The 130,103-nt window shown below is 43.8% G+C and overlaps 8 protein-coding genes across 10 annotated transcripts; 2 read left to right on the top strand and 6 right to left on the bottom strand.

Moving 5' to 3' along the window:
• The first annotated feature begins 12,174 nt into the window (after nucleotides 1–12,174).
• DTX4 (deltex E3 ubiquitin ligase 4) lies at nucleotides 12,175–38,761 on the top strand. 3 transcript variants are annotated; one of them, XM_037158358.2, is made up of 9 exons: nucleotides 12,175–12,501; nucleotides 20,450–21,173; nucleotides 27,197–27,258; nucleotides 27,601–27,762; nucleotides 29,610–29,671; nucleotides 30,596–30,748; nucleotides 32,953–33,114; nucleotides 37,015–37,104; nucleotides 38,528–38,761. In XM_037158358.2, exons 1-9 carry the CDS (start codon nucleotides 12,291–12,293, stop codon nucleotides 38,759–38,761), a joined length of 1,860 nt encoding a protein of 619 aa, XP_037014253.2. In that variant the 5' UTR covers nucleotides 12,175–12,290. The 3 variants fall into 3 exon arrangements, with proteins under 3 accessions (XP_037014253.2, XP_053515099.1, XP_037014254.2); XM_037158359.2 differs by lacking the exon at nucleotides 12,175–12,501 and adding an exon at nucleotides 15,981–16,048; XM_053659124.1 differs by lacking the exon at nucleotides 37,015–37,104 and having other exon boundaries at nucleotides 12,235–12,501.
• A 731-nt stretch (nucleotides 38,762–39,492) lies between these two features.
• Nucleotides 39,493–40,679, bottom strand: LOC128626510 (uncharacterized). The gene is made up of 2 exons (XM_053659126.1): nucleotides 40,531–40,679; nucleotides 39,493–40,048 (listed from the first exon to the last, which is right to left on the bottom strand). The coding sequence occupies exons 1-2, from the start codon at nucleotides 40,677–40,679 to the stop codon at nucleotides 39,493–39,495; spliced, it is 705 nt and encodes a 234-aa protein (XP_053515101.1).
• Nucleotides 40,680–44,112: 3,433 nt separating this feature from the next.
• On the bottom strand, nucleotides 44,113–46,610 carry MPEG1 (macrophage expressed 1). The gene has a single exon (XM_037158357.2). The coding sequence runs from the start codon at nucleotides 46,525–46,527 to the stop codon at nucleotides 44,374–44,376; it is 2,154 nt and encodes a 717-aa protein (XP_037014252.2). The 5' UTR covers nucleotides 46,528–46,610; the 3' UTR covers nucleotides 44,113–44,373.
• Nucleotides 46,611–61,859: 15,249 nt separating this feature from the next.
• On the bottom strand, nucleotides 61,860–62,822 carry LOC119058877 (olfactory receptor 5A1). The gene has a single exon (XM_037158356.2). The coding sequence runs from the start codon at nucleotides 62,820–62,822 to the stop codon at nucleotides 61,860–61,862; it is 963 nt and encodes a 320-aa protein (XP_037014251.1).
• Nucleotides 62,823–76,277: 13,455 nt separating this feature from the next.
• Nucleotides 76,278–77,213, bottom strand: LOC128626509 (olfactory receptor 1440-like). The gene has a single exon (XM_053659125.1). The coding sequence runs from the start codon at nucleotides 77,211–77,213 to the stop codon at nucleotides 76,278–76,280; it is 936 nt and encodes a 311-aa protein (XP_053515100.1).
• Nucleotides 77,214–97,628: 20,415 nt separating this feature from the next.
• LOC119040560 (olfactory receptor 5A2) lies at nucleotides 97,629–98,588 on the bottom strand. The gene has a single exon (XM_037133585.2). It carries the CDS (start codon nucleotides 98,586–98,588, stop codon nucleotides 97,629–97,631), a length of 960 nt encoding a protein of 319 aa, XP_036989480.2.
• Nucleotides 98,589–111,016: 12,428 nt separating this feature from the next.
• Nucleotides 111,017–111,964, top strand: LOC119040559 (olfactory receptor 5A1). The gene has a single exon (XM_037133583.2). It carries the CDS (start codon nucleotides 111,017–111,019, stop codon nucleotides 111,962–111,964), a length of 948 nt encoding a protein of 315 aa, XP_036989478.2.
• Nucleotides 111,965–121,511: 9,547 nt separating this feature from the next.
• LOC128626542 (olfactory receptor 1440-like) lies at nucleotides 121,512–122,447 on the bottom strand. The gene has a single exon (XM_053659241.1). The coding sequence runs from the start codon at nucleotides 122,445–122,447 to the stop codon at nucleotides 121,512–121,514; it is 936 nt and encodes a 311-aa protein (XP_053515216.1).
• Between the last annotated feature and the right edge of the window lie 7,656 nt (nucleotides 122,448–130,103).

The raw sequence follows: 130,103 nt of genomic DNA, 5'->3' as shown, positions 1-130,103 counted from the left end.
TTCTGGGAAAAAGTAGTTCTCAGTTTTATAAGGAAGTGGTGTTGGCCAGTGAAGTTGTAATGCAGTTTTTATCATGAAATGTATGTCACAACTTTGATTACTAACTGCAAAAAAATCAGCATATTCCTATTGCTATTATCATGCTATATATAAATCCTATCACCAGGTGTTTCTTGTTAGATAAAATAATCTAACACAGAGAAGTATCAAGTTGACAAATCAGGCTAAAATTTGACACAGGTAGAAAAAGAAAACATTTTCTTCCTGTTTCTTTTTTATCTTTCATAGTGCCCACCTCTTTTCTGTCCTTGCTTATTTCCACGTGGGAATTCCAGGTAAGCTTGGAAAGGCATTAAACAGGGCCCTTTTTTTCACACTGATACTTTCTTTCCCAAAGCATTCATTTTTTGTGTGTGTCCCCCCCAAAAACATATGTCCAAGTCCTAGCTGTCGGTTATCTGTGAATGTGAATTTGACTTTTTCAGAGATCAAGTCTTTGCAGATGTAATCAAGTTCAAGATCTCTAGAGGAGATCATTCGGATTTCTGGTGGGCCCTAAATCCAATGACTTGTGTCCTCATGAGGGACAGAAGAGGCAGGTTTGACCCAAGAAGAAGGCCTTGTAGGGGGAAAGAAAAGAAAACATGAGTATGTGTCATGGAGGTGGGCCAAAGGGAGAGGAGAAAGAAAGCCAAGAAGCCCACCAGCTTCCCTCCAGGCTGGAATCCATTTCGCAGCCGCTGCCTCATTTAGATCCACCCTCCCTTCGTACACAGTGGGAGCCAACCCTGTCACTTGTTTGCCAGCCCCCAGGTCTCTCCAGTCCTTTCATTTCCTCTACTCAACTTCTGAACGCTGTCCAGAGCTCTCGATGCAAAGATGCTGGAATCTGTGAACATGGAATGGGACTCTGTCACCATGGCATGGTGCAGGCATTCGGGAATTTAAGACCCGAGGTGTCACCAGGGCAAGGTGTAGGGGAAGGGGCACAGAGCCTCCTGCCCATTCCAGGGGCTCCACTCTCCCAGCACCTTCCCACGTTCACCAACTGATCTTGCTGTTTCATGGCAATAACTGTTGAGTAGCTTTAGGTGGGCTAAACCTTGAAAGTTCATTCAGTTGAAGCCATGGAATATTAGGAAAAACGAGGAGCCCTGGTCATGTGGCTCAGGTGTCTGGAGGTTCATCCTGCGCACTTAATAGTTGTGGTTTGATTCCCGGTCAGGACACACACCTAACATGCACCTTCAATGCACGGTAGTGGTGTGGACCGAAGGCAACCGATCAGTGTTTCTCAGTGACATTCATGTACCTCTCTCCTCTCTCTCCCTTACCCTCTCTCCAAAATTCAATAAACATATCCTCTGGTGGAGATTTAAAAAATGAAAATACGTCAAGAATTTAGAGTGTCTGTGGCTGCTTTTGTAAAGTGTAATGAATACACCTTCTTAATTAGACAACTTAATTAGAAAAGTTAAAACATGGAAGTTCATTTGGTTGGACCCAAAGCACCACAGCCACTAAAAACCAAAAATAAAAGCTTGCAGTCCCTCTGGTCTCCCTCCTCACTCATCCCCTGATCCCTTTTTTCCCTTTACAGAAGCCTCCACTGCTTTTGGGGAAAGATAATTAGAGATGGAGCTGAGATCCCCCCGCCCCCAAAGATCCCAAGACCATCCACTCTCGTGTGAACACTGGAGGGAAGGAATCCAACTTGGCCCAGTTGACTCCAGGTGCCCAAATTACCTTCCTTCTCTATTCCATAAAAGGAAAAGATTCTGGGCGCAGGAGTGGTCAGACACCAAGAACTGAGGGATGGAGCTGATGCATTGGGGTGGGGGGCGTGCAGAAAGGGCTCCTGGGTCTGGGTGCTTACCAGACACCGAGAGGCACCTGGGAGAGGAACTAACACTGTGCCTAGATGCTAACCTTGGAAAAATAGGACGAGGTCAGGAGAAAGACTGGAGTGATCCGTTAGATGGGGCTCCGTGTACAGTCGTGGGCTCGACGCGTTCCTATGCCAGCTCTTCTCTCTCATTAAGTGCCAGAGGGGATTCTCCTATTCAGAAACTGCTTCATGTGGAGCATATAGATTGTCCCCAAACCATTTCACTGTCTCCTCTGAATATCCCAACAAAAATAATATAGAATCCCCAAAAGAAGGAAGGGAAATCCCAGATTGGGTTAAACACTGAAAGGCTGCAGTGCACGCACAGGCCATTTTCTGGTGCACACTGCCACCTGCTGGATGCAGCCTCCAGGGCACCCCTTCCGAACAGAGGCAACCATTATTAACCTGTTGCTAAACTGTGTTGAAACTGATTTCTCCACCCAAAGGGGTGTCTTCCGTCTGGCATTCCTTTCTGGGGGTGGTTCGGCTCAGACTCATTGGCTTAAAAAGGAAGGATACAAAATGCCTTGGTACTGAAACACAAATGGTGTGTGTGTGTATATTCAGGAGCTCAGCCAGCTTGGCCTTGGCATCCTCTTGGATTTTACATGAAAAAAAAAAAAAAGACTATTGCCTTTCTGGGGAAAACTTAATGCCTTACTTCGTCATCTGGATTTCGTTCTTCTCCTCCAAATAGGGTCACCCTGTCGTCTGACAGGCAGAGCGATGCAAGATCATCCCGATTCTGTCAGAGACAAAAGCGACTTGAGACCGAGTCACAGCATGTAAAGCTCTATCTACCTCTGGTCTCTCCACTTCTTGAGTTTAGCCTTCAAGGGATCCCAGCGAAGAGCTTGCGATGTTTCCTCGCACCCGTTCCCTTACCCAGCCCTGCACTCCAGCACTCTGCCCCACTTTTCATCGACTCACCGGGATGGAGTGGTCAGGTAGCAGGGCAGGAAAGGTAGTGAAGTCCTTAAAAATCTACAGAATATAGAAATAAAGATCTCTGTTATATATGCATTTCACTTATCAGTCTGGCCCCCTGCAGAAACCGGGTAAGTCCGAGAGAACGACAGCTGACTACCACGGAGGAAAACCAAGGGGTAGGTCCAGTCGCAGCCACTGTGCCAGATGTGGTGTTAAATTAGCACTGCATTGTATGTGGCCACTGATTGAACAAATGCATTGTTTTCTGTCACAGTCAGGAAAGGGGATCACAACCAGTTCAACAGAGATGAATGGAGTAGACGATAGAATATGTATTTTTGTTTAAATCCAGGACTATATTAATACTCTCTTCTTTTGTTGTAACACAGATAGGAAATGTCTGGGCAACTTGTGCTTCCTGTGGCCCACTCCATCAATCCACTCTATCAATGATATCATGAATATCAGGCCAGATGAACAACACTGAGAGATGATGGTCCACACACATTTCAGATGATGGAAGGTGAAGAATCAGAGGTGAAGAATCAGAGGTCGACTAGACCAGGGAGATGCCCAAGATATCTCCTGCAAAGGAAAAGATAAATTACTGAATCACACACACCCCACTGTGGAGAAAGACGTGCATTGCCTCTTTGGTTTCCGAAGGCAGCATATTCCACACCTGGATACACTGCTTCTGCCTGTTTACAGGGGGACGCAATAGGCTGCCAGCTTCAAATGAGGCTTAGATTAGGGAAGGGTCTGAAGGAGATCCTGGCTGCTGCTCGGACCGTGCAGCCCAGGTGACCCTATGGCATTAGAAGTATCAGATGTGGGAAACATACCAGGTGGAGTTTCTGGCAAGCCCGCATGGAAGAATCACAGTGCAGGCTCCTGGGATGATAGAGCAAGGCCATCCCCTCTGCAGTGGAAATGCACACCTTTTGAATGACAACTCCTGGTGTATACTTGGCCCAGTAAATATGGAGCACCTGACCTTGAGACATTGCATGACTGTGCATCCAGAACTGCCCATGGTGTAGTGCATTCCATTAGATCTGCCAAGTCATAATATCAGATGTGGCCAGAAACTGTGTCTTGCAATATGAAGGTGATGCACCCAGGACTGAGTATGAACAGCACAAAAGATCAAAAGTGAGCCACACGAGCAATGTCGGGAGCAATTCCTGCAAAGTCATCCACACCTGATTTCTGGGACTGTGTTAGGTTACACGGCAAAGGGAAAATGTGGGGCACCTCTGATTGGCCATTTAACTCCTGAGCTCCCTGTTGGCCAACACTGGTACAGCCTACAGTTCAGAAGGCCCCAAAGATCACCTTCAGGTTCAACAGTTTTGTAAAAGGACTCCTAGAACTCAGAAAACTGTTATCATCATGGTTATGGTTTATTATAGTCAAAGGATGCAGATGAAAATCAGCGAAGAAGTGGGATTTATTCCAAGAATACAAAGTTGATTTCACTATTTAAAAATATATTTATGCATGAAAGACAAATACCATATGATCCCACCTTTAACAGGAACCTAAACAACAAAAGAAACAGGCAAAATATCACCAAAGACACTGAAACAGAGAACAGGCTGACGGTGACCAGAGGGAAGAGAAGAGGGAATTTCAGGGGAAAAGGGGAAGGGTTTACAGGAACAAGTATAAAGGACACATGGACAAAAGCAAGTGGGGTTGGAAATGAGAGGAAGGTGAGGAGGGCTGGGGGATGGGCTGGGATGGAAGTAAAAGACAGAAAACTGTACTTGAACAACAATTAAAATTTTTAAAAAGAAGTAAAAATATGTTGATGCAATCCGTATATCAACAGGCTATAGAAGAAAAGCAATGTGATCTTATCAATAGATGCAGGAAGAGCATTTGACAAAATCCATGACTCATTTATAAAAACTCCCAGCAAACTAGGAGGGAACTCCTGCAAACAGACAAAGAACATCTACAAAAAAATTTATGGCTAGTGTCATACTTCATGGTGAGAAACTAAGTGCTCTCCTGCTAAGATCAGAAACAAGGCAAGGATGTCCTCCTTCACCATTCCTATTTAACATTGTGCTGGAAGTTCTAGAGAATACAATATGATAAGAAAAGGAAGTAAAAAAGGAAGTAAAGATGTACTAATTGGGAAGAAAGAAAACCACCTTTGTTCACAGATGACATGATTGTCTCTGTACCATGTAGAAAATTACTAAGAACCAACAAAAAAATTCCTGAAACTAATAAGCAATTATAACAAAGTTGCATGATATACTGTTAATATAAAAAAAGTCAGTTTCATTTTATATACCGGCAATGAACAATTGGAGTTCAAAATTTAAAATATAGTACTATTTATTCTACCACCCCCCAAAAGAGAAATAGTTAGGCATAAATCTAACAAATAAGTACAAGATCTATATGAGGAAACCTCTGATGGGAGAAATTCCAAATAAATGGGGAGATATTCCATGTACAAGTAGAGGAAAATGCAATCTACTATAATCAATGTAATAATACCAATCAAGATCTCAGCAAGATATCCTGTGAATATTGACAGATTGTTACTGAAGTTCATAAGGCAGAAGACCCAGAATTGCCAATACAATATTGAAGGGGAAGAACAAAGTTAGAGAACTGTCACTGTTGAATTTCAAGACATACTATAAAGCTGCAGTAATCAAGACCGTACAGGATAGTGAAAAAATAGAGAAGGATATCAATGGGACAGAAGAGAGAGCCCAGAAATAGACCCCCATATATGTAGTCAAATGGTCTTTGACAAAAGAACAAAACAATACAATCGAGCAAATACAGTCTTTGCCACAAATGTTGCTAGAACAACCGGACATTCCCCAAAATGAATCTAGACACAGACATTACACCTTTCACAAAAATTAACTCAAAATGAATTAGAGACCTAAATGTAAAAAGCTATAAAGTACCTAGAAGCTAACAAAGAAAAATCTACTTTGGATTCAGTGAGTCTTCTTAGATACAACACAGAAGCACAATCCATGAAAGAAAAAAATTGTTATTTTGTGTTTGCAATAAAAAAGTCTGCTTTGTGAAAGGCACTGTTAGGGAATGGGGGCCCACACCATGCAGCTCAGAGGAAGTGTGGGCCAGGCTGGAGGACGTCCCGTGAGCTTAAGCGCTGGGACTCTAAGGCGCTTCTTACCACCCCTGGGCCCTGTGACATCAACAGCACACCATTCTTAAGCACCTATTCTTAAAAGAGAGAGAGAGAGACATAGAGAGAAATAATAAATGAAAAGATAAGCCACAGACTGAGATAAAATATTTGTGAAAGACACATCTGATAAAGGACTGTTATCTAAAATATACAAAGATCTTTTAAAACTCAACAATAAGAAAGCAAAAACCCCACTTAAAAAAGATGGGCCAAAGAACCTTAACAGGCATTTTTATCACAGACAGCAAATAAGCAGGCAAAGAGGTGCTCAATGTCATACGTCCTTAGAAAACTGCAACTTTAAACAGCAATGAGACACCACTGCCTGTGTTCTGTGAGGTCCATGTCAAAACCCGCAGACTATACAACACCAAGAGTGAACTTAATGTAAGATACGGACTTTAGATAATAATAACATTAATATTAGCTCACCAATTGTAGCAAATGTACCACATTAACACAAGAGGTTACATACTCTCTGATTCCATTTACATAACATTCTTGAACCGGCAAAATCACAGACATGAGGAACATGTTAGTGATGGCCAGGACGTAAGGGCAGACTGGTCGTGGGGAGGATTGGGTTTGGCTGTAAAAGGGCAACATTGTGACCCCTGTGGTGATAGGGAGTATACTGCATACACTTGTATATGAACTGTATATTGTATGATACACGTTCATTATAATACAACATGTATTATAGATGATTAATATGATAACACATATTGTGTACTATATGATGCAATTACACTGTTTCAGTACAAGAGCAGAACTGTAACTACTCTGCATCTTCACTGTGTCGATATCAGTAGCGACTACAGTTTTGTAAGTCGTTACCATTGAGTCACATGGGGGAAGAAGGTACATGGGATTGCTCTGTCTTATTTCTTACCATGTGAATCTACAATTATTTCAAAATTTAAAAAAAAACACTTAATTTTAGGAGAAGACAGTGCAGTTGCTGCCCAGCTCTTCCTCTTGGGCCAGGCTCATTTGGAACCCAACCTCCTCTCTGCTGTGAAGAAGCCAGTCAGCAAAACAGACAGGCCAAGTGTGGGTGTTGGGGCTGCAGCCCTCGCTGAGTTGGCAGGTGTCTGCCAGCATGAAGCACGATGCCCGGGAACGAGCAAAGCCCACAGAGGATTCCAGCTCCCAAGCATCCTGTGAGCTGCCTTGAGCTCCACGTGGCGCAGAGACTGGCTGTCCTCAGCAAGCCCTTCCCAAACTTCAGGTTCGTGTGAGAAGTAAATGCCGATTGCTGTTTTCAGCAAATAATTTTAGGGCCATTTGTTATATAGTGCAATAGGTAACTGGGGGTAAAAAAAAAAAGATGACTTTTATCAGTGACTGTTCCATGGAAAAAGAAGGCAATTGGTTTTTTCATTGAAACTTGATGTTAACCAATGGTGGTAATTTTTGGAGTATCATCAAAGTATAGCTTTGAACAGTACAGACTGGCTTCATTCCAGTTTTAATTAGTGAGGTTTTATTGTAGCTGCCACATCACAAATTACAAATTGGGCATATCCTGTGGTTAAAGATTATTAAGCCATTTACAGGGTGGGCACAGAAGGCAATTTAGAAGATATAGTTTGGATGCAAAAATGAAATAAGTTTTTCAAGCATGGTACAGATTATTTGAAATTAGGATTGTCTTGGAAGATCTAAGAAACATAAATACAAATATAGTGCTATCATTATGGACATAAAATTATAAATTATACTTGCCAAGTGGATTATTATGAATTACAAATTATCATGGCATATCAAAAATACACATCATCTTACAACTGTAATTGATTACTGACATCAAGCATCTAAATATTCACTTCTGACTTCCGGCCAAGATGGAGGCATAGGTGGAAACATTGAGCCTCCTCACACAACCAAGTTTAAAGACAACAAAGTTTTAGTAGCAAAAACGCAACCAAAACATAGAAAATTGAACTGTACGGAAGTCCAACAACAATGAACCATTCAGCCAGACCAGTAAGAGGGTGGAGTCAGCGGCTGGCAGAGCAGGCTTGACCCAGGTGTGCAGGGGGCAGATGGCAGATCCCAGGTGTGGAGTGGCAACGGGTGGACCCAGTGAGGGCACACGGCGGCTGACTGACTGTGGTCACACATCCACACACAGATAAACCAGGTGAAGGAGCAAGCAGTGAGACAGACCGTGCAGGCTAGGGCCCCAGTGATGGGAATTAAAGCCTAAAAGCACCAATTGGAAAAACTTTTGGGGTCGAGGTGGCAGGAGAAGCTCCCAGGCTCACAGAGAATTTTTTGGAGAGACCCATAGGGTCCTGGAGGGTGCACAAGCCCACACACCCAGGAGCCAGCACCAGGAGGGCCAGGTTTGCTTGCGGGAAGCAGCAGAGGGGGCTGAAATCTGAGAAAGAGTGGAACAAATGCCATTACCCCTCTCTGACCCCACCCCCACATACAGCATCACAACCTAGCGACTGGGTCAACCCGCCCTGGTGAACACCTAAGGCTCTGCCCCTCAGACGTAACAGATGCGAACAGACCAAAACATTATGGCTCAAGAACAACTCAGAGCCCCATAGCCAATACTTCTAAGCAACCAAGAGATAGCCAACCTATCAGATGCACAGTTCAAAACACTGATGATAAGGATGCTCACAGAACTGGTTGATTTTAGTCATAAACTAGAGGAACAAATGAAGGCTAAACTAAGTGAAATGAAGGGAAATGCACAGGAAACCAATAGTGATGGAAAGGAAACTGGGACTCAAATCAAGGGAGTGGACAAGAAGGAGGTGGATCAAACAGAAAAGAATGAAGAAACAAGAATTCAAAAAAATGAGGAGAGGCTTAGGAACCTTCAGGACATCTTTAAACTTTCCAATATCCAAATTATAGGGGTACCAGAAGGGGAAGAAGAACAGCCACCAGTGGAAGACTTATTTGAAGAAATAATAAAGGAGAACTTCCCCAATCTGGCAAAGGAAATAGACTTCCAGGTAATCCAGGAAGCTCAGAGAGTCCCAAAGAAGGTGGACCCAAGAAGGAACACACCAAGGCACATCATCATTATATTAGCCAAGATTAAAATGAAGGAGAGAATTCTAGAAGCAACAAGAGATAAGGGGACAGTCACCTACAAAGGAGTTCCCATCAGATTGTCAGCGGATTTCTCAAAAGAGACCTTACAGGCAAGAAGGGGCTGGAAAGAAGTATTCCAAGTCATGAAAACCAAAGACCTACATCCAAGATTGCTCTATCCAGCAAAGCTTTCATTTAGAATGGAAGTGCAGATAAAGTGCTTCTCAGATAAGATCAAATTCAAGGAGTTCATCATCACCAAGCCCTTATTATATGCAATGTTAAAGGGACTTATCTAAGAAAAAGAAGATAAAAATATGAACAGTGAAAGGACAGCAACTCACAGTTATTAATAACCACACCTAAAACAAAAGCAAACTAAAAGGACAGCTAGATCAGGAGCATAACCATAGAAATGAAAATCATATGGAGGGTTAGCAACAGGGGAGTGGGAGAAGGAGAAGGGGGGAGAAGATACAGAGAATAAGTAGCATAGATGGTAGGTAGAAAATAGACAGGGAGGGCAAGAGTAGTGTGGGAAATATAGAATCTAAAGAACTTGTGACACATGGACATAAACTAAAGGGGGGATGGTGGGAGGGGGTGTGTAGGTGGAAGGGAATGAAGGAGGGAATGGGAGAACTGAATGGCATAATCAATAAAATATATTAAAAAAATAAATATTCACTTCTGCTTGCACATGAATCAGGCCATATACATACCCTTTCACGTGGGTCTAGGCGTGTGTTTTTGTTCATTTGTAATACTCTGCCATGTTTCACGTGGCAGATAGAAGAACAGAAACGAAACCAGGCTGGACATAGGTAAGAGCCATTTTCTTCCTGCCTCCCATTCACTTTCCAAACAGCTCATCTGACACTTGTCAATACCCCCTCATCTTTTTCCAGCTGCGGATTCATCATTTGGCTGGTCCCATGTTGATTTCTACCTGTTCCTTCCAGCCTCCCCTTGCATCATCACTGAGAGTTTCTGCATCTCTACCCACCTGGATCACGAGAAGTTTTGCAGAGTTTCTTTACACTCTTGGTCTCATGATTAAAAGTAAAAGTAGCTCAATAAAACTTAGATTACTTTTTCTTCGAGTCTATTCTTGTTTTTTTTTCCAGGACACACTCTAACCTCCTTTTTTCTTTTCCTTCTTTTACATCGAGAAACTTTTACATTGCCACATCCCTTGCAATATGTGTGGGGTTGGGTTGTTTTTTTTTTTAAGGGGGGGGTGAGGATCTCACCTAAGGTTTGAATACCAATTTCCCCTCTGGCTAAATATGTAATCTCAGACACATTGCAGAAATTTCCAAAGCCCTGTCATTTTGAAATCAGAATAATAATGGCTCTTGGCAGGATTAATGGAGGTGTGCTCTACTCCTTTTCCTTTTGTCCTTCAAACCCTAAAATTTGATATCCTAATAAACGACGTTGATTGAGTTGGACGGGGAGACCGGTGGTAGCGGAGACTGGAGTTTCTGGAGGTGGTGGTGGGGAGGTGCCTGGGCCAGGGCGCCATTGGTGAGAACAAAGCTCTGAGGCACGCTCGAGTCTGGTGCGTCTGGAGGCACAAAGAGGAGCGTGTATGATATATTTTTTTCTTTTGCTTTGCAGTTAGAATTCTGTAAGGAGCTGGGAGAAGCATGAGAAAGATATGGAAAATGCCAATAATGGTACTAAGAGTGGCTGTAATTCAAGAGAGCACAAGAACGAGGTATGGAAAGCAAATCTTGCCACCCAAAATATTGTAAGATATTACAAAAAAATGATTACTTCCAATCCCTAATACATCATAGATTTTTAATTTTTTCCATATTCTATCTTGGATCTTGATCATATAAATTTATTGTTTCGTGTAGTTGCAACCTCAGCAAAACAAAGCTTGTATTCTCAGGAAAGAATATCTTATATTCCTGATGGCAGTCGGCCCTTTTGGATTACTTCCCACATTAATTACTTAAGACCAAAATAAACCAAGGCTAGCTTGTGTGTGTCTTGGTGCCTCATTATTTTGGTCACGGAAACCCTGCAAAATAAACCAATTTACCGTGAGTCTTCCTGATTTAAGTAACTCGAAACGGGCCAGAAAAAGCACCTATGGACACAGACGATGTAAAGCCACCATTTACCAAATTGCTGCGTCCCTTGGCACTGGGTCTCCTTAGTCCTGGTTGGAGTTGAGCATCAACTAGTGTGTGGCTATTGGCCGGCGCGCGTCGCCCGGAGCCAGCAGGGGGCGAGTGAGCTGCAAGCCCTGCTCTGCATCCTTGACTGACAGCTGAGGATGCCGACGAAGATGAGGTAATACCACCCCAACCCGGAGGGCGCGGGGGTGTGGGCGCGCGCGTGTGCGAGTTGGAGTGTGCGGGTGCGTGACTGAGCCGGAGACACTTCGAGTCTCAGAGCTCGCACTGCAGACACTGATCACGCTGCATTTAAAAAAAAGAAGAAATTCCATTCCTGGGAGGGAAGCCTCCCTCCCACAGCAAAGCTGTGGCCCGGCGACGGCGGCGGTATCGGGGCCGTGTCATGGCGGGTCTCTTTTCGGCGTCTAGGGACTGGGGTAACCTCCGCAGACACGGGTTTGCCTTGGCGCCCCGCTTGGAAGGAGCGATTCATTCTGGAAGCAACTGAGCAGAGCCACAGGGAGGGGGAGCTCTCGCCGAGGCGGCGACAGCTTTCGTGCGGCGCTGGGGTGGGAAGGGAGGAGAAAGAGGGGAGGGGAACACCGTGTCATTCCCGGCGCGAGCGCGCGGCGAGATCCCACCCGGGCGACTGCAGAGCCCGAGGCGCAACTGGTGCGAGGGCTGGTTCCTCGCCTCGCCGTCAGCGCCAGCTCGCGGCCGCTGGGGCTCCCGCGGCGCGCCCGCCCGGTAGCTTTGCAAGGCGGGGGCCTGTCTGCAGAGAGCCGGACATTTGCATGAAGCCACCCGACCGCACGGAGCAGCGGCAGCAGCGGAGGCGGCGGCGGACCCCGGCGGCGGCGCACGGTCGGAGCCGAGCGGCCCCGGTCTCCGGGCCCCGGTGGATGCGCGGCTGGGGAGCGGCCCATGGGCCGGAGCTGAGGCTGCCCGGGGCGGCGGGGCGCGGGGCGGGGGGCGCGGTCGAGGCCCGGAGGCGGCGGCGCAGAAGGAAGCGGAGGAGGACCGGCGCGCCGAGCCCGGGGGAGGGAGAGCGCAGCGCCGCAGCCCCGGGCTCACCATGCTCCTGGCCTCGGCCGTGGTGGTCTGGGAATGGCTGAACGAGCACGGCCGCTGGCGTCCCTATAGCCCGGCCGTGAGCCACCACATCGAGGCGGTGGTCCGCGCCGGGCCCCGCGCCGGGGGCAGCGTAGTGCTGGGCCAGGTGGACAGCCGGCTGGCGCCCTACATCATCGACCTGCAGTCCATGAACCAGTTCCGCCAGGACACGGGTGAGCCGGCCGCCCCCGCCCCGCTCGCGCGCACCTCCGCGCCCTGCCCTGAGGTCTGCGGCCGCGCGAGCCCACCGGGGCCACCCGGTCCGCACCTCCTTGCTGCGGTGTCACCCAGAGGTGGTCGTGGAGGGGGCGCTTCCTCCTCACGGTCCTCTTATAAACGGCCATGTAATTATTGTCAGTGTCCTGGCTATGCGAACCCAGCTGCACCCTAGCCCCTAACAACTCCACTTTTACGCCCCTTTTTAAGCAATTGGTGGGCCCAGGTCCCCCCTCCCCCACCGTGGAGATTCTGGGGCCGCCCCTCCCCACCGGCAATCCCAGCCCCCAGCAAGGGCTTCCTGCTCCCGTAGCGCACACGCCTGCCGACCCCGCTTCGCCCCTGGCATCCTTGGGCCGGCTACTCCTCCCTCCCGCCACCTGCTCCACTGCCTCTGCCCCTCCTGGGTGGGGCGCTTCCTACCGCGGGGCGCTGGGCGTGGGGACTGGGGGAAGGAGGCAGGGATTCCCCGGGGGCTCTAGCGGTAGTCTGGAATGGCGAGGGCCGGGCTCCCTGGGAGGGGGACTGGAGTTGGGGGATTCGGGGGCATGAAGCCCCCCGGATGCGGTGGCGTCGGCGAGGGCGGCTGCTGGCGCGCTCCGAGCGCTGAAGCAACAGGCCGGAGCAGATGGAGAGCAGGGGGGAGGGCCCGGGCTCCGGAATGCCTGGCAGGGAAGCCGCTCGGCTCCCTTTGTCCGCGGAGGAGGAGGCGGATTCCTCAGCAGAAACTGCCCTCCAGCTTCCTCCTGAACCCGTCGCCTAGGAGGGACGCGCTGCACTCCCAGGCCACACCACACCCCTATCTTGTCGTGAAAAGCTACTTGGCACTGTGGCCACAATCCCACTTCCCAGCTGACCAGCCTTCCCACGTCAGGGCAAAGCAAGAGGCGTCGGGGAGGAGGTCCCGGTGGCGGGTCCCGGGAGGGAGGGGCAGAGCAGGGCCGCGTCCCTCCGCTCGGCCCGGTGTGTCCAGGCTTCGTTGATGGTTTGGGACAAGCCTGGCTCCCCTGGTCTCCTCACGAGGGTGGGGGTTGTTTCAGGAATTCTAGCAGAGCCTGTGAAAAGTGTGAAGAGGAGCCTGGAGAGGCAGGTGGGGAGGGGGGGCGGGCGGGGGGGGGATACTAGAGGGGTGGCTGGGAGCGGCCCAGAAGGCCAGAGGACAGCTGCAGGAGCTGGGTATCTCGGTCCCTTGGAAAGCCCCCGCATCCTGTGTGCTAATTAGGGCCGTCATGGGAAAGGGGTGTCTCTGGTCATGACTGCCAACAACCTCTCTGCCAACGACTTTGCAGACACTGGTGAAGTTTTCTGGGGAAAGGCTTCCAGAAGTGTTATCATCTGGGGCGGGGGCGGCGGGGAGGGAGAGAGGACTTAACCTCTGGTGGGAAAGGGTGGGAGGTGGAGCCCAGAGGACTGAGAGGAAGAGGGAATGAGGAGTACATGGGAGATTGAGAAAGAGGGGGAGGGAGAGAATGTGATTGTGCAATGTGGGTAGAGGTTGTGCAGGTGAGAGGGCAGAGATGTCAGACTGCTGGGGATAGGTGTTGGGAGAGGGGGACAGCTGAGCCGCGGAGATGAGACCCGGAGGTAAAACACCTGACAGGGAGTTCCTGCTGGAAATAAAAAGGCAAGTGTGAGCTTTTTTATTTGACACTAAATCTCTGCAGAATAAGGAGAAACTTCCCTGGTGACATAAAGGCCCCGAGCCTTGTCCCACAGTTGAGAAAGGAGACACAGTTCAATCAGTGCTTAGGGACGTGGTACCTAGGAAGGGTCACGGCCTGAAGGGCCCTTTCTATAGAAGAGAAGTTCTAGAGAAAATTGGGTTCGAGGTAGAAGCTGCCTTCCCCAGGTCTGATCGCTCTTCCCTGGGGACAGGCTGACCACCACCTGGTGCTCCCTCTAGCCCAAGCTCAGGCACCAGGCTGTGGGCAGCCTGTGCTCAGGGAAGAGTGGCTGGGGTCCAGCCGATTTTAGACAGAGAGCCTGCCCTGGATCGTTCAAAGCCTCCCTCGGGTGTGCTTCCCGCTCGCATCTGTCTGCTCAGCCCTGCAGTGGGTGCTGGAGGCGCTGGGCTGCATCCCAGGAATGCTGGGTCTGTCTCGGAGCTTGTCAAAGTAGAATAGGATCCCTGGGTTTCTGGACTCGGAGCCCCATTCTCTCCATTCTCCACCCACAGACATGAGCTCCCCTCAATATAGCTGGTTGATGAGGCCATGACAGGGTAGGAACTTTAAACCACTGTCTCCCAGGCAACCTTGGCCAAGCCCTGGCAATGTTTAATTAAATGACCCACGTCCCCCCTAAGCCATAGTTTGAAGCTGGGAACCAGAAACATCCCCATAAACAAAGGAGAGCTGGAAGTCCCCTGTGTAGAGGCGATTCTTCTCTCTTTTCTTTGGTCTCTGTATGTGGGGACATTTCCCGACATGGGAGCTTTGTTCTTCAGGGAGTCCCCCCCACCCCGAAGTTGCGCGCCTTGCCACCATGGGAGTCCTCAGACTCTCAGCTCTCCTGGGTTCCTACTTATTCAGCCTGTCTCCAGGGAGGTGGCTAGGAGGTTGCAGACACCCTCTGCCGGCTCTGTTTGCCCTGGACCCTTCTTCCCTAGACAGCCTCCCAGTCTGAGCTTATGTGCGTTCTGTGCTGGTCTCCTCAAAGCATGCGGGGCTAGAGAATCTGGAAGAAGGGAAGAGATGGGGTGAGACAGAGGTGACTGGGGCTTGGCTGCTTCTGAAAGCCGCAGTTGGGTCCTCTCCACCCATGGTCATATACCTTGCCTGGGCTGGCCTTCTCCTGTTGTAAGACAGGAGAGCCCTGTGCTGTGGCCCCCCTTTCCCCTGTGTCTTCTGATGCAGCTGATCGCTTCCACCTCCTGGGCTCAGGCAGCAGGATGGAGGAAGACCCCCACTGGAAAGGGGAGACACTCCCTTACAAGGTGACCTTGAGCAAGTCCCTTAACTGCTCAGACCTCATTTTACTCTGCAGAGTGAAGAACAGGCTTTAGGTTTCTCTGGCTCCTTTCTTTCCACCCTGCAGATGGGCATGTGAATGGGTTTGGCCCCTCCACCAGGGAGGACGCTACTTAGAAGCGGCATGGTGTGAGGGAGGGATCTTTCCAGCTCAGAGTTTTCTGTGCGACTATGGCCTCTTTCATGTCTTTCATGTGGTGAGAGGGTCAGATGGAAAGAGAATAAAGGATGTGACAGAGCTAATTTTAGGGTGCCCCTCCAAGTACACTCTATCCTCACAGGAATGGAGGAGGCAAAGGTCTCATGATGACCACATGACATGATCACATGACCACATCCAGGGCAATTTTAGGGGATGCCCCAAGCACATTGCTCCCATTATCTTGTTTAATTCTGCCAACCATCTTATGAAAGACCTATTGTTCCCATTTTATAGGAAAGGAAGCAAGTCGAGAGGGAATAAGTTGTTCAGAGGTTCACAGCTAGTCAGTGGCAGAGCTGAGGTTCCAGATGAAGTGCTCCAGGTTCTGCTCCTGTAAGTGGTATAGCCACTGTTCCGGGCACAGCAGTAACAAACACCCACGTTTCTGCTCGCGTGGAACATTCTAGGAGAGTGAAGGATGATGGGATTTCTTGGGCACAGCAGATGCTCTGACCACGTTGCCATGGTGAAATGCCCTAGAGATCTCGGGTCATTCTTAGAGAGTGTTGTCTCCCCAGAAATATCTCGGGTGTGTTGGGGTGCAGGTGTCTGAATTGCCAACAAAATTTGATTTTCTTCCTCTTTTTTCCTCCTTAGTCTGGGGACGTCCTTTATCTCTATCCCAGTAGAGGCCTTTGGCGTGGGTCACTGTACCTTAGGGCCAAGTGGATTTCCTCAGATCATCTAGTTCATGGTTCTGATTATAGGAAGGTCTAGGACTAACCCACTCCAGATGGAATGGACTCCAAAAATAATCTGAGAAGTAAATCCCACCATCTCTGCCTCCTCACTGCCTACAAATAAAACCATCTCTCTTGTCTCAAAACTTTGCTTCTGAGGTCTGCTTTATACCTATAATTAACCTACTAGGACTGAACTGAATTCAACATTTTCCCCTTCCTCACCCAGCTCTTCCTCCTGACACCCCTCTCCCTGTTACTGGTGCCTCCATTGACCACTTGCCCACTGTCAGACCTAAGGGTTCTCTGACACATTCTGTCATTCGGAGTCTTATTCAGGTGCCAGGCATGATGAGAACTCAGGCCCAGTCCCTGGAGGTGCTGACCCCAGAGCTGGAGGGCACTGTACTCTAGGGGATGCTGAGGCAGGTGACCCTGGAACCTGTCCTGTAAAGCATTCAGCTCCTCATGGTCAAGTTCTACCGATTTCCTCTCTGTAGGGCCCCTCCAGCCTGTCCCCTCCTTTTCATGTTCACTGCCAACACCCTCATTATGTCTCACTTAGAACCAATTAGCAGAGCAGCTCTGGTCTTCTCACTTCTCTGTCACAGACTTCACTGCCTCCTCATTGCCTACAAATAAAACCCAGCACAGCCAGGCAGCCTGACCATTTATGCCCTGGCTCTCACATACCTTTCCAGGTTCATCTTCCTCCATGCCTCATCTTTTCCTCTACACCTGACAAACAGATGTCCCTTTAATCCTCGTGAATTCCCTCGGTGTTCTCTGACCACCCACCCCCCACAACTATTTACAAGGTCTCTTCAACTGAAATGCCCTCCTTTGCCATTTCTGCCTATTGAAATTCTCCTTATCATTCAGATCTTACGCTGTTTGTCATCCATTTCTTGAAATGCTCTCCAAACCATCCTTACTTTATCTAATGTTTAACTGATATTTATTGAGCCCCCGAGGACATTCCAGGCACCGGGGATACAGCCCTAAACAAACACCTGCATGCCCACTCTTGTGGGGTTGGGAGTCTAGTGGAGGGAGACAGACATTCACCAAATTAATCGCACAATAAATGGGTAATTTGCCATCAAGATAAATGCTACATGGAAAATAGGAATGAGAATTTGACCTGGTCAGGGCAGCTCAGAGCAGTCTGAAGGGTGAGCAGTGAGGAGGGTTGCCAGAGTGTTGGGGGGCGGTGCCGGCATTGTGAAAAGGCCCAGACAAGCATGGCACAGTGGGCAGAGACTGAAGGAGGCTGGGGTAGCAGAAATGTGTGCAGAGGGTCTTAAGGTGAAGTTGGTGGGCAGAGGGGATCCCCTGAACCCAGGGGAAGTCATGGAAAGGATTTAAGCCCAGTGAGAATGTGGTCAGAGTTTCTGCCAACGTGCTTCCTTCCAGCTGGCACCCTTCCTGTGGCTATTCTGCCTCATGAACAGGCATCCGCACACCTGTCTTGTGTTATACTGTAAGCCACTTGAGGATCGTCTAGGTCCTGGCATCCCTCAGAGCAGCTGGTGGACACTCGGCAGTGTGAGCTGAACAATGAAATGCTAAAGTAGCCGGAAGTGGTCAGTTTATCCGCACACGCTATGGAGCACTCGTTGCTGCCAGACACTGCAGAAGGCACTAGAAAGCAGAGGCCTGCACGGTGGTGTCTATGCCTCCACTTAGGGCACCAGCACGAAACATGGGGAGAGGCTAGTGCACCCCAGACTTCCTGAGGGTGGGGCCAGGGCTGGGAGAAACTTCCAAGACATGGATGGCAAATGGCATAGGGCCTGAATGATCAGGAGGATATCAATAGGTAAAAGAGGCAAAGGAGAGCATTTCAGTAGAAGAGGCCTGATGGATAGCAGCTGCAGAGCTCCAGGAGCCCTCCTGAGGGAATCCATGGGGATAAAAGGGGTGTCTCTTTGTCAGGAGCTGAGGAGACAGAAGACCAGGGGAAGATAAACCCAGAAAGGTGTGTGAGCGCCAGGGCTTGGTCTCCAGATGTTCTGGGGCAATTCTCGGACACCTCTGGCATTGCTAACATTGTTGTAAGAAAACCCAAAACTGCCTTTTAAGCATATCTGTGAAAATTGGCCAAGCACAATACATTGTCCCTGCTACCCTGAATAGAATATAAAACAGTGTCATTTAAGCTCTCTAAGCTTAATTTTCTCATCTCTAAAAGATGTTTCATAGGATTGCTGTGAAGATCCTGTGGTCTGGGATCGGTGAAGTTGCTTCCTAAGGAATAAAGACTATAAATATGAGTTACATACACACATTCTCTCTCTCCTCCCCCTTCTCTCTCTCTCTGCATCCCCTCAACTAAACTTTCCACACAACTCCTGCCTCCTGCTTAGTCACATAATAGAACATAAATCACAATTGTAATCACCAACTTTTACTGAGCTCTTGCCATGTGACAGGTGTTATTTCAGTGCTTTATGATCATTCCTTCATCTCACCCTCAAATTCACCCATTGGAGTAGCTTCCCCAGGGCCCCGAGCAGATGAGGAAACTGAGGCTTTGTCACATGACTGGAAGGGGCGGGGCCTTCGCCGTGGGACACAAAGCCTGTGCTCTTTGTTCCCTGCATAAGAAGGAAATGGAAGCAAACCAGGACACTATGGCCACCCCCTTCCTCCCATCCTGCTAGCTACCCCCGTCCCCCAGCAGAGATCCTGCTGCTGAATAGGGGATTGTTCTGCTTCTCCCTCCTGCCTCTGCATGTTGATGTTTTGGGTCATTAAGGGGCTTGGAGATGGGGTGGGGGGGCAGGTTATGACCCTGGCAAAGGCTTGAATAGCCATTGTTCCTTTTCTTCCCCCCTTGAATGGGATTCTGTCCCCAGTCCTGGTATCTCCCTCTGGGTTGGAGGAGGGCTGGGTCAGAGGCCGGAGGAGGGGAGCCTTTTCCCACCACAGTGATGGATAGAGCTCGCGATGGCACATTTGGCAATTCTGGCCACCCTGGTGCTCTCCCCAGCTTCCCCGCCGCCTTGAGCTGGGCATCTTTAGCCTCGATGATGATGCCCATGAAATGAGCCCCAGTTGGGTCTGAATTCAGGTTTGGGGTGGGTAGGGGTGAAAGAGGCAACAGTGACAGGCCTAGTATTTCCTTCTGGTCCTGCAGGCTCATTTCCGCTGTGCTGTTCACCTGCAATGACTCTGGTCTTGACCCTACCCTCACCCCCAGCAAGACTGTGACAATTAAGATCTCTTTAGGAGGGGTTGACCTTCTTGAAAGAAAGACATTAGATAAATAGAAAATTATCCCTGCGGTCATTATCGTGGTTGATATAAGACAATGCTGCAGAGTTGGAGAGAGTGCTCTTCACCTGCTTTTCCCTTCTCTTCTCCCAGTGACGGGCTCGGTCACCGATGGCCCCACTGTCACTGTGCAGCCTTCCCGGGAGGAAGCAGAGTCGTCCTCTGCCTCCTGGGTTCCAGGGCCCTGTGCTCTTTTCCCTCGTGATGCCAGAGGCGGGCATTTGGAGGGATAGGGAAGAAGGGGTAGGATATTTAGGAGTGCCTGCCGTGTGTCAAGGGGGAAGAGAAATCCAGAACCTGGCACAAACAAACGCATATTTAGTAAGAAGCAGCCACAGTTAATTTTCACAATAACTCAGCGCAGGAGTTACTATCCTGTTATCTAAGGGGAGAAAAGGAGGCCGGAGGCTCTATATCAGTTAGCAAGTGACAAACTTGACTGCAGACCAAAGGGTCCCCACTGCAAGCCAAAGGGTCCCCACTGCAGACCAAAGGGTCCCCACTGCAGACCAAAGGGTCCCCACTGCAGACCAAAGGTGCCCCTTCTGGTAACAGGCACTGCCTGGCCCATCGCTGTCCTTGTTACTCATCTGTGTTCACCCCGGGGTGACAGACTCCTGAAAGGCAGAACGGAGTCTCATTCAAAGCTGACCCTTCACAGGCAGCCTCATGCCCGGCGCACAGGAAGACTCACCTAATATTTGCCTGTTAATGAAACACAATTCAGTGTCATTCTCTGCTGACCCTGACCCTTTCCTTTGTCCCCCTCTGGCAGGGACCCTCCGCCCAGTTCGCCGAAACTACTACGACCCGTCCTCGGCCCCCGGGAAGGGCGTGGTGTGGGAGTGGGAGAACGACAATGGCTCTTGGACGCCCTACGACATGGAAGTGGGCATCACCATCCAGCACGCGTACGAGAAGCAGCACCCTTGGATCGACCTCACTTCCATCGGCTTCAGCTACGTCATTGACTTCAGCACCATGGGCCAGATCAACCGGCAGACCCAGCGCCAGCGCCGCGTGCGCCGGCGTCTGGATCTCGTCTACCCCATGGTCACTGGCACCTTGCCTAAAGCGCAGTCCTGGCCGTCCAGCCCCGGATCCGCCGCCTCGCCCCCAGGCCCTCCCTGCTCCTGCCCGCAGTGCGTCCTGGTGATGAGCGTCAAGGCGGCGGTGGTGAGCGGGAGCACTGGTCCCCTGCAGCCTCCGGCAGCCCGCAAGAACATGCCCCCGTCTGGAGTGGTCAAGCTGCCCCCACCACCAGGACCTGGGGCCAAGCCACTGGACGGCACGGGCACCATTCGAGGCCCAGTGAAGTCCGCCCCATCGCAGCCGATCCAGCGACAGGCCTCCAGCTCGCCCGCAGGGGCCACTGCGGGCCCTCCCACCAGCCCCCCAGGTGCCAACGGCAAGACGGGAAGGGTGGCCCTGGCGACCTTGAATCGGACCAACCTGCAGCGGCTGGCCATCGCCCAGTCCCGGGTGCTGATCGCCTCTGGGTAGGTGCCTGCGTGGCTGCCTCTGGGCCTTTATTCATCAGGGCCAGCAAACGACTGGTCATCCGGTCAGAGATGGGGGAGGGGCCGCCAGGACTTAAGCTCCCTCTGGTCCAGTCCTACCTGCGGCTGCAGGTGGAAGGCAGCGTGGTGTGGTGGATGAGGAGGCTCTGGCCTTTGGGGGCCGAGCTCACCCTCCTTGAGACTTTGCCTCTTTCTGGCCCTGAGATGGGCAGTCCCTAACATCAGAGCCCTAACTTCCTGCTCGGTAAATGCCAGCAGTCATGCGTGGTGAGTGCCGCAGGAGATCACACATCCTTAGTATAGCAGCAACGTGAATTGTGCTCCCACCGTGTTCCAGTTTGGGGGTGCCATCTCATTTCATCCTTCACAGCAGCTCTATGAGGGAGGCGTCTGGATCCCATTTTACACATGAAGAAACTACAGGTTCCCTGGCTCAAGGGCACATAGCTGACCACCAGCACAGGCCAGGATGCGCCCGTTAGGAAGTCGGGCGTCAGAGCCAGACTCTCTGACTCCTTGCGTCCCTCCCGTCCAGCACGCACCACGGTGCCTGGCGTTCAGCAGGTGCCACGTAAGGGTTTGTTCCTTTCCTCTGGTCTCTCTGGCCCCCGGAGGGGAGCCTCCAGATTAGATTAGCAGCCCACATCAGTGAGCACTTGCCATGTGCTGGGCACATTTCCTGATTGCCTGTTACTCCCGTAATAACGCGACGTGTGTTCTGTCATGATTGCTTTTCATGACCATCTTGGTTGGCTCGATCCTAAAATGGGAGAGTCCCAGGTCCGGAGGTGCCTCCATCCCCTGGTTTTTTATGAGGTCGGCCTCTCATGGCCACCCAACCTTCCCTTTATCCTGAGGCGCCTGGCCCTGCCGGCACCGAGGAGCCTGGGCAGCAGCGTGGTGCAGAGTCAGGTTGGACAGCTGAGAGTAAAACTCGGGCTGCCCAGGAGGCGGTCTCTGCACAGAGAGATTCGGTGCTGAGAGGGGAGGAGGAGGAGGGTGTACTGCAGACCGAGAGGCCCGGCCTTTACTCCCACCTCTGCCACTCAGATGTCGCAGAAGCTGTGCAAGGAGTAGTTTCCTCCTGTGTGTAATGGGGAGCATCATGCTTGCCCTGTCTACCCCAGGGAGTCCTCCTGAAAACCTCCACTGAGGGCGTTCAGCCCTTCACAGTTCACCAGGTGCCCTCCCCGGCGTCACCCCCTTCCCTTACCCTCTGATGTAAGTGTCAGTCATGGCACTTGGCTCAGAATTAACTCCCCAATGACAGCCGCATAGCTTGTGTGGTATAGGCTGGGGGTTGGAACTTGCTTTCAGTCTCCTAGTCCACTGCTTTTTTTTTTTTTTTTTCTGCTTAAGCCCAGCTCCTCGTTTATGCAAAAGCAATTTGCACATGGTCAAATGCTGGTCAGATGCATGGGGTTTCCATACAACTTCCTCTGAGTGCACAGAAGTATTTGGGAGAAGGGACTGGGTACCTAAACAGTGCCTCTGCATCTGCTCAATTTCTGTGCATTGTCACACAGCAGCCTCCTGGGGGCCTCTGCCACAGTTCAGCAGGATCACCGGCGTGGGTAAGAACCCAGCCTCCAGAACCTGACTGCCTGAACTTGAACCCAAGTTCCTTGCTGTGTAATGGGGTGGGGGGGTAGGGGCAAGTTTAGCATCCTCTGTCTTCAATTTGCTTATCTGTAAAATGGGAGTAATAGTAGCACCTTCCTTAGAGGGTTGTCATGGTGATTAAATGAAATATTTGATGTATAGATTTAGCACAATGCTTGATACATAGTAAGAGTTCCATAGAATTAGTGGCTGTTGTTGTTGACTTTTATTAGCCACAGGTACTTAGGGAATATGTGCCAGGTAGTTGTTGAATTGAAGTCCGAGATAAGCAGCCTTGCCTCATCGCTGGCGCCCTTGACAAGTGCCAAGTGACCCCCTGCCATAACCAAGTGAAAGGAACCCAGATCGCTTTAAATCCCAATCAGGGCATGGGCAGCTCTTTATCTCTCCGCTTTATTCCCCCTGCCAGGCAGCAGACTTGGAGAGGGAGAACAGGCTGGAGGGCCGGCCGTGCAGTTTCAAAAGGGCTATAGAAACAAGTTGATTTTTCTCTGCTCTGTTTCCCGGACAAGGGAGGCCCCTCCCCATCTTGCAGGCCTCTTCTTTTCACCCCTTCCCACTTCCCTCACCCCCACTCCCATCTTCTGCTCCGGTCTTTCTTGGCCATTTAATTGGCGTGTTTATTCTCTTTGTCTGGTATTGCCATCGGCCTTCTGTCACCCAGTGGCCCCGCCCCCTCCTCTCGGCTGCCCATGACCTCTTCAAGCAACTTTCCCACGGATAAAGGAAGACCCGGGAGGGTGGGATGGAGAGAAGGGTTTGGGGGGGAACAAAAGACCCCGTGAATTATTCAGAGACACAAACAGGGGTCTTCTAAAGAGGAGGAAGAGAGGGACTGTACAGGGGAGGGCGAGAGTCGCCCCTCTGGCCCTTTGCTCCAGAACGAGGCTTCTCTATCTCCAGCGAGGCCTCGGTTGCTGGAGAGACAAGGCCATTGTTCTGTCTGAGGGTCCTGGGTTGGCCCAAGACTCCAAGGAAAACACTGCTTCTCAGCCTGGTGTCTGCCTCAGACTGCCCTCCCCTGCCACCTCACTTGCTTTTCTCTTTTCTTGGTTTTATATTTTAGGGGCAGAAATGAAAACTTGCACCCTCCGTAACTGGGGTCAGCCCAGGAGAATGGGGGCAGACAGAGTGCCCTCTGATTGGCCCCCAAGTGGTCGGGCAGACAGCTGCGGCTGCGCGCTGAGTTGCCCGGAGGGTGGGGAAGCCTGCCTGCCATTGGGCTGCTGGTTTCTAGAGGGAGGGCTCAGGCCTCTGGAGCTGGGGCCCCAACAGGGTGTCACCTGTGGGGACTACAGGGGCCGGTCTCCTGGTCCTGGTTTTGTCTGCCGGTATCAGTGGGGGAGGGGTGACCAGTTGTTGCTAGCCAACCACCCTGAGCACCCTCCGGCACTGGACTTGGCACTTCACACTTGATAGCCTCAAGAACCTGAGAAAATTGCAATGTTACAGCAGGAGAAGACTGTATCGAGCCCAGCTTCTTCTTACAGGGAAACGAAGATGTAGATAATCACTCGAATTTGCATAGGGCTTGGCTATTTACAAAGTATTTTTCTCAAGATCCTTTATCCTTACCAGGACCCGATGGGACAAAGATGCAGGGGCCCTGTTTACTCAGGTGTGGTCGACAAGTGCAGAGAGTCTGTGTGGCCCTCTCAAAGGCACATGCCACTGTGCAGCTGGGCTGCAAGGCGGACTTCCTGGCCCCTTGGGGGGGAGGGCTCCTTCCTCTATACCCTTCTGTATTTCATAAATAAATATCCCCTTCCTCCCCAAGCCCCAGTGCCACCCAGAACCTAGTGACAAGCCCTTCTGCCACGCTGTCTCTTTCCTGGCATAGCAGGGACACCCACCTCTCCCACAGTATTACAGGGGTCCCTGGCCCCAAGTGCAGACCCTCCCTCTCTTCAGACTCTGCCGCCCCCCCCCCCCACCAGTTCTTGGGCTGCCTGGGGGGGGGTGCTGGGCCGGTTGGAATATTTCCTGGTTAAGCAGATTGGGTGTGGAAACCTGCCAGTCCAGTTTGTGGGAACAAAGGTAGCTTTTGTCACCCAGATCACAGCTATCCATCAGCGAGAGTGGGGGCCTTGGAGTGGTGAGGGGGTCAGGCAGATGCGGGAAGGGGGGGGGGGGTGACTGGGTGGTGCGCTGCCCCCTGGTGGGGAGCTGGGGACAGGCACAGGGGACCAGACCTTCATTCCCAGCCTCTCCAGGCGCAGCCCAGGGAAGGAGGCATCTCAGTTGCGGGCAGAGAACCCAGGACTCAGGCTGCCACCCAATCTTAGGGACTGGGGTGGAAAACTGTCAAGAAGTCTCCCTGGTGTCTTCTAACCCCAGACCCTCACAGGTTCACGGGTAAGGAAATGGAGGCTCAGAAAAGTTACTGGCAGGATTTCCTGACTCCCCATTCACCATAACCATGCCTGGCCCCTTGGGGCAGGTCACAGGGTCCAGAATCTAGTCTGAGCCTCTCTTTTTTTTATTGGCCTACTTTCCTTGTTTTGAATTCCCCTCCCCTCATATGAGTTTGATTTCTCCTATGGACAGTTTCTGAGGAAAAGTAGCCTTTGGTGGCCTTCTGAGACACAAACACTTCCCCATCTGTTATTTCCTCATCCTTCTCACACCCCTGGCGCGGTCCCTGCGGAGGCACAGATGCCGTGGAAGACTCAGCGTAGCAGGGGAATCAACCCTGGGCACACAGGGGACAGGCGGACCCACTGCTCGACCCTGAGGTCCATCCCCACCCTGCTGCCTCTTAGGTGCGGGCTTATTCGGAGGGAATAAGCTCTCTGAGCGTCATGTTCTCCGTCTGCAGCGCGGGGTGAGGGGATGAAGTAGACAGGAGCATTGTGAGCGACTAAAGCCAGGCGTCCTGCTTTCAGATCCTTAGCTGTGTGATCTTTATTGAGCTCGCTTAACCTCTCTGTGTCTCGGCTTCCCGGCCTGTTGAAATACGGTTGATAATTCTAACACCTCTGGCATAGGTTGCTGGGAGGATTGGATGCTGTCTGTGCTGTGAGCAGTGAGAATGTGCCTGGTAGGAGGTGCATGTTAAGCATTATAACACATGGGTGAAAGCTCACGAGATCTCTTGTTCATGACAAGTAGACAAATAATAAACAACACAAGCAAACACCCCAACGTGCTCTTTCTCCCTCCTCCTGTTTCCCCAGCACCACCCGGCCCGCATCACAGAATTGCCGTCTTCTCAGGCTGCCTGGCTGCTGGAGTCCTCTGCGACCCAGGCCACCGGCCTCTCCACGCTGCCCTCTAAGCCCAGCTGCGGAAGCCTGAGCGGCGGGGGTTAGGAGGGAGGTGGCGCAAGACCCAGCCCCACATGTCCCCTATTTTTCCAGGAGTTGGCGCTGTGGGAGGCCTTGTCTTTCCCAGGCAGCTGTGCTGTCTCCTCTCCAGCTTGGCTTCAGTTGCTGGGAGAGGGACAGAGAGAGGAGGAGGCTTTGCTTGATATGTGTGTTTCTCAGGGACAAGAAGTGACAGCTGTTAAGGCAGTGGTTTCCAAATGCTGGACAGGGGATTGGCTGCATCTGCAACCTCTCCACAGAAGCACACGAAAACGCAAGTGTGTGCGCCCCAAACAAGCCTGGGGCTTGGGCCCTGGCTCTCTCCAAGCTTCTCAGGTGGCGCTGGTGTCCACCCAGGTGTGAATGTGCTTGTCTGTGTTTACGTTCCTTCAGCAAATAGTCGTCGAATGCCTACTGGTGTGAGGCTTCTGAACAAAAGGAGCAAAGGAAGTTGCCCTTGTAGAGCTTAGCTTCTAGAAGGGGAGATAATAAGCAACGACTTATTTTAAAAGATTGTACGTTCTGTAGGGGAAAAGTGCACCCACATAAGAGGGTTTGGGGCCCTCAAGGTAGGATGGGTGAGTGGGCAGCAGTATTAAATAAAATGGTCTCAGGAACCTCTCTGGGAAGGTGACATGTGAGCCAAGAGTGAAGGAGGCATACGAGGGAGCCGGGAATATATCTGGTGGAAGAGTATTTCAGGCAGAGGGAACAGCATTCGCAAAGGCTCTGAGGCAGGATGTACCAGCCGTGTAGGACGTACAGCTAGAGCAAAGAAGCGAGCGATATGAGGGAGAACTGAGAGACAGGAAGATTGGCTGGGGAGGGTGGGCAGAGCACGCAGGCTGGGAACTCCGAGTGAACCGGGGGGTCTTCCTGAGGTCTGAGGCTCAGAGTGCGGGATGACATGGCTTGACTTTGTGTTGAAGGTCTCACCTCCAACTGTGGTGCTTAGCACTCGGTGCATCTCTAGGAAGGTTGACTAGTTCCCTTAAGAAAGGGCAACACTTCGTGGGTGAAATTTTGGGGTCCCACTTGTCAGAACCATGATGCACCTGCTCTCTCCTCCCACAGGGTCCCCACGGTCCCAGTGAAGAACCTAAATGGGTCCAGTCCTGTCAATCCCGCCCTAGCAGGTAAGAGAGACCCTGCACTGGTCTTGTGAAAGGTAGAAAAATGAAAGCAACGAAACAGCTAGTGAGCATTTGTACAAGAGAGAGAATTCGGACGTTAATTCAAGCAAACGGGGATTTTAGGAGTTGGGTCGGATGAGCAGGAAGAACTTTAGGGAAAATTGGCTGCTGAAAGCAAAGCGTGATGTTGAAGGTGAACAAACGAATCTTTCTGGGAAAAGTAGAGAATCTGTGTGTTACGAGAACTCTGGAGCGAGGAGGAGAGGAGGGTCGTGGGGAGGGAGGAGTAAAGGGGGTGTTGGGGCCTGACCCTGGTCCTTCCGGACTCTCGCTCTTCCCTTCCAGGCATCACGGGAATCCTCATGAGCGCAGCGGGGCTGCCCGTGTGCCTCACCAGGCCGCCAAAGCTGGTCCTCCACCCGCCCCCCGTCAGCAAGAGCGAAATAAAATCCATCCCAGGGGTTTCCAACACGAGCCGCAAGACCACCAAAAAGCAAGCCAGGAAAGGTATCAGCCTCCTCATCTTCTGGGGGCGGGGGAGGGGCTGGCAGCCACAGCCTTGGCTCCCAGCCCTGGCTCTGCCTCCACCGCTGAGGGTCACCCCCGTGGCTCACCCACGCTGGGCCTTAACTTCTGCCTCGGCTAAGCAGGCCGAACCTGTGCCTGTTCTGATGATTATTCCACACTAGCCCGTGCATGGATCGGATCGAGATGCCAAATATAACAATGCAGGGCAGAGTTACAGAAACACAGAAAAGTGTGACGTGTGACACAGGTAAAGTACGTTAGCAAGAAAGATCACCTTGGCGTTGGAACCAAAACAGGCTGAATTCAAACCCCGACTTTGTCACTTACAAGTCATGACCTCAGAGGGCCCGTCTCTTCTCACCTTAACTTGGGGTGGAAGTAGTCACAGCCAGTGTCCAGCAGGTATGCCCCGGGATGTGTCCATGTCAGCTGGGAAGTAGCCATGGCTTTGTGTCCCGCTCGAGCCTTCAGGCACTCTGGCTACTTGGACCCCCTGCAGGAGCTCCTTCCCACCTGCCCACGACCCCACAGGGCTCTGTGCCTGCCCTGGTACCAGGGGGCCCTGCCTCAGCCCCGCGGCTGGTCTACCTTGTCCCTGGTATGGTGGCCAAATGTGTGGACCGTCACCTGTAAGTCCCCACCTTGCAGACATGTTATTTAGTTTCGGTTCAATCGTACGTACACTGCCCTTAGCTCGGGGCCTGGCAAGTCACACGCTGACCCTTAGTGGGAGCTTAGTTCTTATATGAGAAGCAGGACAGTGGGAAGGGAGGGCCGGCGTCCAGCACTGGGCTGTCGCCTGGTCCACTCCCTCAAACCCTTGTCCTACTTTTCCAGTCCGTTAGAATCTCCGCTTAAATGAACTCAATTGCCTGTGCTTGTTATCTGATAGGAAATGACAGGATTCGGCACTTTCCCGGTCTTCCTGTGGTTATTATTAATAGCCCGTATGGGATCCTCAGCTGGCAATGTGCTAGGAGGGCTGCATGTCCATTAGCTCATTTGATTATCAAAACTACTCTTGAGTAGGTCCGGTCGGCTCTTCCTCCTCTAATAAGTGAGAAAGGAAGCACAGAAAAGTTGCGAGTGCCGTCCCAGGAGGCACTGGCCCTTCTTCCCTTCTCTGCCTCCTTGCGAGGCTCATTTCCCTGCCTTCGGGCTGGGCTGCTTCCAAGGGGTCCAGTCCCCCCGTAAATTCCAGAATCATCGCACCTTCAGGATGCTTCCCATCAGCCTGTCCCTGCTGAGGAGCTAGGTCTGCGGGCAGGGACCACGCCGCTGACCACCAGGGAAGGCCTTTCAGAGCTGTGGTCACAACTTCCTGGCTTCCCAGGGAAATAACACCAGTTCGATGCCACATTATAGATTGCGACAGTGCTTGGCAGGTTGTAAAACAAATGCAATGAGCCTACCTAACTTTTTATTTTTATTTATCTTGTAACAGGGTACGGAGTGCTTTTATTTCTGCTATCTCATTGCATTGTTTGGGCAGGCCCAGGCTCTGTGATTTTATGGGAGAGAAACCCACTCAGTCTTTCCCTGTAAAAGTGGCTTTGTTGTGACTATGGGGGGGGGGGGCAGTCAGGGAAGTGATGCAGGAGGTGAAGGCAGGCAGAACTACCTCCCACCTCCCCAGACCACCTCTCCGCCTCTTCTACCCCCTGAGTCCCTTTCAAATTCTCATACCCCATTGCAGAATGAATTTCTTCCTTTTCTTGCCTTTAGCCAGGTTGATAACGCTCCTCTCTGGTATACCCAGCTTGGCGAGGCTGTTCCATCCCTTGTCTCAGTCTTGGTGGCTCTCTCTGATCACCCTGTCCCCACAGGTAAAACCCCAGAGGAAGTGCTAAAGAAGTACCTGCAGAAAGTCCGGCACCCACCAGACGAGGTGAGTGCAGGGGTGGGAGGCAGGGCTCACCTTCCCCATCACCCACCGGCCTTTCCACTGCCCATGAGGCAAAAGCTGCTAAGTCCTGACAGGTACAGAGCTGGTCGGAAGGGATGCTCACCTGGGCTCCAAGGTTGGTGGTCGTAAGAGGCAGCTTAAACTCTCTCACCTCCCCATACAGCAAAGAGCTGACTGAGTCTAAAGTACCTTAACATGACAGTCTGAATTTAAGACAAACAGAATGATAAGCAGTGGGAATTGACTTCGAAATGAGCAGGATGAAGGTCAGTGGTTCCCAGCCAGAGGGAGTTTTGCACAATTTGGGTGAGGAGGGGAGGAGAGGCTACTGGTATCCAGTGAGCAGAGGCCGGGGATGCTGTCGAACGCCCTCTAATGCCCAGGACAGCCCTGCGGCAAAGAATTACCCAACCCCTCTTGTGGATAGTGCCAAAGGTTGAGAAATCCTGTTGTAGGTTGATTTAAATAGCAGTCCCTCTGGTGTACTAGCATTATAATTCTTCTAAAAAGTCCGCTTAAATAGAGCTTACCAATGGGGCTGTCAGCAGCATTTGTTTCCTTCCCAAGCCATTGAAGGCGCCCAGGAAGGTTGCTGCACCGTCGCAGCCCTCAAGGAGACCGTCGTTTTGTTGGCCAGCTCAAGTTAACATGTTCTGACACCAGGAGTTATTTCAGGAATTTTTCTGTTGTGTAAATTAAAGCAAGGCACAAATATACTTAGATTCCCAAAGGCCAGGCTATACTTAGATTCCCAAAGGCCCGGCTACCCTAGTCTGTAGGCTTCCCAGCAGAGAGGCAGTGACAGCTCACCTGACCTCTGAGCGTTCGGGGACCAGCGTGGGGATGCTGCACAGTCCCAGGCTGGAGGAGGCTTGACGGCCTCTCTGCTCTGTCCCCTGCCCCCAGGACTGCACCATCTGTATGGAGCGCCTCACGGCCCCCTCAGGCTACAAGGGCCCGCAGCCCGCAGTCAAGCCCGACCTGGTGGGAAAGCTGTCCAGGTGCGGCCACATCTACCACATCTACTGCCTGGTCGCCATGTACAACAACGGCAACAAGGTGAGTGCCAGCCTGTGGGGCTGCCGCCACCTCCAGCCCCGCCCTGGGCCCTGGAGGAGCAAGAGCAGGAAGGCCTTGCTGGCGTTGCGCCTGGGGCACGTGGGAAACCTTAAAGGTGTCCCAGGGCAGCAGGAGTGGTCATTGTGGCTTTTCTGAACAGGATCTGTCCTCCACAAAATCACAATGTAACAAAACCTGTCTTTATCTTTCCTTTGGGCTCTGCTACCCAATTCCCCCTGATCTCAACACGAGGCACCGTGGTCGGAGAGGTACAGACTTCTGCCCGCGAGGTTTGTGAGAATAGCGGTCCATTGTCATGGCCTGTTGCTGGGCGAAATGGGCCCCCATCAGTGAGGGGGAAGGAAATTCTCATCGCAGCACTGGGTGGGTGGTGAGCGTTCACTCACACAGGCAGAGATGGGTTTCCCGATCGTCTGTCCTTCCTCTGGTTATAATTCATTTTCTTTGGATATTTTCAAAATACCCTTGATTGCCCCTTCGAAGGCATTCGGGACTGTTGTCGAGGCCTACTTGGCAATCCCGTAAGATGCCCCTGCTGGAGGCGGGGAAGCCGAGATGCTCATCTCGTCCATGATGGACTGCGGTGTGGTGTTGCCCGGTCAGAGCTGGTTTCTGGGACTCTGGGCATGTCCCTGGATGACAACTCTCTCCTTCCAATGTCCCAGCTTTTTCTAAGTCCTGACTTTTCTAATATTCTTTCCTGTGCCTACAATAACCTCCATTTCCTCATCTCCATGAACTTGAACCCTGCACATTTCTCCAGGCCCAGCTTGGATTGCATCAGAGTCTGAGATTTCTCTGATCTTCAACCTCTTACTCATCCAAAATAAATGTCTGGCTTTCGGGGGGCTGCTGTGTGGTTCCCTTGTTGTGGGAATGGGTGGAGGCAAGAGAGGGAGCTGACCCAAGATTGAACCCTGGCGCAGCAGCCAAATGACCTCGGGCAAGATTTTCAACTCCAAGTTTTCATTTTCCATCTGGAAGATGAAGATAAAACAATACCTACTTTATAGGGGGTTATTACCATTATGACTTAAATTGATATCTCCTTTATATTAATCATGACTATAATTTTTCCTTTCCTCTTTTTGTATCCTTATGATTGAGTTTCCGAAAGCACCAGGGTCCTTTCGGAGCACCTCGGGGAGAGCACATTCAGTCACTGATGGATGTTGCCTGCCTGGACCCCATGCTCACCTTCCTGACCCTAAGTAAAAGGTGTCATTGGGACTTTGCACTTTCAGAGGTTGTTTTGGGTTTAAAGGCGATTTGAACATACTCAAGCCCTTTTGGATGACTGCATTCAAGAATAATCCAGTACCTTTTTGCATTTATTACCATGGTGCTTTTAAAATGTTTTGTTAGACACTATCTTTTATTCTCTTTGGCACTAATACTTTGAAGCATGGGGTTTTTTTTTTTCATTCTCTTTACACAAAAGAGGAAAGAAAAGGGCCCAGAGTGAAACGGAGTGAGTCACCCAAGGTCATGAAGCATGTTAAGGCAAGAGCAGAGAGTGGGGCCTGGCTTCCTGACCCCAAGCCTTGGGTTCCCGTTCCTTGGTCACATGCTGTAATTGCTCTGAACACAAGCTATGCCTTTCAATGAGTACGCCTCGAGTCGGTATGTCCCTAAGGAGCTCCGCAGAGGATCCCCGACGTTCTTCCCGAGCAGAGCTTTGGTGTCATCCGGGTGGCAGCATTTCCTACACAAGTTGCTCTCTGCACATTCATGCCTTCCTTCCCCTCCCACCCTTCCTCCTTCCGAGCCTGGGAATAGAATTTGCTGTCCAGGCTCTTGTCCCTCCCCTCCAGGTGACAATTCACCAGGCCCTGCTGTGAAACAGTGACCCCTCTGCAGCCAGAGTCCCCCCAGCCCACCCCCAACAGAGCCCTGGGGCGCAGTGCAAAGCCAGGTCTCCTCCTCAAGCACAGGTCCCCTCTTACGAGTCCCTGAGAGGGTGAAGTAAGGGGCTGTTGGTGGATTGCACCTCCTGTTACTTTGGAGAAAGCAGAAATGGCCTTGGCAGCCCAAGCAGGGGGAACGGGACAACTAAGGTCTGTTACTCATTTGGGTGCACTTTGTCCTCCAGACCCTTTATCTCTGGTACCTTTTGGCGTTGGTTCCAGAGGTCATTACTGAAACCGCTTCCAAAGCTGGTCATTCTGGCCTTGTCTCCCCAGGATGGCAGCTTGCAGTGTCCAACCTGTAAGACCATTTACGGGGTGAAAACAGGCACCCAGCCCCCCGGGAAGATGGAGTACCACCTCATCCCCCACTCCCTGCCTGGCCACCCAGACTGCAAAACCATCCGGATCATCTACAGCATCCCTCCCGGCATCCAGGTGAGACCACCTCGGCCCTCGACTGTTGTTGTTTTAAATGTTTGCATGTAAATGTTTTTCCTAGTCCATTCAGGCTGCCGTAGCAAAGTACCGCAGGCTGGGTAACTTTTAAACAACACAAATTTAAGAGCTGGGAAGTCCAAGATGAGGTGCCGGTAGATTCAGCGTCTGCTGAGGGCTGTCTTCCTGCTGTGTCCTCCCCGGGTTGAAGGGGAGATGGTGTAAGAAGGCACTAATTCTGTTCCTGAGGGCTTCATTCTCCTAACCTAATCACCCACCAAAGACCCCCCCACCTCCTAATACCATTATGTTGGGGATTGGGTTTCAACCTATCAGTTTTGAGGGGGACACAAACTTTCAGTGTATAGCATTTCGCCCCTGCCCTCTCAAACTTCATGTCCTTCTTGAGTACATTTATTCCATTCCAACAAACTCAAAAGTCTTAACTCATTGCAACATTAACTTTGAAGTCTAAGTGCAAAGTCTCCACTAAGTAGCACTGAAACCAGACGTGGAGGAGACTCCAGGTGCGATTCATCCCGGAGCAAATTCTTCTCCAGCAGTGAGCTTGTGAAACCAAACAAGTTACGTGGTGGAGCCTCACCAGACGCTGAATCCGCCAGCACCTTGGCCTTGGACTTCCCAGCCTCCAGCACTGTGAGAAATGAACTTCTGCTCTTTCAAAGCCACCCAGTTTGTGGCATTTTGTTAGCACAGCCCAAGCTGACTGCGACAATGTTATGTTCTGAAAAGCCCCCTTCCCAGTCTTGTCCCCCATCTATGAGGCCGGAACCACCCCCACCCTCCACCATTGTTCTTACTTTCTTTTGTCTCCTTCCCGGTTCTTTGCACATACGCAACAGAGACTGCATCCACTTCTCCCATTTTTACACCAAGTGTGACATATTAGACATATTGTTCTGCACTCTGCATTTTTCAATGAACAATATAGTCTGTATATCTTTTCATGTTTGCAGAGAGGGAGCTTCCCCATTCTTTCTTGGCTCTGTGCAATAATCCATTGTGCAAAGCTACCATAATTCATATTCAACACCCTCTGTTTGATGGGCATATGGATTGTGTCCAATCTTTTGCTACAACAAATAATGCTGTAATGAATAACCTTGTATGCATGTGAGTGCGTCCATAGAATAATTTTCTGGAAGTGGAATTTCTTTGTCACATGGTATTAGCATTTGTAATTTGATAGCTAGTCCTTGGCTCTGGTTTTCACAGTCATCTCTTTCCTCTTTTGATTCTTTGAAAGACGGTCGAAGAAACAAATAGAACAATTTTCCTGGCAGTAAATACAGACGTGTTTCTTCGTCACACATGGAAGTGTTTTCTAAGTGCTTTAGGGTGCTTACTGGATTCATTTCTTTAGAAAATATTTATGAGTCCCCCCTCTCTTTCCCTCTCTCCTCCTCGTATTTTTCTTTTTGTTCTTGTTGTTGTTTAACAAACATCTGAGTGTGGATCATGGGCCAGGTGTCTTCTAGGCGCTAGAGAAACAATGGTGAACAGAACAGACACAGCCCTCACTCCTCTGAAGTTCCAGCAGGAGGAGGAAGATAGTAAAATACAGATAAATAAACGGGGCATTTCCAGATAGTGATAAGTCATGTGGAAGAAATAAAACAGGGAGATGTGATAGCCTGTAAAAAAAAAAGTGAGTAAAAAATATGGTGCTTCTTTGAGGGACTTACCAACCAGTTGGGGGAAAAGTCACTGTGCATCACTAAGCTTCAGAGTAAAAAGAGGGTGTGCGGTGCCAGGCTTCCAACACCTGGCTGATCCTCAGGAGCTGGGGACTTTGGACAGCCACTTGACCTTCCTGACTCGGTTTCCTTCCTGTGCAGCTGGGAAACTAACATTCAGGGGCATGTTGTGGTACAGGGCACAGCACTAGGGTGCTCAGTCCCTGGTCACTGTCATCATTGGCGTACCTTCCTTGTCTGGGTAAAGAGGAAGGCCTGTGTCCCTCTGACAGGGAGGCTTGGGGGAGACTTTCTTGTGCAGGGCAGTTGCTAGTAGAGCCTTGAGTGACGTGAAGGAATGGAGAAGAGAGACTTTAGGAGGAGGAAGGTGCAAAGTCTCAGAGGAGAGAAGGTGGGGGTGTTGGAGGGCGATTAGGAAATGTTTGTTTGGGGGCCTCCCTGCTTAAGGCCCTTATTTTTATTTTTTTAATTTTTAAATTTTTATTCGAGTACAGTTTTCTGCTTTCCCCCCCACCTCTCTGCACCACCCCTGCAGTCCTCACCTCCCTCACCTGTTTCCACCCCGACCCCTTGTTATTGTCCATGTATCCTTTATAATTGTAGGTCAAGGTCCTGATTTTATTGCCCTTTCTCAGCCGGAGGAAACTTGGGCTTCCGTGAGGAGTTGAAGCCTGTAAGCTCGGCCTTCACTGCAGGGAGCAGTTCCCTGGGGGAGACACTTGGAGGCCAGTCCTGACTGCATGACTGCTTCGCTTAGCAGTGCGCCAGGAGCACGCAGCCTTGCTGGGTCAGCGCCAGGCAGGCCTGCGGCCGTGCCAGTGCGGGCCCTGCTGCGGCTTGTCCCGGGCAGCGCGGCGGTGGGAACCGGCCCTTCAGTAGAGCAACCTGGCTGAGAAACGGCCGTGGCCACGGGGATGTTGCACCTGGGGAGCGATTTCCTACGAATATGAAATTCAGGACGGTCTAGTCCTGCGTCGCCAAGAAGTGGCTGTTGCTGTTTCAGCAGGGAGTGGCCTTTCCCTTCTCTGAGACGCGCTGCCCTTACGGTGCGTCCAGTTTGCAAAGCCACAGGCGAGCCCAAACCGCGCTATTAAAAAGAAGCAACAACAACTAAAACGAAGCCCCAGAAGTTAAAAATGATTTTAGACTCATTGCCCATAATGAGAAAAAAGGAAAAGCCTGTGCTTTCTTGCAGTTCTGTCACGCATGCGCACGTTCACTCGCTCGTTCACCTCTGCAGCCAGGACGCAGTTACCGATCGCTGGTGCGGGGGCCAGTGTGCTGTTATCAATATTATGTTGGTTTCACCGAGAAGGGGTTTTAAAACAGGTTTCACAGATTCCGAGGGGGTCAGGGATGCTCTGAAACGATAGACAAATATTTGTGTTTAGGTAAAAAACGTGTTACTAGGGGAAAATCGCTCACTTTTCATGAATTTCTCGAAGGGGCCTGTGGGCCCACTCTGAACCCTGACTGTGCAGCCTGGTTCCTGGTTAAATTCTGCTTCGGTTTTTTTCCTCCCCCGGGGCCCAAGGCTGCTTAATAGGACCGAGCCACAACAGTGGAAGGAAATGTTAGATTTTTAGCCATGAATTTCCCAGTTCATATTGTTAAACAAGGAAACAAACCAGAAAGCCACGAGGGCGGACAGGAATCATTCAGACAATGCTGCCTGCGCGGCTCAGGGCAGTTCTCCCAGCTGGAGTTCTCCCAGCTGTTCGGAGGTCAACAGTCCAGCGCATGCCTCGGAAACCTGAGGCTTAAGTTTTAGCAAAGCCATTGACCACGGAAGTCATTTTGCCTCTAAGGGTTGCAGTATTCTCTGGTAAAACGAAATAGTCAGAGTAGTTGATGGTGGTGAGCCCAACATTTACTGAGCTCTTTGCATGCGAGCAGGCACCAGGCTCGCTGGACGTTCAGAATAGTCTCAGGAGATGAGAATCCCACATCGTCCTGTCTGGTGGGTGGGAAACCGCGGGCTGCAGCTAGCACAGCTGGGGGGCTGATGCTCGGGTCCGAGCCCGGGTCTGAGGGCTCCGCTCCTGCTGCTCTTTGGGTCTGTTCTCCGTCTAGACTCCACAGCCATTATCAACGTCTCCATTATTTGCAGGAGTCACAGCGCGCATCTCCCCGCCAGAAATATGTGAGGACAATGCCCTTCGTTTTCTTTCTGTGCTTTCAGGGGCCAGAACACCCGAATCCTGGGAAGAGTTTCAGCGCCCGGGGCTTCCCGCGACACTGTTACCTTCCAGACAGCGAGAAAGGGAGAAAAGTAAGACCCGGGGCGTCAGGTTGTTAACTTCTGTGTCAGGGACCCCAGTTTTGCTTCCTACAATGCACGGGGTACGAAGAACCGGGTCTCCCTCCACTCTAGCTGCCCATGGCGTGACGTCATGGTTGAGTCAACCATGGATAAGGGTGGATATGGTTCAAATGTTTTTGTAGGATGGTGGGGCAGGACTTTGGTTTTTTTCCCCCTCACCTGGCTATTCCTGCAATAATTCATTTGTTTTAGAATCCTTCCTTTAGAACTTCGCTGCTTAACAGCTGTTCCTGGGACCAATACCAGTGGCAACATCTATAAGCTTGACAGGAATTCAGAACCTTAGAAACTGCTTTGTTTGCACAGGTGCTCGGAAGCGAGGAATGGTAGCTCATAGTTTTCGTGTCTGCTATGATTATTATTACTGCTGTTATGATTCCCCACCTCTGGCCCCCGACATGTCTACCGTCATTCAGTTCTGAAACCAATGCATTTTTATCAGGAACCTTCTTCCTGCTGGACAGGGTGTTACATGTTTTTTTTTAATTTTTTATTTATCTTTAGAGGGGAAGGGAGAGGGAGAGAAATATCAATGTATGGTTGCCTCTTGTGCGCCCCCTGCTGGGAACTGGCCTGCAACCCAGGCATGTGCCCTGACTGGGAATTGAACTGCAATCCTCTGGTTTGCAGGCCCGTGCTTAATCTACTGAGCTACACCAGCCAGGGCATATTTTTCTTGCTCAAAAAAAGAAATACGTAGTTTTCATTTTAGCTGAGTTAGAACACTCTGGCAAGCGCTGACACCTCTCTGGGCCTCACCTGTAAAAGTGCAACGACAATAGCTCCTGCCGGACTTCACTCAAAGTGCAGTTGTCAGGACCAGCATTACGGATGAAATGGCCTTGAAGGGGTCACAACACGTCAGCCTTGCCATTGCAGAAATAGTCCGCAGTGTTCACTGTGGGTAAATTAGTATGGCTTTCAGGTGGGGGTGGGTGGCAGGCACAGCTTCAGAAGGTCTCGGATCTGAAGTGCCTCTCGCTCCTAGGTCCCAACTTTTGGACCGCAGCTGTGATGGTGTGTGGCTAACGTTTGCTGAAGGGTGTGTGCCAGGCACTGCTCTTAAAGTCTTCTTCACACAGCACCTGCTAACCTGCTCACAGCCTGTAGTGGCAGGTCGTACCGTTGCCGTTTCGTAAATAAGGAACTTAAACCTCAGAGAGGTGCTATAACTTTTTCAGGCCACACAGTCAGACAGTGACAGAGCCGAGAGTGACCTGCAGGTCCCTGACTCCACATCCAAATTGTCCCTCCACTCAGGGCACCACGAAGCAGGAAGCAGTGGGGCCGTTGGCAGGACTTCCTCCCCTGCAAAGGGTGGCCTCTGGCCACCACTAAAGTCTGACTGTGATCTCTGCCTTTTGTCCCGAAGGTTCTGAAGCTGCTGCTGGTGGCCTGGGATCGCCGCCTCATCTTTGCCATTGGTACCTCCAGCACGACAGGCGAGTCAGACACCGTCATCTGGAATGAGGTCCACCACAAGACAGAGTTTGGCTCTAATCTCACTGGCCATGGCTACCCAGATGCCAATTACCTGGATAATGTGCTGGCTGAACTGGCTGCCCAGGGCATCTCTGAGGACAGCACTGCTCAGGAGAAGGACTGAGCTGGAAGGGCTCTAGAGGGGAGGGGTTGTGGGGACCACAGAGCAGGAAATGGGGAGAGTCGAGGTAGAAGTCAGTTCCCTGCCCTCCCGACTCCCTCATCTCCCCTCCTGTCCTGCCTCCATCTTTCATCCCTCCCAGCAACAGGGGGCAGCCAGACTGAGTAAGGGGACATCATTCATAAGCCTCGTCCATCACAAAAGGGACACGGGACGAAGGCCATCCTGGTCTGTTCCTATGGAGTTTTTGGTGCTGGGTAGGCAAGAACGCCGCCCCTCACCCTGTTAAGTGGGGGCACGCTCAGCACACTTAGGGTACCGGCAGTGCACGGTAACTCCGTACCCTGGCCTCGTGCAGCCTGAGGTCCATTGCCTCCACTGGCTTCTTGCTGCTTCCACTTCCAAATGTGGAGTTTCCGCTTTTCTCTCCTCCCCTGGAGGCGAGGAGTTCTCACTGTGCAAGGTTGGGGGACAAAGGGGTGAACCACTAAACTGCTGTGACATCAGAAATCAATGCCTCGGTGTAGAGCGAGGAAGCCCTTCTTGCCAAGAGGGTAGGGAAACAAAGGCCTCTGGGAGCACACTCGGCTCTCATGAGTCCATGGCTTCTCTGGGACTTCCTTCCTCCTCTCACCATTGACCTGCCCACAGAGGCATTTGCTTCTCTCACGCAGATGGATGGGCTTGGGGTTGCTCTCTGGGTGGCATCCCATGATGCTCCAGCCACTCGGTGGTCAGACCGGAGCCGGCATCCCACTCAGCCTCTGCACTGTCCTCAGGGAGAGGAGCCCGTGGCCTTCTTCCCAACGCATCTCAGACCAGCTCAAAGATTCCATGAGTTTCATCAGGTCACTGTGAACAGAGCCCGTGCTGGGCTCTGTGCCTCCTGTGCATGTGCGTGTGTGTGGGTGTGAGCACGCGTGTGTGCATGTGCACGCCGCTGGTGGAGAAGAATCCCATTGTGTTCTCACAGTCTGTTTTGCTGGATGTCGAACCCTAGTTCCGATGAGGATCAGAGAGCCAGACGGTGGCCCCTTGGCTTCACCCACCCTCTGCCAACCCCTGCCATAGTAAACTTGGACCCTGACCAAGTCAGAACTGTGCTTGGGGAGATGTGTAAGGTGAGGGCTGGACTGACCCCTTTTTCTGCGTCTTTCAACATTGGATTGCAGCCAATCTCCATCCAGCCTTGTTTTTCTGAGAGCTTCGATCTGAGTCGATGCAAATTTGTTAATTAGAGCCCAGAGGTGGTGCTGGGCCTCTCCTCTCCCTCTTCTGTTGCAGACTGACCTAGAATGTGGAGGGAGACCAGTTAGCTCACCCACCAGGGTTAGGACTACCTTACGGTCTAGTCCAGCATCTGCCTGGGCTGTGCCCCAAGACCCTGCCTATCTCCTCCCCGTCATTCCCCTTGCCTTTGGCTCCTGCTAAGGAATGAATTGAGGGTCAGGGAGGAGAGAAGGGGTATCAAGAAGGGAAACCCAATTCCCCCTTTGAAAGTGGGTTCTTTGAACTGTATGTTTGGGGGAGGTTCCTGTGGATACTAATTTGAATTATATACCTCATGTTTTGGGGGTTTGACGTATATATATATGCATATATATTTCATAATATTTGGAAGGTTTTTGATGCTAGAAAAATGGAAACAAAAGAACCTTCAAAAATGGTACTTCAATGAGAACCGGAAACCAAGGTCTCCTGAGAGCCGGCTTCAAAGCTGCTTGATCTCGGGTCTGCAGCTGTTTTGCTGTTCGTGTGACCGGTGGGTTTACCTGAGCATCACCCAGTTCTTGGGGGACGTGCCGCTGGTGCTGAGCCTCTCCTTCTTTTCCAAATGGCTGTAGGGACGTTCACTGGCTCCGGCAGAGGGAGCTGGGACAGGAACAATTGCGTCTGCCATCTTGGTTCCCGTCTCTCCCATCAGTGGGTTTATCTCACCAGCAAACCAGGAGGTGGGTCCTGAGCTTGCTGCACCGCAGAGTGATTTCCTGCCACAGTAGGGAAAGAAACATCCGAACTCAAGGGAAGAGACACCCCTGCGGTGTTTAATGTCACGCCGATGCCCTTGCCAGGCTACCGTGTACCGGGGATCAGCAGTGAGTCACCGTAGGCCACTACCGTCTCCACCTTCACCCTCATCAAGTCTCTGCTGGGCTTGTCACCCACAGGGATGAGGAATCAGACGGAGGGTCAGTGGGTAAAAACACAACTGTGCAGTAGAGGGTGGGGAAGAAAGAAGACAAGCTCTGACAACTGGCCAGGGGCAGCGGGGAGAAGCTGATTTCCTGCAGCAGGCAGAGGGAGTTACGGGCGGGAAAGGGGACCCAGAGAGTGACAAGGCAGGCTGTACGCCAGGGCAACACCACTTCGGGAGCAAGTCGTCAGGGCTCCAAGCCTCTCCCAGGGATGTTGGTTGTGTCTGCGCCCCATTCCTTCCTCTCAGAGGATGCTCAGCAGGGGCTACCTCATCCTCATCTTCTGGTGGGACGTCTGGGCAGAAAGAATCTTGAACTTCCCTTCTGACATGGTGCCAGCCAGGCAAGGCAGAAGGCATTCCTTTGCTCTTTCTCTTGAGCCAACTTGGAAAGGTGCAGTCTCAGGTCCAGTGGCAACCCTGCCGGCAGAGGTCCTGCGCAGCCACCACTGCGAGGCAGGAGTGTCCCCACCAGAAGCCCTGCTGAGCTCCCTGGCCCACGCAGGGGCTTCCCTGCCTTTCCTTTCATCTTAGCACCAGCAGCCCGGGTCCTCCCTCCCTGAGTCTGCAGGGATGACAGACCCTGTCAGATGCTCATTCCTTAAGGATTAATCGTGTATATGTGGTTGTGTGTGCTTTATGTTTTATCCCTTCCCTCTGTGGTTTTAGACTTGGTCCAAAGTACTCGTTCTGGTATTGCACTGTTTGTGTGCATGAGAAGATCAGGGGGAAAGGCCCCACGTGGTACAAGAAAGGGTCCTGTCCACTTTCCTTGTCTGTGGTCACTGGCATTTGAGTGGGGGTGGGTTTCTGGGAGAGGGCAGGTGAATGTCCCGATGTAAATCTTTATAACTGGTGTGCTTTGAAGTCCCTGGTGTTGCTCTGCGAGAGGACATCGCCACCTGGTGCTCATGAGGTGTATGTGCAGAACAATAAATGGCAAATGAACAACCACAAATTGTCAACCTTCTGCTTTCTGTAGGTCAGGGCACCTATCAGGAGACATTGGGGTACCTCCCTGAGCCTCTAAGCAACCACAAGTCCTTCTGCTGGGTGGGGTTGGGGGAGTCCCTTTTTCCTATGCTTTTCACATCGTTTTCAGCCACACATTTGACCAAGGGACCTGGCTTGACTTCTTGTTCCTCTAAAGAAAACCGACCCCATGACAGGGGAAATAAGTAAATGAACCTGTGGGGAACAGACCTTCTTAAAAATCCTGGATGTTCACTTTAAGCTCCCTCCACCTGACCACATTAGAGTGTATGTTTCAATAGCTTACAAGCTGTCGTTTTTCAAGTAAATGTTTATAATATTAGTCATCCTGATATTCACGAGAACACAAGAATGAACTGTAATCGTAAAGCCTCCTTTGTTCCTTAAGTGGGGCCCCCTTCTGAGAGTCCACAGGGTGTGGTTTTCCTGGAAGCCGGATTGGCCTCCCTGAAGACCCCAGCCTGAGCCCACCAGCCAGGAAAGCAAGGCCTAGGAGCTCTCTCTTCTGGGTGCTGACTTGCACACTGCCAACCCCCTGTTCCGATTTCCTCTGGGTAGACAGTTGGACGCAGTAGTCCTTACGTATGTGTTTTAAATGCACAGTTTTGTTAGTCAAAATATAAGTCTGGACCTTTTCATTTCAATGAGCAGTTCGCACATGAAAAGTCTAGAAGCCAACAGTCCTACTTTGTCTCTCTGACTCAGTAATATTTAAAGAATTCGTGGGAAAGTCAGTATTTGCAGAAGAGTGGTTAACTTGGCTGACACTCACCCACAAAACACCAGGAGGTTTAGAGAAACATTTTGATGCTTAAGAGGCGGGGTTAAGTGAAGGGGTTGGAGAAATTGGTGTCCCTGGCTGGGCAGCCGGGGAGAGGGGCTGCAGTCCTGCCATGTTCTTCATCACAGCGGGAGGTGAGGGGGGCCCCTTCCCATCATCCCCCAGGCTGGGGTGCTCCATGCTCCTCAGAAGAAAGACCTTTTGTAAACCTCAGCTCTTGACTGTGAATGTGAACCAGGAGAGGACAAATTGTCCTTCACAGAACATAACTCCCTAATGACATTCAAATGGGTAAGACATATATAACTTTTCAAAACGGTTTGAAGGAGCATCAATAGATTCACGCTGGTTATTACAGCTTGGGTGAGCTTGGTGTTAACACCGGGCAACCCCAGTGCCAGGTGACAGTTGTGCCTCTTGTCAGCTCCCTGCCGGAGGCCAGCTGACACCTCTTTCATTTCATTTAAAAGCATGGATTTGATCGTGCTAGCCCCCTTTCTGTTGGGGAAAAAGGACAGGTTAGGCACATAACTGGTGTTGGTGCCGTTTGGTTTCCAGGAGAATATAAAACCTAGGTGTAGGCTTACTTCAACTTCTTGTTTTATTTCTTGTTTCCCATCCCCAGAAAAATGTAGACTTCTTGTTGGAATGTCGGGGGGCAGGAGGGTGCGCATGATAGGAGTCAGGGAGGATAGGGTCCACTCATGGAAGAGGAAGGGGTTCTACTTTGGTAACTCGGACCAAGAAACTGCAATGCTTGACCTATTCAAGTCGGTGCACTTTTTTCCTTGTCCCATTTATGACGAGCTAAGAGAAAGGAGCCAGGTAGCTGGTCGTAGGTAAGAATTCCAATTCCCCCTGAGCACCAGACTCTTTTCTGCTTTTTACCCTTTCCTCACTCACTGCTTTTCTACAAATTACCCTTTCTCCCTTGACATCCTAATAGAACTTTATAAGGTAAAATATTTTCTGAGAACTTTATGAATTAGGCCAAAGTCCATGGGTGGTCTGAGTGAGCCTTAAATTTGGGGAAGCTGCAAAACCTGGGCTTGGTATAAACAACATTTTTTGTTCAGAGGATGTTGAGATGACCCAGAGGAAATGACACAGGCCATCAACACTAAGCCCTCAAACTGAAAAGCTGTGGCCACGAAGGACTTCTGTGTCTTCTGGGGTTCCGTCAGCCCCCAGGAAGAGGAGATCCAGACAGCTTTAGGAAACAAAACAGTTGGAGGGTAAGCTTTCGAGGCAGAAATTCTTACAGCTCATGAACTGGAAACCATGGCCAACCTCAGATCAAACACATCATCTCCAAACCCAAAAGCTAACATTCCCCCTCCTCCTGTCACACATCTGCAGTCGGGTGAAAATAACTCATGGTTCACATAGAGAAAAGATACCTCTTCATTTTTTATTCCCAGGAAGACTCTTGCTTAACAAGCCACAACTTCTCCCCACCCCCTACCTCAGAGTTGTCTGCGTAGCTGTACTAATGCCCTGGCCCGGGAACATAAAGAAGTCACCAAGTTACACCTGATTTTGACTGCACTTGCCTCTTCAATAGTTAGGAAGCAGAAGTGGAGAGAGAAGGAATGAAGGACATGCTTGAAGCTCTGCCCAGAAGTGAAACAGCGTTCTGGGACAGGTTTAGGCTGGACATCGCTCCTGCTCTTGGTCAGGGGTGTCCCCTGTCTCGGCAGCGCCAGGAGCCACACTCTGCCTCTCATCCTCGATCACCTGGTATCCCCTCTTCTTGTACTTCCGAGTGCGATAGATGACCAGGGCGATGAGAACTGCTAGGACGGTGGTGACCCCCACTGTGACGCCAGCGGCCTCTCCCCCTGACAGACCGCCGTTCCCATGGATGACCTTCATGGCCCGGCGCAGCTCTACTGGCTCTCCCAGCCTCCACTGGTTGGTCTGGGAGTCTTTAATCCAGGAGCTTGAAGTCTCAGTATTAGTCACTATCACAGTGTTGGTGGCAGCCTGACTCATGAGGGGTGGACGGGTATAAGGTGGGAGCCTGGCAGGGGGCAGAGCCCCTCCTGTAAAGACCCCAGACTTGACACAGTAGGACACTTGGCATCCATCGCTGATGAAGGCCAGGTGTTGGCTGAAACCCCCAGGGCACTTTTTCAGAGCAGGTGCCCCTAAGTCTTTGGATATGGCAGAATCCACCAAGGGGTTCCCAACCGCACAGCTAAAGAACCCACCGAAGGGGACCGAAAACCTATACCCCAGCTCATAGTCCTGAGAGGCACATACCTTGAGGCTTTCAAAGAGTCTTAATGGAAAGTAACCAGCTGGACATGACTGTGCATTTGTCAAAGGGTTAATGCTCTTACCGCTGAAGAGGCCCCCGAAAAGTAGTCCTGAGTATTCTGGTACTTGGTCACTGGCCACACACCAAAAAGCCTTAAATTCAGCCTTTGCCACTCGGAATACATCTTCACACACTGTCTTGCAGAAGACAAGGAGGGTGCACTTCCGTACACACTCCAGGCCATTGTAACCCTCCTCGTGGATCTGGGTTAGCAGATGTACTGGGGAGTAGCCAGAGGGGCAGGAGAAATCACCAGTGAGTGGGTTCTTCTGCTGCAAGTTTTGACAGACTTGGACAGCCCCATTCCCTGACAGCTGGGTACACTCCTGATAAACCCCACCAAAGGAGAAGTTGGTCATTTTCCCCTCGCAAGAGCCGTCATCAGTGTTGGCCTGAAAATTGAAGTTGGGTGAATTGAGATCTGTGCATCCAGGGTAGGTGTTGAAGGTGTAGTAGCGTCTCACAGCAGTTTCCACCGTCTTAGACAACTTCTTCACCAAGGGCCCCGGCAAGTCAGGCAGCATGTCAGGGTTGATGAAGAAATGCAGAGGCAGGCCCGTGCGGTCTATGGCCACCAGGTTGTTGGTGATGCCCTGTTGCCAGGTCTGCAGGGTGATGCCTGGGTAAAAAGGAACCCCTCCAATGCTTTGCACCCTGGAGTTGGTTCTGTTGGCAAGGTAGCTCTTGGTGAAGGCATTCTGTGAGGTGTAGTTCTCCTCAAATTTGAAGTTCACAACATCAAAAAAGACAGCTCCGGCAGATGCAGTCACAGCACTATGGCTGCTCTGGCTGTCCTGGAGGAAAGAGGACCTGATGTGGTCCTCCTGGATGAGAACCGCCCCGGCATCCACACTGGTGACAACATGGGTGCCATAGTTGAGGACCAGGAGCTCTGCCAAGTAGGTGGCCATCCGCGTCTGGTTGTTCTCCAGACGGTCAGAGATGTCCATGAGCAACTTCTTAAACCCCCAGTTTAGTTTTGAAACTGGGTTGATTTTGACTGTGTAGATCAGGTTTCTTACCTGAACCTGAGTGGTTATAGCGTGGTCCTTCACTTGAAGAGTCTTCATCTTCTGGAAGTCCAGGGAGAACTTGCCGTTGACTTTGGAAAAAAGGGAGGAGAGCTCCGTGTTGATAGAGTTGGAAGTGCTGCTCTGGTAATTGACCCAGGACTCCAGGATTTCTGAGTTCATCTCCAGGTTGCTCTGTTTCTGGGGGATGGTGAAGATTTCATTGGGGATGATGTAGTGTCCATCCTCTGTGGTCCTGCAGTTGGTGTAAGTCAAGTCCATCACCTGTCCCATGTCCACATTCCGCAGATTATCCCAACCCCCTCCTGGTAAGACTTCCAGAACTGGCAGTTTTAAGGCATTCTTGCATGTTTGAGATCCAGCCTCATCTGTCTCTCCCAGAAGTTCACCCATTTTAGCCCATGTTACCACTGCCCAGAGGAAGATGGTACCCCTAAAGCTGTTCATGGTTCAGACAGCCGCAGCCACAAGCCAGCCCTATGTAGCAGCCAGCGAGCTCTGTGCAAACTGAACCGATAGGAAAGAAAGCAGTTGCTGAAACTGCAAAAAAAACATAGTTCTCCTAAAGTCACCAGTTCCTCTTAAGACTAATCTAATTGCAAAATGGGGAAATGAGAGTTGATGGAATAGTATGGTCTGTCAGGATTTCTGAAAAATTATGGTGTACAAGGTGTCCTTAACATTTAACTACCCTACCCGTCCCCCACTGCCCCTGAGCTGGTTACACTGCAGCAGTAGAGGGTACCCAAAAGAAGTGCACCATACACCTCACCGTTCCCACCCCACGAGCTCTCCACCTATGAAAGCAAGCTTTGGTCTTGCTTTCTATTCACTCTCTTGATGCTTCAACTTTTTCCTCACTGTTCTTTCCTGGAACTCCAATAATAGTTTCTTCCTACTGTAAATGCAGACATAAATAGCAACAGCATTCTTGCTGAGACACCTTGCCTCTATCACACGTAGGCTAGAGGTAGGTCAAGGCCTGGGTTTTCCCTTCACCTGAGGGTGAGGGTTGTTCCCACAGAAGAAAGGAGTGAAAATCTTAGACACAGTCCTGTGGGGGTTAATTGTGATAAATCCTAGTAGTCTGGGCTTTGGAGGTAGCCCTATGTGGGGTGGAGTTGGAGGGATCTGAAGAGGATTCCACTTACTGTAAGCTGGGAACCTCGGTTTGCATTATCTTTAGCATTCAGAGTGAAGGTGAGGGGTCCCTGCATTCTTATTTCTTTTCATATAGCAGTGTTTAAACAAAGAGCAAATCACACTATAATCTAGACTTTGATTTAGCAAAAGCAGACAGTGGCCATAGAATACTTGTATGTACACAGCTATACACCACACGTGTGTGTGCCTGGCAATGATTTGGTACCTGCTCTTATACCTATCATTCCATTGCTAAGTGCATGTAAATAGTATAATTGCATAAAAAAGAATGTGGCTCTTCATTACTCAATTTTTTTTAAATGGCGATTCATTTGTTATATTATTAGAACATAATTTCACAGTTTTTTTTTTTAGTGTACTAATGCTAGGGCATTAGAGCCCAGAATTTAGAAGAGTGTTTCCAGGTTCATCGATGGAGAACCAGGGTTAACCAAGCCTGTCAACTCTTTGGATGACTAGCATGCATCTTAGTACATTTAGTGGTAGCCAAGGAATCCAGAGGAGTTAATGGACTTCCCAATGTACTTTCGTAGCTCCTCAAATCAGACCATGAAATGGATGGTGCCAAGGTTGAAAAAGTTGTTCTCCAGTTTATAAGTATCACTATAGCATCTGTATGCACCTGGAAAGACTGTTTCAAAAATCAGAATTACTTCAGATTGCCACAGATGCAACTGAAAGTGTTCTCAGAAATTATGAGGCCAATTGCCTATTTTCACAGGGTGAACAAACCAGTTGTTATTAAAATAACAATTGTATTGTGTTCTGTATACCCAGAAATAGACATTGTGGATCTATTCATGGCTATGTTATCATGCTTTGGGGGAATTCACTTACACCCAGGAAGGATTAATTTATGAACCAGTGTCCAGTATGTACTTGCCTAGAGAAGCAAATCTCTGCACAGGATGTTCTGGTTAATTTACAAATGGGTTATAAATTTATAGCTCAGTAGAATAATCCAAGAATTAGAAAAATTAGAGTTGAATGTCCTTTCGTACTTTTAATAAGTCTGTTGAAATATCCACACACTTTTCTTGAAACTGTTTACAGGGTTATTTAATCAGGTTCAGAAAACTCTTAGAGAGCTTTCAAGAAATGCTAACAAATTTCCTACTTTTTATTTTCCCTTTAATAAATCCCATTGAGAACTGACTCTTCTGTGGTGAGAATATAAGCAAGGTGAATATCAATAATTCTATGTTCAGGTGTTCCTATGTCCTGAAACACCCAACCATTATCATATTTTTGGACACCCTTCTTCATTTTTATCATAGCGAGAATTAAAAATAGCTAAAAGAGCCAACAAGTGTGAAATTATATTGCATCCCTATGACAAAATATTTTACAGTTATCATAGTTAAATATTCAAACAATTTTAATAACATGAGAATTCTTATGCCATGATGTTAAATGAAAAAAGCATGATATCTATATATATATATGACCTCCACTATGTATAAACATATATATATAGTAGAAGGATATACAACAACCCCTTGACAGTAGTTATATCTGTTTGTAAGTTCTGTGGACCCTGAGAAGAAAAAATAATTTGATATGGTCCCCCAGAAGGTGTGTATCTGCTCAGTAGGACTCCCCATGAAAACCCCAATTTAGAAAATCCCTATTATTTTAGAATAATAGAGTCTAGTGGCCATTTACCGACAGGGGCTTCCCATGTACTCAGTACTCCAGGAAGAAACTCAGACTGGACCTTTGGCTTCCCACACTCTGCCCCACATATTTATGCCATCTGAGTCAACCGCTGCATGGAAGCCTTGATTTTGTCTTCCTGCCACTGGATTGAGACATGCTAGTCCAATTAGAACTATGCGAGTTATATCCAATTGGAACTATGCAAGTCATTTGCATCTGTACCAGCCAATCGAAACTGCATGATTTAGACCAATCAGAACTATATAATTTGGATACCTCATTTACATAAATGGACCTAATTGACAAAAAGGAGATCTTTTGCTATAAAAGGTGACCCCCTCTTTGTCTCAGTGGAACACAATTTAAATTGTTTAGACTGTACCTGTACCCGTTTAGCTGTAGACTGTCTCCCAGGCTACAGCTCTTTTTGCCTGAAACAAACGCTTTTAATTCTTTATTACAGTCTAAAATTAATTTTAGTTTATAGCTGCACACATTATTTAATTTTTTCCTCTTTTCTGTATTTTTTGAGTTTTCCACAGTGAGTGTGTCTTTACTTATTTGACAAATTTTTATTAAGAGTCTACTAAGTACCAAACACAGCGGTGGGTACTGACTAATCATGACTTTTATACTGAGGAAACTAACTAACATACACACATTTAAAAAATGAAAGAAGTTATTTCTGGAATTTCCATTTGGATCATTACCTGAAATGATCCAAAGCCTATAACTGCGATTGCTGAGCTCAAGGAAGTTCTCTTTTCAGTTCCCAGGAGACAATGAAAAGAGAAGTGCAAGTGACGGGAATTTCAGCTCACCTTAAATTTGCATGCCAGCCCCAGCCATTGCTGCTCATCATGGTCAAGGGTGAGGAAGCAGCCCGCGTGAGTTTGACCCATTGACCAGAGCCTTACACCCTCACTTCTTTCTTGCTTTTCTCTGCTCACCAGCAATTTCCTCGACTTTTTTCTTGTACTGAAGAGCATATGCAATCACATAAATTCTCTAGATGGCCACATTCAAGGGCCCTTGTCTAAAAATTGCACTATGGTCTCTAAAAGAAAAAGTCAACTTTTCTACAAAAGGTATCCATCTGTGTTGCAGAAAAGCAATTTCACTTCCCCAAAAAGAGGCAAGAGGGAAGTCCCATGTTTGCTTTCTTTCTCAATTTGAGCACATGCAACCTTCTGGCATCATCTCACACAAAGCCACGCCATGATTCAGGCCTGAGATTTAGTCCTGTGTGGGCTTGGAGCTGGTCCAGGTGTTTCCTTCTACCGTATTTCCCCTCTGGTCTGAAATGGTGTGTGTATGTATGGTGTTGGGGGGAGTCTGACTGTGTTTGCAGGGACCACTTCTTTTCTTATTTTAAATAAGAATCTAGGAAACAAATCTGAAAACTCACAGTGAAGCAATCACTAAGTGGATCACAGTGCTATGACTCTTATAGACCCTGGAATAAACTTGGTCCTAGAAAATCATGGGGGTATCAGTCAAACAAAACGACAATATTTTCTTTCTGAACTGTTGATTCCTACTCTGGTGTTGTCAGAGTTGCTTTGTCAGCTTCTTCTCTTCAAAGACTGTTTTTTCCATCAGGATTTTTTGTGTCCTGGCCACAAAAATAAGACCATAGTGGTTTCTTGACTCCAATTAATCTTGTGGGTAAAAACAGAAGGCCCATGTGAAATTCTGCATATTCCCATTAAAACCAAGGCCAGAATTTGGCTGCCTTTAGTCATTTAATTTTTTTCTTCTATTCATACTTTTCCTTCCCAATGTTCCTAATTCTTTTTCTCTTTATCAACTGTTTCCTGTTTGCTCTATTTTCTCCTTGCCATTTCCACATTTAGGTTCTGAGAATACAAGTCTGTGATTTGAGGTGATACTCCCATTGCACTAAAGAAGGAAATCCTGATGTGGCAAAGAGTTAGTCTTTTTTCCCCAGGGTTCTAATTCTATTTGTTTTCTTCCCTTTTTTTATTTTTTAGTTCAATTTCTAGAGGTGACATTGGTTAATAAGGTTATATAGGTTTCAAGTGTACCATTCTATGATGCATCATCTATATATCCCATCACCCAAAGTCAAAGTCTTCCCTTAAGTTGCCATTTCCACTAGTCAGTCACAGCTCTGAGGCTGCCCCGGTATTCTCAGCACAATTCTCCAGGACATTCTAGTGGAGGCCTATTTCATCCACCCATTAAATAAATACTTACTGAGCAAACTGTTATTTGCCAGGCACCCCTAGGAAGTGCCATTTTTGGAGCAGCCAGTGTCAGATGTAATGCTCTTTTAAGAAGAGTCTGGCTGACTGAGTAAGCCCTGGGAGCCACCCCTCCCTTCTCATCTACTCTGCAAGATGAGCCCCATAGAGACTGAACAGTTAGGGCCAACCTCCTCCCCATCAGCCTTGAGGTTTCCTAATGACAGCAGCCTCGTTTGAAGAGAGCCTGCTGTATTGTCCTTCAGCTGACGGCAGCTTGTCGTGGAGGGCTTCGCGCACAACAGGACTGGGAACAACATGGGATTTCTCTGATATCCTCGTTGCTCAGTCCCCATGTCTTTCCTCTCTTGAAACTTCCTCTTTGAGGATGATTTGAGCAAAAGAAGTAACTGAATGGCAACTGACCTCTCTGGGCTAACTGCTGGCACATTTCATATTTCCGTATTTGTTTCATTATTGGGTAACACGAAACCAGTCTAACACTCAGCTTTTCCCTTCTCAGATCAACGTTGAGAAGAGACAAAGTAAAAAATGCCACCATTTTTCTACCTAAAATAATCACAAATAGGTTAAAGTAACAAACAAGTGAGTTAGGTGAAGTGATTCTTTCCGAGTTATGCATAATTGGGAGCTTTGTGACCTCCACTGAACTGTTCTTATTTTCTCTATTTTTTTTCTTTTTGGTGATCTAAACATAAAATTAAAAGCACGGACTGGGTTATGGGTCTATTTGGTTTCTAGAGTTTGTTCTGCTTTGTATAATTACTTAAAATATCTCAATGATGAGACTGATAAACATGAATGTGAAATACAGGTTTCAGAATTAAAGTACAGGCCCTGGCTGGTATGGATCAGTGGACTGAGTGCTGGCCTGTGAATTAAAGTGTCACTGGTTCTATTCCCAGTCAGGGCACATGACTGGGTTTCAGGCCAGGTCCCTGGTGGAGGAGTGTGTGAGAGGCAACCACACACTGATGTTTCTCTACCTCTCTTTTTCCCTCCCTTCCCCTCTGTCTAAAAATAAATAAATAAAATCTCAAAAAAATAAATCCATTTATTAAAAAAAGAAAGAAATATAAGCAACATCCTGGCTCTGTCTGTGACTCTGAGCAAGTCCTGGAGTCTCCCTAAGACTCCATGTCTTCATGGAGGGGTCCAAGAGGGTTCAGTGCTGTTTGCTTGGCTCTCCGCAGGCTTTCAGTCACTTCCTCTGCTGCCCACAAGCAAATTGGGACCTTTTGGTGCTGATTCCTGGTTGTACATTCTAGGGCCCCGTGGGTCTCTCCAGTGATTCTGGGAATTTCTCCCACTGCCTCATTCCCTACAGGTTTCTTCAGTCAGAGATTTTTGAGGCTTTATTTCCCTGCACTGGAACTCTGTGTTGCTTGCTCTGTCTCACTCCCCAGTTGTTCCCCCCTGGTTTATATGCATGCAAATGTGGGGTTGCCTGGTCTACCAGCTGCCGCCTCACCCACCCAATTCTCCCACCCAGCTGCAAGTCCTTTCCTCCCAGCTGCCTATCTCCGCTCCTCCTACCAGTCTGGATGAATGTTTCTTCTTTAACTCGTTGGTTGACAGACTTCCATACAGTTTGATTTTCTGGCAGTTGTGGTTATTTTTGTTCTTGAATTTGTTGTTGTCCTTCTTTTGGTTTTGGGAAGAAGCAAAGTGTATCTACCTACACCTCCTTCTTGGCCAGAAGTCCCTCCCAAATTTATATCCACCACATGTAGGTATGAGACCAGCTGGTTTTGCCTCCCTGCCCCTCCTACCAGTCTGGAAGGATGTGGTTTCTTAAATTTCTTAGTTTTCAGTCTTCTATTCACCTTTATTTCTGAATGTTTTGAGTGATGGTTGTTCTATATAGGAGTCGTAATTTTGATGCGGTTGTACAAAGAAGCAAGCCATGTCTGCCTACATGCTGTCTCAACTTGAAGTCCTTTAACTGTATATTTTAATGGACTTTTTGTTTGATTCTCCCCTCTGGTAAACTATCAGAGAGTTTGTTCTTGTGGGAGGAGGGTATGTCTTTGCTTCATCATTGAATTACCAGCATCTAGTGCGGTATCTGGTACATAGCAGAGGCCCAATCAATTGAATTAAGCAGACAAAGTTGACAATATTTCTCAAACATGTCCCTGAAAAATCAAGCCATGACCAATCAGGAATGAACATGCGGGCTGGAAAAACAATATTATAGAAATTTTGTTTCAGTTTACTTCAATATTTTTGAGCACTTATTGGGTCTAATTTGTGCTCTTTGTACTTCATATTATAAGATAATTTGGTTTTCTGGTCTACAATTGTATTTTGCTTGAACCTCTGAGATGGTGGGAGCCTAATGTCTTACATAATAAATGGCTTACATGTAAAATCACAGAGGGAAAGCTAATATGTGCCAAGAGCTTTTGCATTATTTCTTTCTGGTTTGGTATTGTATTTAAGACTCTGGCCCTGCAAAACTGAACCCACATCCATTCCCAGACCCACACTGGTTCCCTTCCCTGCCAAATATCTACAGTTAGTGAGGCTGGTCTGTAGGTACCCTTCCCCTTTCCCTACACACTGTGCAGGCAGGGCTTGACAGGAGGCGAGGCAAGGTTCAGAGGAGGGAGAAACTATCAAAAAAATACACCGTCTCCCAACGTCTGGAAAATTACTTCCCTATCCAATCCAACTGGATTCTGATAATCTTTCCATAATGCTGACAGTCAGGAGAAGGACTAAGGAAAGCAGAGGAAGAATATGAAAGACAAACAGGTCAGCATAATGCAAAAAGAAGATAGGAGGGGTTTCTTTAAAACATCTAATTATCAGAGAATCAAATCCAAGCTTCACTAACAAGAAGTAGGGCCTGGTGCTGGGGGTTCCTGGGTCCTGAGTAGGCCTTGCTGTCCCTCTTCTCCTGGTTCCTGTCTCAAAACTAGGTTTTCATTTCTAACTTGGGAAATGAGGGCGGCACGGAACAGTGAAAGTAACACAGGGCCAGAATGCTGAAAACCTGGGTTCTATTCCTCGTTCTGCCACTAATCTGCGAGTGACCTTAGACAAGTTACTTCCCCTCTCTGAGTCTCTGCTTCCCCTTCTGTAAGATAAGAAGTTTCTGAGATCCTTTCCAGCATCTGCATGAGGCATGGTCCATGCCTCTGCCATCCAATTACAACCTGGAAAGCCACGGCTGAGATCTTCTACTCAAAAATGTTGAGAGTATTCTAGTCCATTGCTGGTCAGCATGTGCACTTTTCCCAGTGGTGTTCCTGCTGATACTTCCTCTTGTTGACTTGTTTCCTTGCCTGGTTTGTAATTTATGACTCTCGCATTCCTTTTCCCTTGGGGTTGGCTGTGGGAAGCTGGTTTGCTCTGGTTCATGCAGTTATTCCTACAAAATAATTTTGAATGTTTCTCTGCTGAGTTCTTATGCTCCTACTGGACTAAGATATGCTAATTTCTTGGTCTGGAGTCCATGTGAATTAAAACCTCACATCTGTGTGAACACAAGACTGGGGTTCTGATAGCTCTTGGAAGATGGCAAGCCTCCTTGCCATTCTCCACAGGAGTTTTTCTCACCAGTACGTGGTGGCTGAGACAGCCCCTCTTGGCTCCCAGGACAGTTCCAGCCACCTTGAGCACTGCACAGAGGATGGGTGGTCTGGGTCCCCTCCCACAGCCCTTGAAGCCCCAGTACACTGAGACGAGGTTTATATCAGGCCCAGAAAGCCCCTTAGCCATGGGGCTTCAGCTCCCACCTACTGCTCTGATTCTGAGCTCTCACTTCCTAGGCACTCAAAGAAGCCCCTTTCTTGGTTTTGAGCTTGAGTCTCTGTATTCAGAGGAATGTGTCTGCGCTAGTGTCTAAGGGGGAGGAGCATCTTCCATGCGTCAGCCCAACCAGCCAAATTCTCTCTTGCTATGGTTATTTTGTACACTTAACTTTTTCATAGCTATAATGAGCCCCTACATGTGTACTGTGGTATTGGGATTTGGGGAAACAAACTTTCCTCCCATCACCCTCCCTCCCAGCCCCTGATACAAGGACATCTTCACTGAAGTCGGACACCCTCCTTTCCATAGCGCACACTCAGGCTCCAGGGTGATCCGCCTTTCTCTTCCCCGGCACCCCAGGTAGAGTGGAGAACTACAGTTCTCATGAGGTGACCAGAGCAAAGCTTTCCCTGAGAGCAGGGAGAGGAAAAGAGAGCAGCTGGTTAGTGCACAAAGATGGAGAGAAGGGAAGATGAAGAACGGTGAGGTCCTGGGTGGAGAAAGAGCTGAGACTGACTGAACTGACAGTCGGGCGTCAATAGGACCCGAGTGTTCCCTCTTTCCCCTTCATTGCTATGGTGTGTGTGTGTGTGTGTGTGTGTGTGTGTGTGAATGTGCCTCTCTGGGTGCATGTGTTTGCATGTGCACCAGCGTGTGTTTGTGTGTGTATGTATGAGTGAGCATAAGAGTGTGCGTGTGGAGAAAAGTGCAGAGCGAAGGCATGAGACATCAGGAGGCCTGGGTTTGACTCCCGGCCTCGTCCCTTTCTTGAAAATTGTTTTACTCTGGGCTTTCATTTCCTCATTCACAAAATTAGAGGATTTTATTAAATTTGCAGATTATAAACCTAATTTTAGCAATGGGATCTTTATTTTTTATTAAATTATTGTTTTAATTTAATTATTGTTCAAGTACAGTTTTCTGTTTTTTACTCCCATTCCAGCCCACCCCCCCCCAGTGCTCCCCAACTCCCTCCCATTTCCACCCCCCTTAGTTGTTGTCCATGTGTCCTTTATACTAGTTTCTGTAAATCCCCTTTTCCCCTGAAGTTCCCTCCCCTCTCCCCTCTGGTCACTATCCCCCTTTTCTCTATTTCAGTGTCATTGGTTTTATTTTGCTTGCTTGTTTGTTTCATTATTTAGCTTCCTGTTAAAGGTGAGATCATATGGTATTTGTCTTTCAACACCTGGCTTATTTCACTCAGCATAATGCTTTCTAGTTCCATCCATGCTATTGCACAGGGTACAAGCTCCTTCTTTCTTTCTTTCTGCTGCATAGAATTCCATTGTGTATATGTACCATAATTTTTTGATTCATTCATTTACTGATGGGCACCTAGGTTGCTTTCAACTCTTGGCTATTGTAAATTGTGCTGCTATGAACATTGGGGTGCATAGGTTCTTTTGGATTGGTGTTTCAGGGTTCTTAGGATATAATCCCAGCAGTGGAATTGCTGGGTCAAAAGGCACGTCCATTTTTAGTTTTCTGAGAAAATTCCATACTGTTTTCCACAGTGGTTGTACCAGTCTGCAATCCCACCAACAATGGATTAGGGCCCCCTCTTCTCCACAACCTCTCCAACACTTGTTTGTTGCTTTGTTTATTTTTTAAATTATATTTTATGTTTATGCTATTACAGTTATCCCCACTTTTTCCCCCTTTTCCCACCTCCATCTAGCACCCTACCCTCCCTCCCGGCAATCCCCACACCATTGTCCACATCCTTGAGTCATGAATATAGTTTCTTCAGCTAATTCTTTCATTCAGTCAACCCCAACATCTCTTACAGTTGTCAGTCTGTTCCATGTATCTATGCCTCTGTTTTTATTTTATTTGTTATTTATTTTGTTCATTAGATTGCACATATAAGTGAGATCATGTGCTATTTGTCTTTCACTGGTTAGTTTATTTCACTTAGCATAACAGTCTCCAGGTCCAGCCATGCTGTCCCAAAAGGCAAAAGTTTCTTCTTTTTTATGGCCGCATAGTAATCTACTGTGTAAATGTACTACAGGTTTTTGTTTGTTTTTTTTTTTTACCCACTCACCTACCTACTTATGGGCACTTAAACAGGAGCCTTTATTTTCAAGTGCAAATTTGCTTTGGAAACTAAGATATAAAACACATAACTACAGGGCTAACTCCGTTCACCTCTTGGAGGAGGCCTGTGCAGATCCCTCGGTCCCCTAGAACACAGCTTTGATTGCCACCAATCCACATATGTTTTCTACAGTTTCTTCCACTTGAGATCTTGCAATTGTGTTGAGGAGAAAACTTTCCCTAGCCATAAAATTCATGAGACAGCTTAAGTAGCAGGATTTCCCTGAAACCAGGAAGTCAGAGTCGCCAAACTGTGAAGCAAGGGTTTTCAGACCATGTGGTATTCGGCCTCATGGAACCTTTCACCTCTTTTGGGGTAATTTGTTGACAGGCAATGGCCAGCTGTTATACAGTAAATGGAAAGATTGCTGGGCTGGAATGGAGTGACTTCATTAACCAGCTGTGAGTCATTAGCCAATTATTTCACCACTCAGAGCTTCTATTCCTTATGAAAAGAGGAGAGCGGGATAGACTAATCATTCGGAGGTCACTGGTAACTATAAAAGCTTTGAGTGATAGACAAATGGTTAAGGTTCTCACATAAATTTGTGGTGCAAATACTATGTGTCAGGCACCACTTGGTTTGTTGGGGACATCATAGCCTACTGGGAAGACAGACATTGAACAAGGGGATGCATTGCATGGAAAGAGAAGTACAGGGTGCTAAGACAACATAGAGGAAAGGACCAGGGGTCACAGAGGGTGGTTCTTCGAGAAAAAGAGAGAGGAAGAGACAGAGAGGCTGAGAGGGAATTGGGAACACGATGGGGAAGAGGTCTAGGATGATTCCACATTAGGCAGAGGGGTATGATCTGAGCAGAAGTTAAAGACATTGGTGACTTAAAAGAAATATAATAAATTCCCTTTCTAACGCACCAACCTGGTGGGTAAAGTAAACTCTCGGTAACTTGCATATTCTACTTTGCTCCAAAATGTTGAAGCAAGCATCACACAAAGATACATAAAAAAAATACAAGATAAGAGTCAAAGAATGGGGGAAAAAAGTAGGGGTGCAGACTAGAGCCAGGAATGAGAATAAAAGCACATGCTGGAGTGACCTAAATTCTTGCTATGGTTGGGGCATGAATTTTATTCAAAACTTCTCAGCACCCAATGTAGAAAGACTTCATGTTTCCATGTTTGGTGATACATTTCGACAGGGTCTATGGAACAAGTACAGGAGAATTTTTGAGTAATGCTGCTTTAAATAAAGCACTGTCAACTGAGGGTCATTGGTGCCAATTCAGCACCAATAGGAATCCCTATGTGGGGGTTTGGTGAAGAACAAAACTTTATTTGGTGCAAACAGCTCAACAGTGATACAGCAAGGCTGTGGAGCAGCTCAATAGTGCTACAGCATCCGGCCAGGTAGTCCTGGGGCCAGCCCCTCTCAGGCTAGACAACCCTGCTTTGCTTGACTTTGCTCCCTGGAGACCTCTTCTCCAGCAAGCCTCTTTCAGCTCTAGTCAGGAAAACACAGTCTTAAGACTTCATTGGAAAGTGTGCTCCTCAAGCCAGAAGGGAACTGGCTTATATGGGCAGAAGTCTCTGCCCCTGGCCCCTGATTAATCCTCACAGTTTGATTGGCCCAAAGACCCTACACTGGTTGATCAGAATAGAACCACTTTGATTGGTCAGAGTGGTTGATCGCACAGCTCTGATTGGAGAGCTCTGATTGGATGAGAAACCTCAATCTTATTGGTTGAAACAGGATTCCAAGAAAACTTTTTAAGGGCTGGCTCAGATGGCAGCAGCACAATGGGGGCAGACAGTTCAGTGGCCGCTTCCCCGTGAAGTGCAGTTTGCTGGGAAATGCCTTGTGTAGAAATGGCTGCTAGGTTCCTTTCTTTAAAAAAGTTAAGCCTAGTTAGCCACCAGGAACCTTCTTAGTAGGTGTCTTCTTTTTCCCTCAGGGTTCCCAGTTCTTTCTGCTGGTATGTAACTTAAGTGACGATCTTACTGAAACTAATCCTGTTTGGGAGACGTCTGTTCTCCTTTTTCTTAATACATTTAAATCATGCTTGACTTGACATCCTAGTTTTGAAAGACTTTGCTTTAATCTATTTTTATTTTTTAACTTCATTTTTCACTTTGAATTGACATTCAACACTATTTTGTATTAGTTTCAAGTGTACTAATGTATGTAGCATAGTGGTTAGACAATCATATGCATTACAAAGTGGTTCTCCTGATATTTCAAGTACCCACCTGGCACAGTGCATAGTTTTTAATACATTTTTCTTTGTCTCTGGGTAATGGCAGGCATTTGTGTGTGAGAGTATGTACTTTCAGCTAATGGTCTTGGTGTCAGGTAGGTACACACCCAGGATCTGAGTGTGCGCCTTGTGTATGTTACTTAACCTCCTTCTGGAGCTTCACATATCCACCTCTTAGATAAAAATGGTTAAAACCCCTATCTGATCATGTGGTTGTGAGAACTAAAAGAAAGCAACATGTATGTAAAGAGTCTTTACATAGAACATTGCATGTAAATAAGAATGATAAACAACCCTATTCAGCAGAGTAATTTCAAGGATTAAAAGAATATATACAGGGTGAGGCAGAAGTAAGTTTACAGTTGTTCATATGGAAAATAATACAATAACTGATACATAATACAAGAGCCAACTCTGTGTTTTGCATTCTTATAACTATAAACCTACTTTTACTGTGCCCCGTGTAAAGAGCCCATTAGGTAGGCTAAAAAGTAAGTTTGGGTATGAGGAGATAGGTGCCCTCACACACTGCTGGCAGGAGTGTCCACTGGTAGGCACTTTAGAGAAACTGACAATGTCTATATAAATTTTAAAGTACCCATATGCTATAAGTAGCAATTCAGCTTCTCAGTTTCTACCATAAACATTCCATATTAGCATGAAGAAAGAGGTACAGACATGCATATTGCAACACTATTTGTAATTAACCAGCAGAACTTGAAACTAAGTTATTTCCATCAATGTCCATCAACAGAGGAAGAAGTATGTAAGTTCTGGTGTATCTGTTCTGCTAGACAATTAAAAAGACTGAGACAGGTTTATATGTACAGCATGGAAAGAGCTCCAAGAAATAATGTTAACTTTTTAAAAAGTGAGGTATAAAATGAACATTCAATATAATACCATTTATGTAAATACACACAAAGCCACATAAAGCAATATTTTTACTGGCACATAATATTTATATGCAAAATGATGTCAATTTACATACCAACACAAATAGTTGTTACCCCTCAGGTAGTCCAGGATGAAATTGAAATTGAGGGTAATGGTCAAAAGAGAAATTTTCTTATGTATATATTTTTTATTTTTTAGCAAGGAATCTGGGTGCATGTTAAAGAACTGAAGTACATTTTTAAAAATCACTGGGCACAGTGCCTGGCATATGAAAAGCATTCAGTGTTTATTCCCTTCCTTGGCATAAAATCTCTAAATTATCTGTCGAGTGAATTTGGATTTGTTTTTATTCATTGACTAAACAAATACTTATTAAGCACATAATTTGTCCCAGTCACGTCCTGTGTTTTGGGGAAACAATAGAGAACAGTTTAAACAAGGATGTTAGCAACTTAGGAAGAAGACAGATAACTATGCCGAGGAGACATAGTGCAGCGACTCTCACACCAGTGGTCAGAGCACAAATCAAATGACAGTGCAAAATGAAAAAAGGACTGGGGCAGAATGGTTATAGCCAAAGTAGATGTGACCTCGGGATGGCTATCATGATTCACCAGGATTTGTATACACACTAAATAAGCAGAACTTCAGAAATGTTTGTCCTTCCTTCACAAACAATCTTGTAAAATAGAATCAGACAATTTAGAAGTCACATTCAATTCTGTCACAAACTCTTGCTGCTTGGTTGTCCTGTTTCAGTTCATGACTTGGTTAACCTATCAGATCATGCCCTTTCTCAGGCCATGGCCCCTTCTGAAATAATGTATGAAGGTGAAAGCAAGGACATCAGAACCATGAGGCAAGCTGAGCTCAAATTCCAGGGATACAGGAGACCGAATCCAACTCTAGCTTATGAGGTAGAAAAGAATTGGGGATGGGGTGAGGACAATAAGTGGGTCAAATATCCACATAAGGCCAAGAGTGGGGACTCACCTTGGAAGCAGATGTGGAATCAAAGTTTCTCGGGAAGCATCTCTTTCTTGACTGTTCCTTAAACCAGGTAGTCCCACTGAGTCACTAGTTCAGGCATGAAAATTAACTGTATGACACTCTATTCTCTACATCTTCTCACTGTGACTTTGCAGTGTTGTTATCAGGCTGGGTTTGGCTCCTATTTCTGGCCCCAGGGGACATTATGATTCCACATGTGTTATCCTTGGCTCTTCTCAGACATGGTTTCCAGGTACCCTATCACTCTCCTGGCTCTGAGTAATCATCGCTGAACACAGCTCAGTTGGGCTTCTCAAGTTTTAATCCAGAACCAGCCTTCCTGGTCAGCATCAGCCCTTGAATAAGTATGAATCCATGGCAAGAAAAACATAAAAGTTGTCCCGAATGGTGAATGGATTGACATGAGCAGTGTAATGTTGTAAAAATTTCACAACTGAATGCTTGTGGTCCTGGGGCCATGCCCCAATTTATTCTGAGGTATGGTCTCCTGAACCCACCATCTGGTGCCATAAAGCTAAGGAACATTATGAAAAAGCACATTTATTTTCTGTTACAGATGACCCAAATTAATACCCTGTTGATCCATGACAAGTAAAGGGAAGAAAACAAATTGCTCTTGAACCTAATTATACAGGAGACATGTAGGTTGGGGATCTTATTTGAAACAGCTTCTTTAACTTATTATTCAGAGTCTGTGAATCACTTATTATGCCTATTTACATATAGCAAAACTTAAGACTTTTTAACTCAAGAAACTAAAAAGACACATAAAAGACACCTGCTTCTTCCTCTCCTTGAGTCTTTTCAATGCATCTTTGATTTCCTTGTTTCGCAAACTATATATGATAGGGTTCAGCATGGGAATCACAGCTCCATAGAGCATGGATACCACCTTATCTTGGTCCCGTGTGTATCCAGCACTAGAATGAAGGTATGAGAAGAGACCAGAGCCATAAAAGAGAATCACTGTGGTCAGATGAGAGGCACAGGTGTTGAAAGCCTTCATCCGCCCATGTGTTGAATGGATCTTCATAATAGCAGTAATGATGTAGCCATAAGAAACCAGAACAACGATAGCTGATGTCCCACCAACTGCACACACAACAAGAAAGTTTACTACCTGGCTGAGGAAGGTACTAGAACAAGACAAGACCAGCAGGGGTGGCAGGTCACAGAAAAAGTGGTTAATGACTCGTGGCCCACAGAAATGGAGCTGGAATATGGAAGTGGTTTGGACCAATCCTGTGAGAAATCCACCAGCGTACGCTGTTATGGCCATCCCCACACAGAGGGTGGGTGACATGATGGTGGTGTAGAGCAGAGGGTTGGAGATGGCAGCATACCGGTCATATGCCATGGCTGCCAGGAGACAGCACTCAGTGCCTCCCATCCCAATGAAGAAGAAAAACTGAACAGCGCAACCCACAAAGGAGATGGTCTTCTGGTCTTTGAAGAAGTCACAGAGCATCTTAGGAGCTACAGAGGAGGTGTATGAGATATCCACAAAGGACAAGTTGCCGAGGAAGAAATACATGGGGGAGTGGAGTTGCGACTCCATCCTAATCAAGACAATAAGTCCCAGGTTCCAAGCTAGTGTCATGAAATAGATCCCCAGGAACAACAGAAAGAGAAAAATCTGCAGCTCTGGATGCTCTGCAAATCCCAAAAGGATGAAATTGGTCATCATGCTGATATTCCTTCCCATGGCCTTATGTCCTCTTTCTGCTGCCTTCAGAGCCCCAAAGGGGGATTCCTGTGGCCTTGAAGATCCAAGTGAGGAAACCATTTCATTGTGTCATGGAATCATAAACTCCCTGAGTCAGAAGAGACTGGGAGGTAAACGCCCTACCTCTATCTGACAGAGAATTACCCTCTACCACATTCACTGGGTCTTTCATGAGGTTCATAATCACCCTTGTCTTGATGCATTTTTTTTATGGAAAAGTGACATGTCCCAGAATAGTCTGACATTTTTACATTATCTGGGTCATCACCTTCACATATCACCACTTTACCAAAGGAAGTTATTAATAGAACCTGGACTACACACCCCCTTTTTTTCCCAGTTGTTCCAAGTGTTGCAGTTGACTTACTGAGCCACTTGGATTTATCCTGAATATTCTGGGTTTTTTTTTTTAAGAAAAATAAATATGTTAAGAATTTAAATGCCCAATGAGGCAATTTTGTTTTTCTTATCATCATAGTTTGTTCTGTATGGAATCAAGGTGTTCTTTTTCAAGCAGTAGAGTGAAGCACTTAGAGGTGTGAAAAACTGACTAAAATTCCCTTTAACGATTACAGAAAAGAGTAAAAAGAAATTCAAGACTGAAATGCTAATGCTCATTTTGCACAAATGCTATCAACTTATCAAACACATTGCACCATGTGCTTTTGGAGCTATATGCAGATGATGTGGAAAGTAATAAACATTACTATTTAGTACAATATATCCCTCATAATGCACCTGGCAGACAGGAAACACAAATCACAGCACAGTGGATGGGGCTCCCTGGATTCAGGACATGGCAGGTGGAGGCTTCTGAGATGAAGAGGAGTCCAACAATGCATAAGGGGTTACCAGGATGAAAATTTGGCGTGTGAGGGAGTTGGGAGGTGGTTGGTTCAGAGAGCTTCACATTAAAGATGTAAAAAGCTCGAGAGAGCATAGTGTTTGAGAAACCTTAAACACATCGGGGTGGTGGGAGCACAGGAGTAGTGAGAGAAGATGACAGAAGTCTGGTTTTGAGAGACAGTGGGAGGTGGACAGATCGTGAAAGAGCTCCAGAAGCAAAGATGGCAAAGATGTTTGCTTAACTGTTTCACATGTATATAATTGCATATACTGTGTATATAATTGTGTATACGCTCTATATAATTGCATATGCTGCATATTTAATTGCATATGTCTGTGTGCCCATATATATTTCATTTCAACCTTCTCTCCACTCTTAGACCTTAGTTCCCCTTTACCCTGCCCTGTTCTTTTAATAGTATCACCTTCTACCATTGCATATAATTAATTGGCTTGTTGATTATCGATTGTCTGTCTCCCTCCTCTAGAATGTAAGTAAGCTTAATGAAGTCCAGGATTTATTGGAATTTTTGTCTCCTTTGTTTATTAAAGTATCCCAAGCACCTCAACCAGTGTCTGGCACATACTAGGTGCTCAATAAATATTTGTTGAATGGATATTATGTTACAGAGTTTGACACTTTTCCGATGGACAAGAAAAGCTTTTTTGTTTGTTTTTTACACTTTACATGCATCTTTGTAAACAGGGAAGTAGGTGTCGACGATGAGTTTAACAATATAACAGAGAGCAAAGTGGAAGTGGAGAAGCTGTGTAAAAAACTGATGGGAGTACAAGAGACTGACAAGGAAGATTAGAAAGTTGCCTTAAAAGCCAGGAAGAAAGCCTTTGATGATTTGAACTGAGGTCGGCTGAGAAACAAATGCTCTCTTAAGATGTGACAGCACCAGTCATTCTGAAGAGAAACTATCCACAGCCAGGCAATTACCCTGTGCCCCACGCTTTATTTTTCACATTTACAGTTACCATTGGACATGTACTTTAGAGACATTTGTCATAATTCTTTTCTCTCTTGACCCCAAGAGTCTATCATATCTGGTCTATTACATTTTAAGAATATGATAAAAGCTGACTACCATTTATTTCATATGATTATTTTATGTGATTTCTTCCATTTCTAAATAGTGGAACATTTTTAAAACAAAAGTTTTTGCAGAATTCCAGAATATAAAGTCAAGTCCAGCCCCCTGTGGTTAAAATCAAGCAGGAGGGAAATAATGCAGGTTATTTTGACCTAAATTATCTGGAGATAAACATAATGTATGTCGTATATTCTGTGTTTCTATGTACATAGAAATAGAATATTTAGAAGTTGTACATATAGAAATAGAGTATATGAATGATATATGTGTGTGTTAGCTTGCATGGTCTGAGGAGCACCCAACTTGCTTTTACAACATTTTTTAGTTTGTGCAGCATTTTCACATCCATTTTCTTATTTGTGGTCATCCACAGCAGGGCTTTGATGTCAGGCAGAGCTAGTCTCTAATCTGTACACCAGCACTCCCTAGCTGTGGGGCCCGGGTCAAGCTGGCACATGACTCTTAAATCTCCCTCCACTGCAAAAACAGAGGCAATACCAGGACTATCTCATAGACAATGGGAATTAAATGACTTAAATCGAGTTTTGAAGAGAAAAAGAAAAGTTTTATTTCTTAACAAGTAATCAGCACTGCCAGGCTTTGAAGCCAGGTTTCTTCATCCCTAATCCAAGCTCTGCTCTCCACTGCACTAAACCCAAGTGCATGTGCTTGTATGTCATGATAATGGCTACAGTGATGAAATGTCCCTTCCTTATGCTATTGCCAATATTTATAAAACATGCTGGCTTATTTCATAACATGTATCACACTTTATATTTACTTTTGTTTGCCAAGTTGTTCTGTCTGTATTCTTGACCATGAAGTCTGGGAGGGCATTATAACCTCAGTGCCTTGCACAGGGCCTGGCACATAGTAGATATTATGATATTTTCTGAATAAGTTCAGTTTACCAATTCCAAAAGATATGCATTTCAGACCAGAAGCTCACTGAGGCTGGGACAACCCAAAGAGTTATTAAGTGACTGAGCCAGAATTTAAATAACTCTCAACTCTTTGATTCCAAAGCCTGTTCTCTTTATTGAATGCTGTAAAAGAGTGTGGCCATGGGGCTGGGAAGTCAAGGAGACCATGTTATAGGTGTGACTGCAGGTGTGACACTAAATGCTTAAAATCATTGTGAAAAAATAAAATAAAATAAAAATAAAACCATTGTAAAGAGTCTTCTTCTCCTTAACCTAGACAGGTACATTTAAATTTTAACAAAGCTATACACCAAGATAAAAAGGAATGAAGTTCTAATGTGGTAATTCTCAAATGAATGGCATATTTGAAGTACAGGAGATAATTGCAGTTCAGATAACTTTGTAGGGTATGATGAAGAAAATCTAGAAAGACTAGTCTGTAGGAATAAAATGTGTTGTCTGCTTGTATCCATTCTTTCTCAACCATTACAGTGCTAGGCATATTATTGGTGTCCAGTGACTATTTGTTGACTGGTTAAGTATAGGGTTATAAAATATTTACTAGATAAACACTGTAGGTTTGCCCTAACCCCCAAACCACTGAACTGGTCCTATTTTAAATATTGCATGGATGTCCAGAAAATTCTGGGAACATACCTAAAATAGTAGGATACCAGAGGTAAAAGCCAGTTAACATAGACTTTCTCCACTATTGACAATAAAACTAAAGCCAAAAAGAGAGAGAGAGTGGATGTCCGTACAGTTGGTTGGGACAAGAGGTGAAACCAGGACCTGCATCTCATTCTCCAGGAGTAGCTCCTTCTGCTTTACCTTATTCTAAAACCTGGGGTCTCAGTGGTAACCAGATAGGATACAAGAAAACTAGATGGTTTTCTAAAACTTACAGACAAACTCACACATGCACACATTTATGAGTCTAGAATAGTACAAAAAGCAAAAGCCTGAAAGCTAAAAGGGAACATGCTGATTTAATTCCTGTCCCTCTTACTTTTTTGCTATATGACCTTGGGAAAAATTATTTGCCCTTCTGAATCTTAATCTTTAAATCTCCTGTCTGTATAATAGATTAGGTTAGGTAAGTGCTTTTTAGTCCACATTCTTTCCTTCTTTCTTTCCATTTGTAAAGAGCAGAACATTTTTAAAAACAAATTTTTTTGCAGAATTCCAGATTATCAGGTCAAGTCCAGCTCCTCTGGTTAAAATCAAGCAGTCAGAAGAGAGGATGTTGGCATCTTGCCTGCTCCACCTTTCCCTCCTTCAAGGGTCTTTCCAACTCACCCATTCTATGATTCTGGAATTCAACAACAACCACTTCTCAGGAAGGGCAAAGGGCAGACTCACCTACAACTCCTTAAACTCTGGGTTTCAGTCAGATGTCTAATACTGGAAGCTTGGAGCAAAATCCTTCTCTCCTGTCAATTGGAGCCCTGGTCTTGGCCAAAGAGATAAATAAATTTTAAATGTAGTGACTTTAAATTGGCCACCAAGGGAAGGGCTTGATGGGGCTTTAAAGGAAGGTCACTTCTCTCTTAGGTACCACTGGGTCTCTCTAGGTTGTGGGGTATGACATGTCCCAGGGAGCACTGACTGGCAGTTTGGCTTGATGCCTAGTCTGGGCGGTAAAGAGGATGCCAGCTTTGGTTGGGTGGAGTTGAGTTCCATTGGCCCTACTTCCACTATATTCTTAGTCCTTGATCTGGTTCCAATAAGATATCTCTGGAGGCAGTGAAAGCCAAGAATGGCTTTTGGCCTCAAAATATGTAATCATTTCATCAACAGCAATTACCTTTGTAAAGCACTGGATAGTTTACAGAATCTCTTCAGTGTAAGAATATCTTTTGCATGACTTCAAGAGTTGGAACTATGACTAAATGGGTGAAAGAGGGAAGAAGAAAGGAGGAAGGAAGAGACTATAGAAAAACAATAGAACAGTCTAAATACAGAAAGAATATTCTGAAAAAGAATAAATTCCCCATCGCTGGAGTAAGTAAGTAGAAGATAGTACACTCAACAGTGAGGATCTCACTTATATGTGAAACCTATAAAACAAAACAAAACAAAAAACCTCAAATTCATAAAAATTGAGAATAGATTGGTGGGTGCCAGAGGCAGGGTGGAGGGTAGGCGAAATGGATGAAGTGGGTCACAAGGTACAAACTTGCAGTTATAAGGTAAATAAGTCTTAGGATATAATGTACGGCATGGTCACCATAGTTTAGGTCACCATGCTTAGGTCACCATGTACAGCATGGTGACCATAGTTAATGACAATGTATTGTATATTTGAAAGTGACAAAAAAATTCTCATCACAGGAAAAAATTGTAACTGCGTGAGATGATGGATGTTAACTAAACTTACTACGGGGTTCGTTTCACAACACATACATATATCAAATCATTATGTTGTGTGCCTTAAACTAGTACAGTGTTATATTTCAACTATAGCTCAACGAAACTGGAAAAAGAAAAGAAACAGACTAGGGTAGGGGGAGAGTAATGGAGGGAGGAATGGGGACAACTGTAATTGAACAGCAATTTAAAAAAACACAGATAATGGGGTCAATAGAAATAAAAGATGAACGTAGATGCTTTTAAAGAAGAAGAAATAGACTACCAAAAAGAGAGTGTGAATTAGTTGACCTTATAGGTTCCTTTAAATTCTAAGATTCTATGATTCTGTGAAATAAAGACGAAGAGAAAAGACAGATGGGTACTACATTTTTGGTAGTGTGGATGGGGCCTTCATATACTTTATCTCATAATATTCCTCAGAGTAGTTCCCAAAGGAGAGCATTCTTAAACATACTTGCAGATGAGAAAATGGAATTTTGGAGAGGTGTCTGTCATAAAGATCATGGCAAGAATAGAGTTTGTCTTCAGGCCTTCCAGAATCCAAAGTCCATGTTCAGGCCTCTGCACCCCACAGCCACCGACGAAGACATGACAAGTAGGTGGCAATGGGGGAAGGAGGAAAGTCACTTGATAGACCTCGCTTTTCCAAAGATCAATGTGCAAATAATCCTTTGCTGTTTGACTAGGGCCAGATTTCCTTCATGTACATGTTTGTTTATGATTTATCAAATATCCAGCTTGGAAAGACTTGAGCTCTATTTGTGTGTCTTAGGGAGGGACATGCAAGGAACAGAGGGAAGTGGGCATTGTGCAAACCCACAGGACACTGTGGCTTCTTTCAAGGGTTGGAGAAAGATGGCGGCCACACCCTGTTGATGTTGGCAGCCCTTCATTTTGCGTCCAGATGGGAAAAATCTTTAGTTTCCCTTCTCTGCTCCCAAACCCCACCCGCTTCTTTCCTACCAGGGCCACAGCCTCTTTCCCCAGATTCCCAGCTCTTGGCCTTGGGCCTATATGCTTCGGTCTCTCTAAGGTTTGATATAAAAGAAAGGATCACTATAGCCAGAGAAGTGGTTTGTATGTAATTAACGTGTGCTAGATTAAAAATAATAATAATAAAAACAAACAAACCTCTTGTTTCTTACTCCTTATTGCAGGATGAAGAATGTAAGAATAGAATGCTATGAGATCGTGGTGTTTGGTTTTTTTTAATTTTTAAAAATATATTTTACTGATTATGCCATTACAGTTGTTCTATTTCCCCTCTTCATTCCCCTCCACCCTGCACACCTCCTCCCCCACCATTCCCCCCCTTTAGATTATGACAACATGTCTCAAGTTCTTTAGATTCTCTATTTCCCATACTATTCTTGCCCTCCCCCTATCTATTTTCTACCTACTTATTTTCTGTACCTTCTCCCCCCTTCTCCTTCTCCCACTCCCCTGTTGCTAACCCTCCATGTGATCTCCATTTCTATGGTTCTGCTCCTGATCTAGCTGTCCTCTTAGTTCGCTTTTGTTTTAGGTGTGGTTCTTAATAACTGTGAGTTTGCTGTCCTTTCACTGTTCATCGTTTTTATCTTCTTTTTCTTAGGTAAGTCCCTTTAACATTTCATATAATGAAATGGGCTTGGTGATGATGAACTCCTTGAATTTGACCTTATCTGAGAAGCACTTTATCTGTCCTTCCATTCTAAATGAAAGTTTTGCTGGATAGAGCAATCTTGGTTGTAGGTCTTTGGTTTTCATGACTTGGAATACCTCTTTCCAGCCCCTTCTTGCCTGTAAGGTCTCTTTTGAGAAATCCGCTGACAGTCTGATGGGAACTCCTTTGTAGGTGACTGTCCCCTTATCTCTTGCTGCTTCTAGGATTGTCTCCTTCACTTTAATCTTGGCTAATGGAATTATGATGTGCCTTGGTGTGTTCCTTCTTGGGTCCAACTTCTTTGGGACTCTCTGAGCTTCCTGGATTTCCTGGAAGTCTATTTCCTTTGCCAGATTGGGGAAGTTCTCCTTTATTATTTGTTCAAATAAGTTTTCCACTGGTGGCTCTTCTTCTTCCCCTTCTGTTCCCCTATAATTCGGATGTTGGAACATTTAGAGATGTTCTGAAGGTTCCTAAGCCTCTCCTCATTTTTTGAATTCTTGTTTCTTTGTATTTTTCTGTTTAGTCATTTTTTCTTCCTTCTGGTCCACTCCTTTGATTTGAGCCCCAGTTTCCTTTCCATTACTATTGGTTTCCTGTGCATTTCCATTCATTTCAATTAGTTTAGCCTTCATATATTCCTCTAATTTGTGGCTATAGTCAACCAGTTCTGTGAGCATCCTGATCACCAGTGTTTTGAACAGTGTATCTGAAAGTTTGGCTATATCTTCATCACTTAGATTTATCGGCTCTGGGGCTCTGAGTTGTTCTTGAGCCATGTTTTGATCTGTTTGTGCCTGTTACGTATGAGGAGTGGAGCCTTAGATGTTCACCAGGGTGGGGCAACCCAGGTCACTGGTTTGTGATGCTGTATGTGGGGGCGGGGTCAGAGAGGGACAATAGCAGTCCCCTCTGAGGCTTCCCACTGCTGTGGCCTGCTTGGTCTGTCTCACTGCTCGCTCATTCACCAGTTTATCTGCGCGTGAAGGTGTGACCTCGGTTCACCCTCAGTGGGTCTGCCTCCTTGTGCTCTCAGTGGGTCTGCCTGCTACTCTGCACCTGGGATCCACCCATGGTTACTGGTGTGCCTGGGTCGTGTGCCCAAGTCGGTCCAATGGATCTTTCCTGCCTCACCCCACTCTGCTGCTGGCTCTGCCCCTCTGACCAATTTGGCTGAAGGATTCGTTGTTGTCAGACTTCCATATAGTTCAGTTTTCTGTGGTTTGGCTGTATCTTTGTTGCTAAAACTTTGTTGTTTCTAAACTTGGTTGTGCGAGAAGGCACAGTGTGTCCACCTATGCCTCCATCTTGGTGGAAGTCAGATTGTGGTGTTTTTTTAAATTCCTACCCCTCTCCTTCCCCCACTCCTTCCTTCTCCCCAAGGCAAAATTTTAGAAAAGACTCTTTTCCTTTCCTATTTTCAGAATATAAACATCATCGGGAGAATCATTGAGGCCTCCTGACATCTCCACCCCAACTCCCATTTGCCAGGCAGTTTTAAAATAATTATTCATGATCTTCCTAAATCTTCTAACAGGTCCTTTGCCTTCAGGCTTCCTTCAGTACAACTCTTCCTCTTTTTCACACTGACAGACCTCCCTAAAGCACAGACATGGCATTCCTGTCTTGAGAATATTCATTAGTCTGTCATGGTTCATTGACAGCCTGATGGCATCCAAATTCCTTATCCTGATCCTCAAAGCATCACCCAGTGATGCTTGCAAACATGGCACGGAACTCAAAAAGGAGTCCCCCTAAAAAAAAAAGACATTAGAAACATGGCAAGAAGGGAGGAAAGTGAAATCTCCCCAGCAAAGTTTCTATAGTTCATCCCAGATGGAGTATCTGTAGTGGTGTTCAGGGGGAGACTGGAGAAAGTGAGATGCCAGTCTAGCAGTGAAAGAAAAGTAGGAAATGGAAAAGTAGGTACAGCATCTGGAGATGTCAGGTAAAAGGATTCTCAAGACTTCGGGAACTGGAACAGGTCTGAAGGTTGAAGGAAAGGCCACAGAGAGAGATGCTCTGAAGCAGAGGTTATCAGTCAAGGCTGCCCACCAGAGCACAACTGGTCATTGGGGGAACCAGAGTTTAAGCCTGTGCCTCTAATCTCCAGGGACAAAGGAAGGCTGCATGAGAACACAGAGGCAAACAGTAATTGGAAAAACAAGGAACCCAGAATCAGGAAAGGAGAGGCTTCAAATGGGAGGGGTGGCAGAGAGGGCAAAACTATAGACCTTCATACTTTTGCTTAAAGCTAGTCTTTTCTGTTTTTGCAAAGGGTTGTGTTTAGCTTATTGAAAATAACAGAAATGTATTTATTTTTCTGGATCCAGTGTAAATGAAGAAAGTATTCTCTGAAATTTGTTCTCAGTCTTAGAATAGATTTATATACCAGCATGAAAAAAACCTGGAAAAGAGTTGCCCAACCACATGTGTTGGGCAGATGTGGCCCTCCATACACAGTGTCTATTGTCTATTTTTACAGAGATTCTGGTTCTTCAGTCCTGTTCAGAGAGATGGGAAGGTAGAACCTCTACTAGGAAGCCTCATTGCTGTCCTACTAAGAGAACCCTCTCAAAGCCTTTTCTACAGAAGCCTTTCTGAGACCAGGAATGCTGACGAGGACTGAGCCCAATGGGAATTGTGCATCTAATTAACTCTTGTGCATTGCAACATGGAGTTGTCCCTTAAAACAGACCTGAAAATGATCCAGAGTCGATGTGACTTGGAAAATGTACAACCACCTTGAACTTGCTTGATCTTAAATGTAGCATTTTGTCAGCAGGGCTCAATTCCAAGGCAAAGAGGCAGCTGTGCTTGGATGCAGGAAGTGAGGTTGATAAATGTTCATTGGAGAGGGCTATCCAGCTGGATGCCAGATGGTGGAAAAGGCCTTGTGTGTGAGGAGCCAGATGAATTGGGGACACATCGTTTTAGATGGACATTGATAGTGTAGGGAAGGAAGAGAGGAAGAAAGGAGAAGACAGCTGTGGGTTGTCAAGTATCTGTTATTTTACTGAATCATTACTTCATCTTGAAAATCTAAAATTAGTCTTGAAATTCTCTCTGTCAAATATGGCAGCTAGAGAGATGAGGGGCAGAAGAGCTAACAGGTTCTGTCTGTGCAATGCTCATATGATATCTTTGATGAAGTTCTCAAGATGTCATTTTCTCAAGTTGATCACCAATGGGTTTGGGAAATCAGCTTCAAGACCAAATTTTGAGCTCAGTAATGCAAGAACTAATTGTGGGTAGAATTCACCTCACTGTGATTACTTCATTCCTCTCTATGCTCCTCAAGTCAACATTTATTTGGCCCTGTTTGTTTAAGGGCAGCAAAAAAGATAAATCAGATGCTTTAAAAGTTAAAGCCCCTCCAAATTCCCCAGCTGCACCCTGTTTTGACCTCTATGCTCCCACTGACTTCAAATCCTACGCCACCCCACTCACATGATTTGGCTGCCCCATCCCAGACCTCACCATAGTGAGGAAGTGTTTCATTTCAAAATCTCAAACTCTAAAATTTACCTTTACCAAAACTTCCTGGTTTTCTATGGTACAACTCATTAAATCTATGCTTGGCAACTTCTTGCTCCTCAGGTCTACCCAAGTTCATGAGTCCATCATTCTGGCTCTAAGTGGTTCCTACCCTCACCCCTCTTTTCTGGTATATAATTTCCAGACTTAGGGTGCTGATGGGATCAGCTATTTAAATATGGTCTCCAGTCCAACAGAGTCATGGACCGCTGCATAAAATCCTTCCTGAGCTTCATGTTGATTCCCTGTTATATTCCTCACAGCCATTTCAAGATAACCTTTCTATTTTTTAAATTTACTGTTGTTAAGTTATAGTTGTCCCTTGTTTTTCTCCATTGCTCTCCCCTGCCCCATCCCCCACACTCCCACATCTGCCCCCCTCCATCATCAGTGCCCATGAGTCCTACCCATGTTCCTTTGCTTTCCCCTTCCCCTTCTTTCTCCCATTATCCCTCACCCCATCCCCTCTGGTCACTGTCAATTGGTTCTTTATTTCCAAGTCTTTCATTTTATTGTGCTCATTCCTTTGTTTGATTAGATAACCTTTCTTGAAACCCTCAGCTGGAGATGATTTCTCTCTCTTCTGAAATCTCATAGCTTCCAGATATGACTCAGATGGTAGTTATTCATCTACTTGTATTTTTTTTCTTTGAGGTCTTTTAGGGTTTTCATTTCTTACCCATCTCTGTGTCCTAGTGCCTGGCACCAAATAGATGCTCGGTGACCATTTCCTGAACCAAATAGGACAACTCTTCAACAAAGGAACTTAAAACAAATAGCTTTACCCGGATATTAACTGCAAAAGTTCCGAAGTGAGTAGTTTTACAGAGAAGCAAATTAAAATGTGCAATGAGAATATTAGTTTCCTGTTGCTGCATAACAAATCAGTATAAATATAGCAGCATGAGACAACAAACGTCTCAGTTCTCTAGGTCAGAGGTCTGAACACATGCAACTGGGTTCTCTGATTACTGTCTTCCTCCTGAACAGGATAAAGGAGGATATTGGGGTCATCAATCTCCACCTCCCTCTTCAAGCAAAATATTGCCATTTTTTTAAATGCAACTTATGAGGTAGGGAGGGAGGAGACCATACTGTTCCTATTGTAGATGAGAAGTGATAGGTTGAAGTTACTTGGAAAGAACCTGTTGCTCACTTCAAAGAGGAATTTTCTCACAATCAGAATTTGTTCATCTTTATCCAAAGATAAAAGGGACTGAAAGAAGTTGTGAGCCCTCTAGATGAAGAGATATATTGAGAAAAATATTCTTACTTCCTGGGCACAAAGGAGAGCTGGAGGCATTCAGCCTCTCTCAGATACATGTGCCAAAGTTCTTGAAGCAATAATCCCAGCTGAAGTGGCAATTGTGGGAAAAGGAGTATCCTGCATGGACCTCTGTGGGAGGGGTGTTACCATTCCCTTCCCTTGAGTGACGCAGGTACACTTGCGTGCCTTGTCCCTCATCTGATGCTTGTTTGCTAGGTCACCTTAGCAAGCATGAGCTGAGGTCCTATTTCTTCATCTTTAAGATGAGGGGCTTCTATCAAAGCTGCCACAAAGACCCATGTTTGTGAATATAAACTGAAGAGTTACGCATGCTAAATTCATTATCATCACCATCACCAGCCATATCCATCCACTGCATGCCTTGTCTGTGTTAACTACTCAGTTGCTCTAGTCTTGTGATGGGTCTCCCTCTACTGGTTAATAAAAGACTATCAGGATTTCACATTTTGGTGTCTCGTCATAAAAAAAAAACAAAAACACCAATATCAGATTTTGTTCCATTTTATTTGCCACTTAATATTAATTGGTTAATTTGGTCATCTTTGTAGCTATGTAATATATTCCTGACAACTCATATATAACTCTAATCAGTACAAGTCAAGCCATATTTCAAAAGCATAAAGAGAAATGGCTATTTCAAGGAAATCTATGATAAACCTTTTCATTTCTAATTCTGACCAAAGGGGCTGCTGTCCTCTCCTTTTCCTTAATTCTGCATTTGGCTCAGTCCTATTTCAAGAACACTAACTTCTCCAATAAATGTCATGTTGATGAATGATCTATCTGGACCATGTCATGGAGCTATAGGTAGGACAATCACAATAATCCTGGCAGTAAGATCTGGAAATAGCCCAAATGCCGATCCGTAGATGAGTAGATTAAAAAGCTGTGGTACATTTACACAATGGAATACTAGGCAAGTGTAAAAAGGAACTGTTACCCTTTGTGACAGCATGAATAGAACTGGAGACTATTCCACTAAGTGAAATAAGCCAGTCAGAGAAAGACCAATACCACATGATTTCACTTGTATGTGGAATCTAATGAACAAAATAAACTGACAAAGAAAATAGGAGCAGGGGCATGGACACATGGAACAGAGAGATCTTGGATAGGAGGGGAGAAGAGAGGGTGATGGAAAAAATTCACCAAGGAACAAGTTGGCATAAGACTTGGCCAGTGACAACAATATGCTGAAGGCCAGTGGGGTGCCAGGCCTGGGTGGAGGGGGCAGCTCAGGGAGGCAATGGTGACATCCATAATAGTGTCAACAATTTTTAAAAAACGATCCTGGCCTACAGGTCAGTTCTAGCAGAACCTGAGATCCAAGACTCTGCAGGGCTATGAAAAAGTCAAAGAAAAATAATGAAGAAGCTGGCTGGTTTCCTGACAGCCTTGGCCAGTACTCATATCTTTGGTTCTTGTAACAGTATATGTTAGGTAGGGATGGAATATTGAGGGAAAGGGACACAGCACCACTACTAGCTGCAAAATACTTGTGAATATCTTGGCCTGTTAATGTGTTGGGTCACAAATGATGAAAGATGGACATGTCGAGTTCCAGATACTTCTCGTGCATTTTCCTTGTCCCTGTGCTAGTTGTGGGTTTCTAGTAGTAAAGTATAGAACTATAATCCCACAATTAGAAGAGTTGTGGGTCAATGTTTTAGTTGATACTTTTCCTACCCGGGACATCTGAAGTAAATTCCAAAGTTAGTCACATCAAGAGAAGATTCTCTTCTTCCATCTGCTTAGGGCCTCTTTGATTTCCTTGTTCCTCAGGCTGTAGATCAATGGATTTAGCATGGGGATTATAATAGTGTATAGGACTGATGCCAACTTGTTTTGCCTCTGGGAGTCATCAGAATTAGGATACATATAAACGAAGATACCTGAGCCAAAGAAGAGGGTCACTGCAGTCAGGTGAGAAGCACAGGTGCTGAAGGCCTTGGACCTGCCTTCAGCTGAAGTGATCTTCAGAATGGTGGCAATGATATAACCATAGGATATCATAATAACCAGGACAGATGCGAGCCCAAAGATCACTGTGATCACAGAAAGCAGGACCTGGAAAAAGAAGGTGTCAGAGCAGGATAGGATTAGCAGCTGGGGCAGGTCACAAAAGAAATGGTTGATGATGTTTGGCCCACAGAAGTGCAGCTGAAGTAAGGCACACAGTTGGATAGATGAGCCAAAGAATCCGGTTATGCAAGATCCTGCCACCATCTGCACACAGAGTGTGGGGGACATAATGGCTGTGTAGAGCAGAGGATTGCAAATGGCAACATATCGATCATAAGCCATGGCTACCAGGAGACAGCATTCAGTCAGACCCAGGCCAGAGATGAAGAAGTATTGCATGGTGCACCTCATAAAGGAGATGAATGTATTGGTCTTGAAGAAGTCTGAGAGCATCCTGGGGACCACAGTAGAAATATAGCAGATGTCCAGCAAGGACAGGTTACTGAGGAAAAAGTACATAGGTGTGTGCAGATGGGGGTCCATCTTGATGAGCGTGATGAGGCCCACATTCCAGGACACTGTCATCAGGTAGATCCCTAAGAATATTGAAAAGAGGAAAATGGTGAGCTTTGGAAATTCAGAGAATCCCAAGAGAATGAACTTTGTAATCATGGTACTGTTCCTTCTCCCAGTCATTGCATTGATGATTCTAGGATCTATAAGGAGAGAAGAGAATGAATCTCTTTGAGTCAGTTGTTAACTCAGTTTCTGTTGAAATAAACCACCTTCTACCCACACTGAACACAGAACCAAGAAAAATATTGAGCCATTTTAGATTAACTAACCTTGGTTAACTTTGCTTCCAAATAACTATAATGGTTTTGCACATCAACATTCCCACATACAAAAGAAGATGATTACACTTCTCATTATTAACCCATCAGGCTCTTAAAGTACAAAAGAAAGTGTACTAACATTTAGAACACCCTTCTCGAAAGATGCCTCAGAAATTTTAGGATGTTATCAGTGGAGCTATAACTCCTGTGCATAGCTTAGTGACTGAGGCCTTAGATGTCTTATAGGTCTTTTGAATTGTGGCTTTGCTCTCTGTAAGCTCTTTGACTCTAAACAGGTTGTCTGAGATCTTTCTGTCTGTTACTTTATCTTTAAAATAGGAGTAATAATAATGGAACCTATTCCATAGGGTTCCCTTGAGGTGAAATTAGTATGTACAGTGCCTGCCACACATATAATATTATACAAAGTGGTGTCAGTAGAAGGTATCTTTCTAATCCAATTGTGAAGTAAGTACCCTTTTTGCGTGTGGAAAACTTTTAAAGTTTAAATATAAAAGAGTTGGTCATACAGATAACATTGTCAGACTACAGTGTGATTAAGTTATAAATGGATGGCAAATAGGTAATTAAAAAACCTCATAATAGGAAATGAATTACAATATATATTTCTAAAGTATTCACAGGTCAGATAATATATTATAACAGAAACTATAAAATATTTACTATTATATATTATATAACAGTAACTTAAATATAGTGAGGCATACTATTTATCAAATTTTATGGATTTTTAAATTGAGATGTAATTGACATAAACATTAGAAAAGTTTAAGGTATACAATGTGTTGATTTGATACATTTATATATTGCAATATGATTACCATTATAGGTTTAGCTGACCCTTCTATCACATTATATAATGATCATTTCTTTATTTCTGAGAACACTTAACAAATCTTATAGATTGGACTAGAAATTTATGTAGAGAGAGAACAGGTGTCTTAAATGCATATAAAAAACTAAAAAGTGATCTGATTGTAATTCTTAGACATTTAGAAGAGAACAGATAGTTTTAAAATCGTGTATAATTTCAAAATTATACAAAAAAATCAAAGTTGATTCTTGATATATCTGACATCACCAAGGCAAAAAAAATTAAAACGGTGGAAAAGGAGATATAGCTCTAGATCCTGGGTATGTTATAAAGGTAATAAGAGGATACTCTAAACAGTTTTATGCCAACAAATTTTAAATTTTAAATAAAATGTACAAATTTCTAGAAAAATGTAAATTCTCCAAACTGACTAATGTAAGAACAGAAAATCTGAATATTCTATAAACACTAAAAAAAATGAAAAATGAATCAGTAATAAAAATCTTCATGTGGAGAAAACTATAGGCCCAAAATATTTTACCAGCAAGTTGAACCAAGAATTAAAGAAAAACAATAATTCTAATCATACACAAAATTTTCAGGGTCTGGAAATTTGGAATGATTTCCAACTGTTTTTGTGGGACTATGACTTAATACCAAAAAGGGAACAATAAAGGAATATTATAACCTTACTTACTTATGAACTTAATAGTTAGAAACATCTTAAATATCTGAAATGTTTAACCATTCTAACTATTTTGACAAACTGAACCTGAGAGTATATAAAAATAATTCAACATTATAAACAAGTTGGGTTTATTCCAGAAAAGCAAGGTTGGTTTAATACTAGAAAATCAGTTAATGTAATTTGTCAAGTTAAGAAACTAAAGAAGGAAGCAATATAATCACCTAAATATGTAAAAGTAAAAAAAATTCATTTATGATTTTTTTAAATAGCAAAAAAAGTCAAATATTTTAACTTTGTAAAAAAGATGTTATCATTAACCTCAATTAATTACATCTTCAATGGTAAAATATTAAAAGCATTATCCTAAGGGTCAAAACAAGGAAAACATTTCTTTATCTTTAAACTAATTTTAATTGTGTTAAAAAAAAGAAAAAAACTCACCAGCACATATTTTGTTATTCTTTTCCTTAGAGAGTCTAGTTAGTACATCAAAATTTTTTTAAGACAAGAGACATTGGTGAAGATTAAGAAAAGGGAACATTTGTACACTGTTGTAAAATGGTGCAGCTGCTATAGAAAATATTATGAAAGTTCCTCAAAAAAATTAAAAGTACAGCTACCACATGACCCTGCAATCCCACTTCTGAATTTATATCCAAAGAAAATGAAACCAGGATTACAAAGAGACACTTTTGCAGCCCCATGTTCATTGCAGCATTGTTCACAATAGCCACGATTTAGAAGCAACGTAAACATCCATCAACAGATCAATGGAGAAAGAAAATGTGGTGTATGCATACAATGGTTTATTATTCAGTCATAGAAATAAAGGAAATTCTGACATTTGGGACAACATTAATGAACCTGGAGAATAGTAGACTAAGTGAAATAAGTCAGTCATAGGAGGACAAACAGCATATGACTCCACACATATGAGGCATCTAATGTAGTTGAACACATGGAAACAGAGGGTAGAATGCTGGGTGCCAGGGGTGGAGAGCGATGAGGAGCTGCTGTTCGATGAGCATATAGTTCCAGTTATGCAAGACAGATGAGTTCTAGAGACCTGCTGTACAACACTGTGCCTATAGCTACCAATACTTGTGCACTTGAAAATGTATCAAGAAGGTACATCTCATGTTAAGTGTTCTTACTGCAATAAAAAAATTTTTATTTTAGATTCTTCTGCCAAGATGGAGGCGTAGGTGGTAACACTTTTCGTCTTTGCACAAACAAATCTAAAAACAATAAAGTTTTAACAATAATAAACATAACCAAACCACACAGAAAATCGAATACAGAGTCCGGAAATAATGAACCACTCAGCTAAACCAGTAAGAGGGGCGAAACCAGCAGCGGAGCCAGTCGGGCAAAAAAGATCTGGGCGGTGCACAGGCAGCCAGGGGGGCGGATCCCAGGTGTGGGCTAGCTATGGGCAGAACCCAGGGAAGAAGCACAGCTGGCTGTCTGCAGTCGGTCACGCATTTGCATGCAGATAGACCAGTGAAGAGGTGAGCATTGAGAGGTGCATGGCAGCAGACTCCTACATTTGCACTTGAATAAGCAGGCTGGGGGGCAAGCGGTGAGGTGGACTGGGCAAGCAAAGAGGACCCCCAGGGCTCCCTCTCTGACCCCGCCCCCACATACAGCATCACAAACCTGCGACCTGGGTGGCTCCCCCCCAGGTAAACACCAAGAAGCCTCTCCAGGTACATAACAGGCACGAACAGATCAAAACATGGCTCAAGAACAACTCAGAGCCCCAGAGCTGATAAATCTAAGTGATGAAGAAATAGCCAAACTTTCAGATGCACAGTTCAAAACACTGGTGATCAGGATGCTCACAGAACTGGTTGATTATAGCCACAAATTAGAGGAATATATGAAGGCTAAACTAATTGAAATGAATGGAAATGCACAGGAAACCAATAGTAATGGAAAGGAAACTGGGACTCAAATCAAAGGAGTGGACCAGAAAGAGGAAAAAAATGACCAAACAGAAGAGGATGAAGAAACAAGAATTCAAAAAAATGAGGAGAGGCTTAGGAACCTTCAGGACATCTTTAAATGTTCCAACATCTGAATTATAGGGGTACCAGAAGGGGAAGAGGAACAGCCATGAGTGGAAAACTTATTTGAACAAATAATAAAGGAGAATTTCCCCAATCTGGAAAAGGAAATAGACTTCCAGGAAATCCAGGAAGCTCAGAGACTCCCAAAGAACTTGGACCCAAGAAGAAACACACCAAGGCACATCATAATTATATTAGCCAAGATTAAAATGAAGGAGAGAATCCTAGAAGCAGCAAGAGATAAGGGGACAGTCCCCTACAAAGGAATGCCCATCAGATTGTCAGCTGATTTCTCAAAAGAGACCTTACAGGCAAGAAGGGGCTGGAAAGAAGTATTCCAAGTCAGGAAAACCAAAGACCTACATCCAAGATTGCTCTATCCAGCAAAGTTTTCATTTAGAATGGAAGAACAGATTAAGTGCTTCTCAGATAAGATCAAATTCAAGGAGTTCATCATCACCAAGCCCATTTCATTATATGAAATGTTAAAGGGGCTTACCTAAGAAAAAGAAAATAAAAACGATGAACAGTGAAAGGACAGCAAACTCACAGTTATTAAGAACCACACCTAAAACAAAAGCAAATTAAGAGGACAGCTAGCTCAGGAGTGAACCATAGAAATGAAGATCACATGGAGGGTTAGCAACAGGGGAGTGGGAGAAGGAGAAGGGGGGAGAAGGTACAGAAAATAAGTAGCATAGACAGTAGTAGATAGAAAATAGATAGGGGGAGGGTAAGAATAGAAGGGCAAATATAGAATCTAAACAACTTGAGACATGTGTGCATAAACTAAAGATGGGAGAATGGTGGGGGAGGGGTGTGCAGGGTGGAGGGCAATGGAGGAGGGGAAATAGAACAAATGTAATAGCATAATCAATTTTTAAAAAGTTTAAAAAATTAAAATTAAAAGAACAAAATAATTCACTTTTACAAAGGCAGGGCATGAAGAACAATGAGGAACATTTAATTTGTTGAGTCTTAAAGTTTGTCATATTTCAGGAGTCTGTAGAGGATGGGCTAGTTCACTTGCATGTTGTACCATTTAACTTCTGACTCTACCCTTAAATGAATTGAGTCAGATACAGGGAGCTGAAACATGTGAATCAATTGTTGAATTTTACTGAAATCCTGAGGCAATATGACATGAGGTATGATGTGATTTTATCATTAAAATGTTCGCACATGACGTGCTTTATTTTTTTGATTTAATTATTTGTTCTATTACAGTTGTCCCATTTTTTCCCTTTTGCTCCCCTCCTCCCAGCCCACCCTTATCACCCATGGTCAATCCCCTCTCTCTTGTCTATGTCCAGGAGTCATTCATACATGTTCTTCCCCTTCCCTCCACCATTCCCCCTTCCCTCCTCCCCTCCTCCAGCTATCAGTTTGTTCCATGTTTCCATGTCTCTAATTCTATTTTTCTCATTACTTTATTTTTTTATGAGATAACAGTTATAAGTGAGGTCATATGGTATTTGTGCATCTGATAGGCTTTAAACATCAAATACACAACTACAACTTTCAGGGCTCAGATAATAAATTTCTACCCTTTTGTTTATCTGTTTTTAATAATAGTAATGAATATTTACTGAGCACTTACTGTCTACTCATATTTTTCTAAAGCATACATTAATCCATTTAATCCTCACAACAGCCCAGTGATAATACAAGGTACATAAAGCTATGGAATTGTCCCAGGCTCCCAATGCTAATGAGTGACCTACTTGGGAACCCACTCAGGTAGACTGGCTCTAGAGCTGGGTATTTAAAAATTACGCTATCTTGCAAATTTACATTAAAAGCTTTTGTCTCTTTTATCTTTATTTTTCTAGTCATTAGGATTATACTATTTAATTAGATTTTTAGATTGTTTAAAGCTTGAAGATTATTTTTAAATAATAAATAAGGAAAAAAATAAGAGTAAGTCAGGGCAAAGGTTACAGTGGCTCAGAATCAATTGTAGTTAATGTATGCTACCCTTGTTGTCAACTATTACAATGACTAATATCTCCCTGGTCTGCAATGACGGCACTCAAGGACAAGTTCTACAATTTCAAAAACCTATTAAAATTGTATATTTATGCAAAATGAGACCATCAAATTGCTTTGGAGTAAAATCACATCAACTCCTTCTGGCTACTCTATTTCAGACTAAGCAAAAGTTTCAACTATCTCTGATTAACATAAATGGGAAAGTAAATGAATTACTGGAAAGTGGAGCATTTTGGCTTCACCATTTACCAACTTTATGATTTTTGGCAAATCATTTCATCTCTATGTGGCCCATTTCTTCATCTGTAAGGGAATAATGATCATCACTGCATAGGATTTTTGTGAAGAACTGTTTAAGTATAGTATATAAAGTATGTAATGGAGTGTTAGTCACACAGTAAGTCATGAAAATGAGAATCGTTATATTAATAATGAACCTTTATGTATTATAAAGGTATTTCACTAACAAAAAGTCTTTTACAAGGGAAAATGGATTATTTGATGGTAAAAAAAAAATGTGATTCCTTGGCCCAATTGGTGAGCTGTCAGCAAACCTCAATGCCCTCAGATCCTCATTCCACCTACTTGCTAATGCCTGAAATTCCATCTTAGATGGTTTTATCATTGTCCCAATACTTTAGTTTCTATTAAAATTCAAACAATCCTATTGGGATAGGGGAGAGGGAATATGGTTATTGTGAGAAAATAAAACAGTCATTGAATCTGAATGCATGTCTCTCAGTTAAGGGTGTAGGAAAACAGGGTTGTAAGAAGGAAGAAAGACAAATTGAAGAAAGAAAGCTATTTCTAGTTTACCCACCCAGGTATTCTTCTAGATATTCTGACAGGTATGTATTGTAGAAATCTGAGAGGTGCTGCCCCACAGCTGCCTTTTGCTGGATCTGAATCTTGACTGCACTCTAGATGTCCAGATGTGCCAAAAGTTCTTCCAGGAATTACAGGATGTGGACATCACATAAGCATTCAGGATGAAGATGTTTACTTCCCCTAGGCTCTGTGTCTTTGGCCATGCCTTCTACTAACCACTGCTACAAGAGAAGTACTTCCAACTAAAGGTTCTCTTAAATGTCTCCTTAGGGTCTGTTGTGTAGAAAGATGAGACAATTAACAGAAAGTAGCATTTTCAGTTAATTACTCTCTAGAGTGATGGATGGAAAAAACAAAGGAGAAATGCTCCCAGATGATTCCATCTGTCCACACTCTCCTGTGACCTCCATGACCTACTTGAATCAAGTCTCAACTTTCCTTTCTAGACTTTTCAGAATCATGACCTCAGGGAGGGACTCTCACCACAGGTGAGATTCTCTAAACTGGGCAACTTTGGTCATGGGAAGGAGAGTTATTAACAACCATGTCAGGACAATAAGCAGAATTGTCCCAAGCAAACCAGGCTGCATGGTCACCCAAAACTGAAGGTCTTATCAGAACAGTCATTCACTGTGGTTTTTTTGACTGTGTGCTCAGACTCTGGACAGACCTACTTGGGTTGAATTCTGACTTAATTACCTTTGATCCTTTTACTTAATCTCACTGTGCCTTGGTTACTTAGTAAAATGGAGGTGACAGATGACACAACTATCTAAAAGGGTGATAGTGAACTTAAATAAAATAATACCTGACTAGTGCTTGGAAGCACTTATTATTACTAATATTATCATTATTATAATTTCTCGAGTTTTCTGCTCATATTTTTACAAAACTGGGGTCATATTGTTATCTTCTCCAATTGGGATTGAATATTTGAGGGGTTCCTAGCAGTCTCTTAATAATGGTTCTTCTTGGCTTGGAAACATGTGGACTAAACAAGTTGTCTGTTTTCTACACACCCAATATGTGATGATGGAACACGGACAGGATAATGGGAATAAACACAGACCTTCAGAAAGTGAAAGAAGAGAAGACAGATGGCACTCACTGGTCTACAGCAATACCAAAATCCTACTAGGCACATACAAGGAATCCCCACACTGGGAGTGTGGACTGTTCTGTAATTAGGTACAGTTTCCATTCTTCCAGCCCATTATCTTATATCACATGTACTTCCACATTCTGTGAAGCCCTTACCTCAACATGTATCCTCCTCGGCCACATCTGAAGCTCATGAATTCTCCCAAAGTGTAGTGCAAGAGAGCTTCTCCAAGATGTAGTACATTAAAACTGTTGAAAAACCAAAGACAAAGAAAGAAAATCTAAAGCAACAAGTGAGAAAAATTCCTCACATACAAGAGAATCCACATAAGGCTGTGTATTTTGCAGCAGAGTCTTGGAGGTCAGGAGAGAGTGCAATGGTATCAGCAAGGTGATAAATGAAAAAAAAGCCAACCAAAAATGCTTTATCCAGAAGAGTTGTCCATCTGAAATGAAAAACAAATAAAAACTTACGCAAACAAGCAGAAGCTGAGTTAACACATCATCACCAGATCTGCCTTATGAGAATGCTGAAAGGAGTTCTTTGAGCTGAAATAGAAGCACACTAATTAGCCACATGAAAACAGATGAGAATATAAACACATTGATAAAAGTAAATATATTGACAAAATCAGAATAATGTAATAGTAGAATATTGTGATGTACCAACTACTTGAACTAGCACAAAGGTTAAAGGACAAATATTTTTAAATTATCTATAACTACAACAATTTGATAAGGAACACACAATATGAAAATAGGCATATTGTCATATCAAACCATAAAGTGGAGGGAGAGGGAATAAAAGGATATTTTAGTGTGATTGAAATTATAAGCATAAGGAGTCTGTTTTAACAATAAGATGTTTATGTAAGACACATGATACACACAAAACAAAAACCTACAGTATATATGCAAAAGATAAAGAGAAGAGAAACAATGTGTAACACTGTGGGAAGTCATCAATTAACAAAAAGACAGAAAGAGGAAGAAAAAAGCAAGGGAACTATAAAACAGCCAGTAAACAACAAGATGGCATTAGTAAGTCCTTAAATATCAATGATTACTTTTTAAAATTTTTGCAATCATTTCCCCCACTTTTTATTTTTTAATTTTTTAATATATTTTTATTATGCTTTTACAGTTGTCCCAGTTTATACCCCTTAGCCCCCATCTACCCAGGACTCCACTTCCCCTCAGGCAACCCCCAAACCATTGTTCATGGCCAAGGCTCATGCATATAAGCTCTTTAGCTACTTCATTTCTTATACCATAATTTACATCCCTATGGCTGTTCTGTAACTACATATTTGTACCTCTCAATCTCTTCACCTCTTCACCCAAGCCCACAAAACCCGCTTCAATCTGGCAACCTTTTTCTCAAAAAAGTTCCTTTAACATTTCATATAATAATGGTTTGGTGATGATGAACTTTAGATTTTTCCTGCCTGTGAAGCTCTCTATCTGCCCTTCCATTCTAAATGATAGCTTTTCTGGGTAGAGCCATCTTGGCTGTAGGTCCCTGTGTTTCATGACTTTGAATATTTCCTACTAATCCCTTCAAGCCTGAATAATGTATTTTGAGAAATTAGCTGATAGACTTAGGGGAATTCCCCTGTAGATAACTAACTGGGTGCACAAACTCAGGGGTTTCCCAGGTGGCACAGGCCAAAGTCAGCCCCTACCTGTGTTCTTCCCAGGGCCACCCTATCTGATCTGTAAAGCAATCTGGGATGGATGCTACTTGTGCCGGGCTTGGAAATTCCCAGGTGGGGCTAAGCTGTGAATCTAGGTTTGCTGGTGCTGGTGCTGGTGCTGGGCCTGGAGCCACTTAGCAAGCCATATAGGAGCTAGGGTCTGACTCAGGCCAGCTGTTGCTTGTTTGAGAAGATTTAGGAAGTTGTGATGCATGTGCCAAGACCAGCCATCCATAGGGAAAAGTCACTGTTAACCATTTGGGTATGCCAGTAAGCTGGGTGGGATGGAGTCTCAGGGGATATCCAGGGTGTGGTAAGCAGTGTTAGCCAGGTTAATGGAATCTCAAATATGGCACATACCTGCTAGCTCTGTGGCTCTGTGTGGGGAAATTTTGGAAAGGGGACAAATGGACTCTGTGCACCTTTCTTTCTGAGAGAAAGCTGTCTCCCATTTCCTGCCTTGATGACAGACATTTCAGTTCCTCCCTGTATCCACTGGTGCCTGCCAAACTGCTACCCTAGTGCTGGAACACAGTGGGAATATGTCTGAGTGAGTCTGTATGTGGATTCTTTAGAAGGAATTGATTGGACCTTCAGAAGTTTCTTCCACCGACTCAATCGCTGCCTGTTTTTACAGACAGGAGTTGTGGGTACCTCTGTCTCTGGCACTAGAACCCAGGGCTGGGGGACCTAGTGTGGAGCTGGGACTCCTCACCCCTAAGAGTTTTTATCCTTTCTGAGTTTTTATCCACCACTTGATGGTGTGGGACCAGCCTATTCCATGACTCTGCTCCTCCTACCAGTCTGGATGGATGTGGTTTCTTTAATTCCATAGCTGTCAGACTTCCCATTCAATTCAATTTCTGATGATTCTGGGTGACAGTTGTTCTATATTGTAGTTGTAATTGTGATGTGGTTTTGTGAGAAGGTGAGCTGTGTTTGCTGTGTGTGCTGCCATCTTGACCAGAAGTCAGAATGAGTTATCCTTCCTTGTGTTTTAATGTTTATATTTCCGTTTCTGTAACTGGAGGGAGGAGAGTGTGATAACGGGAGTACCAACTTCAAAGTACTAATTTCTTCATAGTGAGTATAGGCCAACATAATACTGTTCTACATTTTTTACGTCAATGTCATTTTATAAAATAATTGACAATACAGTTTTACAAAATACTATTCCTAAAGATCTACAATACAAGGAACACCAATATATCTATTATCTCTTTTAAAAATATACTGTCAAAAAAGAAATTAAAAAATACAAATATGCTATTATTTTATCTTTGAAATTACTTCATTTCCTTCCTCTTCATTTCCCACCACCAATGCAACCACACCTACCCAAGGAATATACTTTATAGCAGAGAAGATGCAGCAGTGAGCACAGGACCAAGAGACCTACTGATGCTCTCATACAGCACATCATGCAGAAGCTGTTTGGCTAATAGAGTGATGAAATGCACTGCTGAGGGGATAACTAAGGTGCCAAGTCTAAGAAGATAGCATGTGACAATGGGTATTTTCCAGAAAGCTATCATATATGTACTAAATCACAACCATTCTATGGTGCCTTATCCTACATAGGTCTACATGGGTCTGAGAACCAAAAGGTGGAAGTAGAGTATGTATACTTATCATCACTCCTATGTGCGATGACTCATTTGGTGATTTTGCACTTCCAGTCCCTATCATTCTGGTTATTGATTCATTTTTGTTATCTAGTAATTGAGTCAATCTACATAACATATTAAATTCCAGACAATGATCATCAACTGCTTCCATTTTTATCCTAAGTATTATTTTACTATTTATCAACTCTGGCTGCTATAACAAAATACCATAGACTGGGTCGTTTATATAATAAAAATTTATTTTCTCACAGTCCCTCAGGCTAGAAGTCTGAGATCAGAGTGCCAGCATAGTCATTCTGGTGCAAGTTCTCTTCCTGACTTGCAAATTTAAGAAGATTGAAATCATATCAAGTATCTTTTCTAACCACAATGATATAAAACTAAAATTCAACAAGAGAAAAGGTGGGAAAATTTTAAACATGTACAAACTAAACAAAACACTCCTGAACAACCAATATGTCAAAGGATAAACCTAAAGAGAATTATTTTTAAATCTTGAAACAAATGAAATAGAAACACAACACACCAAAACATATGGAATGATGTAAAAGCAGTTCTTAGAGGGAAGTTTATGGAGACGGTTGCATATATTAAGAAAAAGGAAAACCTCATTCAAACAACCTAAATTTACACCTCAAGGGACCAAAATAAAATAACAAATTCAAGCTCAAAATTAGCAGAAGGAACAAAATAACAAAGCTAAGAGAAGAAATAAATGAAAGAGAGGCTTTCAGCCAATATCGAGGCATTGGTAGAAACATTTCACTTCCTTGCACAACCAAAAGAAGGATAGCAAGCAATTTAAAAACAATAAACCACCAGAAATGCCAGAAAATGAAACTGCATGGAACTCTGATAACCAAGGAGTTAAAGAAACATTCGTCTAGACAAGTAGGAGGAGAGGAGAAATGGGAGACAGGCAGCCAAGTGGAGAGGACACATGGCAATGCAGTGGACCCTGCAGGTGAGGCGAAGCTAGCTGAACAGGAAACTAAAGGCTCAAAACTTCTAGCTATAAAGTACTGTGGGGGTTACAAGGGCAGGAGAAACTCCAAGTCTCACAGGAGAGTTCGTTGAAACATGAGGCTAGAGCCGAGCAAGCCAGGCACACTGTTTCCTCTCTGACCACTCCCCCACAGACAGCACCACAACCAGCAATTCACCTGCCCAGAGAATATCTAAGTCCCCACCTCCTTACAACTTAATAAGTGTGCCAAGACAAAGAAATATGGCCCAAATGAAAGAACAGAGCAAGACCTCAGAGAAAGAGCTAAGAGATGAGGAGATACCCAATCTACCTGATGTGGACTTCAAAACACTGATAATCAAGATACTCATAGAACTGAATGAGTTTGATCAAAAAATGAAAGAACAAATGAAGGCTACCCAAAGTAAAAAGAAGCAAAATATTCAGGGAACCAACAGGGACAGGAAGGAAACCAGGACTCAGATCAACAATTTGGAACAAAAGGAAGAAATAAATATCCAACTGGAACAGAATGAAGAAGCAAGAATTCAAAAGAAATGAAGAGAGGCTTAGGAACCTCTGGGACAACATTAAACATTCCAACATCTGAATCATAGGGATGTCAGAAGGAGTAGAGAAAGAGCAAGACATTGAAAACTTATTTGAACAAATAATGAAGGAAAACTGCCCAAATCTGGCAAAGGAAATAGACTTCCAGGAAGTCCAGGAAGCCCAGAGTGTCTCAAACAGATTGGACCCAAGGAGAAACACAAAAAGGCACATCATAATTAAGTTACCAGTGATTAAAGATAAAGAGAAAATCTTAAAAGAAGCAAAAGGAAAGGAAAGAATTACATACAAAGGTGTTCCCATAAAACTATCAGCTGATTTTTCAAAAGAAACCTTGCAGGCAAGAAGGGGCTGGAAAAAAGTATTCAAAGTCATGAAAGGCAAGGACCTACATCCAAGATTATTCCATCCAGCAAAGCTCTCATTTAGAATGGAAGGGCAGAGAAAGTGCTTCCAAGATAAGGTCAAGTTAAAGGAGTTCATCATCACAAAGCCCTCACATAAAATGTTAAAGGAACTTACCTAAAAAAAGAAGATGATCAAAAATATGGACTGTAGGACTTCGTACAAGATGAAGGTGTAGTAAAAACATTGTGCCTTCTTGCACAACCAAGTTTAAAAACAACAAAGTTTTAGCAACAAAAACACAGCCAAACCACAGAAAATTGAACTATATGGAAGTCTGACAACAACCAACCCTTCAGCCAAACCAGTAAGAGGGGCAGAGCCAGCAGCAGAGTGGGGTCGGGCAGGAAAGATCCACCAGACCAACCCAGGTGCGCGACCCAGGCAGGCAGGCAGCCGTGGATGGATCCCAGGTGTGGAGTAGCAGTGGGCGGACCCACTGAGGGCTGACCTCAGTCACACATTCACGCGCAGATAACCGGCGAAGGAGCGCCGGTTATAACAGTGAGAAGGACCACGTAGGCCCCAGCAGCGGGAACCAGCAGAGTCCCTCTCTGACCTCGCCCCCACATACTGTGTCACAAACCAGCGACCTGGGTGGCCACGCCCTGGTGAACAATTTAGGCTCCACTCCTCATACATAACAGGCACGAACAGAGCAAAACATTATGGCTCAAGAACAACTCAAAGCCCCAGAGCCCCTAACTCTAAGTGATGAGGAAATAGACAAAGTTTCAGATGCACAGTTCAAAACACTGGTGATCAGGATGCTCACAGAACTGGTTGATTATAGTCACAAATTAGAGGAACATATGAAGGCTAAACTAATTGAAATGAATGGAAATGCACAGGAAACCAATAGTAATGGAAAGGAAACTGGGACTCGAATCAAGGGAGTGGACCAGAAGAAAGAAAAAAATGACCAAACAGAAAAGGATGAAGAAACAAGAATTCAGAAAAATGAGGAGAGGTTTAGGAACCTCCAGGACATCTTTAAACCTTCCAACATCCAAATTATAGGGGAACAGAAGAGGAAGAAGAACAGCCACGAGTGGAACACTTATTTGAACAAATAATAAAGGAGAACTTCCCCAATCTGGCAAAGAAAATAGACTTCCAGGAAATCCAGGAAGCTCAGGGAGTCCTAAAGAAGTTGGACCCAAGAAGTAACACACCAAGGCACATCATAATTCCATTAGCCAAGATTAAAATGAAGGAGAGAATCCTAGAAGCAGCAAGAGATAAGGGGACAGTCACCTTCAAAGAAGTTCCCATCAGACTGTCAGCAGATTTCTCAAAAGAGACCTTACAGGCAAGAAGGGGCTGGAAAGAAGTATTCCAAGTCATGAAATCCAAAAACCTACAACCAAGATTGCTCTATCCAGCAAAGCTTTCATTTAGAATTGAAAGGTATGTAGAGAGCTTCACAAGTAAGAAAAATCTAAAGGAGTTCATCATCACCAAACCACTATTATATGAAATGTTAAAGCAACTTATTTAAGAAAAAGATTGCCAGATGGGAGAGGAGTGTGGGGGAATGGGTGAAGAGGTGAGGGGATTAAGAACTACAAATAGGTAGTTACAGCATAGCCTTGGGGATATAAAGTACAGTATAGGAAATGGAGTAGCCAAAGAACTTATATGCATGTGCCATGGCCATGAACAATGTTGTGGGGATGGCCTGAGGGAACAGGAGTTGCTGGATAAAGGAGGGCAAGGGGGATATATTAGGACAACTGTAATAGCATAATCAATAAAAAAACAATTAATAAAAAGTGGCCCCTTTGAGAGATTTCATCAATAGCTTTTCCTAACATTTACTTAGTGGACTTTATTTTAAAGTTCAACGTATTTGTACACCAGGAAAGTAAACTGAAGGGCTTCGCTTATCAAGACCGATACAGATATGATTACTCCCAGGAGACCAAGTATTTATTTATGCTTGGCTGGTGGTTTCTCACTTCCTCCAGATTCTGACATATTAACCAAAACTGTACTGGATCCACTCAATTCAAAAACTAGGTCCTGCACAGTCCTCTGCAGTTTGCTCAGATTTGCCTTTATAATTGAAACAAATCAGATAGTGTAGGCCCTTCAAAAAAACCCCACAGCTCTTTCCATGGGTATGTGTTCTCTCAACTTAAACGCTAATCAAATGAGTCAGAGGTCTCCAGTACCCACTTTATGCTGAAGGATATTACACAGCCTACATTCTTAGATCCTCTTTCAACAAATTTGCTTTTCGGGCTAAATGAGCTGCCAAGGAAGCAACCCCTTATAAAACTCAGACTTCAAGGGCAAAGATATGAAACTACAATATTCATAAATCTTCAGAATTCCTCCTGGAACTTCCTGGCCTTGACAGTCCTTAGGACAGAGCCCCCAATGATGCACCTAAGAGTTCTGAAAATCTTTACTCTCCTGCGACCCAGCTGCTTTTACTTTGTGCCAAGGTGTTCAGAAATGGCCAACAGATATCTCCACTTTGAGCCTTCGAGGGTAACCCACTCCATTAGTACTCTGGGATGAGCACATGGTCTTTTGTTAGTAATGATTGGTTTGCTCAGCATCCTTTAGAAATGCCCTAGCTGCGGAAGAAGAGAGCCTTAAATGCCATGAGTCTGCCCTGCCATATCTAAGAGAGAGATCAGAAGCACAACCTACAACAAAGGAGTAATTAAAGCCATGCAAGCTTTAATTGGAGCCCATAACTTCCCTCTTTGGTGGTAGAGACAGACCAATTCTGTTACTTGGTCTCTTACTTAGGCTCCAAGATATCCCTTTATGGTATTAATCTTTTGAGACACCGTGATGTCAAGGAATCCTCCTTTTACCCTGTAAGAATCATGAGGCCAGTGGAGGGATATCAACCTTCCAACCATGTTATCTAAACATAAATTATGTCACCAAAGCATAGGAACAATCACCAGAGACCCCAGTCTGGGAAAAACACCAGGAAGTAGCAAATACCTCCAACAATGCTGAGTCAGACTCTCTGCCATCAGGGAGTCTCAACTCTACCTTCTTATTCTGGCCAATTTGTTCTGTCATCGTTTTTTGGTTTTTTACTTTTAGATGGAGTTTCATGGATGGATCATGTTCAGAAATACCTTAAAGAAATTTAGACTAGGAAAGAAGAAATATAAATATCTCTCTTTTTTTCCCCAAGGCTCCAACTACATGGATTAAAGGATTACAAGATGGGAGGGGAAAATGAGAGGAGAAAATAATTGTAAGAAGAAGGGGAGAGACAAGGAGGAAAACAGGTAGAACTGGGCAAAGTGTGTAGGAAACTCTGAAAAAGTAAATATTATATTCAATCTCCCCAAGCTAAGAAAGAACCTTTTTACCTCCCTCTACCCCACTTGCTATCTTCTTTCCCTAAATATGCAAAAAAGAGAAGCAATTTTTGTTTTGTAGCCCAACACCAAAGAAGACTAAGCCTTTGGTGCTTCAGTTCTGGCTTTTTTTTTCTTTTCAAAGCAATTCACAAAATAACACTCCCTAAATTCTTTTATTATGTGCCACACCTAGTTTATAACTGGCCCAAGCCATGATTGCAAGAGCCTGCTATGGCAATCTCTTTACTTGTAGGTAAGAGGGGAATTTTGCTTCTGCCAGATCTGTAAGCGGAATCATACATAGGCTGTCAGCGTATGAGGAGAAGGGGAGAGAGAAGCATGAGAAGAGTAAGGGTGGAATCAAAAGAGAAAAGTCACACACAAACAGTTAGTTTACCTTGCCCCAGTTATTTAGATGTTCAGGGAAGGTCATAGTAGATCAAGTTGATGGGAGAATATGGGGATTCATGGTCTATATCTTTATATGCAAAATGGTCAGGCTCTTCCTGCTCAAATGCAGGTGAGGAAGACCCAAATCACTTATCTGGATGCAAGGAAGTGAAACAAACGAAAGTGTTTCTTCATTTGTGTGAATGATCACAGAATGGTCAAGCTCTAAGTCTATCTAGGTGTAAGACTGAAAACATGAAACTATTAATCTTTGGGAAAAAGTTAAAAATCTCATCAGAGCCCATGTAATGTACCAGTCTCTAATTCATGAGTATGTGAGTAAGTGTGTGTATAAACATAGGTACCTATCCCCAAAATTAGGGGACTGTAGGTGGTACATATGAACAATAACAAGTTTTTTAAAAACTCCTAAAACACCAATCCAAAAGAACCTATGCACCCCAATGTTCATAGCAGCACAATTTACAATAGCTGAGAGCTGGAAGCAACCTAGGTGCCCATCGGTAAATGAATGGATCAAAAAATTGTGGTACATATACACAATGGAATTCTATACAGCAGAAAGAAAGAAGGAGCTACTACCCTTTGCAACAGCTTGGATGGAACTGGAAAGCATTATGCTGAGTGAAATAAGCCAGGTGGTGAAAGACAAATACCATATGATCTCACCTTTAAGAGGAAGCTAAACAACAAAACAAACAAGCAAGCAAAATAAAACCAATGGCACTGAAATAGAGAACAGGGGAACAGTGACCAGAGGGGAGAGGGAAGGGAATTTCAGGGGTAAAAGGGGAAGGATTTACAGAAACTAGTATAAAGGACACATGGACAACAACTAAGGGGGGTGGAAATGGGAGAGAGGTGGGGAGCACTGGGGGGTGACCTTGGATGGGAGTAAAAGACAGAATACTGTACTTGAAAAATGATTTAAAAAATAATAAATAAATAAATACAGGAAAAAAACCTTCAAAAATTAAACTACAAAACCAGACCATGATAGATAAATGAAATATATGACAGAGGTGTTTTGAAGACAAAATATTTTCTAGACCAAAAGAAGGAAAATCTGTGAATCTGCAAATAATACAGTGATTAGAGGGGAAGACAGTCACAGAGTAGACCATGAATGCCCGGGAGAAAAAACTGGCTGCTCCCAGCCTCAGCTGGTGTGGGCTCTGTAGTTGGCTGCACTGAGTACTAATACACATTATCCACTCTGCTTTGATTCCCTTCTCTCCAAATAGACTTTAAATTGCAATTTGTCCTCTATGAGGTTTCCTCAGCAAAACAGAGGACTGTGCCACAGGTTCAGGCTTGGCAGTTTTGTTCCCCACTGAACACTAAAAGTGGCATCCTGGCACATGGAGCTGGCTATTCTGAGCTTGGAAACTTCAGCCCATCTGGAAGTCATTTTCAGAGGCTGCAAAGACAAGCACCACGCCCTGGGCTGTGGTAATTTTACTAAAGTGAATTCATCTCCAGTTCGCTAACCCTGCCTGGATGTACAGCTGTACCCTGTCTGGCTTCAGATATCTGTAAAACACCTGATTCTTTCAGTGCCAAAGACAGTCTGCTTACTGTGTATCTCTTTGTATGCCTCATAATAAATGCACTTATTTGGGCAGTTTTAACATGTGGCTTACTATAAACTCCACATCATTTTTTATTTATTCTAGCCTCATGATGAATGCCCATCTTACGCATTAAATTCAGTGATTATTAATAAATATGTGTTACTTTCTTATTGGTAGTTGGGCAAACTGCAAAAGTATGTTATATCTTCTCAATGCAAAAAAAATTTCATTACTGGCAAACATATATATTACCAAACAAGAAAAATTTTTATAAAGATCTTATATTCAGAATCTTTGTTCATCAAAAAAATGGAAATGATAATACATCAGTGATGACTGATTTTATATATTGCTTTGTTTTGTTCCAATGACTTTTGGCAGTAGGAGAATTTAAAATTAACTACCAAAGGTAAATTGAAGGATAGGACTTCAGTGAACTGGAGTATGGATAAAGATGAGTAAAGAGAAAAAATGGCTGTAAGGAAAAGAACAAGGTGTCCAGGTAGCTGATAGAGTTGGCAAAACGGTAGCATGTCCGTGTGAGGCCACTTCCTTTGCACTTGAGTTCTTTCTATTCCCCTAAGGACTGCTTCCTATGTGCAAAGGAAGTAGCACAGGTGAGAAGTACAGGTATGCTTTTTACTGAGATGACTACATCTCAGTTTGAGTTGACAGTCCAAAGCTACTTAATTTGTCTCTCGGTGCATTAACCTGGATTTCTCTTGATTTATTCAAAATTAACTAATACCAGACAATAAGCTAAGGCCCTTTTCATGCATATTCTCATTTAATTGTATGAGTTCTATGAGGTAGACACAATATTTATTCTCCCTTTCCAGGTGAGGAAAACAGCCCTTGTAAATAATTTACATAAGTTCACGCGTCTGCAACATGGCAGCAATGAGATGAATAATCACAGGTCTCATGACTTGAGAGCACAGTGAACTCTTAACCACTCTTTTCTGTAGTCTGCACATTCATTTTCCAATGCATGAAAGCCATTACGAAGGTCACATTCTCTATCAAACTAAGGAAGTGTTTTCTATCTCTTTGGCTCTGTGGTGATGAATCATTAAATAATAATAATAATAATATCACTTCTTTAGCATTTGCTATATACACAAACCACTATTCTAAGTGTTTACATATACTGACTTATTTAATTCTTCACAATAAGCCTATATTATTCGTATTTTACATGAAGAACTCAGGCACACAAACCCCAAATAACTTTCCCAAGGACTTATAGGCAGGTACTTATTCACTTATTTATGACGTACCTAAGAGAAGCCACATCTGAATCAATGTATTCCAGATTTCTACTGAGGCTTTTAAGACACACAACTTTTGAGAAAAGTCACACCTTTAAATTCCTTCACTAAGTTCTCTTCTAGCACTTACCACAAAACTGGTGGAAACAGAACCTTTCACCCCAAGTGAAGGTGTGTTCCTCCTCTCTAGCTCTCTAGGAAACTATTGAGTGCTTTTAGAAAGCTGTTCCTTTGGACTTAAATGATGATTCCCTGGTTTTGTTCAAATCATTACAGAGACCACTTTTTGTAGAGTTGATTGAATTAGCCATGAGGTTGTCCTATTTGTTTGGTCATGAAGGCCTTAATCAGAAATTTTCCATCTCTGTCCTGCTAATACAGCTAAAAAGCCAGTACCCTATGAGTCAGCAGACTCCTGACTGCCACGATTCTCAATGTGGGGAAGCTGCCTGCTCATGTGCTCTAAGAGAAGCAAACTAGAACCTCGTGAGAGAGGAAGGCAGCTGTTTCAGAAAAAGTGTCTCCCTCTTCAGGTTATCACGCTATGTATCCTTGTCTTACCTTAAGAATCACCACCCTGAATGCTGGACTAACATTTTTCCAATGTTTTTCTCCTACAGACACAAACTCTATTTTAATGTTTAGGTTGTTCAGTCTTTGCCATGGTAAAGCTGTGTGCTAAATTGATCATTTATCATCTTCAATCTATGCAGTTTGTTCTAGAAACCAAAAGTGGCCAAGTTGTTTTCCAATAACCAATAGGTAAACTGGTTAGGGGAATACTGGAAAAAGTCTGGCCAGAAAAAAATTATTGGGTAGATTGACTAGTCCAAAACCACTTGAAAGTCTGCACAACCGATCTAGCTCATACTTTATTGTAATCATTAAATCAGAGTCAGAAAAATGTATGCCTGTGAGAAAGCATGCAATACCTTTCCACAGCTCTCCTTACGGCATCTTTAATCTCCTTATTTCTAAGACTATAGATGATGGGGTTGGCCATAGGGATCACCAGAGCATAGAATATGGACACCACCTTGTCCTGGTTTAGGGAGTAGCTGGAACGGGGTCGCATGTACATGAAGAAACCAGAACCGTAGAAGAGGGTCACAGCAGTCAGGTGAGAAGCACAGGTGCGGAAGGCCTTGGTCCTGCCTTTGACAGCACTGGTCTTCAGGACAGCAGCAACAATGTTACCATAAGAGATGAGGATCACAAGGACAGACACCACTCCAGCAACTACACCCACAATGAAGGTCAGCACCTGGCTGGTGAAGGTATCAGAGCATGACAGAACCAAGACTGGGGGAAGGTCACAGAAGAAGTGGTTGATCAAGTTGGGCCCACAAAAATCATGCTGATAGATAGAGTACGTTTCAATGAAAGAGCAAAGGAATCCACCAACATAGGCCCCTGCCACCATCTTCAAACAGAGTGTGTAGGATATGAGGGCTGTGTAGAGCAAGGGGTTGCAGATGGCAGCATACCGGTCATATGCCATGGCTGCCAAAAGGAAGCATTCTGTCAGCCCCATTCCACAGAAAATGAAGTACTGTGTGGCACAGCCAACAAAGGAAATGGTTTGCTGCTCTGTGATGATGTCAGACAGCATCTTGGGAATTGTGGAAGACACATAGCAGAGATCTAGGAAGGACAGGTGACTGAGGAAGAAGTACATGGGCGTGTGGAGGTGGGAATCTATCCTGATGAGAGCAATGAGGCTCAGGTTCCAGGCTAGGGTCAGGAGGTAAATCCCAAGAAATAACACAAAAAGGAAAATCTTCATTTGAGGATGATCCGAAAATCCTAGGAGGATAAATTTTGTCACGGTTGTGTTATTTCTTCCTATGGCCATAGACCTGACTCCTGCATAAAGGAAAGAACTGATTACTTCCTGTGATCAGTTAGATTTTGTTTGCTGCTGTGTGAGAGGATATTTCCTGGAAGATTATATGAGCAGGCAACCCCAAAGTAACTGTTGTTCCAGGCACCTGCTAGGCAAAGTCTTCTCAGAGGGAGTTGGTCTGTGATAATCTCGTGGGACTATTTTAAACCTGTACATTATATATCCGGATGAGCAGAGAAGAATCAGTCTAATAGAGTAGAGAGCAATGGGGAGCCAGGAATCCGAGTTTTATCCACATTCCATTGCTAATTTTCTAGGGACAGTGGAAAAGTCACTTCAACTCATTGGATCCTCGTTTTCTCAACTGAAAAATGAAGGGGTTAAATCAGAGGAGTCTCAAGGTTCCCTTGGACTTGGGTTTCTTATGACTTTTTACACTTGTTGACTTGAAGATAAACCCAGATTAACAATAAAGTTAAGAATTTCTTCTGCTAATATATCTTAAGCATGAGAATCTAAAATAAGAGCTAAATACAAAAAGCTATATTATTTGACATATTCCATTCTGAGAAAGGAATTTCAACTCATAGTAAAACAATCCACCACTTTAGGTAGTAAAACCTAGAGAAATGTATATGTTTAGAACTAGACTTTTTTCCTAATTATATGACAACTCACTGCATTGAAAAGATCAAAATTTAGACTAAGCCCATCAGCACCACCATGGGATAGAAGGGCTAGGGACATACCTCCATGGGAGGAGAAGAGAAGCAACACCAAAGTTCACTGAAACTGGGTCAGCCATGGTGGTCTAGAACAGCAGAAATCAGTATTTCCTGAGCAAGAAAAAACGGGGAGGATTCATTAAATTCTTAAGAATACTATCTAAAAATAGGCAGGAGATCTTGTGGTAGTGAACACGCAATATGATATACAGATGGTGTACTCTAGAATTGTACACCTGAAACCTATATAATTTTGTTAACCAGTGTCACCCCAGTAAAGTCAATACAATTTTAAAAATTAGAAATAAATAGAAAAAAATAGGTAAGAAACAACTCTGATATCATCAGACCAGACCAGATTATTATTTTTAACACATGAGGTAAGCCTAGACACATTTTGCATTAAAAAAGACAGGCTGGTACTGATGATGTAAGATCAAAGTGGAAAAATAAAAATATAAATGGCTATAAAAAGGCAGATGCACCCTGGGGAAGACTCAATGGTAAAAATAAAGCCACTGTAATTTTCCTATTTTATGGAATTTGATTGTTTGTGTGTGTTTGCAACCATTTGCAATTATCCAATGGTGTTTCTCGGTCATTCTTCATATTAAAATCTCTTCTACACAAAGGGGTGTCAAGATCACTAACCATCAAGAAAATGCAAATCAAAACCATGAGATAACACTTCACACTTTTCAGGATGGTTATAGTTAAAAAGACAAAAGGTAAGTGTGGGCAAAGATGTAGACAAGAGAAAAAAAACCCTTGGGCACCGTTGGTGGAAATGTAAATTGGTACAGCCATCATGGAAAACAGTATGAAGTTTCCTCAGAAAATTAAAAACAAATTACCAAATAGCCCAGCAATCATATGGGTAAATATCCAAAGGAAATGAAATAGTCTTTCAAAGCACACTGACGTTTATTGCATTATTTACATATGAAAACAACCTAAATGTCCATAGAATGATGAATAGACAAAGAAAATGCGAGAGAGACAGACAGACAGATAGACAGATGATAGATAGATTATTATTCAGACATAAAAAAGAAGGAAATCTTTTTTCCCTCAATTTTTGTACCAACAGTGTCTGGCTTGGTGCCTGGCACATAGAAAACATTTAATAAAGTTTTGTTTAATGAAAAAATAAAAAAGAAGGGAATCTTTTCATTTACATTAGCATGGATGAACCTGGAGGACATCATGCAAAGTGAAGTAAGTCAGATGCAGAAAGACAAGTTCTGCATGATCTCACTTACATGTGAAATCTAAAATAAGAGTCAAATTCATAAAAGTAGAGAGTAGAATGTTGGTTGCCCAGGGCTGAGGGTGGGTTAGGGGGATGGAGAGACATTGGTTACAGGATACAAAGGTTCAGTTATTCAGAATAAATAAGCTTTGGAGATCTAATGGACAGCACGGTGCCAATAGTTAATATTACTGCATTGTATGCTAGGAGTTTTTTAAGAGGATACATCTTAAACTAAATCTCCTCACCACACGCACATGTTACACACACATGCATGAGACTGACTAAGTAGAGGTGATGCATAAGTTGTTTAGCTTTATTGTGATGATCTTTCCATGGCATATGTATGTGTGTAAAAACATTACTTTGTACACCGCACACATATACAATTTCTATATGTTAAAGTTATCTTAGTAACGTTGTTCAAATAAATATTGCCCTTAGCTTCGTGTTTTCTAAAAATGTTAAATCTCTCCCCAATCACCACCGCCTGGGCAGCCAAAACCAGGAAGAGCGGAAACGACTATGACATTATGACATAACTATGACATTAGTCCATTCACCCTACCCAAGAGGAAATAGCATGGGGCGGGTGTTTCCTACCTTAATGGACTCTTCCCCACCAGAGTGCAAACTACTCAGAGGCAGGCAGGGGGCTTTGCCTGTTCTGTTTATTGACCACTCCTGAGTCCCTAGCACTGTGCCTGGGACAAAGGCACAGAAAATATTTGTTGAATAAATGAATTTTTTCACTCCTTATCCACAGACCTTAGCAGAGTGTTTGGCTTATAATGGGTGCTCAATTATAATAATAAATAATATAATATATGATAGAATCACAACCACCTATTTAGGGCTTTTGAGTACCAGACACTGTTCTGAGGACTGGATTTATATCGATTCATTTCATCCTCCCTGGAGGTGGGCAGAGTTACTCTGCCTCTTTTATAGGTAAAACATGAAATAGGCTGTAACTGCATGGTTGTCATTTGTTGGATGAACGAGGTGGGAGGAAGGAGCTGGGACTTACTGAATTCCTTCAGGTAGAAGAGTCCTGAGATCTCCCGACACAGGAGAAGAATTATTGGTTTCTTTGGTCCAATAACATCTTTTGCATACATCAATTCACCTGCATTTCCCACCACTCCATGCCTGGTTTCTGGGTCACTTGTTATATTTTGACCTCATGCACGTAGTAATAGCTCCTCTCAGAATCCCTGCGCCTCTATTACCAAGCCTTCAAAGTGGCCTTTGGGAGTTCATTATTTTAATGGACAGGAATACCCACACTCTTCCTCCACTTGATTGCCCCTCACTCACTCCTGGGTCCAAAGGAAGAGCCCAGCCATCATTAGAGCAGAATGTCTAAGTGCTAATTGTTCTCTGGAGAGATGGGGAAAGGGACCCAGTACCCATCGCCAGAGTCTTATTCACAGGCCCCTTCCTCAGTTTCCTTGGAGGTTTCCCTGCTCTGAGTCCAGGAAGATTTCCTTTGCTTTGGTGGGCAGCCCTCTGCTTGAGGGGACCCTTCACTGGGAGTAAAACCTCTCACAGACAGACTAGTCCTCGTACTGAAATAAAGTGTTTAAAATGAGAGAGTTGGGTTCCAAAGCTGGCTCGGGCACTTTATCCACATAAACATGTACACACAGTTTTTAAACCTCTGAAGTGTTGATTTCTTCTGTTGTAAAACTGGTCTAATAACAGTCATATCTACCCCCAAATGTGACAATGAAATGAGGTGTCAATAGGAGGATTGTGGCACAGTGCCGTTCATTCAGGGATTCACTCAGGGAATGTTAACTAATAATGTTAACTCTGTCTCTAGAGTCATGGCCAAAAGCTCTTTCCTTCCTCTTTATTGTGACTAATTTTCATTGCAGTAAAAACAATTCCTTTACTCTTTATTATTTTAGGTGCTGACAGGACCTGAACTTGACACTGTGGGTGACTCAGTCAACCTCTCCCCGCTGCCACCACTGGGCCCGAGTACATCGGGCTAACTCTCCAAGGGCCCTTCAAGCCCTCAAGCTCTGAAATTTTGAGACCTTGATTTCCTGTTTCTGAAACTTTTTCTATGAGAATAAAAGTTCCCAAAAAGGAGTTAATCTGTTTCATGGAAATCAAGTTAGCGATCCTTAGTCTGAAATTAAAAAGTCAATTAAATGAGAGAAAGACCTCTTATGTGAAGGAACATAATTACCATACATAAGTGACATACAAGGTAACAGGCTGAGCTTAAAAAAAGAAACTTAGCAACTGAGCACATTGGAAGAAAAAGGGGTAAGTGCCCCCCCAAATAGACTGAGAACAAGAGGAGGCCAGGAAGTTCTTCGTCCAGAGAATCATTCTTAGCCAGGACTGGAGATAGACTGACTCAGCCAGTCCTGAGGCTGGGAGAGTCAAGCCCAGCTACCTATCCAAGAGTTTGGAGGCTGAATTAAGATCCAGAGTAATTTAGAAGGTAAACCCCTGACGATGAACTGTGCATGTTCTTAGGGTTAAAAAAAATTGATGAAAGAGGATACTGAGATACTTCATCTGCCATGCTGACTCAGGTTATAGTGATAATGATGACCTATAAAGTAAGACTGAAAAGCTCAAGAATAAAGTGCAAATTATAAATTAGCAATGACTGCAATGGACAGGAAAGTGGAGAGTGGGGACAGTCAATGTACTTGTCAATCCATTCTACAGGAAATTTGAGAGTGAGAGGAAAAGTTGCTGTATTGAATTAACCTCAACATAACCATAAATTCTCCATGCCCTTACTTTAAAATAACAAATTTCAAATATGATTAAATATAAGAATTTCAAGAAGAAGTTTAAGTGAGCATCAAAAAAGTGGAAAGCAGAACTGGCTGGTGTGGATTGAGTGCAGGCCTCCAAACCAAAAGGTTCCCAGTTCGATTCCCAGTCAGGGCACAGGCCTGGATTGCAGGCCAGGTCCCCAGTAGGGGATGTGCAGCCACACATTGATATTTCTCTCCCTCTCTTCCTCCCTCCTTTCCCCTCTCTCTATAAATAAATAAATAAATAAATAAATAAATAAATAAATAAATAAATAAAATCTTTTTTTAAAAAGTGTGAAATCAAGCAATACATAAATGCAAATAAACTCTATAGAATTACAAATGGTTAGGAGATACTTCTTTGGGACTCAACTCAAATTTCACCTCACTTTAGATTTTGTTTACTGATAGCTCCTAAAATATGATTTGCTTCTATACTTGTTTAAGATTTTAGCATATTTTAACATCATTGTTTTCATTCTTTTCAAAGCCAAGCCCAGGGAAAAATCCAGAGATGCTTAGCAATAAAATACAATCTTAATTCTCAAATTGGAGTTTGAAAAGTTATCTCAGGTTGTATTCCTTGCAGTGGTGATGGGGATGAAAATCGACCTGATGTAGCGCTAATGTCTTTTCACCAAGCAGTCCAAACAAAGATCAGGTACCATATAAAAGTACATTTACAGGTCTTTGAAATATGTCTACAAGAAGAAAGTAGGAAGCCAGAAGTCAGAGAACCAGCCTTCCATTTCCCATTCTGCTATGGGAGATGAGGCTCTTGACCTCTCTCTTGCCATCAGTTTTTCACTCTTAAACAAAAGAGCGAAGGTAAAAGACCTCTAAGAACTCAGCACCATTGCAAGTGAGATAACTGTGTTAACAAACCGCTATCTGCACAGATGCCTACTAGTTTAGACACCCGCTATGAAGTGGTGCTGCCACCTGGTGCTAGTATGCCTACATTGTAGGGTCAGTTTTAAGAGATGACTCTGCAGAGCTAAAATCCACACCAGATCCCAGCATTGTAACAATAACTGATCATCCTCAAACACATTATATTCTCACCATGTTCTAAACTCTGTACCATGTGTTCTTCAAGTACCTGAACTCAATAGTGTCAGGCAGTTCAATTCTGGGAGAGACACCAGGCCAGGATGATGGGCAACTTACTGAACATTTTGAAAACACTAAATTTAGATAGGGGTAATGTAATTTAGAACAGGCAAGTCACAAGTTCACATGTATCGTACCATTTTAAACAAATCTATATATTTTCTCAAAATTAAAAGTTTATTAAAAAGTCATGACCTGAAACTGAAAAAAAATAAATAAACAAACATCCCTCAAGTGTAGAATGACTAAACAAAATGTGTGGCATCCAGACAATGGAAAACTACTCAGCAATGAAAAGAAATGTGCTGCTTACAATACAGCAATGTGGGTGCATCACAAATGCACAATGGTAAGGGTATAAAGCCAGATTCTGACAGTACAAGCCCTGCTGTCCCGTACATTGTTTCTGCCTGATCTCGAGAGGTTTAACACTGCCTCTTGCCTTCACAATGAAATCAAGAACTTGTCTCAAGGATGGCATCTTTTTTGGTCATCCTACCATGCCACTCTTCAACGAGGCTGGTTCCCCCCTTCCTGTTGTCCCTCAGTGCCCCAGTGAAAGGACTCCCCTCTGAGCCCTCTGTGCAAACACCACTGGGAGGGGATTAGTATGCAGGTCGGACGTGATAAACCTACATCGTTAACACTCTCACTTCCCGAAGACTCTGGATTCTTTGCTCTGATCTGAGCCAGAGAATATCTGGCATCTCAAACTGTTCAACGCAGGCTACTGTTTAGTTTCAGGAACAGTGTGCTACAGTCACTCCCTAATAATCAATTTTGGACAATAAGTCCAAAATTCAGAGTATATACACAAATTTTACACAATCTAATGTTATAATCTACCCTTCTTGCTAACATACTTAGAGTCCATTCTAAATATACTCCCCCAGGATTTTCCCAGAATAATTCGGCAGTATCTTTTAAGGTTGGGAGGACTAGATTCTCTTCTCAAAAGTCATTCTTTGCACTTGTCCTCCTGGGGCATCCTGTAGTTGAGTCTCACTATGGCCTGGCAGCCGTGCAGGATGGTGTGGTGGGCCTGGAGGCCAACACGCATCCTTGCACGAGGCCAGTGTTTCACACGAGGTTAACAAATAGTCGTTGCCCCGGCCAGTGTGGCTCCGTTGGATGGAGTGCCATCCCATGGACCAAGAGGCTGTGGCTTCCATTCCCAGTCAGGGCACCTACCCAGGTTGTGTGTTCAATCCCCAGCTTGGGCGGAGGGACACCTATGAGAAAGTAACCCATCAATGTTTCTCTCTCACAAACATGTTTCTCATTCTCTCCCTCTCTCTCCCCTCCTCTTCCCTCGCTCCAAAAGCAATGAATCCTCAGATGAGGATAAAAAAAAAAAACAAACGAAGAAATAGTCATTGAAGAAGGAAAGTCTGGTCAGTCTCTTCAGATAGGTTAAGGGGGACCATTTGAATGGCCAGGGAGGCTCAGGGTTCTTTGGGGGTTCAAGACCATCAACTTCATCTGAGTCTATTCAAACGTTCCTCTTTCTGTTCTCATTGAAGTTCAATATTCTCAGTTTAAGAAACTTGTGAGTGTTAGCTTTTAATTTCTCTAACCTCCATCTCAAAATATATAAAGTAGAGACTTTTTTCTGTTGAGTGTCTGGACTCAAGTTATTTTCTATTTGGATGTGGCCCTCTATAGAATAAAAGTCCTATAGCTATGCACTGTGTCATGTTATTCCAGAGCAAGGGTTGTTTTTTTTTTAGTTTATTGGAAATGCCTTGTATCTAATATCTCCCTCCTAGAGGAAGAGAGTAGGCTACTGTGGAAAGGGAATGGACTCATGAATTGAGGGATATGATTGACCATAGCAACACATTTACTTGCAATTCAGAAACAAAGTAAACACACGTACTGCGCACTCATCTGCAGCGTTTGGTGTCGCCTTGTCCTGGGTTCAAATATTGGGTCAATCTCTTAGTAGCTATAAAATTCAAACTCATTTAGCTTTACTGAATTTCAGTTTCCTCTCCTGTCATGGTGGGGGGAGGGGTGGAGGAGTTGGAGGATTTTCTGAGTTAACATACATAAAGCACCTACTGTGTTTATCACATAGTAGGAGCTTTATAAAGTTGAGTTCCTGCCCATTCAATGTACTTCAGACCAGAGAAGTTCTACGAAGAAATGGGACAGTGAACATACATGCAATCCTGCATCCTCCTGCAGATTAGGAGTTTATCTTCCCTACGGCCACTATACCGACTTTGTTCACCACGTACACCAGGAGAGAGCTCGAGGGGCCTTGGGGGACTGGAGGAGCTGGCCATTGGGATAGAGTTTAATGAGCATTGTCTGCAGAGAGTTTATATTAATATATGCTCTCCACACAACCCCAGAGATCAATTAACTACAAATCTGTAAAGTTTGGGTGATACATTCCTTTTTCTTTCAAAAGAGACCCTCAAGGGCAAAGGTGATGAAACATCTCCAAGGAGAGATAAAAAAAAAAAACTCTCAAATTTACCCCCCTCCAGCTTTGAAACACTTCCAAAATGGCCCCAACTTCAGATATTAGCAGATACCAAAAGACCTTCTTAAAGATTACACCCCTCCTCTTCTTTCTGTATACCTTTTCCCTTCAGTTTTTTCTAAATTACTTTATTGTTGTTCAACTACAGTTGTCCCTCTATTTTTCTGCCCACAAACACAGGTTCCATGCACCAAGAGAGTAGTTTTATCTTTAATGAACAAACCAGCCTCCAGCTTGTTCTCAAAACTTATTAACACTTTGGGGATTGAAAACAGTTACTGAAACCTGACTGAAATCCTTCCAAAGCAGAACTCAAGACGAGTACCAGCTCAAGGACAGACAGAACACGAGCCAAGAGAAGGTGAGTGCAATCATTCATCACTTATTTTTTGTCTTCATGCCCATATTAATCTCCCTTTATGAAGCACCCTAGATCTACAAACCCATATTAATAACTAAAAAGTTCTTTGGGTTTTACTTTTTCTTTGTTCACTTCTCTATTCTATCTGTGGTGCCCCAAATTCAGACCCTGTCTTACCTCAGTCTGCTTTTTTGATGGGCTTCCTGGGCCATGTTTGAGCCCTTGCAATGCAGAAGATAATTAAAAGGGAATGAAATTTATGAAGGAATTGCTATGTCTTTGAACACAGCCCCAACTACAATATTAGTAAATAATCTCAAAAGCAATTTGGAAGGGGGGCAATTTGGACATATTGTCCAAATACAGCAGAGACCTCTAACCTCTAAAAGCCTCCCTTTTCTAACTGGGGGCTTGAGTTTTACCATCCAAATCTTATTTCTTGGATTAAAGTCTTTGGACTTCTACTTTATATGGAAAGGGACTCCTTCCATTTCATCTATCATTTGTGCATTTGGATGAAAGATGAAACTGGAAGAACAAAAAAGATCTTGAGGGCACCAGGCCCCTGCAAGGGTGAGCAGAGGAAGCATCCTGAAGCCTAGGTCAGGAAAGATGGGGACAGACGACCCACACCAGCTTCAATGTTTGACTAAGGTTCTCCCTGTCATCATTCCATTTTTTTCCTTCCATCACCAACTGCATCTGTTAAGCTTAGAACAAGAAGACTTGGTTCTAAAACTCATCACTTCCTTGTACATGTTTCATAAAAGATGTGCCGAGTCATAAATCAACTCTACAGGTTCCCATCTACTCAAGACACTTGAGTGTCTTCTACATGCAAGGTACTGTGCTAGGCACTTAATTTTATTTTATGATATCTTCATCATGGCCTTGAAGGCTACTGTTATTCACAAAGACAGAGCTTCAACATCCAATGAAGTCACTGAGCCTCTCAAACTCTTCTTCTGCAGCTTTGTGAAATAGTCCTGCTGTTGATTATACCTACATTATATGATCGTAGGGAGTCCAGATTCAGACAGACCAGGCTGAGCTTGCCCCTGAGTTTACTGCAAGACTGAAGGAGATTTCCTTTCTTTCTCAAGCACCTCTTCATGAGCCATGTTCAGTGGCTCAGTGGGACCATAAAATGGTCCATATAACCCTTAAAATATTTTCCATTTAACACTCTACAATAAGATTCAGGGCATCCACATTTGGGGATAAAACACTAAATATGCTTTTTCTCTGACTTCAATTTGTCCGGCTTTATCTTCTGCTTCTGGGGATGGGGAATTTCATCCTTCAATATAAAAGTTTCTCTTCCTAGTAGCAACATTCAAAGCAGACTTTCAGTTGACACATCAACACCAAGATCATTAAATTCTTCAACCTCACTCTGGAACACTTCTTGCAAACCCGTGTGGTACATCAGTGAACTCCTTATGTTTGTAAGATAGTCACACTCCAACCTATGATATGAAGAAGTGTTTCCCTTCCCTGCAAAAAAAAAATGGCTTGGTTCCATAAAACATTCTTTGAGGAATATTCACTGCCAATAGCAGAGTCCTGATTTATTAAGCAAACGTCCCATTCAAGACCCATGAGCCTGTCACACATTATCTTATGCAATCCTCAAACCACACTGTTAACTAGTCACTGTTATCCCCACCTCACAAATTGGGAAATTGAAACTCAGAAAGGCGAAATGAGCTCTCCCGACACCCCACAGCTGGCCTGTGACAGAGTTGGGATTAGAGTAAAGACTTGACCTGAAGGCAGAAGAAGAAAGTCGAAAAGTTTGGTGAAACCTTGATTGGCAATGAAAGGACATGGATTGATTTATGAGAAACTAAGGATATTAAAATGAAGTGGCTCTTGTAAATTAAGCAAAAAAAATCAGAGCAAATATAGAAAGTGTTACTTACTCCACAAAACAGGAAGTTACAGACCCGGAACAATTTCTGTAATAAGCATAAAAAGTTATAGAGGGTCTGTGTGCTCTGACACAACACCCACACACACATGCACATCTTTGCACATGAAAGGCACACACCCAGATGTTACAGCTGTTAGCCCAGGAGCTGAAATGTCACAATTCCCAATTTCAAGGGTTTTTTGTATCAGTCAGGAACTGCATATGATTTTAGGTTTAATATTTCAGTTGTTCATTGATCAGTTATTCTACAGTTCTCACATATTGCTTTAAATTTATAAAATAACATTTATATTCCGAAAAATAAAAGGAAATTGGTGAGATTCACTCTATTTCAAAAGGCAGGTAAAATAGGCTGAAAATATAGTTTAAAAGACAATTAAGGTAATTAGCAGTTCTACCTAATAATACACAGAAACGAACACAGGGCGGCTACAAAATTATAAATTTTTTAAAAAGGCAATTAAGGTAAGTTTGTTGATTTCCAAATTGTTTGGATTAAGACCTGAAGAAGAATGGGACATATTCAGAACCATTAAGGGTCATTCACCATGAGCACCAAGCCCTCCCACCACACTTTTCCTTGTGCTGCAGGGAGGGAAGGTCGGCTTCAGAGACCTGCTGACAGCAGGTGTTGTCTTCTGATTTGTGTGGATCGAGACTAGATGTGTGAGGGAGTGATGGGGATTCTTACAGACATGGGTTGGATGGAATCAAGTCCCAGATCTTGAAAGATGCTTTATACACTGAGAATTCTAAGAATTTTATTGAGGATACTTAGTAACTTACATTTCTAACAACAAACACATAGAATTCACTATGTGCCAAGCATATTCTAAAGAAGAGGAAAGATCCATAGACAGACCGTTAGATACATACATACATAAATATGTACATACATACATACATTTTAATAACAAAGTAAGTGCCATTATTATCTCTGATATCATGGTCAGAGAGAGTTCACGTGACTTGTCCAAGATTACACATCTGTTAAGTATCAAAGCTAAGAATTGAATCCTAGCAATCTAAATCTAGAGATCGTATTCTAAACAATTACATGGCTAAGAGAGCTCATACTGAAGATGAATTTGAAACCAGAACTACATTTGTATGTTCAAATTTATGACTTGACAACAAAGAGCATTTTATACGCATCTGGCCTAATTCTTTAGAATAAAAGCATTCTAAATGTCTCATTGTTTCCTGACTACCTAGCTGAACCTGGACTCTGCTGGTTTCTCTATTTTTGATACTAAAATTTAAACAAAAAATTAGATGAATAGATATTTCAGGGCATGAGTGACACATTTGGGACACAAAAAACTGTCCTAATAATAACTTTCACTGAGGATTTAGGATGTACCACATACCTTATGTACTTTGCCTTATTTAATTCTTAACACACATGTATGAAGTAAGTACTGTCACCCATTTTAAAAATAAGGAAATAGAAGCCCTGGGGTGTTAAATAGCTCACCCAAAGTAACACAACTACTAAATGGTAGAGGCAGGCATTGACCACAGGAGTCTGAATCCAAAGTTTAACCACATATCAATCACCTACACTGAATCAAAAAGCAAATATTTAAGACAATGGCTACAGTTACCCTCTGAGAGAAAGAGAATATTTGCACAAAATTGTAATTCTCTGTAGCACTCTGCACTCCCTCTCATGCATTTTGTAATTATTTGTTGACATCACCTATAAAATGGATTCTCATTATTTTCCCAGATCTGCATCTCATCCTGTGATTCACGGGAGACATGTCCATAACTAAGGCCTGGAACAGCTCTTCAGTGACCACATTCATTCTCCTGGGATTTTCAGACCATCCAGAGCTCCAGGTCCTCCTCTTTGTCACCTTCTTAGGCATCTATCTTGTGACCCTGACCTGGAACCTGGCCCTCATCTTTCTGATCAGAGGTGACACCCATCTGCACACACCCATGTACTTCTTCCTCAGCAACTTGTCCTTCATTGACATCTGCTACTCTTCTGCTGTGTCTCCCAAGATGCTTGCAGACTTTTTCCAAGAGCTGAAGACCATATCATTCCTGGGCTGTGCTGCTCAGTTTTTTTTCTTTGTCGGTATGGGTCTAACTGAGTGCTTCCTCCTGAGTGCCATGGCATATGACCGGTATGTAGCCATCTCCAGGCCCCTGCTCTACACCGCCATCATGTCCCAGGGCCTCTGTACATGCATGGTGGTTGGGGCATACATTGGTGGCTTCCTGAGCTCCCTGATCCAGGCCAGCTCTATATTTCGGCTCTACTTCTGTGGACCCAACATCATCAACCATTTTTTCTGTGACCTCCCACCTGTCCTGGCACTTTCTTGCTCTGACACCTTTCCTAGTCAGCTGGTGAATTTTCTCGTGGTGGTCACTGTCGGGGGGACATCATTCCTCATCCTCCTCTTCTCCTACAGTTACATAGTGGCTGCTGTCTTGAAGATCCGCTCAGGTGAGGGCCGAAGGAAAGCCTTCAACACATGCACCTCGCACCTGATGGTGGTGACTCTGTTGTTTGGCACAGCCCTTTTCATGTACCTGCGACCCAGCTCCCACTACACACTCAGCAGGGACAAGGTGGTGTCTGTGTTCTATTCGCTGGTGATCCCCATGCTGAACCCTCTCATCTACAGTTTGAGGAACAAAGAAATCAAAGATGCCTTGTGGAAGGTGTTGGAAAAGAAGAAAGTGTTTTCTTAGTGCATGATGAAAAACATATTGCTCCAAACTACTGTAGCTCTAAGTGATCCACCTCCAACTCTGGCTTAGGCAATGGGGATATATTGTGTGCATATTTGAAAATGGTGTCCCTTCCTGCTGATTCCTCACATTATTTTTCATGGTCATTTGTCTACCAACCCCACCATGGACAGTCATAAGGAGGAAGAGACTATTTCAAAAAAATCTTTTCAGGGTAGTCTATTCTCACAATTGGTATTACAACAACTACCTTTTATTAGATGCTTAATATGTACCAAGAACAAAAGTTATTTAATTGAATACTCATTGCAGGGCTATGATGCATATAACATTATCTTTATGTGACAAATGAGGAAACGAGGTCCCCACAAGGAACACTTGCCAGTATCACACAGGAAGTAAGGGGCAGAACCCCATTCAGACCCAGGTCTTTCTGACTCCAGAGCCTTTGCTCAGCCCAAATACTACCTTCTGTGTACAACAACAAACAGCCCTGCATGTGCAGAACTCTTATGACTTGCATCTGGCAGAGTTCAAAAAGATACGCTATATACATAATTGAGCTGAGTTATAAAACAAGATGCCAACTCCACTACACACTCTCTCCAAGATGTCCCTGTTGGACTCCCATGATGGCTACTCAATAATTTGCCAAGCAAATGCTGAAGGATAATACCTTTTGCTGCTATTTCTATCTCAGCTACATAGGAGCCCGGAAAGTTTGAGTCCAATGATATCACCTCAATATTCTTCTCTTACCAAATGCAGTCACCTAAACTACCTACTCAGTCTGAATCTCCTTGATTTCAACCACATCACCCCTTCACCACTTCAGCACCCGACACCATTTCTCATCTCTGTCTCCCTTTTGATCAGCACACCCGGAGTTCCTCTTGCTCTCATCTACCTGAACCCAAGGCTCCTATAAAGTCTTTGTTTCTGTACTTGAATGGATTAGCCCCTGCAGCCCCACATTCACTATTATCTGCCATCATCTCAGGGAGGTATACCTCAGGCTGTCGCCGCCAAGTCACCACCCCCTCATGGCAGACACTTGCAGTGGGTTGTCCAGCACCATTGCTGCTGGTGCATCCCTCTCTCATTCCTCTGTGGCTCTGCCGTTCCCAGAAGCACATTCACTCTCCCATCAGTGTAGGTCTGTTGAATAAGCAGGAGAGAAGCTCCCCTGAGGTTTCTTCAACCTCCTTCTTGCTAACTGTAGAAAAACGAAAAAAGAGACCACTGTTTTACAGGTTCATTCCTTATAGAAATAAAAACAAAAAACTCTGTGAAAGTTAGATTTACCCTCTCATTCAGAAATCTTCCACCTCTGAAATTTAGCTCTTTCCCCTTAGGAATTAGAAGCTGATTTAACCTGGTTCAAATATAAAGTGATCTTATAAAATATTTATAAACTCGATTTTACCAGAAACACTTTCTAGAACATTTTAAAGCAGAGATAAAAAGTTTTCCACTTGTGTCCTCACTGGTGTGCTCAGTTGATTGGAGCATTGTCCCACAAAGCAAAGGTCACCAGTTCAACTCCTGGTCTGGGCACATACCTAGGTTGCAGGTTCAATCCCTGGTTGGGGTGTGTACTAGAGGCAACTAATTGATGTTTCTCTCTCACATAAAAATTTCTCTCCCTCTTTTTTTCCTTCCTTTTCCTCTCTCTAAAAATAAATGAAGTTTTTTAAAAAAAGTTTTCCACTTATTTATGTTTAGTCTTTCTAGTTTCGAACTATTTTAGGATGACTTCAAATATGCAGGCATTACACAAAATAAAGCAAGTTGCAAATAAGTGAAGTTTTATGCTCTTTATATGGTCATTAGAAAATTCAGGTAAATATACATGTATCCTTGGAATAGAAAAGATCTTTGTAAACTTAATGCTAAAAGCAAAACCAAAAAGAAGAAAAGAACAGGTCTGACTACAATAGTATTAAAATCCCTATGGCAAACAAAACATTTAAAAAATTAAAATACAGACATTTAGCCTGGAAAATATGCATGTGACATGTGGTAGACTATGTTTATGAAGCAAATGAATTAAAAATTTTATATTGCATTAAATTAAAATTTATGTAAAATTTAAACTTTATTTTAATTTAGATACATTTTATATTTATGTATAAAATTTTAATGGTATGTTTAACTGGTAGGTGCTTGTTTACAAGTCTATAATTTTCTATTGATTTTATACACATGTGGTTCCTCCATAGAAAAGATATTCTCCATTCCCACCCTAAATAGTGCACATTTTCCTGGACTTGTATGTCTATTCCCTTCAGAAAGCACAGTGAGTACCAAACAAGATGGATGCAAGAGGCCCAATCCAAGGCACATCATAATTAAAATGTCAAAGGTTAAAGATAAAGAGAGAATCTTAAAAGCATCAAGAGGAAAGCAGTTAGGTACTTACAGGAGAGTTCCCATGAGACTATAAACTGATTTCTCAAAAGAAACTTTGCAGGCAAGAAGGGATTGGCAAGAAATATTCAAAGTCATGAAAAGCAAGGACCTACAGCCAAGATTGCTCTACAAAGCAAAGCTATCATTTAGAATCAAAGGGCAGATAAAGAGTATCCCAAACAAGAAAAAATTAAAGGACTTGATCATCACCAAACCATTATTATACAAAATGGTAAAGGGACTTACTTAAGAAAAAGAAGATCAAAACTATGAACAATAAAATGGCAAAAAATACATATCTATCAATAATTAAATCTAAAAAAAAACAAACTAAGCAAACAGGAAGAACAGAGACAGAATCATGGCTACTGAGAGTGTTTTGCTGGCTGCCAGATGGGATAGAGGGTGTGGAGGAAGGGGTAAAGAGGTGAGGGAATAAAGAAGTACAAATAGGTAGTTACAGAATAGACATAGGGATGTAAAGTACAGTATAGAAAATGGAGTAGCCAGAGAATTTATAGGATGACCCATGGACATGAACAATGGTGTGAGGATAGACTGAGGGAGTGGGAAGTGCTGGGTGGAGGGGGCAAAGGGGAAAATTCAGGACAACTGTAACAGCATAATCAATAAAATACACTTAAAAAAATAAGTGCACATTTTCAGTAAAAGAAAACTAAAGTATTCCAAGAAAAGTATGTGCCCTTTGTGCTCCTTGACCTGAGGGAGAGGTTGCAATATGTGGTGTGGAGAGGGTATGGGCCCATGATTTGAGGACTGTGGTGCAAAGTGTCCCTCTGCATGGTGAGTGTTAGTGCCCACCACCTCGTCTGCAAATGGGTCACCTAGGGGATTTAATATATTAACTTAGGCAAAATGTCCACACACACTTGGCAAACAATAGAAACTCAGGAACTGTGAGATTCTTTGTGCTGACAGGTTATTTGGGAAAGGGCAGGAGGAGGTGAAAAGGTCAGAATTTAAGACTATCGAGTGTTTATCCCATTCCCTGTATTCCAGATGTTCCTATGTGTCTGCCTCACAGACCACAAAGGAGAATCTCGAACTGGAGCAACCCTGGGGAATCTTGGGGTCTGACCAATGCGATGTCGATGATCTCTGTCTCCAGAAAATTTAAATGAGGAGGATGTATCCTTTACACCCAGAGACTAATTAACTTATAAATTTGGATTTTGCAAATCCTTCCTTCACAGACACACTCAAGAAGTATAAATGAGGTGGTTCTTCAACAAGGCTATGAAAAACCATCTCCCTAAATATGCCTATAACCATGGATGTTGAAAACCCCTTCTCTACTATCCAAAAGAATGGATGCTCACAGGCACTAGAAATGAGTTTCTTAGAGATTACACTCCCCCCAGTCTCATTTCATCTCCTCATTTCAAGTGTCTGCCTACAAACGCTTCCAGTTTATTCTCCCAGTCTCATGAGACAGCAACTTGCAGACTGAAAGGGGCTACAGATACCTGATTAAACTGCATTTAAAGCAGAATAAAGCAAAATATATAGTAGTTAAAGAACAGATTGGCGAAAGAGGGAGGGAGAAGGTGCAGTCAGCCAGAATTTTCTCTGTGTTTGTACTGTCCAGTCTTTTTAAGAGCCCTGGGGATATAAGGCTCCTCCAGATAGCAGGAACTTTTTTTGTAGCATTTCTCCTCCATGTGTTACTGCAGTGTCTGCCTTTCTATATTCAACACAAAGTCTTCCCTTTCTCTTCTGCTCTTCTGATGGGTATCCTAACCAATGTTTCAAGTTTTGTTTCCAGGAAGAGAAATTAGAAAAAGGAAAAGTTCCTCGGGAGATTTCTTGCTCTCAACCCATACCCAAAGAATTAGGAAGTGACATGCATTCTAGACACAAGAAAGGTGCCTGACCTCCAAAAGTTTCCCCGAAGTGCGTGCTGATGACTGGAATTCTACCATCTGAAACTCATTGTTAGTTTAAAGCTGTACTTCTTTTAAAATGCCAAACAGACTTCCAGCCAAGATGGAGGTGTAGGTGGAAATACTATACCTCCTCACACAACCAAACTTAAGGACAACAAAGATTTAGAAACAAAAACACAACCAGAACAGACAGAAAACTGAACTATACCAAAGTCCGACAACACCAAACCATTCAACCAGACCGGTAAAAGGGGTGAAGTCAGTGGCCCACAAGGAGGGGCCCCAGCAGAAAAAGACAGTGGTTAGCAGACCTGGGCGTGGGGAAAAAAACGAGCAGACCCAACCCAGTGAGGCATTCAAGGCGGTTGGATGACTGCGGACACACATTCATGTGCATATAAACCAGGCAAAAAAAGGGCAATGAGACAGACCACACAACCCAGGGAGGGCCCCAGGGCCAGGAAATAGAGCCTAGAAGAATTGATTAGAAAACTTTTGGGGGTTCAGGTGCCAGGAGAGGCTCCCAGCCTCACAAGACAGTTTGTTGGAGAGACCCACAGTGTTCTAGAATGTACGAAAGGCCGCCCACCCAGGAACCAGCACCAGAAGGGCCCAATTTGCTTGTGGGAAGTGGCAGAGGAGACTGAAATCAGAGAGAGAGCAGAACAAGTGCCATTGCTCCCTCTCTGACCCCGTGCCCACATACAGCATCATAACCCAGCAACTCGGGTTGACCTGCCCTGGTGAACACCTAAGGCTCCACCCCTCATAGGTAACAGGCACAAACAGACCAAAACAGTATGGCTCAAACAGAACAGATCAAAACCCCAGAGCCAATACTTCTCAGCCACCAAGAGATAGGCACCCTATTGGATGCACAGTTCAAAACACTGATGATCAAAACTCCTAGAGGAGAACATTGGCAGGAAAATCTCGATATTTCACGCAGTAACATTTGTACAGATATGTCCCCTAGAGCAAGGGACATAAAGGAAAGAATAAACAAATGGGATCTCATAAAAATAAAAAGCTTCTGCCTGGCTAAAGAAAACACTATTTAAATAAAAACAGAACTGCATGGGAAAACATATTTGCCAATGATACCTCAGACAAGGGTTTAGTCTCCAAAATATACAAAGAACATACATGACTGCACTCTAAGAAGACAAGCAACCCAATTAAAAAGTGGGCAAAGGACTTGAACAGATACGTCTCCAAGGAGGACATACAGAGGATGTGATGGGTGATGGGAAGGTAGAACCTCTTCTAGGAAGCCTCATTGCTGTCCTGCTAAGAGAACCCTCTCAAAGCCTTTTCTACAGAAGCCTTTCTGAGACCAGGAACACTGACAAGCACTGAGCCCAATGGGAATCATGCATCTAATTAACTCTTGTGCATTGCAACATGGAGTTGTCCCTTAAAACAGACCTGAAAATTATCCAGAGTCGATGTGACTTGGAAAATGTACAACCAACTTGAACTTCCTTGATCTTAAATGTAGCATTTTGTCAGCAGGGCGCAATTCCAAGGCAAAGAGGCAGCTGTGCTTGGACGCAGGAAGTGAGGTTGATAAATGTTCATTGGAGAGGGCTATCCAGCTGGATGCCAGATGGTGGAAAAGGCCTTGTGTGTAAAGAGCCAGATGAATTGGGGACACATCGTTCTAGATGGACATTGATAGTGTAGGGAAGGAAGAGAGGAAGAAAGGAGAAGACAGCTGTGGGTTGTCAAGTATCTGTTATTTTACTGAATCATTACTTCATCTTGAAAATCTAAAATTAGTCTTGAAATTCTGTCAAATATGGCAGCTAGAAATATGAGGGGCAGGGGAGCCAACACGTTTTGTCCGTGCAATGCTTATATGATATCTTTGATTAAGTTCTCAGGATGTCATTTTCTCAAGTTGATCACCCATGGGTTTGGGAAATCAGCTTCAAGACCAAATTTTGAGCTCAGTATGCAGGAACTAATTGTGGGTAGAATTCACCTCACTGTGATTACTTCATTCCTCTCTATGCTTCTCAAGTCAATATTTATTTGGCCCTGTTTGTTTAAGGGCAACAAAAAAGATAAATCAGATGCTTTAAAAGTTAAAGCCCCTCCAAATTCCCTAGCTGCACCCTGTTTTGACCTCTATGCTCCCACTGACTTCAAATCCTACGCCACCCCACTCACATGATTTGGCTGCCCCATCCCAGACCTCACCATAGTGGGGAAGTGTTTCATTTCAAAATCTCAAACTCTAAAATTTACCTTTACCAAAACTTCCTGGTTTTCTATGGTACAACTCATTAAATCTATGCTTGGCAACTTCTTGCTCCTCAGGTCCATCACTCTGGCTCTTAGTGGTTCCCACCCTCACCCCTCTTTTCTGGTATATAATTCCCAACTTAGGGTGCTGATGGGACCAGCTATTTAAATACGGTCTCCAGTCCAACAGAGTCATGGACCACTGCTTAAAATCCTTCCTGAGCTTCATGTTGATTCCCTGTTATATTCCTCAAGATAACCTTTCTATTTTTTTAATTTACAGTTGTTAAGTTATAGTTGTCCATCGTCTTCCCCATTGCTCTCCCCTGCCTCATCCCCCACACCCCCCTCCATCGTCAGTGCCCATGAGTCCTACCCATGTTCCTTTGCTTTCCCCTTCCCCTTCTTTCTCCCATTATCCCTCACCCCATCCCCTCTGGTCACTGTCAATTGGTTCTTTATTTCCAAGTCTTTCGTTTTATTGTGCTCATTCCTTTGTTTGATTAGATAACCTTTCTTGAAACCCTCAGCTGGAGATGATTTCTCTCTCTTCTGAACTCTCATAGCTTCCAGATATGACTCAGATAGTAGTTATTCATCTACTTGAATTTTTTTTCTTTGAGGTCTTTTAGGGTTTTCATTTCTTACCCATCTCTGTGTCCTAGTGCCTGGCACCAAATAGATGCTCAGTGACCATTTCCTTAACCAAATAGGACAACTCTTCCACAAAGGAACTTAAAACAAATAGCTTTACCAGGATATTAACTGCAAAAGTTCAGAAGTGAGTAGTTTTACAGAGAAGCAAATTAAAATGTGCAATGAGAATATTAGTTTCCTGTTGCTGCATAACAAATCAGTAAAACTATAGCAGCAAGAGACAACAAACATCTCAGTTCTCTAGGTCAGAGGTCTGAACACATGCAACTGGGTTCTCTGATTACTGTCTTCCTCCTGAACAGGGTAAGGAAGGATATTGGGGTCATCAATCTCCACCTCCCTCTTCAAGCAAAATATTGCCCTTTTTTTTTGCAACTTATGAGGTAGGGAGGGAGGAGACCATAATGTTCCTATTGTAGATGAGAAGTGGTAGGTTGAAGTTACTTGGGAAGAACCTGTTGCTCACTTCAAAGAGGAATTTTCTCACAATCAGAATTTTTTCATCTTTATCCAAAGATAAAAGGGACTGAAAGAAGTTGTGAGCTTTCTAGATGAAGAGATATATTGAGAAAAGTATTCTTACTTCCTGGGCACAAAGGAGAGCTGGAGGCATTCAGCCTCTCTCAGATACACGTGCCAAAATTCTTGAAGCAATAATCCCAGCTGAAGTGGCAATTGTGGGAAAGGGAGTATCCTGCATGGACCTCTGTGGGAGGGGTGTTACCATTCCCTTCCCTTGAGTGACGCAGGTACACTTGCGTGCCTTGTCCCTCATCTGATGCTTGTTTGCTAGGTCAACTTAGCAAGCGTGAGCTGAGGTCCTATTTCTTCATCTTTAAGATGAGGGGCTCCTATCAAAGCTGCCACAAAGACGATTGTTTGTGAATATAAACTGAAGAGTTACGCATGCTAAATTCATTATCATCACCATCACCAGCCATATCCATCCACTGCACGCCTTGTCTGTGTTAACTTCTCAGTTGCTCTAGTCTTGTGATGGGTCTCCCTCTACTGGTTAATAAAAGACTATCAGGAGTTCACATTTTGGTGTCTCGTCATAAAAAAAAAAAACCCACCAGTATCAGATTTTATTCCATTTTATTTGCCACTTAATATTAATTGGTTAATTTGGTCATCTTTGTAGCTATGTAATATATTCCTGACAACTCATATATAACTCTAATCAGTACAAGTCAAGCCATATTTCAAAAGCATAAAGAGAAATGGCTATTTCAAGGAAATCTATGATAAACCTTTTCATTTCTAATTCTGACCAAAGGGGCTGCTATCCTCTCCTTTTCCTTAATTCTGCATTTGGCTCAGTCCTATTTCAACAACACTAACTACTCCAATAAATGTCATGTTGATGAATGATCTATCTGGACCATGTCATGGAGCTATAGGTAGGACAATCACAATAATCCTGGCAGTAAGATCTGGAAATAGCCCAAATGCCGATCCGTAGATGAGTAGATTAAAAAGCTGTGGTACATTTACACAATGGAATACTAGGCAAGTGTAAAAAGGAACTGTTACCCTTTGTGACAGCATGAATAGAACTGGAGACTATTCCACTAAGTGAAATAAGCCAGTCAGAGAAAGACCAATACCACATGATTTCACTTGTATGTGGAATCTAATGAACAAAATAAACTGACAAAGAAAATAGGAGCAGGGGCATGGACACATGGAACAGAGAGATCTCGGATAGGAGGGGAGAAGAGAGGGTGGGACTGGAAAAAATTCACCAAGGTACAAGTTGGCATAAGACTTGGCCACTGACAACAATATGCTGAAGGCCAGTGGGGTGCCAGGCCTGGGTGGAGGGGGCAGCTCAGGGAGGCAATGGTGACATCCATAATAGTGTCAACAATTTTTAAAAAACGATCCTGGCCTACTGGTCAGTTCTAGCAGAACCTGAGATCCAAGACTGTGCAAGGCTATGAAAAAGTCAAAGAAAAATAATGAAGAAGCTGGCTGGTTTCCTGACAGCCTTGGCCAGTACTCATATCTTTGGTTCTTGTAACAGTATATGTTAGATAGGGATGGAATATTGAGGGAGAGGGACACAGCACCACTACTAGCTGCAAAATACTTGTGAATATCTTGGCCTGTTAATGTGTTGGGTCACAAATGATGAAAGATGGACATGTCGAGTTCCAGATACTTCTTGTGCATTTTCCTTATCCCTGTGCTAGTTGTGGGTTTCTAGTAGTAAAGTATAGAACTATAATCCCACAATTAGAAGAGTTGTGGGTCAATGTTTTAGTTGATACTTTTCCTACCCGGGACATCTGAAGTAAATTCCAAAGTTAGTCACATCAAGAGAAGATTCTCTTCTTCCATCTGCTTAGGGCCTCTTTGATTTCCTTGTTCCTCAGGCTGTAGATCAATGGATTTAGCATGGGGATTATAATAGTGTATAGGACTGATGCCAACTTGTTTTGGCTCCGGGAGTCATCAGAATTAGGATACATATAAACAAAGATACCTGAGCCAAAGAAGAGGGTCACTGCAGTCAGGTGAGAAGCACAGGTGCTGAAGGCCTTGGACCTGCCTTCAGCTGAAGTGATCTTCAGAATGGTGGCAATGATATAACCATAGGATATCATAATTACCAGGACAGATGCAAGCCTAAAGATCACTGTGATCACAGAAAGCAGGACCTGGAAAAAGAAGGTGTCAGAGCAGGATAGGATTAGCAGTTGGGGCAGGTCACAAAAGAAATGGTTGATGATGTTTGGCCCACAGAAGTGCAGCTGAAGTAAGGCACACAGTTGGATAGATGAGCCAAAGAATCCAGTTATGCAAGATCCTGCCACCATCTGCACACAGAGTGTGGGGGACATAATGGCTGTGTAGAGCAGAGGATTGCAAATGGCAACATATCGATCATAAGCCATGGCTGCCAGGAGACAGCATTCAGTCAGACCCAGGCCAGAGAAGAAGAAGTACTGCATGATGCACCCCATAAAGGAGATGAATGTATTGGTCTTGAAGAAGTCTGAGAGCATCCTGGGGACCACAGTAGAAATATAGCAGATGTCCAGCAAGGACAGGTTACTGAGGAAAAAGTACATAGGTGTGTGCAGATGGGGGTCCATCTTGATGAGCGTGATGAGGCCCACATTCCAGGACACTGTCATCAGGTAGATCCCTAAGAATATTGAAAAGAGGAAAATGGTGAGCTTTGGAAATTCAGAGAATCCCAAGAGAATGAACTTTGTAATCATGGTACTGTTCCTTTTTCCAGTCATTGCACTGATGATTCTAGGATCTGTAAGGAGAGAAGAGAATGAATGTCTTTGAGTCAGTTGTTAACTCAGTTTCTGTTGAAATAAACCACCTTCTACCCACACTGAACACAGAACCAAGAAAAATATTGAGCCATTTTAGATGAACTAACCTTGGTTAACTTTGCTTCCAAATAACTATAATGGTTTTGCACATCAACATTCCCACATACAAAAGAAGATGATTACACTTCTCATTATTAACCCATCAGGTTCTTAAAGTACAAAGGAAAGTATACTAACATTTAGAACACCCTTCTCAAAAGATGCCTCAGAAATTTTAGGATGTTATCAGTGGAGCTATAACTCCTGTGCATAGCTTAGTGACTGAGGCCTTAGATGTCTTATAGGTCTTTTGAATTGTGGCTTTGCTCTCTGTATGCTCTTTGACTCTAAACAGGTTGTCTGAGATCTTTCTGTCTGTTACTTTATCTTTAAAATAGGAGTAATAATAATGGAACCTATTCCACAGGGTTCCTTTGAGGTGAAATTAGTTCTGTTATGTACAGTGCCTGCCATACATACAGTATTATACAAAGTGGTGTCAGTAGAAGGTATCTTTCTAATCCAATTGTGAAGTAAGTACCTTTTTCGCGTGTGGAAAACTTTTAAAGTTTAAATATAAAAGAGTTGGTCATACAGATAACATTGTCAGACTACAGTGTGATTAAGTTATAAATGGATGGCAAATAGGTAATTAAAAAACCTCATAATAGGAAATGAATTACAATATATATTTCTAAAGTATTCACAGGTCAGATAATATATTATAACAGAAACTATAAAATATTTACTATTATATATTATATAACAGTAACTTAAATATAGTGAGGCATACTATTTATCAAATTTTATGGATTTTTAAATTGAGATGTAATTGACATAAACATTAGAAAAGTTTAAGGTATACAATGTGTTGATTTGATACATTTATATATTGCAATATGATTACCATTATAGGTTTAGCTGACCCTTCTATCACATTATATAATGATCATTTCTTTATTTCTGAGAACACTTAACAAATCTTATAGATTGGACTAGAAATTTATGTAGAGAGAGAACAGGTATCTTAAATGCATATAAAAAACTAAAAAGTGATCTGATTGTAATTCTTAGACATTTAGAAGAGAACAGATAGTTTTAAAATCATGTATAATTTCAAAATTATACAAAAAATCAAAGTTGATTCTTGATATATCTGACATCACCAAGGCAAAAAAAATTAAAACGGTGGAAAAGGAGATATAGATCTAGACCCTGGGTATGTTATAAAGGTAATAAGAGGATACTCTAAACAGTTTTATGCCAACAAATTTTAAAATTTAAATAAAATGTACAAATTTCTAGAAAAATGTAATATCCCAAAACTGACTAATGTAAGAACAGAAAATCTGAATATTCTATAAACACTAAAAAAAATGAAAAATGAATCTAATAAAAATCTTCATGTGGAGAAAACTATAGGCCCAAAATATTTTACCAGCAAGTTGAACCAAGAATTAAAGAAAAAAAATAATTCTAATCATACACAAAATTTTCAGGGTCTGGAAATTTGGAATGATTTCCAACTGTTTTTGTGGGACTATGACTTAATACCAAAAAGGGAATAATAAAGGAATATTATAACCTTACTTACTTATGAACTTAATAGTTAGAAGCATCTTAAATATCTGAAATGTTTAACTATTCTAACTATTTTGGCAAACTGAACCTGAGAGTATATAAAAATAATTCAACATTATAAACAAGTTGGGTTTATTCCAGAAAAGCAAGGTTGGTTTAATACTAGAAAATCAGTTAATATAATTTGTCAAATTAAGAAACTAAAGAAGGGAGCAATATAATCACCTAAATACATAAAAGTAAAAAAATTCATTTATTATTTTTTTAAATAGCAAAAAAGGCAAATATTTTAACTTTGTAAAAAAGATGTTATCATTAACCTCAATTTGTATGCAGATAGACCAGTGAAGAGGTGAGCACTGAGAGGCGCAGGGCAGCAGATTTGCACATTTACGCTCGAATAAGCAGGCTGGGGGGCGAGCAGTGAGGTGGACTGGGCGAGCAGAGAGGACCCCCAGTGCTCCCTCTCTGACCCCACCCCCACATACAGCATCACAAACCTACAACCTGGGTGCCCCCCCCAGGTAAACACCAAGGTGCCTCTCCTCATATGTAACAGGCACGAACATATCAAAACATGGCTCAAGAACAACTCAGAGCCCCAGAGCTGACAAATCTAAGTGATGAAGAAATAGCCAAACTTTCAGATGCACAGTTCAAAATACTGGTGATCAGGATGCTCACAGAACTGGTTGATTATAGCCACAAATTAGAGGAATATATGAAGGCTAAACTAATTGAAATGAATGGAAATGCACAGGAAACCAATAGTAATGGAAAGGAAACTGGGACTCAAATCAAAGGAGTGGACCAGAAAGAGAAAAAAATGACCAAACAGAAGAGGATGAAGAAACAAGAATTCAGAAAAATGAGGAGAGGCTTAGGAACCTTCAGGACATCTTTAAACGTTCCAACATCTGAATTATAGGGGTATCAGAAGGGGAAGAGGTACAGCCATGAGTGGAACACTTATTTGAACAAATAATAAAGGAGAATTTCCCCATCTGGAAAAGGAAATAGACTTCCAGGAAATCCAGGGAGCTCAGAGAGTCCCAAAGAAGTTGGACCCAAGAAGGAACACACTAAGGCACATCATAATTATATTAGCCAAGATTAAAATGAAGGAGAGAATCCTAGAAGCAGCAAGAGATAAGGGGACAGTCCCCTACAAAGGAATGCCCATCAGATTGTCAGCGGATTTCTCAAAAGAGACCTTACAGGCAAGAAGGGGCTGGAAAGAAGTATTCCAAGTCATGAAAACCAAAGACCTACAACCAAGATTGCTCTATCCAGCAAAACTTTCATTTAGAATGGAAGGACAGATAAAGTGCTTCTCAGATAAGATCAAATTCAAGGAGTTCATCATCACCAAGCCCTTACTATATGAAATGTTAGAGGGACTTACCTAAGAAAAAGAAGATAAAAACGATGAACAGTGAAAGGACAGCCAACTCACAGTTATTAAGAACCACACCTAAAACAAAAGCAAATTAAGAGGACAGCTAGCTCAGGAGTGAACCATAGAAATGAAGATCACATGGAGGGTTAGCAACAGGGGAGTGGGAGAAGGAGAAGGGGGGAGAAGGTACAGAAAATAAGTAGCATAGACAGTAGATAGAAAATAGATAGGGGGAGGGTAAGAATAGAAGGGCAAATATAGAATCTAAAGAACTTGAGACATGTGTTCATGAACTAAAGAGGGCAGAATGTTGGGGAAGGGGTGTGCAGGGAGGAGGGGAATGGAGGAAGGGAAATAGAACAAATGTAATAGCATAATCAATTTTTAAAAAGTTAAAAAAATTAAAATTAAAAGAACAAAATAATTCACTTTTACAAAGGCAGGGCATGAAGAACAATGAGAAACATTTAATTTGTTGAGTCTTAAAGTTTGTCATATTTCAGGATTCTGTAGAGGATGGGCTAGTTCACTTGCATGTTGTACCATTTAACTTTTAACTCTACCCTTAAATGAATTGAGTCAGATACAGGGAGCTGCAACATGTGAATCAATTGTTGAATTTTACTGAAATCCTGAGGCAATATGACATGAGGTATGATGTGATTTTATCATTAAAATGTTCACACATGACATGCTTTATTTTTTTAATTTAATTGTTTGTTCTATTACAGTTGTCCCACTTTTTCCCTTTTGCTCCCCTCCTCCCAGCCCACCCTTAGCACCCATGGTCAATCCCCTCTCTCTTGTCTATGTCCAGGAGTCATTCATACATGTTCTTCCCCTTCCCTCCACCATTCCCCCTTCCCTCCTCCCCTCCTCCAGCTATCAGTTTGTTCCATGTTTCCATGTCTCTAATTCTATTTTTCTCATTACTTTATTTTTTTATGAGATAACAGTTATAAGTGAGGTCATATGGTATTTGTGCATCTGATAGGCTTTAAACATCAAATAGACAACTACAACTTTCAGGGCTCAGATCATAAATATCTACCCTTTTGTTGATCTGTTTTTAATAATAGTAATGAATATTTACTGAGCACTTACTGTCTACTCATATTTTTCTAAAGTATACATTAATCCATTTCATCCTCACAACAGCCCAGTGATAATACAAGGTACATAAAGCTATGGAATTGTCCCAGGCTCCCAATGCTAATGAGTGACCTACTTGGGAACCTACTCAGGTAGACTGGCTCCAGAGCTGGGCATTTAAAAATTACTCTATCTTGCAAATTTACATTAAAAGCTTTTGTCTCTTTTATCTTTATTTTTCTAGTCATTAGAGTTATACTATTTAATTAGATTTTTAGATTGTTTAAAGCTTGAAGATTATTTTTAAATAATAAATAAGGAAAAAAATAAGAGTAAGTCAGGGCAAAGGTTACAGTGGCTCAAAATCAATTGTAGTTAATGTATGCTACCCTTGTTGTCAACTATTACAATGACTAATATCTCCCTGGTCTGCAATGATGGCAGTCAAGAACAATTTCAAAAACCTATTAAAATTGTATATTTATGCAAAATGAGACCATCAAATTGCTTTGGAGTAAAATCACATCAACTCCTTCTGGCTACTCTATTTCAGACTAAGCAAAAGTTTCAACTATCTCTGATTAACATAAATGGGAAAGTAAATGAATTACTGGAAAGCGGAGCATTTTGGCTCCAACATTTACCAACTTTATGATTTTTGGCAAATCATTTCATCTCTATGTGGCCCATTTCTTCATCTGTAAGGGAAGAATGATCATCACTGCATAGGATTTTTGTGAAGAACTGTTTAAGTATGGTATATAAAGTATGTAATGGAGTGTTAGTCACACAGTAAGTCATCAAAATGAGAATCGTTATATTAATAATGAACCTTTATGTATTATAAAGGTATTTCACTAACAAAAAGTCTTTTACAAGGGAAAATGGATTATTTGATGGTAAAAAATTGTGATTCCTTGGCCCAATTGGTGAGCTGTCAGCAAACCTCAATGCCCTCAGATCCTCATTCCACCTACTTGCTAATGCCTGAAATTCCATCTTAGATGGTTTTATCATTGTCCCAATACTTCAGTTTCTATTAAAATTCAAACAATTCTATTGGGATAGGGGAGAGGGAATATGGTTATTGTGAGAAAATAAAACAGTCATTGAATCTGAATGCATGTCTCTTGGTTAAGGATGTAGGAAAACAGGGTTGTAAGGAGAAGGAAGAAAGACAAATTGAAGAAAGAAAGCTATTTCTAGTTTACCCACCCAGGTATTCTTCTAGATATTCTGACAGGTATGTATTGTAGAAATCTGAGAGGTGCTGCCCCACAGCTGCCTTTTGCTGGATCTGAATCTTGACTGCACTCTAGATGTCCAGATGTGCCAAAAGTTCTTCCAGGAATTACAGGATGCAGACATCACATAAGCATTCAGGATGAAGATGTTTACTTCCCCTAGGCTCTGTGTCTTTGGCCATGCCTTCTACTAACCACTGCTACAAGAGAAGTACTTCCAACTAAAGGTTCTCTTAAATGTCTCCTTAGGGTCTGTTGTGTAGAAAGATGAGACAATTAACAGAAAGTAGCATTTTCAGTTAATTACTCTCTAGAGTGATGGATGGAAAAAACAAATGGAGAAATGCTCCCAGACGATTCCATTTGTCCACACTCTCCTGTGACCTCCATGACCTACTTGAATCAAGTCTCAACTTTCCTTTCTAGACTTTTCAGAATCATGACCTCAGGGAGGGACTCTCACCACAGGTGAGATTCTCTAAACTGGGCAACTTTGGTCATGGGAAGGAGAGTTATTAACAACCATGTCAGGACAATAAGCAGAATTGTCCCAAGCAAACCAGGCTGCATGGTCACCCAAAACTGAAGGTCTTTATCAGAACAGTCATTCACTGTGGTTTTGGTGACTGTGTGCTCAGACTCTGGACAGACCTACTTGGGTTGAATTCTGACTTAATTACCTTTGATCCTTTTACTTAATCTCACTGTGCTTTGGTTACTTAGTAAAATGGAGGTGACAGATGACACAACTACCTAAAAGGGTGGTAGTGAACTTATATAAAATAATACCTGACCAGTGCTTGGAAGTACTTATTACTGCTAATATTATCATTATTATAATTTCTTGAGTTTTCTGCTCATATTTTTACAAAACTGGGGGCATATTGGTATCTTCTCCAATTGGGATTGAATCTTTGAGGGGTTCCTAGCAGTCTCTTAATAATGGTTCTTCTTGGCTTGGAAACATGTGGACTAAACAAGTTGTCTGTTTTCTACACACCCAATATGTGATGATGGAACACGAACAGGATAATGGGAATAAACACAGACCTTCAGAAAGTGAAAGAAGAGAAGACATATGGCACTCACTGGTCTACAGCAATACCAAAATCCTACTAGGCACATACAAGGAATCTCCACACTGGGAGTGTGGACTGTTCTGTAATTAGGTACTGTTACCATTCTTCCCAGCCCATTATCTTATATCACATGTACTTCCACATTCTGTGAAGCCCTTACCTCAACATGTATCCTCCTCGGCCACATCTGAAGCTCATGAATTCTCCCAAAGTGTAGTGCAAGAGGGCTTCTCCAAGATGTAGTACATTAAAACTGTTGAAAAACCAAAGACAAAGAAAGAAAATCTAAAGCAACAAGTGAAAAAATTTCTCACATACAAGAGAATCCACATAAGGCTGTGTATTTTGCAGTAGAGTCTTGGAGGTCAGGAGAGAATGCAATAGTATCAGCAAGGTGATAAAAGAATCAAAAGCCAACCAAAAATGCTTTATCCAGAAGAGTTGTCCTTCTGAAATGAAAAACAAATAAAAACTTATGCAAACAAGCAGAAGCTGAGTTAACACATCATCACTAGATCTGCCTTATGAGAATGCTGAAAGGAGTTCTTTGAGCTGAAATAGCACACTAATTAGCCACATGAAAACAGATGAGAATATAAACACATTGATAAAAGTAAATATACTGACAAAATCAGAATAATGTAATAGTATAATATTGTGATGTACCAACTGCTTGAACTAGCACAAAGGTTAAAGGACAAATATGTTTAAATTATCTATAACTACAACAATTTGATAAGAAACACACAATATGAAAATAGGCATATTGTCATATCAAACCATAAAGTGGAGGGAGAGGGAATAAAAGGGTATTTTAGTGTGATTGAAATTATAAGCATAAGGAGTCTGTTTTAACAATAAGATGTTTATGTAAGACACATGATACACACAAAACAAAAACCTACAGTATATATGCAAAAGATAAAGAGAAGAGAAACAATGTGTAACATTGTGGGAAGTCATCAATTAACAAAAGGACAGAAAGAGGAAGAAAAAAGCAAGGGAACTATAAAACAGCCAGTAAACAACAAGATGGCATTAGTAAGTCCTTAAATATCGATGACTACTTTTTAATTTTTTTGCAATCATTTCCCCCACTTTTTACTTTTTAATTTTTAATATATTTTTGATTATGCTATTACAGTTGTCCCAGTTTATACCCCTTAGCTCCCATCTACCC

The sequence above is a fragment of the Artibeus jamaicensis genome, unplaced genomic scaffold (genome assembly GCF_021234435.1).
Source record: "Artibeus jamaicensis isolate MK-2021 breed Jamaican fruit bat unplaced genomic scaffold, CSHL_Jam_final scaffold_614, whole genome shotgun sequence".
In the NCBI taxonomy this organism is placed as follows: domain Eukaryota; kingdom Metazoa; phylum Chordata; class Mammalia; order Chiroptera; family Phyllostomidae; genus Artibeus; species Artibeus jamaicensis.
Note: the sequence above shows the minus strand (reverse complement) of the source record. Positions and strands in the feature narration are given on the sequence as shown.

Coding starts and splice junctions, on each gene's coding strand:
- LOC119058877 (XM_037158356.2), bottom strand. CDS start 62,822: ATGGGAAGGAATATCAGCATGATGACCAATTTCATCCTTTTGGGATTT.
- LOC128626509 (XM_053659125.1), bottom strand. CDS start 77,213: ATGACTGGGAGAAGGAACAGTACCATGATTACAAAGTTCATTCTCTTG.
- LOC119040559 (XM_037133583.2), top strand. CDS start 111,017: ATGTCCATAACTAAGGCCTGGAACAGCTCTTCAGTGACCACATTCATT.
- LOC128626510 (XM_053659126.1), bottom strand. CDS start 40,679: ATGGGAGAGACGGGAACCAAGATGGCAGACGCAATTGTTCCTGTCCCA. Junction 40,049..40,530: donor AAGAACTGGGTGATGCTCAG/GTAAACCCACCG, acceptor TCCACATTCTAG/GTCAGTCTGCAACAGAAGAG.
- LOC128626542 (XM_053659241.1), bottom strand. CDS start 122,447: ATGACTGGAAAAAGGAACAGTACCATGATTACAAAGTTCATTCTCTTG.
- DTX4 (XM_037158358.2), top strand. CDS start 12,291: ATGCTCCTGGCCTCGGCCGTGGTGGTCTGGGAATGGCTGAACGAGCAC. Junction 21,174..27,196: donor CGGGTGCTGATCGCCTCTGG/GTAGGTGCCTGC, acceptor CTCCTCCCACAG/GGTCCCCACGGTCCCAGTGA. Junction 33,115..37,014: donor GCATCCCTCCCGGCATCCAG/GTGAGACCACCT, acceptor CTGTGCTTTCAG/GGGCCAGAACACCCGAATCC.
- MPEG1 (XM_037158357.2), bottom strand. CDS start 46,527: ATGAACAGCTTTAGGGGTACCATCTTCCTCTGGGCAGTGGTAACATGG.
- LOC119040560 (XM_037133585.2), bottom strand. CDS start 98,588: ATGGCCATAGGAAGAAATAACACAACCGTGACAAAATTTATCCTCCTA.